This window comes from Ranitomeya variabilis, chromosome 8 (assembly GCF_051348905.1).
Source record: "Ranitomeya variabilis isolate aRanVar5 chromosome 8, aRanVar5.hap1, whole genome shotgun sequence".
Classification (NCBI taxonomy): Eukaryota; Metazoa; Chordata; class Amphibia; order Anura; family Dendrobatidae; genus Ranitomeya; species Ranitomeya variabilis.
The window spans coordinates 23,048,809-23,192,987 of record NC_135239.1 but is presented as its reverse complement, the minus strand read 5'-3'; the positions used below and the strand labels follow the sequence as shown (position 1 = coordinate 23,192,987).

General features: G+C 44.3%; 1 long non-coding RNA gene across 1 annotated transcript; it reads left to right on the top strand.

Annotated features, from left to right (window-relative positions):
* The first annotated feature begins 34,599 nt into the window (after positions 1-34,599).
* Positions 34,600-102,080, top strand: LOC143787660 (uncharacterized). The gene is made up of 3 exons (XR_013218424.1): positions 34,600-34,828; positions 99,930-100,219; positions 101,481-102,080. It is a non-coding gene; the product is annotated as an uncharacterized LOC143787660 (long non-coding RNA).
* The last annotated feature ends 42,099 nt before the right edge of the window (positions 102,081-144,179 follow it).

Sequence of the window (144,179 nt, the reverse complement as noted above, 5' to 3'; positions counted from 1 at the left end):
GTTATATTCTTGTACATAGGGGCAGTATTATAGTAGTTACATTCTTGTACATAGGGACAGTATTATAGTAGTTACATTCTTGTACATAGGGACAGTATTATAGTAGTTATATTCTTGCACATAGGAGCAGTATTATAGTTGTTATATTCTTGTACATAGGTACAGTATTATAGTAGTTATATTCTTGTTCGTAGAGGCAGTATTATAGTAGTTATATTCTTGTACATAGGAGCAGTATTATAGTAGTTATATTCTTGTACATAGGGGCAGTATTATAGTAGTTATATTCTTGTACATAGGGGCAGTATTATAATAGTTCTATTCTTGTACATAGGGGCAGTATTATAGTAGTTATATTCTTGTACATAGGGCAGTATTATAGTAGTTATATTCTTGTACATAGGAGTAGTATTATAGTAGTTCTATTCTTGCACATAGGAGCAGTATTATAGTAGTTCTATTCTTGCACATAGGAGCAGTATTATAGTAGTTATATTCTTGTACATAGGAGCAATATTACACTAGTTCTATTCTTGTACATAGGGGCAGTATTATAGTATTTATATTCTTGTACATAGTGGCAGTATTATAGCAGTTATATTCTTGTACATAGGGGGCAGTATTATAGTAGTTCTATTCTTGCACATAGGATCAGTATTATAGTAGTTATATTCTTGTACATAGGAGGCAGTATTATAGTAGTTATATTCTTGTACATAGGAGCAGTATTATAGTAGTTATATTCCTGTACATAGGAGCAGTATTATAGTAGTCATATTCTTGCACATAGGGGCAGTATTATAGTAGTTATATTCCTGCACATAGGGTGTGATTTTATGGTTGTTATATTTGCAATGAGCGCATGTTTTGAGAAGGAAATTTTCATAACCTGCTGGACTTGGGCAGTGTGTGTTTTTATTTTGATAAAAGAAATAGCAAAAAAATACCGTCTGCTACAACGTGTCATTTGGTACAATGATGGATTTCTTCAGGACTGACTTCAAGTTTTCGTTCTTATCTGTCAAGAAAACTCTGCAAATATTTTATTCATCTAGGAAAGCTTATTTGGGGAGCCTAAAAGCCCCGGAATATCCATCATTGTCCGCTGTAATCACTGCTAAGAGTTGAACTTGAAGTCTGTACCTTGTCAACTCCCTGGACAGATTTGCTTGTGATATGAGAGAGACCAAAGTCTTGGAATGACTGACTCCTCATTAGAATGATATACGATACCACTCAGGACTCCAAGAAGACATTTTCTTTCTTTTTTTTTTTTTTGGAGATTTTAACAAAGGAGAAATTCTTTTCATGAAATTCTCTCCCCCATTCTGCAGATAATATGAAGAAGATCATGCACATACGATCCATTGGATGAGCAGGTGTTTACAGCAGGATGCTTACACTCTCCATAATAATCTGATTTGGCAGTAGATTTATTAGTAAAACTAAATAGTAAAGTGAAGCGAGTCTGGACATTTGTACAAATCTTGCATTTTGCATGTTTGCACTAATTAAAGTATCTAAAAGCATACCTATCATTTATAGAACAAGGTGTGTGTATATGAGGAATATAGCCATTTTATGACTTGTATCCTGCATTTTCCGCCAGTTTTCCTCCTCTGCAGGATCTAATATTTAGTTGTCTCTGAGCTACTGGGTGTAGATGTTGTCTCCTATACACAGTGCACACAGACAGAATGAATCCCTGCTCCCCCGTCTCTATGTAGCACGTTTTCAGAAGCAGCCGCATGGAGGACATTCTGCAGAAATACTGAGCAGTGTTGCTGTGAAGCCAGCTTAATGGAGAGATAAAACACTTACTAGTAAAAATCAGCATAATCTCGTTGTGTTGTTCCTGATTCCACCGTGAGCCATCAGTCTGTCTTGTTTCACAAAAAAAGTGATTTTAAAAGCTTTGCAGAGTGAATGAAGGCAGGGAAGGGTGATTTGGCTCATAACTGGAGAAAGAAATCATATATCTGTTATATGATATATTATAGATATAAATAAGTGAACTGGTTTTAGAATCATTGATTTAGTTTTGAGTTCTATAAAAATATTTGGAGTCTCCTTATTATGTATTTTTGTGATGCGCTTCAATGTGAATTCAGTGAAATAGCTTCGGAATAGTCCGCCATTTTTCTGATTTGTAGAAAGCCGGGAAGAGGCTAAAAAAAAAATTAACTATACATAATGCCTCGCCAGTTACCACTCACCTGTCATTTGTCCTGTCACGAAAGCCCCGCATCCCGTCTTCCACGCAGCTTCTTCCATCTCCTTTATGTCTGTACCCATGGGCTTAACTATAGTGGATGCAGGGTTTGCAGTTGCACTCGGGCCCGGAGCGCAGGGGGCCAAATGATCCCTTTGGCCTATATGTGTAGACTAATAATATTAAACTCCTGGGATAGTTATGGGCCAGGTGCCTTGTTGGATATTTTACATTGGTGCACACGAGCTTGAAGTTATGCCACTATCTGCACTGGTCTATCATAGCCTGTATAAAAGCTGTGGTGGGGAATGCAGCAGCCGCATGGTGGTGAATCTGGATAGAGAGAACATGTCACAGTTCAGTAATAAAAATAGGGATAAAAAACACTGAATAAATATTAGATAGTGTGTGGAATTTCCAGTTATTTTCTCCCCTCTTGTTACTCTACACTTTGCCAGAGGGGAGGGATCTGGGCAAGGGTTATCATGGAGCAATGCATTGTGGGGAATGTAGTTTGGAGCTGTCAGCTGAATTACTGACGCTCCCTGAAGAAGCACAACAAGCTGCGCCCACCACGGATCCAAGAACAAAACTACATAAAAGACATAGAAATAAAGTTTCATTACATAGGACAACTGACTTTACAGGAAGTTTTCCAAATTTTAATTCCCAGAAAATCCCTTTAATTTAAATTTATTTACATTTGAGATTCTCTGAAATGAATTAATCACAGAAAATATATAAATGGGTTTCTGTTCTGAAAAAAACGTGAACAGCAGTGACTGAGCGAGGAAAGCCTAGTAGCAAACCGTGGAAAACTGGCACATTGTGCTGAGTTCAGCGTTTACTTGGCTCGTAATAATGATTTAGTTGATACAGAGATGTCGGACTCTGCCAGTTACACCGAGATGCCACAGTGAGAGCCGCGCACCGTGCCAGTAATAGCAGTCACCTGGCCGGGTCTGTGTGCGCAGTTACTCCACCATTTGCTTTACCCATCTCCTCTGTTGACAGCGGTTTCCTAAAAAGATGCTCACTTTCCCGCTAATACGGTATTTTTAGCATTTCAGTCACATTTTGCTGTGAGTAGTTAACCAGATTCTAGACAAAAAATGGAAATATTACTTGTGCCTTGTTTTCCTACCTACAAATCTGTCAGTAAGAAGCAATGATGGGGTCATCTACGGAGAACAGAGATGACACAGCAGCATGATCTACATACACACTGAACGCTCCGGCCAAAACCAAAGAATTAGTTCATAGATTTAATTCATTTTACATTTCTAAAGTATAAATTCATTATTACAGCTGGAACTAATCCACATACACAGTACAGTCACTTTCTATATAGAGTACATCATCAGTTACATCCTGTGTTATACTCCAGAGCTGCACTCACTATTCTGCTGGTGCAGTCACTGTGCACATACATTACATTACTGATCCTGTACTGATCCTGAGTTACATGCTGTATTATACTCCAGAGCTGCACTCACTATTCTGCTGGTGCAATCACTGTGTACATACATTATATTACTGATCCTGAGTTACATCCTGTATTATACTCCAGAGCTGCACTCACTATTCTGCTGGTGCATTCACTGTGTACATACATTACATTACTGATCCTGAGTTACATCCTGTATTATACTCCAGAGCTGCACTCACTATTCTGCTGGTGCAGTCACTGTGTACATACATTACACTACTGATCCTGAGTTACATCCTGTATTATACTCCAGAGCTGCACTCACTATTCTGCTGGTGCAGTCACTGTGTACATACATTACTGATCCTGTACTGATCCTGAGTTACATCCTGTATTATCCTCCAGAGCTGCACTCACTATTCTGCTGGTGCAGTCACTGTGTACATGTCACTGTGTACATACATTACTGATCCTGAGTTACATCCTGTATTATACTCCAGAGCTGCACTCACTATTCTGCTGGTGCAGTCACTGTGTACATACATTACTGATCCTGTACTGATCCTGAGTTACATCCTGTATTATACTCCAGAGCTGCACTCACTATTCAGCTGGTGCATTCACTGTGTACATACATTACTGATCCTTTACTGATCCTGAGTTATATCCTGTATTATACTCAAGAGCAGCACTCACTATTCTACTGGTGCAGTCACTGTGTACATACATTACATTACTGATCCTGAGTTACATCCTGTATTATACTCCAGAGCTGCACTCACTATTCAGCTGGTGCAGTCACTGTGTACATACATTACTGATCCTTTACTGATCCTGAGTTATATCCTGTATTATACTCAAGAGCAGCACTCACTATTCTACTGGTGCAGTCACTGTGTACATACATTACATTACTGATCCTGAGTTACATCCTGTATTATACTCCAGAGCTGCACTCACTATTCTGCTGGTGCAGTCACCGTGTACATACATGACATTACTGATCCTAAATTACATCCTGTATTATACTCCAGAGCTGCACTCACTATTCTGCTGGTGCAGTCACTGTGTACATACATTACATTACTGATCCTGAGTTACATCCTGTATTATGCTCCAGAGCTGCACTCACTATTCTGCTGCTGCAGTCACTGTGTACATACATTACATTACTGATCCTGAGTTACATCCTGTATTATACTCCAGAGCTGCACTCACTATTCTGCTGGTGCAGTCACTGTGTACATACATTACATTACTGATCCTGAGTTACATCCTGTATTATGCTCCAGAGCTGCAGTCACTGTGTACATACATTACTGATCCTGAGTTGCATCCTGTATTATCCTCCAGAGCTGCACTCACTATTCTGCTGGTGCAGTCACTGTGTACATACATTACATTACTGATCCTGAGTTACATCCTGTATTATACTCCAGAGCTGCACTCACTAATCTGCTGGTGCAGTCACTGTGTACATACATTACATTACTGATCCTGAGTTACATCCTGTATTATACTCCAGAGCTGCACTCACTAATCTGCTGGTAGTATTTTTTACAATGATCCACAGTCATGATTTGTATTATACTGCAGAGCTGCATTCACAACTCTGCAAGCTTCAGAAGTAACATTTTTTCCTGCACACCTAGGGAGGTTTGCCCTGACAGGTTGCATTATGGGAAGTGTGAGCATTCTGATACAAATTAACTCCCGGCAGTATAGTTAGTTAGTAAGGCTACTTTCACACTAGCGTCGTTTGGCCTCTGTCGCAATGCGTCATTTTGGAGAAAAAACGCATCCTGCAAAAGTGCTTGCAGGATGCGTTTTTTCTCCATTGACTTGCATTAGCGACGCATTGCGACGGATTGCCACACGTCGCATCCGTCGTGCGACGGATGCGCCGTGTTTTGGCGGACCGTCGGCACAAAAAAACGCTACATGTAACGTTTTTTGTGCGTCGTGTCCGCCATTTCCTACCGCGCATGTGCGGCCGGAACTCCGCCCCCTCCTCTCCGGACCTTACAATGGGGCAGCGGATGCATTGAAAAACTACATCCGCTGCCCCCGTTGTGCGGCGCTTTCAACGCTAGCGTTGTTGCGTCGGTACGTCGCATTGTGACGTGCAGTGCATGACGCTAGTGTGAAAGTAGCCTTGCTGTTATGGGCGGTCTACCCACCCGCTTGCTGACTGTTTCCTATGTTTACCATGCGGAATTAAAGTACGCCTTTAGAGAATAACTCCGGATCAGACACAAGTGACACAATGTGCAGTATCTACAATCACACATTCCGCAGTATTACCGTTCTGGGTCCTGTCTCGCTATTCTTTACCCTGCAGGTGATTGGCCAAGCAGGTAGAGTTCTGCACAGGATAAGCAGCCATGTCTATTGCCGCTTGTCTCCGAGGGAATAACAAATTGGAAGTGTTGAAATGTAACATTTTTTTCTTAGTTTTTGAAGACGCTGCGGAGGCCGGGGCACAGATCGGGGTGAACATAAGCTTTAAACATTTCATTTTGCAGACGACGCCGAGCCTTTGTACCCCGTCTGATTCACTAAACAGATGCAGTTCCGATCTCGTGTAGTCATGGAAGAGATTGCTCAGCGGCCACATTAGGAGCCGGGCGCAGGGGGCTGCGGTGAGCTGTGTACACTCCTGTAGATCCTCCGCACGACGCTCTGAAGCCTTACATTTAGTGGAAACTATCCGACGGTTACAAAGTTGCTGCCTGCACTTCCCATCAATCCCGGGGTCTGACTGATATTAAATCCAGAGCGGTAAATGAAATCACCTACAGGCGCGATGTGATGTTTACTATCAATGGAAGCACGAAAGGTCACGGGGTCAAGTGCGTAATCGACGAGGGCAGGAATTACCAATAAGGGAAGGTTGCTTTTTACAACGGGGGAATTGAATGATTCTCCCCAGAGCTGCACTTCTTCTTCTACACTGTTACTTTTTAAACAAATAGACCCACAAGTGACTTAAATAAAAAAAAAAAAACATAAAATTGGTTCCCGGTTTGACACGGATCACTTTAAGGGCATGCTTCATTATCGTGACATCACCACACATGTTGTAAATTATGCCATAAATTGCCGTGGCTTCGGGTCTGCACACATCGCACGGAGCTTCGCTCATGAATTTTTTATCAGTATCGAGGCAACAGGACGGGAGTATAAACATTTCTGCGGATCACAATGTTGTGAGGATCATACGCCCCCCCCCCCCCACCCTGGGGCCGGACCCCTAAACGTCTGCAGATCATCATCAGTCACTTGGAAAAAAGGATCAATTATTTTGATGAGGGGCAGAAACCCACAGGGCAACTCACTACAGGTTGTGTCCCGATGGAGCGGTGCATGATGTCATCGGAGTAATCAAGTCCTGATGAAGGGGTCACTATGACCCCAAAGTGCGTAATGTAGTTAAAAACTGGATGCACTTTCCTTCCCCTGTCATTGGGTGGTCACTAGAGATGAGGGACCTGAAATTTGCTACAAATTTCCCCAAAACCCACATTTTCACCTTTTCTCACCTGTTTTTACTCCGGCAGCTTCTCAATTTTTCAATTTACTGACAATCAACTCCCTCCATTCCAAGTGGTCATGTTGTTTCCCCCTCACCTGCGTCACCATGTAGGAGAGATCACGGACATTAGTGCAGGAGTCGATCTTGTCAAGCAGCGGAAAAATGGAAGACTACAGAGCCGTGATGACGACAGTGGTGGAGGTGGAGCAACAACAGGTGAGGAAAGTGTATAAAGAATTTTTTTTTTTCAAAACCCTTTATTCCATTCATGGCAATCAGAGTAGTTCTAACTCCAATCAAATAACACCTGAAATCAAGCGATTGTGCCTAAACCAAGTTAGAAGAGACTTGCTCATTAGTGATGAGCGAACGTGTTTGGATAAGGTGTTATCAGAGCATGCTCCTTTGCTAACCGAATGTCTTCGACATGCTCGAAAAATAGGTTCTAGTCCCCGCACACGTAAATCATCAAGATCCACTGCTGGCAGCTCCCTATGCTATTGGCGACCAATGACGTCCCAGATGTCCTCGATGGGAGACCAGCCCAGAGATCCTGAAGGCCATGGGAGCACATTGAGAGTGACCAATGACGTCCCAGATGTCCTCGATGGGAGACCAGTCCAGAGATTCTGCAGGCCATGGGAGCACATTGAGAGCGACCAATGACGTCCCAGATGTCCTCGATGGGAGACCAGTCCAGAGATTCTGCAGGCCATGGGAGCACATTGAGAGCGACCAATGATGTCCCAGATGTCCTCGATGGGAGACCAGCCCAGAGATTCTGCAGGCCATGGGAGCACATTGAGAGCGACCAATGATGTCCCAGATGTCCTCGATGGGAGACCAGCCCAGAGATTCTGCAGGCCATGGGAGCACATTGAGAGCGACCAATGACGTCCCAGATGTCCTCGATGGGAGACCAGCCCAGAGATTCTGCAGGCCATGGGAGCACATTGAGAGCGACCAATGACGTCCCAGATGTCCTCGATGGGAGACCAGCCCAGAGATTCTGCAGGCCATGGGAGCACATTGAGAGCGACCAATGACGTCCCAGATGTCCTCAATGGGAAACCAGCCCAGAGATTCTGCAGGCCATGGGAGCACATTGAGAGCGACCAATGACGTCCCAGATGTCCTCGATGGGAGACCAGCCCAGAGATTCTGCAGGCCATGGGAGCACATTAAGAGCATGCAGGCGGCTCATAGTAGCATGAGTAACGTGCGGCCAGGCTTTGTGTTGAAAAATGGCTCATTGGACACTGCAAAAATGGCCTCACCATTGGTTCCATTCAGCATATCTGGGACCACGATGATTATACAGGAGCTGCCAACAGCAGATCTTGATGATTTGCCTAAACACAGTAGAACCTTCCTCAGACGACCAGTAATAACCTCAGTGATAGCAGCCGAGGCTGTAAATGCTGGAATTTGTGCCCATGGCGCTCGTACTCCAGACTGAATAAAGATATTATGAAATTTTATTTCCGCTGTCCCATCATAGGCCGTTCAGTAACGCTCCTACATCCTGTTATCTCCAGATGTTGAGGATTGTGTGTATGAGCCACCGAGGTCTTCAGAATGGGGACATCTGGTCCGTTACGCCTGGTTCTCCATGGAGGACTATGGAAGATAGTGACCGGTGACGCACACTCATCATGCACAGCCCATGTGAAGCCTGGCCTATTCCGCCCAGTATTAGATTCTTGCTTCTTTGATTTATCACTGCGGTATATATTTGCATATTTTAGAGGAATTACTAAGCAGTTTTTACTTTTAGTGAAATCCCATATTTGGCTCCATAAAATGCACATAATGTGAAGCAACATGAGTTCACTCCGGTAACATCCGGACCAGCATTAGGCTCCTGCTGGTTTTATCCAAATATGATTCCCACACCCCCTGCTGGATCGGTGTCTGCATGGTGCATTTCTGCTTCACCACTGAACAGTAGCCTCCAAGGTGCTACTCGTGGCATCACCCAACATAATACTGGCCTGGAGCTTGGAGTATGGTGTGGCCTTGTGGATGGAAATGTGGCCATCATACCCCCTCTTTTTAAGCCTCTCCTGCCAGTGCCATGGCACGCCAGGCTCTCTGTGGGGCTCTGTGTGAACCTGTGCCAAGGTTCTCCACCTCCTACAAGCTGGAAGCTCGAGAACTGCGTTTCCTGGTGCATGGCAACACTGACATGGTTTGGTGCAGTTATCCTGTACAACACAAGGTGCACAACCACATTTGGGGCAACATGAGGGCAACAAAAACATTTTATATATAATAAAAAAAGCAGAGGAACACATGGGCCCAGAGTCAGTGTTACGTGTGCACCATTTTATCTAATTTTTGGTGTTTTCACCTATTTTTCATTTCCACTTTGCTCTTCTGTTGACTTGTGCCTTTTTTAAGTTTACATTTTATGTGTTCTCCTGTTGTTGTTTTTACGTTTGTGTTTTCCAAATGTTTATCTGTTGATTTATCAATTGCAACTTTTTAAAAAGTCACAAAACTTTTGCACAAATATACTCAAGTAACCCCCCCCCCCCCCCCGTCCAAGAGTCATTTTATGCTGGTCCGAATGTTTTGTGAAAATTTTGTGTCATTTTGGAGGAACATGCCGCTTTGTTTTTCTGAATAGGAGCAGAAAAGAGAAAATTAAGGAGCACTTTTTATTTTGTGCAAAATTCAAGCGTTGTGCGCTTTTTTTGTTTAAGAATTTGGCGCAAAAGGTGTCAAACATCACGACACAGAAAAGTGATAACTTGGACTCGAGAAATGAGAAATGGCATTAGAAGTGACTGAATTCTAATAAAATTGTTTTTTTTTAAAAAAAAATTTCTGATTCTCCACAAGAAAAACAGGTAATTGCTGCAAATTTTTCCCAATATCCGTCTTCCATTTTTCCTCGAAAAACAAAGGTTTCACCTGTTCTGACAGTTTTATGCTTTGTCTCCTGGAGCCGCTGACAGTCGCCTCATTCCTGACTGTCATCGCTCCGACATTTTCCATATCAACACATCTCCAGCCGGAGCGCTATGGAAAGTCGTTGGGGCCTGTGTTCATAGTGATACATAGATACAAGAGTGGAGGATTAGAAGAGGCTTAAATCCATTGGGCAGGACACGATCCGGGAGCACAGACATGAAACGCTGCTGTAAATAGTATAGATTTCATATTTATGGCTGGACGTCAGCCCTGAGATCCGCCGCACACAGGGCTGACTATTCTCCCCATCACCAGTTGCTCGGGGTCTATTTCTTGCGCTGGGACATGATGTTCTCGGTGACATTTCAGCAGGTTATATTGGAGGCTGTTATGAGATGGAACAACTGATGTGGATCGGGTTCAGGCCGCCATGAGACTGAATACTATAGATCTGGATTATTGATGCCCTGCACATTCCTCGGCTTTATGCAGCCTCCTGACCTTGATGCTTGCTGGCAATTACCGAGACCTCCACCAGCGGGTACATAAGGGGTTGTATTTCTACATTGGAATCTTCCAGACTATTATGGAGATATGTGGAGTCAAGAACATGTAGGTAGACCTGGTATGCCTGTAATCTGGGGTACATGAGAATGGACGTAGCCCCCATTTGTAGGAACAGTACATGACCCCTCTTTCTCCAGCTGATACATTAAAAAGAATGTATCATCTACTTTTTTCCTTTAACTATATAGTGATACAAATTAGCTTTTATACAGTTAGGTCCATATATATTTGGACAGACACAACATTTTTCTAATTTTGGTTATAGACATTGCCACAATGAATTTTAAACAAAACAATTCAGATGCAGTTGAAGTTCAGACTTTCAGCTTTCATTTGAGGGTATCCACATTAAAATTGGATGAAGGGTTTAGGAGTTTCAGCTCCTTAACATGTGCCACCCTGTTTTTAAAGGGACCAAAAGTAATAGGACAGATTCAATAATTTTAAATAAAATGTTCATTTTTAGTACTTGGTTGAAAACCCTTTGTTGGCAATGACTGCCGGAAGTCTTGAACTCATGGACATCACCAGACGCTGTGTTTCCTCCTTTTTGATGCTCTGCCAGGCCTTCACTGCGGTGGTTTTCAGTTGATGTTTGTTTCTGGGCCTTTCTGTCTGAAGTTTAGTCTTTAACAAGTGAAATGCTGCTCAATTGGGTTGAGATCAAGTGACTGACTTGGCCATTCCAGAATATTCCACTTCTTTGCTTTAATAAACTCCTGGGTTGCTTTGGCTTTATGTTTTGGGTCATTGTCCATCTGTAGTATGAAACGACGACCAATCAGTTTGGCTGCATTTGGCTGGATCTGAGCACACAGTATGGCGGCTCTGAAGACCTCAGAATTCATTCCTGTGTCACATCATCCATAAACACTAGTGACCCAGTGCCACTGGCAGCCATGCATGCCCAAGCCATCACACTGCCTCCGCTGTGTTTTACAGATGATGTGGTATGCTTCGGATCATGAGCTGTAACTCGCCTTCGCCATACTTTTCTCTTTCCATGATTCTGGTAGAGGTTGATCTTGGTTTCATCTGTCCAAAGAATGTTCTTCCAGAACTGTGCCGGCTTTTTTAGATGTTTTTTAGCCTTTTTACTCTTGATGCTTATGAGTGGCTTGCACCGTGCAGTGAACCCTCTGTATTTACTTTCATGCAGTCTTCTCTTTATGGTAGATTTGGATATTGATACGCCGACCTCCTGGAGAGTGTTGTTCACTTGGTTGGCTGTTGTGAAGGGGTTTCTCTTCACCATGGAGATTATTCTACGATCATCCACCACTGTTGTCTTCCGTGGGCGCCCAGGTCTTTTTGCATTGATGAGTTCACCAGTGCTTTCTTTCTCTCTCAGGATGTACCAAACTGTAGATTTTGCCACTCCTAATATTGTAGCAATTTATCGGATGGGTTTTTTCTGTTTTCGCAGCTTAAGGATGGCTTGTTTCACCTGCATGGAGAGCTCCTTTACCGCATGTTTACTTCACAGCAAAACCTTCCAAATGTAAGCACCACATCTCAAATCAACTCCAGGCCTTTTATCTGCTTAATTGAGAATGTCATAACGAAGGGATTGCCCACACCTGTCCATGAAATAGCCTTGGTGTCAATTGTCCAATTACTTTTGGTCCCTTTAAAAACAGGGTGGCACATGTTAAGGAGCTGAAACTCCTAAACCCTTCATCCGATTTTAATGTGGATGCCCTCAAATGAAAGCTGAAAGTCTGAACTTCAACTGCATCTGAATTGTTTTGTTTAAAATTCATTGTGGTAATGTCTATAACCAAAATTAGAAAAATGTTGTCTCTGTCCAAATATATATGGACCTAACTGTATCTGTTTGTACCTTTTGATTCTTTCATTATTCTGTTTACTGTACACACTTATGGGATCAGCCATCGTCCCTGAGCTTCTGCTAACACCATTCACAAATTTGCTTCACAGCAGCCACATTGCATATAGAAAACAATAGTCTGGAAATGTTCAGTGATTTCTACAAGAGAATGATGTGGGCATGCTCTGTGATCTGTGCAGAGAGGAGAAGGAGGTGAGCTGTGACATTACCTACTAGCTCTAAGAAGGAGTGTAGTAGGCATGTTCTGCAATCTGTGCAGGGGTCATCGTGCAGGGAGGGGGAGGAGGTGAGCTATGTCATTACTTATTGACCTCCAAGGAAGAATGTAGTGGGCCTGTTCTGTGATCTGTGCAAAGGTCATTGTGCAAAGGATAGAGGAGGTGACATCACATATTGATTTTTAAGGAAGAGTGTAAGAGGCATATTCTGGGATCTGTGCAGAGGTCATTGTGCAGGGAGTTGTAGGAGGTGTTCTGTGAAATGATTTATTGACATCTAAACATGAGTGTACTGGAAATGCTCTGTGATGTTTGAAGTGGTAATTGTGAAGGATGGGAGAGGAGGTAAGCTGTGGCATCACCTACTGTCTTCCAAGGAAGAGTGAAGGGGGCATGCTTTTTAATCTGTGCAGAGGTTGCTGTGCAGTGAGTGAGAATAGGTAATTTGTGACTTCACCTATTGACTTCTATGGAAGAATGCTCTAGGCAGGCTCTGAGGTCTCTGCAGAGGTCATGGCGCAGGGGATGGGGGGATAAAGAGGTGAAATATAATTTTTTTCCCATTTTAGCAGGTTATCATCTAACCATAGCATAGGTAATAATGTGCTGACCTTTGGGAGCTTGAAATCTGGGATCCTCACCAATTCGGAGAGAGGCATAGAAATGGCCTGTGAGTGGTGGCTGCGCTCATAGACATTGCACCTTTTATTGTCTATGAGACTGCAGGGGGTAGATGAGTACAGCACTCAGCCATGTCCTGCAGTTCTATAGGCAATGAATGAGTGCACTGCCATCACTCAGTCCCAACATGTCAGCTCAGAGCCCCAGTCTTGGGATCGGTGGTGGTCCCCGCTGTTGGAACTCAGGCTATTTAAAGAGGGATATTCACTAGAGTTGGTGCAAATTGATTTGCAGGACCTGGTTCATCGGCCGAGACAATAATCTGCTGCCTCTGGGCAGGATCTGCGAGAACCGCATCCGACCTGGCCATATCCACCACTGTTCTTCTGATTAGACGGCCCAGTGCAATGTCACATATGCGTCATGCAGCAACGGTGATGTCATGCCAGGCCGGTTAATCAAAAGAAGAGCCGAGGATGCTGCCAGGTCGGTGCGGTTCTCACAGCTCCTGTCCGGTGGGCAGAGATTACTGTTGGGGTCGATGAATTGGGTTAGTGTTAAATTCCCACAAACTAATCAGTATGATTGATCTTAGATGGATAGATAGATGAGGGTGGATATTCGGACTCATCAATTTCCAAATCTGCCCTAGAGTTGTATACATTTTCTCGCCCCCCCGCGCCACGCTTCACTTCCTTATGACAGCCCTCCTGTTTAGGAGGAGTGGATATTGGGGTCCTGTTTTTGGGAGGCCAGACAAGACCCCCATTAATTTATCATTAATCTTAGGAATCGTATAATGAGAAGAGAATAAGGAAGAACCTCACTCTCCTTCTCCACCGGTCATTGCGAGTCAGGAAGCCATAGATGCCCGAGATCCGAGTCACAATGAGTCAAGAACAAGGAAAAGACTAATGAGATGCCAATGTTTGTGGGTTTTTGGTGTGACCAAGTACATAAAAATATTCCTACAGGCTTTTGTACAAAATTTGGGGCAGATCTGGGCATTTAGGTGTTTACCTCTCCTCCCTCCGATCACTTTTCTCCAATCCTTTCTCGGCACATAGTGGGCACATGATCGGGTTGTCAGGTGCCTCTATCCAGGACACCATGATGGGCAGCACAGATGCCATCATCTCATCCGTCTGTGGTCCGGATTGTGCTCTTCTCGCTCATCCTCCCCGGTGACATCTGAGCAGGATATTAGCGCTGATGGAGGAATGTGGGATAACAATGAGGCATCCACTTCATTTCTTATTCATCCACTTTGCACATTACATACATTGTTACCAAGTCGTAACCTTGTGTGACTAAAACTAAAAAGATTGATGTGAGTCGCGGCTGCTGCCATGCTTCCAAGAAGTCAGAGGAGACCGTGTCCTCTTAAATCCCCTGCTAGAATATATAGGAAAAGGCAAAATTCATATTTTACATGAGGAGATCATGAAATACTGAAATCACATTTTGTAGGTAAAACCAGAGACACGGCAGCGCCCGCATGTCTGTGGGTTATACGTGTATCATCATATTTCATATGGTCAGACTGTGCACCGTGCCCACCACGGTGCCCATAGTACCAATCACAGTGCCCATGTAATGGTATAATGAACAGTGCCCATATAATATAGTCCGATCTACTGTCAACAGAATGGTAGATTATACCCTCCACAGTGCCCGTATATTAGCACCATCGACAGTGCCCAAAGATTAGCACCGTACACAGTGGCTATATTTTAGCACCAGCCACAGTTCCTGTAGATTAGTACCAGCCACAGTGCCCATACATTGCTGATAGGGTAGTACAATATAAAGCACTCATATAACAGTACACCTCCTAATGTCCATATAATTCCATCTCCAGAGCCCATATATGATCACCATTCACAGTGTCTGTATATTCCAGTGCTGATATAATAATACAAATTAATGCACTAACAATAATGCCATCTACGTTACCAATAGAGTGCAATGTACACTCTTCATATACTGTTATAGTGGCCATATAATAGCGCTATCTAATGTGCTTATACAGCAGTGCCGTTCTCAGCGCCCATTATACAGTATAATCTACAACATCCGTATATCAGCAGCTTTCATCATTTACAAATTATACCGCAATCTACAGTGCTCAGTGCTCATATGATAATACAATTCACAATGTCAATATATCTGTACAGTCTACAGCGACCAAATATCAGTCGCCCTCACTGTGCCCAATTATCTCACCTAGTGATGCTCCTGATTCATGGAGTGGTGCACACCTATCCATGAGTCTGACGAATGGTGTGCGCCTACATGCATCATGTCAGAAGTCTTACTCTAGTCAGGGATTGGGGTGAGATTTCTGGCGTACGAAACTTCAAAGCTCGTCATAAATTAGACGAGTTGTGACTTAACAACCTGTCACGCTCGTACACGGGTAAGTCCGGCGGATGACACAACGTACAAATACCACAGGATGTTAATAGGAAAGGATAGGAAGGCCCTAACGGTAGGTAGCAAGGCATGAGACACCTCCTGACATCAACCTGTGCCTGTCCCTAAGCTCCCCTAATGCCCTATGTGGGTCCTTCCCACCACCGCCGTCACATGCCCAGTCCCTGATTGCCATCTCAATGATCCCTGGCCGGCAAGGACACTAGCCTCACCACTGCAGATGGTAATACACAAGGGAAGAGACAAACAGGGAACAGACAGAAATAGAAATACTCAGCTTTAGGCTGTGCTGCTAAACTCCACAGCAGCATAAAAAAACAACACCAGAAATCTGAAGTCCCTCAGCAGCAACACCACGGACACAGGAGCGCCCCTCACCCCTAGCTGCTCTGCATAGAAGAACTCTGCTACCGATGATCAGCTGATGGGTCATGTGACTATTTAAAGGAAGGAGGGAGTGGTCACCAGCCAACATCAGGTGACCAGCCTAAAAGAAGTGCCAGCAAGAGACAGACATTAACTCTTGCTGGACCAAAAGCAAAAAGCAACATTTAAATTTCAGCAGAACCAGAGATGCCCGAATCCCATAATGAATCGTGACACATCTCCTGTTGCACCCCGGCCTTACCTCTGATGGTCTGGGAGAAACTAGTGAAAACCCCACTGGCAACATTTTGGCACAATACAACAAAATTTGGCAACTTTTCAAAGCTTTCTTGGTGTCAAAGCTTTGATAAATCTGAGCCATAGCGTCTACATAGTAGCGGCCAACCATAGTTTTAGTATAGTATCCATATAAATTCAGCAACCAAACTATGTATACAGTACTATATATAAAGTATATACAGTACTTTGGTCTATTTATACAGTAGTGCCGCACATATTGCCAGTACAGTACTGCAAAACCCAGCACACAAAAAAGCTGCCATTTACTAACACCAGGTCACAATACGGCTATGTTCACACGTTGCGTTTTTGAAGCATTTTTTATGCAAATTTTCAGTTGCTTACAGAAAGCAGGTTTTTGCTGAGTTTTGCTGCATTTTTATTGCTGCATTAAGTTTTGTGACCCCCCAAAAAACATGTTTAACTTCCTTAGGTTTCAAAAACTGATACCTGCACTTTCTGCTGCATTTTTGCACTCACCCATTGTTCCTTTATGGGTGAAAAAATGTGGTAAATATGCTAAAAAAAAAAGAAACGCTGAAAGAAGTAACATGCTATCATTTTTTAAAAATGCAGCAGTTTTCCAAATCAGTAATAAAAATAAAACCAATGTGTGTGCACGAGATTTCCGAAATATCATAGTACTGTAAAATGCAGCTTAAAATTTGCATGAAAAAATGCAGCCCCCCAAAAAATGCTGCAAAAACGCAATGTGTGAGCATAGCCTACTAATGCACTGCAGGACACAGCCGCTCCAAGATAAGAGCATAGCCGGCGCAGGTGCAAGATTCTGATGAAACAACCACATATAAGGTATCTGCAGTGCGTATGTCGCATTTATTATTATTATTATACATTTTTTATAGCGCAATTTTTTCCATGGCGCTTTACATGTGAATACGGGGCAAATATAGACAAATACATTAAACATGAGAAAAAAACAATGCATACGGGTACATAAGGAGGGAGGACCCTGCCCGCGAGGGCTCACAGTCTGCAGGGGATGGGTGAGGATACACTAGGAGAGGGTAGAGCTGGTTGTGTGGCGGTTCAGTAGGTTCAGGATCACTGCAGACTGTAGGCTTGTCGGAAGAGGTGAGTCTTCAGGTTCTTTTTGAACGTTTCTATGGTAGGCGAGAGTCTGATGTGTTTTGGTAGAGAGTTCCAGAATATGGGGGAGCACGGGAGAAGTCTTGGATGCGATTGTGGGAAGAGGAGATAAGAGGGGAGTAGAGAAGGAGGTCTTGTGAGGATCGGAGGTTGCGTGTAGGTAAGTACCAGGAGACCATGTCACAGATGTATGGAGGAGACAGGTTGTGGATGGCTTTGTACATCACTGTGAGGGTTTTGAACTGGAGTCTCTGGGCGATAGGAAGCCAGTGAAGGGCTTGGCATAGGGGAGAGGCTGGGGAATAGCGGGGAGACAGGTAGGTTAGTCGGACAGCAGAGTGTAGGATGGATTGGAGGGGTGCCAGAGTGCTAGAGGGGAGGCCAGAGAGTAGGAGGTTGCAGTAGTCGAGGCAGGAGATGATAAGGGCATGCACTAGTGTTTTTGTGGTGTCGCGGTCAAGGAATGCGCGGATCCGGGAAATGTTTTTGAGTTTGAGGCGGCAGGAGGAGGCAAGGGCTTGGATATGTGGCTTGAAAGAGAGGGCAGAGTCGAGGATCACCCCGAGGCACCGGGCGTGTGGGACTGGGGAAAGTGAGCAGCCATTGACATTGATGGATAGGTCTGGTGGAGGGGTAGAGTGATATGGGGAAAAGATGATGAATTCTGTTTAGTCCATGTTCAGTTTTAGAAAGCGAGCAGAAAAGAAGGCCGAGATAGCAGACAGACAATGTGGGATTTTGGTGAGTAAGGAGGTTAGGTCAGGTCCGGATAGGTAGATCTGCGTGTCATCGGCGTAGAGATGCTACTGCATACCGTGGGATTCTATGAGCTGTCCCAGGCCGAAGGTGTAGATGGAGAAGAGCAAGGGTCCTAGAACAGAGCCTTGGGGAACACCGACAGACAAGGGGCGAAGTGAGGAGGTGGTGTGGGAGAGGGAGACACTGAATGTTCGCTCAGTTAGGTATGACGAGATCCAGGATAGGGCCAAGTCTGTGATGCCAAGAGATGAGAGAATCTGTAACAAGAGGGAATGTTCCACTGTGTCAAAGACAGAAGACAGGTCCAGGAGAAGGAGGACAGAGTAGTTCTTGGTGGCTAGTAGGTCATTGTTGACCTTAGTTAGGGCAGTTTCAGTTGAGTGATGGGATCGGAAGCCAGATTGTAACCGGTCAAGGAGGGAGCAGGAGGAGAGCTGGGAGGACAGTTCAAGATGGACATGCTGTTCCAGTAGTTTTGAGGCATAAGGGAGATAGCTAGACACAGAGGATGGGTCGAGGGAGGGCTTTTTAAGGATGGGTGTTATCTTGGTATGTTTTAAGGATGAGGGGAAGACGCCAATTGTGAGCGAGAGGTTGACGAGGTGTGTTAGGGTTGGGATGAAGACTGTGGTGACGTTAGGGATGAGGTGAGGCGGGAGCGAATCAAGCATGCAAGTGGTGAGATGAGATCTAGACAGGAGGGTGGAGAGCTGATCTTCTGTCATGGTGGAGAAGCTGGTTTTGGAGGAACAGGGCTGAGCAGCTAAGAGGCGCTGCGGGCCAAAGCTTTATCTGATCGTATCGATCTTCTGTTTAGGCCTGTCCCACACGTCCAGATAATTCCGGTACCGGAAAAATCGGTACCGGAATTATCCGTGTCCGTGTGCCCGTGCGTTTCTGCGGCACATCATTGTGGCACACGTGCGGCACACGTGTGCCGCCCGTGTGCCGACTGGGTATCACACGCACCGTGCAGGAGACAGCGCTAGAGATAAGCGCTGTCCCCCCCACGTGGTGCTGAAGCCGCCATTCATATCTTCTCTGCAGCAGCGTTTGCTGTAAAGAAGATATGAATAATCCTTTTTTTTTTTGTTTCTCGTGTATAACATATAGATCCATGTCCCCACCCCCCTCCCACCCCCTGTGCGGCAGCCCGCTGTTATTAAAATACTTACCCAGCTCCCTCACAGTGTCCTGTCCTGGCCGCAGCTTCTACTGTATGAGCAGTCACGTGGGGCCGCCGATTACAGTCATGAATATGCGGCTCCACCTCCCATAGGGGTGGGGCCGCATATTCATTTCTGTAATGGGCGGCCCCACGTGACCGCATACAGTAGAAGCTGCGGCCAGGACGGGACACTGCGAGGGAGCCGGGTAAGTATTTTAACAGCGGGCGGCCGCACAGGGGGTGGGAGGGGGGTGGGGACATGGATCTATATGTTAAACACGAGAAACAAAAAAAAAAGGATTATTCATATCTTCTCTACAGCAAACGCTGCTGCAGAGAAGATATGAATGGCGGCTTCAGCACCACGTGGGGGGGACAGCGCTTAGTGTAGCGCTGTCTCCTGCACGGCACACGGACTGCACACGGACAACGTCCGTGTGTGGTACGTGTTTTACACGGACCCATTGACTTTAATGGGTCCGTGTAATACGTGCGCTCCCACGAACACTGACATGTCTCCGTGTTTGGCACACGGAGACACGGTCCGCAAAAAATCAATGACATCTGAACAGATGCATTGATTTTTATGGGTCTACGTGTGTCAGTGGCTCCGGTACGTGAGGAAACTGTCACCTCACGTACCGGAGCCACTGACGTGTGAAACCGGCCTTAAAGAAAGAGGCAAAGTCTTTCATGCATTTTTTTCCCCTGCACATTTTTGCAGTAAAAAACAGCATTTTACAGTCCAAGAAAAGTGAATGGGATTTCTGAAAATTTTGTGGGCTGCGCAGCACTAAGTGCACCCCACATTTAATATGTCAGTACTTTGCATCTGTGCGTTCTCAACCTTGTATCATGGCTACCTGGTATCGGGAACTACAGCTTCTTATTTATGTGGTTGGGTTTTTTGTGTGGGGAGAGGGAGATTTATATCCTTTTGCCAGTGAATTGTAGAGCAGCACACCACACTGACACATTGTCACATCCTTGGAACATGTATCTAGTTGTTGCAAATAATAATATAGCAACAATGTATCTGTAAGAACCTGGATCAGAGGTTAAATGCACTGAGCACTGAGGACAGCGCAGATCTGTCAGGGATAAATAGAGCTGGGAAAATGTTGATTTAGAGAAACCTTGAGACGCCTCATCCAGTTATAAGTGATAAGTTGTGAAATAGAGAATTTAGGATATTTCCCAACGCGCCATAGTTGTATCCATCACATCTACATCACACCGGAGGAATGAGATCCTGTCCACAAAGAACAACACGACTTGTAGTAACATGGTGAAGAGCTGCTGGCGGACAATCAATGGCAGCTTATTATTTTAGTTTTTCGTTGGGAGTGGAAGGGGCAGATTACCAAGCACTTTGTTGACTACTGGCGCTTTTTTCTTCTCGTTTTTACAGCATTTTTTTGGCATTTTTTTTTAATGGTATATTATTTAACTTCTTCCAACAATGAAGAACCCGCTCAAGAAGCAGTCAGGAGGTCTTTCGAGACTTCCCATTGACTTGTATTATAAAGTCTATAGTGTCATCAGAGCGGAAAATGCATGAAGAATGAACCGGTCACTTCTTTTAGCCTCTGGGAGTTTTTAAAAACCTGAAGAATTAAAAATATGATAAAAAGACAGAACATATGAGCAGGCGAGCCGCCTTGTATTGAACGTTTACTTAGCGCTAATTCAAGTGGTTTTCGAAGCTAGAATCCTCCTCTAAAGGATATTGTGTGAAGATACCCTAAAGATGGCACTGTGTGTGTAAATATACCCTAAAGCCGGCCCTGTGTGTGAGTATACCATAAGGCTGGCCCTGTGTGTGAGTATACCCTAAGGCTGGCCCTGTGTGTGAATATACCCTAAGGCTGGCCCTGTGTGTGAGTATACCCTAGGTCTGGCCCTGTGTGTGAATATACCCTAAGGCTGGCCCTGTGCGTGAATATACCCTAAGGCTGGCACTGTGTGTGAATATACAATAAGGCCGGCCCTGTGTGTGAATATACCCTAAGGCTGACCCTGTGTGTGAGTATACCCTAAGGCAGGCCCTGTGTGTGAATATACCCTAAGGCTGGCCCTGTGCGTGAATATACCCTAAAGCCACCCTGTGTGTGACTATACCCTAAGGCAGGCCCTGTGTGTGACTATACCCTAAGGCCGGCCCTGTGTGTGAATATACCCTAAAACGTACCAAGTGGTCAGGACTGGTATAGCATATACAATCTCAGAATGGTCATTTATCATTCTCAATAAATTAAAGGGGTTGTCCACTACTAGGACAATTCCTTCTCACTCCTCATGTTTGGCCCTGGTTAAATAAAAACACTCTTTCTCATCTCCCATACCGATGCCGTTCCATTGGTTTCGGCACTCGCTTTCCTGAGTAGATTTTGTAGATTTATACATTCATCACTGGTGGAAGCTTACTTCACACAAATTTATACAACCACCACTAGGGGAGCTTATTGCATACAGATTTATACAGTGACCGCTAGGAGGAGCTCACTAAATACAGATTTATACATCCACCACTAGGGGGGCTCACTGCATACAGATTTCTACAGACACCACTAGGGGGAGCTCACTAAATACAGATTTATAAAGCCACCATTAGAGGGAGCTCACTACATACAGATTTATACAGCCACCACTAGGGGGAGCTCACTACATACAGATTTTTACAGCCACCACTAGTTGGCGCTCACTACATACAGATTTAAACAGCCACCACCAGTAGGAGCTCACTACATACAGATTTATACAGCCACCACTAGGGGGAGCTCACTATATACAGATTTACACAGCCACCACTAGGAGCCTGTAGTCTGTGGAGGAAGGTGTGCTGGTTTGTTTGCTCCAGGAGAGTAACCAGTTTTTTCACCCAGTAATTCCCCCCCTCTCTGACCCAGGAAAGAGAGGGGTGTAGTGGATGGACTGTGGGGCTGAGTCCCCGTCTCCCACCCCTCGGTCTAAGCCGGCGAGGGGTGGGAGCTCATTGCTACCGGCAAAGAGGGTCACCAGATCTGGCAAGGCCCAGAGCATGGAGGAGCCCAGGAAGACCCAGGAGGGCTGCAAAGCCCCTAAGGCTGAGGCGAGGGCCACTGCGGTGTCTCCTCCCGGAGGTGAGCGGAGTACTCGCAGAGGTGCAGCGGCGGCGGTGCAGAAGGATTGGGGCACTAGGGCCGCACGGGAGCCGGTTACCAGCTATGGCTCCCGCGTCCATGCGTACCTCAGCGAGTATGATGAGGCTGGGAAGACCATCAGGAGACTCTGGGAGGAGCTGAAGGAGGTGAGGCAAGCTGCAAGCAGAGCCTCCCGCGCAGAGAAGTCTGCCCTGACAGCCAGGATATCCAGCCTGGGGATATGCATTGAGGGCATGGAAGCCCGGAGAGCGGCTATATTAGACTACAGCGGGCCCTTCCGGGAAAAACTGGAAAACAAGGACCGATTCCACAACATGGCTGCTGCGAAGGTGCCAGAGGGGTCTCGGCGTCCGACCCAGGTGGAGGAGGTGGACCATGAGGAGATGGAGGAGGCACCGTACCCACCTGGGGGCTTGGTAAGTGATCTCCAGGCCACACACAGCGGGATAGATCCAGTGCAGGTCCCACTCCCATCAGACAATAGCATTTCAGAGGATGATGGGGGTGATGCGGACGATAGCAGCAGCGATAACAGCAGTAGTGGGGGTTGCCTCATCTTGCAGCAGATCCGTCAGCTAGAGTCCCCAGTAAATTATGCCCACCTGAAGTTTGGGGATGAGGTCTGCGGGGACGAGGCAACCAGGAGGGGGAAAAAGAAAAGCAAAAAAAGGAAGAACACATTGGAGGAGAGGTTGGTGTTTGTCCCCCTTCCTGGGACCCCCCGGTCCCGCTGTGTGGAGCCCGCTACCCACCCCGGCCCGGGACCTGCAGTGGGTCCGGTGCGAGGGAGCGGGGAGAGTACAAGTCGTATGGCGCAGGTCGCCGTCTCTGCTGGCGGTAGCAGAGGGGGCGAGAGTGGGCATGCGGCTGCAGAGCCGGACAGTGTGCATGGTCTGGAGTGTGGCCCTGTGGCGGGCAGTAATAAAATCTGTGGAGGTGTCCAGGCCCGATCCTCTGTGGAAACGGGGGACGGCCTGGTGCCTGCTGCACCCGCTGACGCTCGGGGGGTGGAGGCTGTGGGTACCTTGCCGGTGGTCGCCGCTCCCCGCAGTGTTGGCGGTGCGCTGTCAGCCGGGGCCGCATCATCGGCGGCGTGTGCTGTGGTGTCGGGGTCCCCCACATGCAGATCCGATGCTGGGTCAAAATCCGGGACCCCGGCACCGCTTATCATCTCAGGTGCAGCTGTAATGGCTGCGGTAATGCCGGACCGGATCGCACCCTCACCAGAGGGGGTCGCACCGCTGGGGTCCTCTGCATGTGTGTCACCTGTATCTGCGGGGGACCCGGCGGTGAAGTGCACACGGGAGTGTGGAGATGGTCTGCAGGAGAGGCTGGAGCAACAGTCTGCAGCTGCCAGCACATGCTCTGCTGAAAAGCAGGGTGTGGTAATCAAACCCTGCAGTATGGATCTTAAAGGGGCAGCTGCACTGCAAATAACAATCCCAGCAGAAAGCAGAAAAAAAAATGCAAACAAAAATGTAAATAAGAATGGAAGTGGTGCAAGTGGTGTGAATAGTGTCTGTGATAATGGTGACGGGTCAGGGGTGGTTTCTGCTGGAGGTATGGTTGGTGTGAATGGTGCCAGTGCGGTGATTTCTACCAGTGAAAATGGTGAGGCTGAGGTAAGTGAGGTGGAGATGGTTGACTGTGAGGTTGAGGGTTCAGGGAATATAGGGGCTGGTCCATCGTCCCCCTCACCTGCAGCCGCCATTAGTTATGCGGCTGCTGCCGCTGGGGTTCCACAGGGGTCTTCCTCATCTCCGAACCCAGGGAATGAAGCTTTTCGCCGCTGTTTCCTGGAGGCCCTCAAAAAAGGGGAGCGGACGATCAATGTAGAGGGAAGAGAGGTGGCGTTGTCCTACTGGCTAGATAAGTTTGGTCTAGCTGCCTTCCAAGAGAAAAAGGGGGGGGAGACCGTGTGGTCCCTCCCGACAGCCGGGCAGGGGGTCTCCAGGAGAAATGTGGTTCGTCTTCGCTGGAGGGGCGATGAGGCGTGTCCATCCAGGACAAATGTGGTGAAGCTCCTCATGAAGATGGACTTCAGGGCTATTGACATCTTTGCTCTGATACATCCTTTTGGGACCTCCACCTTTGATATCAGCTTTGTTCGGCCAGAGGGCTTGGAGCTCTTTTGGTCAAATTATGAGCTGGTAAAAGAGGAGCCCGGCTGGCGAGGGTTCGCTGTGGAAGCAATTTCTCGCCAAAGTGGGCCAAAGAAAGTGACCGTTTTAACATGTAATGAGTCTCTTTCTGGCGTTGACATAATGACCTGGTTGAGCCGGTACGGCGAGGTTGTGGAGGTCCCTAAGAAGAACCGGGACGATTTTGGTATCTGGTCAGGTGGCTGGACCTTCATGGTAAAGTTGAAGCGTTCAGGTGGCACTGTCACCCACATCCCTTCCTCGGCTTTCCTGGGAAGGGATCGGATTCTGGTCTTCTACCAGGGGCAGCCGAAGGTATGCCACAGGTGCGGTGATCCTCGCCACTTCAGCGCGGGCTGCAAGGTGCAGAAATGTGCCTTGTGTGGCGAGGTGGGTCACCTCGCCGCATCCTGTGGTGTCATTCGATGTCACCTGTGTGGTGATCTAGGTCACCCGTTCAGCCGCTGCCCTCGTTCCTTCTCTAATGCCATGGCCGGCCGGGCGGAGGGGAGCCGTGAGGAAGTTCCTGGCGGTGCAACTTCTGCAGAGGTTGGAGGTGGCAGCGGGGGAGGAGCTGAGGGGCCGATGAGGAATGGCAGGGCGAGGGGCCCCTCTTACCAGCGGAGGCAGGCAAGGCGTCAGGAGGGCAGGGGGCAGGAGGAGCCTCGGGAAACTGGGGTAATGGCTGCCCCCTCCTCCGAGGCGACAGCTCATGTCACTGAGGCCCCGGGGGAGGAAGCGGTGAATGAGGAGATCAGACGGATGGAGAATGAGGAAGTGGCTGATCTCTCAGATGCCTCTCAATATGAAAGTTTTGATGAGGATGGAGGGGAACAGCCAAAAGAAATGGGTGACAAGGGTACCAAGAGTGCCAAGAGTGCCAAAAGTAAAAAAAAAGAAGAAAAAAGGTGGAAAATCTTCTTCCCTGACCAAGGTGCCTAAGGAAGGTCCCACCGACTCCCCTCTGATCCCCCTCTCCAACCGGTTCCAAGCCCTTGACGATCCTGCTGAGACGGGAGTCGGGGGTGAGGTTCCGGAGATAACATCGGGAGGGCCTTTGGGAGGCGGGGGAGTCCCTTCTCCAGGGGGTGTGTCTTCCTCGGGAGGTAGGGACGACCCTGGGTCCGGAGATGAGAAAGAGGTGGGAGGGATGGATACCTCTGTCTCTCTGAAAAGAAGAGGGGGGGCTTCATCGTCCGGAGATGAGCGGGCTAAGAAAAAGGGTGGGGGGAAGAAAAAGGCCATCTAACTTGATCACTCATGATGGCGGCACCCACCCCGTTGACTCTAGCGACCATTAATGTTGCTAGTATAAAGTCTGATGCGGCTAGATTTGCGGCCTTTGATTTTCTCACCCGATTTGAGGCTGAAATTTTGTTTTTGCAGGAGACCAGGCTTACCGATATGGGGGCCATACGCAAGGCGGAGAGCGAGTGGAGGTGCGGGTCTTCGTACTGGTCTCTTGCGGCCGAGCCGTGTAGCGGGGTGGCAGTCCTTTTTAAGACTGCATCGGTTGAATGCCGGAGAGTTATCGAGGTAGAAATGGGGAGGTGCCTGGTCTTAGACGTCTTCATGAGGGGACAGGAGCTTCGGCTCATTAACATCTATGGTCCGCAGTCAAAGTGGGACCGTAAATGTCTCTTCCTGAAGATTAAGCCCTATCTTTTTACGAGTCGGCAAGTGGTCTTTGGAGGTGACTTTAACACTGTCACAAGGCTTCGTGATAGGGGAGGCTCCATTGACCGGCTGGCTTATGATAGTAATACTCTTAATAGCATAGCTAGTGACGCTCGCCTGGTGGATGTCCACATCCGGCACACCCCAGGTCACTGTGGTTTCACCTTTTATAGAGGTAACTGTAGGTCTAGGATAGACAGGTTTTTTTTAAAGGAGGAAGCCATCTCTTCAGCAGTGTCCGTTGTTGAGGTGGAGTTCTCCGATCACTGTCTGATTTCTTTTTCTCTGAATGTTTCAGAAACCCCTCGGATGGGAAGGGGACTATGGAAGCTGAATTCGTCCCTCTTGGAAGAAGCAGAGATAAGACAATCCTTTGAGGACTTTCTTCAGAGCCAGGTACCGCTTTTGGATCTCTGTAGCGATAAGTCAGAGTGGTGGGAGATGTTCAAGGATCGGGTTGCGAGTTTCTTCCGCCAGCTCTCGAGCCTCAGGAGCCTGAGCAGGTACCGCCTGTATCAGGAACTGAGGAGGAAACTCGAACATCTCGTCTCGGCTGGAGGTGACCGTGAGGAGATCTCCAGAGTGAAGTCTTTACTCAAGAGGTGTCAGTACGATAGGCACACATCTTTGGTTTTTGAGAGGGATTTCGGGAGGTACCGCTCGCCTGACCCCTACAGAAACTGTAAGATGTCAGTGAGTTGTAAGGTGGTGACAGGTTTGGTCGACGATACGGGTTCCCTGAACAGATCCAAATCAGGGATCCTGGAGGTGATCAGATCTTTCTACTCACACCTCTTGGGGAAGAGGGATCTGGATCGGAACGTGATGTCGGCTTTCCTGGCCGAGGCCATCCCTGAGCCAGGAGATGACCCCTCGCTTCACGTTTTGACAGAACCAATCAGGGAAGAGGAAGTGCGACTGGCCATTGATGGGCTTCGGCCTAAGAAATCGCCAGGTCCGGATGGCTTAACATCCGAGTTTTATAAGACCTTTGGGGACTCCTTGGTCCCTCTCTTGACTGAGGTGTTTAACGAGTGTCTCTCCTCGGGCGCTCTTTCCCAGTCAATGAGGCAGTCTGCCCTGATTATCCTGTCAAAGGGTAAGGACCCGTCCCGTATTGAGAATTGGCGTCCCATAGCGCTTCTCAATACGGACCGGAAGGTTCTGGCAAAGGTGCTGTTCAAACGGCTGGTGAAGTTTGCACCCCGGCTCCTTTCGGAGGCCCAGCACTGCTCTGTTCCAGGCCGCAGTACGTTTAGTGCTGTGCTCGGTGTCCGAGAGGCAGTGGAGCAGGGCAGGGCAGGTCACTGGAAGGGGTACTTGCTGTCCTTAGACCAGGCGAAGGCTTTTGATCGGGTTAACCATGAGTACCTCTGGTCCGTCCTTCTGAGGTATGGTCTGCCTGGGGGGTTTGTAAATTGGCTAAAGATCTTGTACGCGGGGGCAGAGACTTTCCCGCTCGTGAATGGTTGGTCTGGCCGCCCTTTTGAGGTTGGGTCTGGGGTCCGCCAGGGCTGTCCATTGAGCCCGCTGTTATACGTGTTCGCGATAGATCCCCTTTTAAGGAGGATTGAGCGTGGACCGTTGGTGGGAGTCAGGATGGACCAGGTGGCCCCGGAAGCCACTCTGAGGGTGGTAGCGTATGCCGATGACGTCTCCCTTTTCGTGTCCTCGGGTGAGGAGGCGGAGTGGGTCATGTCTGAGGTTGATCGCTACTCGGAGGCTTCTGGGTCCAGAATTAATCAGGAAAAGTGTGAGAGTCTCTGGCTGGGAGGGGGAGACCCTAGTTTTGGTCTCCCGGACACTCTTCCAGAGCCCCAGGCATCGGCAAAAATCCTAGGCATCGAATTTGGCCCTGGGGACTACCCCCAGCAAAATTGGGAGGGCAGACTTAAGATCGCCGCCCAGAAGGTGGACCAATGGAAGGGTTGGTCTTTGACCCTGAGGGAAAGGGTTAGCCTGGTTAAGGTTTTTTTGCTACCCTTGTTAATATACCTGGGCAGTGTCTGCATGTTGCCAGAGCCGCTCTGGACACGGGTCTACAGCCTGTTTTTCCAGATGTTATGGGGAAATAGGCTGAACCTAGTCAAGCGGGAGGTCACATACCGCACAAGGAGACTAGGAGGGTTGGGTATGGTCAACCCAGTGGTGTTTCTAATAAACACTTTTGTCAAGACTAACATCGCCAACCTCTGGTCAGAGAGGGCTCCTCCGTGGGTATTCTCCTGCAAGGGGTGGCTTCGACCCTTCTTCCAGGAATGGGAGACAGGAGGGCAAGTGAAGGACCTGCGCACACCGCACGGGCATCTCCCGGCTTACGCTACCCCGGTTCTGAAGGTGATCCGCCGGTGGGGTCTGGGAATGTGGGAGATCAGGACCATGTCGAGGAAATTCCTTGACAGGAGGGTCCTGTTGACCCATTTCCAGAAGCCTCTGGTGCTCAAAGATTGCCCAAGTCGGGATCTGGAGGGTGGGCTGAGGTTATTGAATTCTACACGGGTCCCCTTGAAGTTTTGGGACTTGGCTTGGCGTTGCTTCCATGGGAAACTGTATGTAAGGGACAACCTGAAGTGTAGGAACTCCGATGATCGGGGTTGTCCCCGTGAGGGGTGTTGCGACACGCTGGAAAGCATGGAGCACTTCCTCCTTCAGTGTCCTTTTAATACAGGGGTCTACAACAGGGTGGGTGCTTCCATAGGCTGGCCTCGGCTGGCACACCTTTCCTATGCGGAGTGGGCGTATGGGGCATTCGGATCCCTGGGTGGCCGAGATCGGGGCACTTTATTTCTAGTCAGTTTAGTCGTCAGGTTTTACACGTGGAACGCACGGTGCTTAGTGTCAACTCAGCAGAAAATCCTCCCCCGGGACGAGGTTGTTAGGAACATTCTGGGTGGCCTGGTGAAGGTGCGCTCTCTGGAGTATGACAGGCTGGGTGCAGCGAGGGCCTCTCTTCTCTGGAGAGGGTTCTCATTTAATGTACCTAGGGCTTAGATAAGCAGGTAAATGATAGGGACAGGTAGACAGCTTCAGTAGGGACAGGTAGATAGTTAGGGACAGGATAGGGACAGCCCAGGGACAGTTAGATAGGCACGCGGTGAGTTAGGTAGGGTAGTAGGGTCAGGCAGGGAGAGACAGGGAAAGGTAGGTAGATAGGGGCAGATGTCTAGATAGGTAGGGACGGCTGGTAGGGTAAGGATTGTTAGGGTAGAAGCCTGTCATCTCCGGTTTCCCGGTGGCGGGCTGGGGCTTTTCACTATCAGATTTTTGTTTTGCAGAAGTGAATTACTGATATAGGGCTTACAGGCACCAATCCTGGCTCTGGGTAAGTGTTGTAATATAGAGTTATGTAGCATTGTATTGTACGGTGATGATCCTGTCTTGTAAGCAAGAGGTTATGAGTTCCTCGGTGAGCTTATTTTTGTATTGTGTGGGTTTGCTGGTAGGTTGTTTATAGTTGTTTGCTGTGGGGAAAAAAATAAAAAAAAATAAAAATGTATATATTAAAAAAATAAATAAAAATGAAATACTAAAAAAAAAAAAAAATTATAAAATAGATAAAAAGAAAAAAAAATGTTTGTGTGATTTAGATAGATGTGTTTAAGCCAGGTGGCTATAATGTTTCTTTTTGGGCGATGGACCAGGGTTTTTCTTTATCAGGTTTGGTATGTGCGTGTGTATTAATAAAATGTTTCTTCTCTCCTTGGGTGATGTAACCTGGGGAGGAGGAGATCTGGAGGAATCAAAAGTGAAAAGACGAGTAAAGGACAGAAACAGCATAAGAAGGAAAGATGGAGGAAGCTTCTCTGAGAAAGAAGGCGGCAGTTTGTTTTCTTTTGCGGGGTTGTTTTGACTGGGGGCAGTTATGCTGGACTCGGACTTTGCTTTGGACTGGGGGGGTGGTAATGTTGGACTCGGACAGTTGCTTTTGCTGGGGTTTTGATTTTTGCTATTTATTGATTGTAAGTTTTGTATTTTTATAATAAAAGAGTTCACTACATACAGATTTATACAGCCACCACTAGGGGGAGCTCACTATATACAGATTTATACAGCCACCACTAGGGGGAGCTCACTACATACAGATTTATACAAACATCATTAGGGGGAGCTAACTGCATATAGATTTATACAGCCACCACTATACAGATTTATACAGCCACCACTGGGGGTAGCTCACTACTTACAGTCATATGAAAAAGTTTGGGCACCCCTATTAATCTTAAGCTTAATGTTTTATAAAAATTGTTTTTTTTGCAACAGCTATTTCAGTTTCATATATCTAATAACTATTGGACACAGTAATGTTTCTGCCTTGAAATGAGGTTTATTGTACTAACAGAAAATGTGCAATCTGCATTCAAACAAAAGTTGACAGGTGCATAAGTATGGGCACCCTTATCATTTTCTTGTTTTAAATACTCCTACCTACTTTTTACTGACTTACTAAAGCACTTTTTTTGGTTTTGTAACCTCATTGAGCTTTGAACTTCATAGCCAGGTGTATGCAATCATGAGAAAAGCTACTTAAAGTGGCCACTTGCAAGTTGTTCTCCTGTTTGAATCTCCTCTGAAGAGTGGCATCATGGGTTCCTCAAAACAACTGTCAAATGATCTGAAAGCAAAGATTATTCAACATAGTTGTTCAGGGGAAGGATACAAAAAGCTGTCTCAGAGATTTAACCTGTCAGTTTCCACTGTGAGGAACCTAGTAAGGAAATGGAAGAACACAGGTACAGTTCTTGTTATGTCCAGAAGTGGCAGGCCAAGAAAAACATCAGAAAGGCAGAGAAGAAGAATGGTGAGATCAGCCAAGGACAATCCTCAGACCACCTCCAGAGAGCTGCAGCATCAACTTGCTGCAGATGGTGTCACTGTGCATCGGTCAACTATACAACACACTGTGTTTTTTTACCGCCATGCATAACGTCTTTTTGCATTACCAAACAACTCAGTCTTGGTTTCATCAGTCCACAGGACCTTCTTCCAAAAAGAAATTGGCTTCTCCAAATGTGCATTTGCATACCTCAGCCGACTCTGTTTGTGGCGTGCTTGCAGAAACGGCTTCTTTCGCATCACTCTCCCATACAGCTTCTCCTTGTGCAAAGTGTGTTGTATAGTTGACCGATGCACAGTGACACCATCTGCAGCAAGTTGATGCTGCAGCTCTCTGGAGGTGGCCTGAGGATTGTCCTTGACTGATCTCACCATTCTTCTTCTCTGCCTTTCTGATGTTTTTCTTGGCCTGCCACTTCTGGCCTTAACAAGAACTGTACCTGTGTTCTTCCATTTCCTTACTATGTTCCTCACAGTGGAAATTGACAGGTTAAATCTCTGAGACAGCTTTTTGTATCCTTCCCCTGAACAACTATGTTGAATAATCTTTGTTTTCAGATCATTTGACAGTTGTTTTGAGGAGCACATGATGCCACTCTTCAGAGGAGATTCAAACAGGAGAACAACTTGCAAGTGGCCACTTTAAGTAGCTTTTCTCATGATTGCATACACCTAGCTATGAAGTTCAAAGCTCAATGAGGTTACAAAACCAAAAAAAGTGCTTTAGTAAGTCAGTAAAAAGTAGGTAGGAGTATTTAAAACAAGAAAATTATAAGGGTGCCCATACTTATGCACCTGTCAACTTTTGTTTGATTGCAGATTGCACATTTTCTGTCAGTACAATAAACCTCATTTCAAGGCAGAAACATTACTGTGTCCAACAGTTATTAGATATATGAAACTGAAATAGCTGTTGCAAAAAAAACAATTTTTATAAAACATTAAGCTTAAGGTTAATAGGGGTGCCCAAACTTTTTCATATGACTGTATATTTACAATATTTCAACTGAATTCATGCAAGATTTTTAGCTCCCCCTATTGGTGGCTAGAGGCATTCAGAGCTTTATTTTTGAGTTCTACGGCTGCTACAAACTAATTAATAGATTTGGAGATCTGTATCAAGAAGATAACTGGATACTGAAACATATCTCCATTTCTTTGAACCGATGATTTACGCAGAATAGTTATCATATTTCTTTTTCATTATTACAGCTAGATTACTATTGATATTCTTTATATGGATTACTATTTATTTTAATACATGAGTGACACAAAGTAACAATATCAGCATATTATGTCATTAATTTCAGCACGCTTCATCAATTTATTTTAATAATAGTATCTGTAATAGATCTGTAATAAATCATATGACAGCATGACATCTGTAAATAGTTTAGGACCCTCTTCAATTTCATGTGAAGCATTTCTAAGAAAGCGTAATACAGCTGATAATTCAGGAGGTATTACCCCTCCCCCCTTTCCTAAATGTATCACATTCCTACAACTCACTGGGCGTGTCATCATTCTTTGCGGCCCTGATCCAAAATGTGTAGCTGCCCCTCCCCCCAAACAATCCGATGACATGTATAGTTCTGAGCCCCCTTAGCATTGAGCCCCTCAGAGATCGATCCACCGTTCTTAGAAGCACAAAGACCTTTTGGTAAATACATTTGCAGAATGATACATTTTACTGTAAATAGAAACATTGTATCAGCAGCAGAAGCAGAGTCATGGAACAGTGGTGACGTTTCCTGGGTGTTTTGTGTCCTGTTTTTCTCTTTTCTTCAGGACACATTTCTTCTATAGTTTATAGACAGATTTCAGGTCACGTTGACTGTTTACTGTCTAGAGGATAATCTATGTTTGTAGGATCTAGACTACTAGACTGCAAAGCAAAGGCAAATATAGGGGAACCGAGGTCAGGCGGAATGCAGCTATAGGTTACATCAGGTAACTTCAGCAAATGCAAGCAAATAAGACAAAATATCCTTATGTGAGCGCCAAGGAATGTTGTTATCTATAGATGCTGACGTGAGGAATGGCAAGGCTGGTGGAGGGCAGAAAAACTGAACCCTGGGCATTTTATAATGGGGGAGGGGCGATTATTTAAGGAGTTCATGTCACAGATGACGATCATTAGATATTACAGAAACTGTGGGCTGCATGAGCGCAGACCTTTTATTACGTAAGGGCATAGCTCCCAAACGTCCCTCATTCTGCGGGACTGTCCCGATTGCAAGGCTGTGCCCCGCAGTCCAGCACAGATTCGGCTTCTGTGGCGCCCCAGGGTCCTGATCGTCTCAGTGGCGTTGCTTTCCTCATGGGGAGAGTGATGTCACGCTTGGAGGCAAGGAAGTATAACTTTCATCAGGTAAACACAAGCATGCAACATGTTCACACTCCAGGCCACAAGGGGGAGCTTGTGATTCTATTCCTAGGTGACTCCCCTATATATATTGTGGTTTGGAGGAAAAGTGAGTAAGTTCCTGTCAAAGAGACAGAGGGAAAGGAAGCAGAGGGGCCGTGCAGCCACGAGAAAGTGCTGCAGCTCCTGGACAGAGACAACACCGAAAGCAGGACATATTGCAGTGAGCGTGTAGGAGAGAGGCACAGGCGAGGACACCAGGGGGAGGACAGCAGCGAGCAGACTGTCTCCCTGGCCAAGCGCAGACAACCGGTAGCCGGACCACCGAGGTTGTAAGGGACTCTAAGAGCTCATACTCATTTGCGAGAAAAAAACGGTCAGTAATCTGGACCGAAAAAAATGGACGAGTGCCATGCGAGTGTCATACGAGTACAATGCGATTTTTCTCACATAGCATCCGTATGACATGCATATGACATGCGTTTTTTTTTTTCTCTGCAACTATTTTTCTACAATCATTTACCGGACCATTTACAGTGTTCTATGCCACAGAATGGTAAGGTATCTGTAAAAAAACGGATGGCATACGAATGGTCCGTATGCCGTGCGATTTTTTTTCTCGCACCCATTGACTTGCATTGTCGAGTCTCATCCGAGATACGCAGCAAATCGCAGCATGCTGCGATTTTTTTCTCAGTCCGATTACAGCTGAGAAACAAATCGCAGATGAGATGTCACCTATTGAATAACATTGGTCCGAGTGCAATCCGATTTTTTATCGGATTGCACTCGTACTTTTTTCGCAAAAGAATATGAGCCCTAAGACTTACATCAGAGACCGGCAGGACAGCTGAATTGCAAGTTACCTGTCCGCCACACACACCTGAATACACAGTAACACATAGAACCCGGGGCGTGATAGAGTCCCTGTAAAAAGGCTCGAGTTACCTGTCATACAGGTATTGTCCTATCCTATATGGGGACAGAGACAAGAACTGTGAGGACCTTATGTGAAGCCATAGGCAGTAAGGGACTACAATACCACCGCGCTAGAGGAAAGCTTTAATCTCCACCTGGAAAAGAGGACTCCCAACTTGCCTCCAAGCCGGCCCGGACCCTGCCTGCCCTGTGATCTGGTGCCCTGGACTGTGGCTGCCTGAAGTCTTCAGTAAACCAGGTAAAGAGACTGCGAACCTGTGTTCTCATTCTTTACTGCACCATTCACCATCTTCCATCTACACACCGGGAACCCTGGGGACACACTTCACCTGTGGGAAGTTATACCATCTAGCCGCCATAACATCACCCCAGAGGACCCCTTTAGAGCAGCATTGGTCCCCACTGACCGAATACCACAGGTGACGTCACGAACATAAACTGTGTTCAATTTCCCTTTTACATGGGCACCCAGGTCCACAGACTGGGTCGCCACCGTGACATCCCCCTGTGAACACCGGACCCGGTACCGGATACCCCACGGCCCTGGCGGGAGACTCACTTCTCCCGCACAGCCAGCAGGAGAAGCAGCCGACACGCCTCCTTGATTAGGCCACGCCCCCTCCGTCTCTTTTAGCGATATCGTTTAGTTTGACACGCAGCAGCGATCAGGATCCTGCTGTGATGTCGCTGGTCGCTGAATAAAGTCCAGAACTTTATTTGGTCGTCCGATCGCCGTGTATCGTTGTGCTTGAAAGCAAAAGCAACGATACCAGCGATGTTTTACACTGGTAACCAGGGTAAACATCGGGTTACCAAGCGCAGGGCCGCGCTTAGTAACCTGATGTTTACCCTGGTTACCAGCGTAAAAGTAAAAAAAACAAACAGTACATACTCACCTGCGCGTCCCCCAGCGTCTGCTTCCTGACGCTTACTGAGCGCCGGCCCTAAAGTGAAAGTGAAAGCACAGCGGTGACGTCACCGCTGTGCTGTTAGGGCCGGAGCTCAGTCAGTGTCAGGAAGCAGACGCTGGGGGACGCGCAGGTGAGTATGTGCTGTTTGTTTTTTTTACTTTTACGCTGGTAACCAGGTTAAACATCGGGTTACTAAGCGCGGCCCTGCGCTTAGCAACCCGATGTTTACCCTGGTTACCCGGGGACCTCGGCATCGTTGGTCGCTGGAGAGCGGTCTGTGTGACAGCTCCCCAGCGATCAAACAGCGACGCTGCAGCAATCGGCATCGTTGTCGCTATTGCTGCAGCATCACTTTGTGTGAAGGTACCTTAAGATAATTTTTGGAACATTTTTTAAACTTAAATAACATTAAAATTCTGCCAGTGTACCGTGTAATTGAATGGACTGTTGGTTACCACTAGTTACCATCCGCTTCTATGGTGAGATCACTTTGACATTACTAAGGCTGTATTTGTGTTAATGAAGAGCTTAAAAGGAATTGGATTCAATCCTAGGACACCTCAGAGTGTTACACACATCTTCTCAGGGCATTTCGAGGCTTTGTTTAGCAGCGAATTGATTCCTTATGAATTGCAAAATTGCAACTTTTTTTAAACAAAAAAATTGTTAAACCCGCTGACTTCAGATTTCAAAAGATTCTATCATCTCTTCTTATGATCTATCCCCTGAGTTGGCAATATGTTGTAAATGAGTGACAACCACCAGAAGTTGGCTGGTGCCCATGTAGTACCTTCTATTTATGCCCCACCTTATGTGTATCATAACCGTCTAATACAGTCTACAAATATCAACTTCCAACCAATGGAATGGATTTTTTTTTATAGTTTTAGGCCCCAAAGGTAGGGTCATGGCGGACCATTAGAACCTGCTGCACCAAATTCAGGAATGACCAATAACAATCCTTTGTAGCCACACTTCTTGCACACCAGATGTTGACCCTCATTGAGGCTGTACCTTGGCTGGTTCTCTCTAGCTGGGCTGGTTGTTTTGCTCTGTAACATCATAATTGGCATTATGGTTGGCACTTTAGCGTTTGCCATGACGTGCTATGTTTCATCTACATTTACTCTTTTGGCATAGACATATTTGCATGAAATCATGTACCTCTTATTCATGTACCAAAATAGCTTTTAGCTCAGTTCAGTTGCTTCCCATTGGGGATACTTTAGCCTAAACGTATACGCCCTAAGTTTGTTACTTATGGGGGCACTATAGTTAACAAGCTGCAATGCCAGACATGACCATACACACGAGTGGCATTGTTTCGCGCTGTTTCTGGACGAAAAAAGCTGGACGAAAAAATTTCCATTTTATAATTTGACAGCCTCAATGTTAGTAGCGATGACACAGTGCAATAGTGACAATGACGCGTCTCGAATGTTCTACCGAAATACTGACAAGGACAATCAATCTGTGCAGTGCTTTGCAGTTTGAACATTTATTAGCTGATTAGTCTCATCATTTATCTGCAGCGCTCTGAGTTATTGCTCTGAAAAGACTCCAGTGGTGAAATTATTGCCACATGGCCACCGCTAAGTGCCTTCAGACCATCTGCGAATTATAAGATGTTAGCTCTACTTCTCAGTGCAAATCAAACATCTGGGATTCATCCAGCTGATTCCCCCTCGGAGAACGAACAACCCTGGCTACACGGATAGAAGCCCCCAAGAGGACGAGATGGCCGAGCACATGAATTCTTGACTCACAACCGTCATCCGTCTTCTGAAATGAGTTCAGCCACATTCGTAGATCTTACACATGGAGTCAAAAACAAATTGCGAAAGTGATTACCTCAGCCATGGCGTGAGGTCAGCGCTCAGGAATCCACGGGATTTGTCTTCATGTGTTTGTGACAGGTCCAAATGTGACACTTCTCCAAGAGATTATCAAGGGATGAGGGTGGATTGTGGAATTTGGGAGGACTTGAGCGAGATCTCCACAAGAAGGTGGAGCGGCTACGATGCAAGATTCGTAATTCAGATCTAGTCATTTTATCCAAGTAAACGACAAATCATCATCTCCTAAGGTTTCCATTGACTTCTACAGGATGGAAGGACCATAAAGAAGATGCAATTTTGATATAGCCACTAAGGGGCACAGGTGTAAATTGAACACTATAGAGATTTAAAGGTATAATGGAGGTAAGGAATGGTGAATTTTAGCATAAAAGAATGTATCTTCTCTAAACCTCATGGCTTCATTGAAGACCACTCCAATGGTCTCCAGATGAGTAGGGAGTGTCCTGTTCTTCAGCCACCAGATTGCCTTGTCCTGTGATTGTTGGGTCAAGCAGAGACCTCAGTAGTGATGATGAATAAAGAGACTTCAAAGCTGGAGACCACTGGAGTAACCTTTGCTAGGGTGGGATTTAGTTTCCTAATCAAAAGACTGGGGGTCCTAATCCTCCATTCCTCCTCACTCCAGTCACAATTGAATGAGATGGCACAGTTGTGTATGACTACTGTCGATCCATTGAGTTCCAATTCATAATGGCCACATAACACAATGCTGGGTGTACTGGTTACTAATTAATGCAAACATCAATAGGATCAACCCTGAAAAGATTTATAACTACAGAACATGGGATAACTTGCAGATAACTAGAGGTCCAACTGCTGGGACCCCGCAGATACCGAGAACAGTGCTCTGCAGGGCCCAATCTAAGTGGAGCAGTGGCTGATCGTGTGCTCCACCTCTGTAATAATCATCTGTGTCACCGACAGGGACAGTAGAGCGCTGTACTCCGCTGTCTCCAGGTGATGAGTAAGTTATCGTCTAACCTATGCATAAACCTCAACTTTAAAGACATGAAAGCAGAATGTGTACTGCAGCACAAAGCCCTAACCTTGCCCAGTCCTTTTTCTGCACACATGAACAAAAAATACACTTCTAGTGAAACCTCTTAGTTTCCCCCCAGTACAGTATGATGCCTTCCCACGCAGAACAGTGGGCCACTATATGATGCCCCCATGGTGCAGTTCACACATTATGCTGCCCTCTCAGTGCATTCCCCTACAAGGCAGGATTCTTCCACAGTGCTGCTACATAATCTGGTGACCCAACAGTGCTTCCACACAGTATCATAGGCCCATAGTGACCATCATACATTGTGATGCCCCGAGAGTGCTCCCCACACAGAATTATGCTCCTCTACACTACCCTTCACACAGTATGATACCTCCACAATGCCCTTCACACAGTATGATATCCTCAGTGTGCTCCTCCCATAATATGATTCTCCGCAGTACTCCTCACACAACATGATGCCTCCACAGTGCTCCCCAAACAGTATGATGCCGCCACAGTGCGCCTCACACAATATAATGCCCCCACACAGTATGGCACCCCCACATTGCTCCCCAAACAGTATCATGCGCTTCACACAGTATGATGTCCTCACAGTGCTCCTCCCAGAATATGATGCCCCCACAGTGCTCCTCACATAATATGATGCCCCCACAGTGCCCCCAAACAATATGATGCCTCCACAGTGCTCCCCACACATTATGATGCCCCCACGGTGCTCTTCACACAGTATGATACCTCCACAATGCCCTTCACACAGTATGATGTCCTCACAGTGCTCCTCCCACAATATGATGCCCTCACAGTGCTCCTCCTACAATATGATGCCCCCACAGTGCTCCTCACATAATATGATGCCCCCACAGTGCTCTCCACACAGTATGATGTTCCTACTCTGCCCACAGACCGCATGATATCCCAACTGTGCTCCCCACACAATATGATGCCCCTACAATGCTCCTCATATAATATGATGCCCCCACAGTGCTCCTCACACAGTATGATGCCCCAACAGTGCTGTCCACGTAGTATGATGCTCCTACTCAGGAGAGGAGTCCGGAGGAGAGAATTTGCATATTCCCAGTCCATTCTGGGATAAGCGAAGAGTCTCCAAGAGCTCATAGGACACAGGATTTTGGCCATTGCAGCTGAAAAGAGGACATAGGTAAGCCAAGGGAGAAGTCCGGAGGAGAGAATTTGCATATTCCATTCTGGGCTAAGTGAACAATCTCCAAGAGCTCAAAGAACATTGGATTTTGGCCGCTGCAGCAGAAAGGAGGACATCGGTAAAACAGGGAAGGAGTCCTGAAGAGAAAATTTGCATGTTCCTAGTGTGCTCTGGGATAAGTGAAGAGTCTCCAAGAGTTAAAAAAACACTGGATTTTGGCTGTTGCAGCTGAAAGGGAGACATCAGTAAACCAAGGGAGGATTCCAGAGAGGAGAATTTGGATATTCCCAGTGCATTCTGGGATAAGTGAAGAATCTCCAAGAGCTCAAAGAACACTAGATTTTGGCAGCTGGAGCTGAAAGGAGGAGTCCTGAGGAGAGAACTTGCATATTCCCAGTGCGTTCTGGGATAAGTGAAGATTCTCCAAGAGCTCAAAGAACACTGGATTTTGGCCATTGCAGCTGAAAGGAGGACGTTGGTAAACCAAATGAATAGTCCTGCTGAGAGAATTTGCATATTCACAGTGCATTCTGGGGTAAGTGAAGCGTCTCCAAGAGCTCAAAGAACACTGGGTTTTGGCCGTTGCACCTGAAAGGAGGACATTGGTAAACCAAGGGAGGAGTCCTGAGAAGAGAATTTTCATATTCCCAGTGCGTTCTGTTATAAGTGAAGGGTCTCCAAGAGCCCAAATAACACTGGATTTTGGCCTTTGGAGCTGAAAGGCGGACATTGGTAAACCAGGGGAGGAGTCCTGCTGAGAGAATTTGCATATTCCCAGTGTGTGCTGGGATAAGTGAAAAGTCTCCAAGAGCTCAAAGAACACTGGATTTTGGCTGCTGCAGTGGAAAGGAGGAGTCCTGAGGAGAGAATTTGCATATTCCCAGTGCGTTCTGGGATAAGTGAAGAGTCTCCAAGAGGTCAAAGAACACTGGATTTTGGCCATAGCAGCCAAAATGTGGACATCGGTAAACCAGGGGGAGGAGTCCAGAGAAGAGAATTTGCAAATTCCCACTACATTCTGGGGTAAGTGAAGATTCTCCAAGAGCTTAAAGAACACTGGATTTTGGCTGTTGCAGCTGAAAGGAGGACATCGGTAAACCAGGGGAGGAGTCCTGAGGAGAAAATTTGCATGTTCCTAGTGCATTCTGGGATAAGTGAAGAGTCTCCAAGAGCTCAAAGAACACTGGATTTTGGCCATTGCAGCTGAAAGGAGGACATTGGTAAACCAAGGGAGGAGTCCAGAGAGGAGAATTTACATATTCCCAGTGCGTTCTGGGATAAGTGATGAATCTCCAAGAGCTCAAAGAACACTAGATTTTGGCCGCTGCAGCTGAAAAGAGGAGTACTGAGGAGAGAATTTGCATATTCCCAGCACGTTAGTTCTGGAATAAGTGAAGATTCTCCAAGAGGTCAAAGAAGACTGGATTTTGGCCGTTGCAGCTGAAAGGAGGACGTTGGTAAACTAGGGGAGGCATTCTGAGGAGAGAATTTTCATGCTCCCAGTGCATTTTGGGATAAGTGAAGAGGCTAAAAGAGCACTGGATTTTGGCCGTTGCAGCTGAAAGGAGGACGTTGGTAAACCAGGGGAGGCGTTCTGAGGAGAGAATTTGCATATTCTCAGTGCATTCTGGGATAAGTGAAAAATCTCCAGGAGCTCAAAGAACACTAGAGTTTGGCCGCTGCAGCTGAAAGGAGGAGTCCTGAGGAGAGAATTTGCATATTCCCAGTGCATTCTGGGATAAGTGAAGAGTCTTCAAGAGCTCAAAAAAAACATTGGATTTTGGCCATTGCAGCTGAAAGGAGGACGTTGGTAAACCAGGGGAGGCGTTCTGAGGAGAAAATTTGCATATTCTCAGTGCGTTCTGGGATAAGTGAAGAATCTCCAGGAGCTCAAAGAACACTAGAGTTTGGCCGCTGCAGCTGAAAGGAGGAGTCCAGAGAAGATAATTTGCATATTCCCAATGCATTCTCGGATAAGTGAAGATTCTCCAAAGAGCCCAAATAACACTGGATTTTGACCGATGCAGCTAACAGGAGGATATCGGTAAACCAGGTGAGGCGTCCCGATGAGAGAATTCGCATATTCCCTTTGCTTTCTGGGATAAGTGAAGATTCTCCATGAGGTCAAAGAACACTGGATTTTGGCCCTAGCAGCCAAAAGGTGAACATTGGTAAACTAGAGAAAATAATTTGCATATTCCCAATACATTCTGGGATAAGTGAGGAGTCTCTGAGAACCCAAAGAACACTGGATTTGGGCCGTTACAGCTGAAAAGAGAACATCGGTAAAACAGGGGAGGAGAAAATTTGCATGTTCCTAGTGCGTTCTGGGATACGTTAAGAGTCTCCAAGAGCTCAAAGAACACTGGATTTTGGTTGTTGCAGCTGAAAGGAGGACATCAGTAAACCAAGGTAGGAGTTCTGAGAGGAGAATTTGCATATTCCCAGTGCATTTTGGGATAAGTGAAGAGTCTCCAAGAGCCCAAAGAACACTGGATTTTGACCGTTGCTGCTGAAAGGAGGGCATTGGTAAACCAAGGGAGGAGTCCAGAGGAGAGAATTTGCATATTCCCAGTGCATTCTGGGATAAGTGAAGATTCTCCAGGAGGTCAAAGAAGACTGGATTTTGGCTGTTGCAGCTGAAAAGAGGACATAGGTAAACCAGGGGAGGCGTCCTGAGGAGAGAATTTGCATGTTCCCAGTGCATTTTGGGATAAGTGAAGAGTCTCCAAGAGCTCAAAGAGCACTGGATTTTGGCCAAAGAGGAGGTGTCGCATTGTATGTTAGAAAAGTGTATATCTGCACAGAGATTGAAGCTTCAAAGACTGGGAGTTCTTTGGAAACTGTTTGAGTAAGAATACAAGGACAGAACAATGGAAAGGACACCATTGTAGGCATTTACCACAGGCCGCCTGTGCAACATGAAGATATGGATGAACTCTTTATGCATCAAATGGCCAAGTTCTCCAAAAAAATATGACATAGTGGTCATGGGAGATTTCAACTATCCAGACATTTGTTGGGAATCTCTCTCAGGCAAAACTAACAGGTGAAACAAATTCTTATCATCTCTTGCTGACAACTTTATCTTCCAAAAGGTAAGGGAGAAAACAAGGAGATCTGCTACCTTGGATCTAACTCTTATAAATAGGGAGTAAATGGTTGAGGAGGTAAGAGTGGCTGGGACCCTAGGAGGTAGCGACCATGCTATTTTAGAATTTTGGATAACTAGAGGAGGAAGACCTGTGAAGAAACAAACTTCAAGGTTAGATTTCAGAAAGGCAGATTTTAAGGGACTCAGAAAGAGAATCGGAGGGATCCAATAGCTCGATGTCCTTAAGGACAAAAATGTCCAGGAAGGATGGGAAATCTTGAAAAATTAGATTCTCAAAGCACAATCGTTAACAATTCCAAAAAGAGGGAAGAATGTGAAGCATTTAAGGAAACCAGGATGGATGAACACAGAACTTAAACACATGCTAAAAAGGAAGAAATATTTATCAAATGGAAAGAGAGGGGCATATCTAAAGAAGAATATAATGCTGTCTGCAGAACCTGCAGGGCACAAATCAGATTATCTAAAGCTGAAAATGAATTAAGGCTTGCAAGAGACGTCAAAAGGAATAAAAAAAAGGATTTTTGGGATATATCAAAAGTAAAAGAAAAGTCAAATATGCTATAGGATTTTCACAGGATAAAAATAATGAAATGGTAAGAAAGGATGTTGAGAAGGCCGAACTTTTAAATTCCTATTTTGCATCTGTTTTCTCTTAGAAAGGAACTGTAACATCAACTGATCTTCACTGTCCTGTTTGAGGAATAGAAGAATCCAGGATATCTATAAACAGAAAGATAGCAATGAAACACTTAGCTAACATAAATTAATTCAAGTCTCCAGGTCCAGATGAATTACACCCCAGAGTACTGAAGGAGATAGCAGAAGACATTTTTGAACTCTCCATAATCTTTGAAAATTATTGGAGAACAGGAGAAGTCCCAGAAGACTGGAGAAGAGCAAATGTTGTTCCTATCTTCAAAAAGGGGAAGAAGGTGGACCCAGGGAACTATAGGATGGTAAGTTTGACTTCCATACCAGGAAAGTTCTTTGAACAAATTATTAAGCAACATGTATGTAAGTACCTGGATAAAAATGAAGTGATTAACCAGCGTCAGCATGGAGTTGTAACTAATAAGTAATTTCAGACTAACTTAATTTCCTTTTATGACAGAATCACTGGCTGGGTGGATTAGGGAAATGCTGTAGATATAGTATATCTTGACTTCAGCAAAGCATTTGCCAAAGTATCTCACACCATCCTTATTGAAAAAATGACTAAGTATGGAATGAACAAGGCTAATGTTATGTGGATTCATATCTGGCTTAGTGATAGGACCCAAAGAGTGGTCGTAAATGGCTGCACATCCAGTTGGAAGAATGTCTCAAGTGGGGTACCACAGGGCTATGTCCTGGGCCATGTATTGTTCAACATCTTTATCAATGATTTAGATGAAGGAATTGAGGGTACACTGATTAAATTTGCTGATGACACAAAGCTAGGAGGGATAGCTAATACTAGAGAAGAGAGAGGGGATTCAAAACAATATAAATAAACTGGAGCAGTGGAAAACAACTAACAGAATGGTTTTTAACAAGGAAAAATGCAAAGTACTATATCTGGGCAATAAAAATGAAAAAAACATATACAGAATAGGAGGAATAGGGCTAAGCAACATCACATGTGAAAAAGACTTGGGTATACTAGTAGATCACAGACTGAACTTGAGTCAACAGTGTGATGCAGCAGCAAAAAAGGCAAATACAATTCTGGGATGTATTAACAGAAGCATACAGTCTAGATCACGTGAAGTAATTATCCTCCTCTACTCCTCTTTGGTCAGACCTCATCTGGAATACTGTGTCCAGTTTTGGGCATCACATTTTAAAAAGACATGAACAAACTGGAGCAAGTTCAGAGAAGAGCGGACATCTGTCTGGGATGATTTAGTGAATCCTGCTTTGAGCAGGGGGTTGGACCAGATGACCCAGGAGGTCCCTTCCAACTCTAACATTCTATGATTCTACTCTACCAACAGACATTATGATATCCCAACAATGCTCCCCACACAGTATGATGCCCCCACAGTGCTCCTCACACAATATGATGCTCCTGCATAGTATGGTGCCCCCACAGTGCTCCCCAAACAGTATGATGCCCCCACACAGTATGATGCCCCCACAGTGCTATCCACACAGTATGATGCCCCTACTCTGCCCACACACATTATGATAGCCCCACACTGCTCCCCACAGCGCTTGATGCCCCCACAGTACTCTCCACACAATAGGATGCCACAACTCTGCTCACACACAGTATGATAGCCCCACATTGCTCCCCACACAGTATGATGACCCCACAGAATATGATGCCCCCACAGTGCTCCCCACACAGTTTGATGACTCCATAGTTTCACTTAGAATGGGTTAGAAAAAAACAACAAATACTCACCTAGTTCAATTCCCACAATGAGCAGAGCAGACCTGTCTCTCGATGCTGTGTGAGACTTTGCACAGTAGGTGACTTCTTGTGCCTTAGATGCCGCAGTGGGTGCACTGGGAGCCGTCAGCTACCTGATCCACCATCTAGCCTGTGCACAAATACAGATGAAAGTGGGACATACCCCAAACCTCCTGGGACAGGTTCCCAAATCTAAGAATGTCAGTCTGGATCTGGGTTGGTCTGGCGGTATGTCTATGGATAGTGCAACACCTTCAAGGGACATAGCCACATGCACACAAAGTCCATAAACTCTAGGTATGTATGGAAGATGAAGTCATGTGACTGAAGATTGTGACATCATCACACCCCTAAATGTCAATATTATTTTTTTATTAAAACATATGCACTGTTACTGTTATGGGACATAACAAGCTTCATGAGGTCAGAATGATAGCGAAGAGCACGACCGTGATGGGGAAACACTAAAAATCAATATTAATGAAAGAGGCGGGATAGCGGATCCCCGGTGACTGAGCTGTGGAGCAGGACATTCTGGGGAGGACATTATTACATTCCTGGGCTGAAGTGTAAACTTATTTTGAAAACATCATTTCAAAACATTGCAGGATTTTCATTTCTTCGCCCCCTTCCTCCCCACTGTGATATGACCAAGTGACCCGCACAGCTCAGACTTATTGGCCCAAATTTCTCTTTCAGATCGTCCATCTTCCCTGTGTACGTTCAGTTTGATGCTATCAATCCTATATGAGAAATTCGCGTATGACTCGCTGAAGACAAATATCCCATGACACATGGAGAGAGTCCGCAGTGCTGGTGAAATTACCAACATCTGTTGCCTTTGTTTGAAATTCATGTATCAATTTTCCAAAATGTATTTTAATAGGGCAGAAAAAAAGTCTCGGAGGAGACGCCCGAGAGCAGGAATATCATGGAGCGTTATTGACATAATTAGATTTGTCATGATCTTAGCATGTTGGCTGTGCCCGGTATAGTAATTATGGTGAGCAGCAGTTTGGGGGGTCAGGGAGTCAATGTATTTCTGTGGTTACCACAAAAGTAATTTTCCCAGGAAGTACGGGGTAATCAGCCCAACAGAGATGGTTCTTATCCAGCAGTCAGACTAATGGATACAATGACTTCCAGGCTCATGAATCCAAAGCCAGGTGCCCAAAAGTTAAAGACCCCGAAAAGCAAAATGTATCTGGGACCAGAAGTTGTGTAAGTCTAGGAAAAGTAAAGGACTGATGTACAACAGCTCCACTCTGAACTCAGAGATGACTGCGCCCTCCACCCTCCTTCTGCAGTGGTGCCACTTCTCAGACCCCAAAATTCTTCCTACCCCCTGAAATTAAGCAGAAGACCAATCAAACAGAGAAAAATAGTGAGGGTTGTCCATAATTTGCTACAATTAGGCTGCATGTTCAACAACCAAACATCACAGTCTAGCTAACAATAAATACAGTCATGTCAAAGTACAGGGATAATAAATGCAGTGATATCAAGTTTTTTTAAATTAAAAAATGTTCCAAAAATTATCCCTCTTAGTAATTGGGATTAGGCAGTTGACTCTGTGCAGGACACTGAATCAAACTGATAAGGTCGTTGTCAGAGGTAACATCCTCCTGCTTTGACTGGGATGAGTGATCTGCCATGTATTCAATAGCGCCCTCCTTTTTCCAGTAACATGCTTGCCAGGCGCAAAGGACTTGCATCCCGCGTTTGTTAGTAGTGCTGTTCAGACAACCAGCAGCAGTGGCGGAGGAGGTTCTTAGGCTGCTGCTAGCGGCTTTCACATTCTTAGCCATAATATGGGTTATTTTGTCTGTTACAATACACTGTACATTGCCATTATCACTTTTTCTTTTACCATATATTTTGTACAACACGATAATCAACGTTTGACAATCGTTTCAACCTCAAATATTCAACCTTTGCCAAAAATCACATAATATGAAATGCAAGGTTGGTAAGTACCATGCATATATAGAAAGTAAAACATGGCAGAAGGCGGCAGTATAGATGTATAGATGTGAGATGTATGGTTTTCAAATTGGACTCGTAAAACAGGTGTGCAAAAACAGACATAGTTAAATGTCTACAATTTTTATATTTAATTTTTTATTTAGCAAAATTCACCCCATTCCCAAAAATGATGTACCGGTAATAATAAATGGCAGGTACATGTCCACAAAGCTATCACCTGTAACAGGTCACTCTATTGGTGTGGCATGTACAGATATAAAATTTGACAAGGAAAACATGTGCCATAAAAAAAGCTTGCAACACGCACATTTTGTGAGTTAGTCAGTCGCAGCTAAATGTCTGAATTTTGAGCAATTTTCTATTATATTTTTAAAACAAATTATCCCTCCTTCATAAAGAGGATTGCAGAAGAACTGCAAAAACTCAGTACATACACTTGTAACAAGTAAGCACTCCATCTCTGACGGACACTGGTTTCTGATTTTTTTCTTTATGCAAAAACTATTGTGCTAACTTGCTTCTGCTTTCTAGTGCATCAAGAATAAAGGAAAACAAAATGTGCGATTGTAATTGAAATGCAGCAGGATAGATGCAGATTCACCACATCACTGATAAATCACACTGTGTCAGTACTTCTCCTATTTCTCTCTCCCCCCATAATAAACACTGTGATGTCACAGTACAGGGATAATACACACTGTGGTGTCACAGTACAGGAATAATTAACTCAGTGATGTCACAGTACAGGGATAATGGACACAGTCGTGTGAGTTTGATATACAATTCTAAAGTGATCATTAGAGGAAATCTTTTGGACTTGTCTATATTTGGGCTCCATAGAGCAGTCCCATAGAGAATGAATGGCGTGGCTGTGAGCATGCTCAACCAAGGCTCCATTTAAATTATGGACAGAAGCGCCCCCTTCTTTCTGTCAGTGGGGGGATCCTCAGCATTTGGTCCCTGACCAATATAGTAGTTATCAATCTACTGTTTGGATACGTGATAACTTCTTTTTACCAAAATACCGCTTTAAGCGCAAAAAAAAGCTTCTCTCGTCGCAATCCTCTCATATAAAATGTGGATATGTGATTTAAGTTCTCCAACATTCCTAGAAAAACACAGATTAATCCTGAGTGGATTTCCAGCTGAATTTTTTGCTCATTACAGTCTTCTAAAGTGTTTAATTAAAAAAACAATACGCCATAGCAGCATCTGCTCCGTTCCCATCATCACTTCGTATTATGGGGAAAGATTTATCCTATTTTCATGCCAGAATTAAATATTTTAAGGAATGTCAGCTCAGAGAATTGACGAGATGCCAGCAAATTGGAAGGAGAAGAAAGGGCCTTTTCATTTGACACATAGAAATTTTTTGTCTTACCCAAGCGTGAATGCCATTAGCAGGAATTCCTAGGCTAATAATCTGAGCTGCGGCCCATGAAACTGTTCACATTTGTCAGATTAAAAGCATTGAATTTTCATAATTCGCTCCTTGTTGCCTGCATAGAGAAGAAAGTCCACAACAAAGATGGAATTACGGAAGAAGGCCGCTGCCGCATCTATTCCTCCCTGGGTTATATATTGTATCAAGTCACGTCAGTAGTACATGGCTGCAGAACAAAAGCTCTGTGACATCTCCGGTGCCTCTTTTGATGTTTCACCAATTCCTTCAAGTAGGAGGTGGTTTGGTCCAATGGCCGTAGACTCTTATTCTGGCGTCTGGACTTTATGGACCAGGGCTTTGCAATACTTTTTGACTGACTTAATGTCAGGGCACTGTTGCAGGATATCCTGGGGCTAGGGGCTCCTTCACTATCCCTAAGGTTAGGTGCACCCTTGCTCTCCGTATCACTTCTGATGGTGATGACACCAGGGCCAAGTGCCTTGCTGAGCTCCTAAATTAGCCTTTATCTGTTCCCTCCCCCGCCCAGGGGAGGTATAGTGTATAAGAATACACAAACCAGACTGACAAGGAAAGACGTACAGGGATAAATGAAAACATCAATCACACAGATATGTACTCATAAACAACAGAGTGGAACACCGGGAACTAAAGGAAGGAAAAAACTAATAGGCGAGGACAAGGATATGCACACAGACACATCATCACGCAACAGTCTCTTGAAAAACACTCCAAAACACCTCAAACAGCCATCAGCTCCCAAACCAGGTAGCATAAAACTAACACTGGCAATCCCTGATTGCCAGAGGCGCCTATATGTAGCAGAGGGGAGTGACCAACACTGAACAACAGAGGCCATCAAAACAGGAAAGCTCCAGGAGCTTTCCACTGAACAGATTAACCCCTGCTCTGCTAGCAGAGACCTGCACCGTTTAATATGATGGTGAGGTGCTTCTAATCAGTGCAGGAGTATGTGAAATCAGATGATGCAGTCTTCTGGCCCCTCTCTGTCGTGGTAAACCTCTATTTGTCATTTTAGACAGTTTTCTTCTTCTAATATCAGCCCTCAAAATGCTGCCATCAGGAGCATAACTACAATAGGTGCAGTTGTTGCTATGGCACTTAGGTCCTGCAGTCTAGGGGGGCCCAAAAAGTGCTTTTTGCCAATATGAGACCAATACTATTAAAAATTTGCAAGTTACGCCACTGGCTGCCATATAGTAAAAAGATAATTCTGCTACACACATTTTACATAATACTCAAAGAGATGAGCAAATGGATTCATAATAAATCAAATTGGTTACACATTTTTGGAAAAATTTGGATGAGTCAGAATCCCAAATTTTTTAATTTAATTTGCACAAATCCCCCAAAAATAGTCTTAATTTTGCTTGATTGTTTGTACTGCAGCGAATGAGGATCGCAACGCAATGCTCGGACTGGCCGGCGGCTCTCCCGACAGTATGTATTTCTCATGCAGCTTTCACGCTTGGGTCGGCAGAGTAGACGGCCAGTCCGAGCATTGCGTTGCGATGTGCGTCTGAGTTATATGGCCGTGTGACTCTCCCCTAGCATGCAGTATCCAAGTAACATTAGGGGATATCCTAATGCCATAATACCCCCATTAGCCGGGTTCACAAGGTTTAGAAATGCTGCAAAGTGGATGAGATTTTAGCAAAAGTTATCCACATGCTACAGAAGATTTTCCAAAAATCAGAGCAAATCGGATTCGCTGTAAAGAAAAGATTGCAATCCCTCAGCCATGTTTTGGAGATTCCTTTAGAGATCTCCCATAAAATTACAATTCAATTTCCAAATAATTTGTATCTGGAGGTTTCTTTCTTGGGAACTCACTAGAAACAGGGCATTGGGCAACTTTGCCACCCAAAAGTCTGGAGCACGAGAATACAGACTGTGACCGTGCAGACAAGTTAGTAGACGGTTAAACATTCCCAGCAGTAAATGAATTTCCAGAGCTGCGGAGACGGGGGACAGATCCTGCACCATCACAGATATATTTTAATTCACCGGCTGAAATCTCAGCTCCGTTCACACATCTGCTTCTCTTATTAATGAAATCCTATAGACAAGTCTGTCTCTTCCCATATATCTGGACACAAGCTGTCACCGGGCCAAGGTCTGCTCCAACGTCTGTCACTTGGCCCGGTTTAGCCGTTAGCTCTCGGGCTCTTCGTGAATAATTGGTTAATTGTCTCTTGGTGCAATGGTGGATAATGTAGCATAAAACTATAAAGCGGGGGCGTCAATGTGCGTGTCGTAGTCGGTGGTCTCCTGGCTTTGTCATTACTGAACTTGTCCAGAGATTTTCCACCAGTCGTTTGCTTTTAGTTTAGTCATCTGCCCCTTACAGGACGGGTGTTGCCATAGTCCCATACTTTTTAGGGTTATTGGGGCTCCTTCTTCCTTACTGGGAACTTTTGTCTCTTCACTTTTGCAGAATTGTTCTGTTAGCTACAGAATATGTCAAAAGGAGAAAAGAAGACATACACAAAACCAGGGATCACCAGAAGAAGAAAGTTAATATACTCAATTACAAATTTTATTAAAGTCACACAGGACACATAAACAGTTAAAAACACTTAAAAACCACAAAATAGGTACATACCCCAACAAGGGGATGCCCCCCAAGACCACATAAAGGCTTATTACCACAAAGTATATACATGTAAATACAAGAATATAATCAAATGAAAAATATATAACCTATATAAATGTGGACTGAATATAGCTGCTCCACGATGTACATCAATATTCTCCAGGCATATAATCACTATAACCTTTCCGATATTACATAGGTATAAAGGCGTATAGTTACTATCTCCTTTATAATGCTCAAAAGGTCAAATACATAAAAAGATAGTACAAATGTGTGGCCCCGCACCTATAACAGGCCCAGATGCAGTATAAAGTGTCAAAAATCACTGGTACCATAGAAGAATAATTTAGATGCCAGAAACACCTGTAAATAGTAAACAATATATGCACCCATAAATATTCCCATTTGCAGTATAGAAATGCAAAACAATACCTAACCACACTTAGAATATATAAAGAAGATACAAGTGTGTAGAAAGTACCATACCAGGCCTGCCTATAAGGCTGGGTCAGCTAGACCGTAATGGAAAGGGAAGGTGTAGGAAGTCAAAGAACGCCCTATTAGTTTGCCTGGAGCAGGAGACAGCACCCATGAGGTGTAAAGCCGGTCAAAAAAGGGGGGCACAGAGGCCCAACGCGTGTCGCCACAGGTGTGGCTTCGTCAGGGGCAAAGAGATAATGTCCATGCTTTGACCATGTATATATATAAATAGAAAAAGTACGTGAATTCATACCAGCTGCGTGGAACCTTCCCGGGGGACACATGATGACGCTGTACGGAGTACTGCAGGGCCAAATCAAGCACCGGAAGTATTGTACCAACATAGGAGGATAATGCAATGGCCACAGATGTGCAAATATGGTAAACTAGAGCGCAGGTGCGTCTGCGCTAATAAACATTACCACTTTCCTGAAAATCACATGAAAAAGCTGTACCAAAAATTAAAGCGTTATGTTAGCGACCGGAAGTGTCATAACATAATGAGGAACTGAAGCAACAGCAACGGGTGTACTAAGATGGCGGGTGGACGTGCAACTGCGCATGCGCCAGAAGCTCTGCTAGCCTATAACAAAGTACCGAAATTGCTGAGCTAGAGCCAACATAATATGCCGCTATTGATGCAGGGCAGCCCGATGCACCTAAACGGAAGCCTCTATTAAAAGTAGACCACCTAAAATACAGAGTCTGGATGTTAATACACGCGCAGGGAAGAAGAACACTAATGTACACGTTAGATACTATAACAGGTAAAAGCCCATACAAAACCCCGGATTGACAGCACAGTATACCAGGTGAACAGGTGCAAAGCTCCGGCGGGCACAAGAGAGGCAGGCAATAAGTATGCGCAAGTGTGCTGCACCTCAAGTAGTTTTAAAATGCCAAAATGTGCTTGATAATCAAAAAAAATTCCAGGAAGCACAAGTAATGGCCAAATACGCCTCATATATTAAACGTCGTATGAATAAATGTATATACTCGTATATGAGCAAACGCGAGACAAAAAATTGTCATATCACAAATGAGGCAATGGTAAGTTATGTATAAAACGCCGCATAGCACAGATGTATACCTTAGCAGCGAAAACAGTGATAAATAAACCGCATACGTTAATACAGAGGACCCTCCGAGGTGCCATTATATTTAATAGATTCCAATAAAAATGGAAACATGATTTAGAAATAATGGGCTTACAAAAATCTTAGAGAGTAGCACCAAATCTTGTATCTCATTTTGGCGAATAAGGCTGAAATGCATTGCGTTAGTACATAAGACCCGTATGTAAATAAAGGCGCTAAGATAATAAAATATATCATGATAAGAGCATGCAGGACAGTAGATATAGATGAATAAGTAGAATGCCCCATAACAAATAATATACATATCACTCCAAAGCACTCCATGGCTCAGCACCACCCTACATCTCCTCTCTGGTCTCAGTCTATCACCCTACCCGTGCCCTCCGCTCCGCTAATGACCTCAGGTTAGCATCCTCAATAATCAGAACCTCCCACTCCCGTCTCCAAGACTTTACACGTGCTGCGCCGATTCTTTGGAATGCACTACCTAGGTTAATACAATTAATCCCCAATCCCCACAGTTTTAAGCGTGCACTAAAAACTCATTTGTTCAGATTGGCCTACCGCCTCAACGCATTAACCTAATTATCCCTGTGTGGCCTATTAATAAAAAACAACAACATAATCACGTTCCTCCATCATGTTCTCATACACTTTACGCAGTCAATAGCCTCTGTGTCTGTACTGCTACATACTTAGGCAGTTAACTGGTCCATGCAGCTTTACATGAACACCCGAGCCTTACACTATGGCTGGTCCAAATAACTAAAGCAATTGTTACCATCCACCTCTCGTGTCTCCCCTTTTCCTCATAGTTTGTAAGCTTGCGAGCAGCAGGGCCCTCATTCCTACTGGTATCTGTTTTGAACTGTGATTTCTGTTATGCTGTAATGTCTATTGTCTGTATAAGTCCCCTCTATAAGTTGTAAAGCGCTGCGGAATATGTTGGCGCTATATAAATAAAAATTATTATTATTATTATTATTATATCCTTCTTTCCTTTTTTCTTTTCTTTCCTTCCTCTTCCCCCTCCTTCCTTTTTATTTCTTATAGATGTATAAGATGCTGAACAAGCATCATAAAAAATGGTGGTACCAAATTACCTGCCACAAAGGGGCCCAGGACAAGAGACCATTTTGGGTTACCAAAAAATCCATCCATGCTGGAGAAAACAGAAGAACCAAAAGAGAAAAATAAATAAAGCAATGTCTCTACACAACCGTACATGTCTAATGACACTAGAGGACCAAATATACAGTGGGGCAAAAAAGTATTTAGTCAGTCAGCAATAGTGCAAGTTCCACCACTAAAAAAGATGAGAGGCGTCTGTAATTTACATCATAGGTAGACCTCAACTATGGGAGACAAACTGAGAAAAAAAAACCCAGAAAATCACATTGTCTGTTTTTTTATCATTTTATTTGCATTTTATGGTGGAAAATAAGTATTTAGTCAGAAACAAACAATCCAGATTTCTGGCTCTCACAGACCTGTAACGTCTTCTTTAAGAGTCTCCTCTTTCCTCCACTCATTACCTGTAGTAATGGCACCTGTTTAAACTTGTTATCAGTATAAAAAGACACCTGTGCACACCCTCAAACAGTCTGACTCCAAACTCCACTATGGTGAAGACCAAAGAGCTGTCAAAGGACACCAGAAACAAAATTGTAGCCCTGCACCAGGCTGGGAAGACTGAATCTGCAATAGCCAACCAGCTTGGAGTGAAGAAATCAACAGTGGGAGCAATAATTAGAAAATGGAAGACATACAAGACCACTGATAATCTCTCTCGATCTGGGGCTCCACGCAAAATCCCACCCCGTGGGGTCAGAATGATCACAAGAACGGTGAGCAAAAATCCCAGAACCACGCGGGGGGACCTAGTGAATGAACTGCAGAGAGCTGGGACCAATGTAACAAGGCCTACCATAAGTAACACACTACGCCACCATGGACTCAGATCCTGCAGTGCCAGACGTGTCCCACTGCTTAAGCCAGTACATGTCCGGGCCCATCTGAAGTTTGCTAGAGAGCATTTGGATGATCCAGAGGAGTTTTGGGAGAATGTCCTATGGTCTGATGAAACCAAACTGGAACTGTTTGGTAGAAACACAACTTGTCGTGTTTGGAGGAAAAAGAATACTGAGTTGCATCCATCAAACACCATACCTACTGTAAAGCATGGTGGTGGAAACATCATGCTTTGGGGCTGTTTCTCTGCAAAGGGGCCAGGACGACTGATCCGGGTACATGAAAGAATGAATGGGGCCATGTATCGTGAGATTTTGAGTGCAAACCTCCTTCCATCAGCAAGGGCATTGAAGATGAAACGTGGCTGGGTCTTTCAACATGACAATGATCCAAAGCACACCGCCAGGGCAACGAAGGAGTGGCTTCGTAAGAAGCATTTCAAGGTCCTGGAGTGGCCTAGCCAGTCTCCAGATCTCAACCCTATAGAAAACCTTTGGAGGGAGTTGAAAGTCCGTGTTGCCAAGTGAAAAGCCAAAAACATCACTGCTCTAGAGGAGATCTGCATGGAGGAATGGGCCAAAATACCAACAACAGTGTGTGGCAACCTTGTGAAGACTTACAGAAAACGTTTGACCTCTGTCATTGCTAACAAAGGATATATTACAAAGTATTGAGATGAAATTTTGTTTCTGATCAAATACTTATTTTCCACCATAAAATGCAAATAAAATGATAAAAAAACAGACAATGTGATTTTCTGGATTTTTTTTTCTCAGTTTGTCTCCCATAGTTGAGGTCTACCTATGATGTAAATTACAGACGCCTCTCATCTTTTTAAGTGGTGGAACTTGCACTATTGCTGACTGACTAAATACTTTTTTGCCCCACTGTATATCTTAGTTCCCAAAAACCCCCAATCATAGTTTTTTATAAAAGCTCGTAAAGAGCAGTTCCTCGTTAAGGCCCTGGGGTGCCAGACTCTTTAAGTTGAATATCCACTTCGTTTCACAGCGGAGTAGGCTGTTAGTAATATCCCCGCCTCTGATATTGTCCTTAACACTTTCAAGTCCCATGACTTTAAAGCCAGACGTCTTGCCCTGGTGGACATCCAGAAAGTGTGTTGCCACAGATGTTAGGGCTTTCCTCTTCTCTCGGTCTCTGTGAGCCATAGAAATGTTGGATAGATGTTGCTGTATTCGTCTTCTGAGTTCTTGTGACGTTTGTCCAACATATATTTTTGGGCAATCACAAAGGATCGCATAGATGATGTTCTTCGATCTGCAGTTAAAGAACTCCCTGGGTCGAATCTGTGAAGATAAGGTAGACACTGAGTAGCCATCCTGTGCTATCATATATTGGCAGATCGTGCAATTGCCACATGGGTAGGAGCCATATATCCTAGTGCCACTATTTAATCTTGAGGTGGGTCTTTGATAATGGCTATGACACAATGAATCCCTCAAGTTTTTGGCTCTTCTGGCTACCAAACATGGAGATCTTGACACAAAGGGCACTATTCTTTTTTCACTCATCAAGATATCCCAATTGTTGTTGAGTATTTTACGAATGTCCACCCACTGATTATTGTAGGTGGTAATTAAGGACAAGGGACGAGAGGAGTCACGTACCTTTTTAACAAGAAGATTACTTCTATCCTGTTGTCGGGCATGCTGGAAGGCACTCGAAATAGCCCTTTGGGGGTATCCCCTCCTCTTGAATCGCCCGGAAACATCTTTTGCCTGTTGTAGAAAATCAATATCCGTGCTACAGTTTCTTCTTAGTCGTAAAAATTGTCCCTTTGGTATCCCTTTTTTCATATGATATGGATGGAAGCTTACTTTTTAGGGTTATTGGGGCTCCTTCTTCCTTACTGGGAACTTTTGTCTCTTCACTTTTGCAGTATTGTTCTGTTAGCTACAGAATAATGGCAAAGCTGATTTACTTTTCTATCCATAAAGAATGATGAGGATCAGACCCCCGCTATTGTCAAAGGAGCCCTTACTTCCTGTTTTTTGGTCCCCATTTTTTTTCAAGCTTACAGGATAAGTGTATCTTTGGAGACTTTTTATGTGCATTTTTATATGCATGTATTCTGGGCTAAAGCAAATTTTTGCAATTGGGTTTCATTACAAAATGGACTAAAATTGGCTCTTAGAAAGGTGGAGCACATAGATGCCAACAGTCCCAAATTTTTGAGAATGGTCTGATTTTTTTCAGGTACAATTCTTGGAATGAAAATGGGGTGATTTCTATGAAAACCATGTGCAAAAGGGCTCAGGTCCACCTGGATGGGATTGGAGAAAGGAATTAAGTGTCCTCATACAACTAACTCCAATGTTGGTATACATGGGAACATGAATGTCCTATTCACCTCATTATTGGCAACAGTTGGGTCTGGAGGTCGGACCAATGTCTTGGAACTAAGGACTCATCAGCAATGGTGGTGGCTCCAGTGTTCAAACCTCCATCAACCCAACTTTTATAATATATATTTTTGTAACTTATCTAATTGACAGGTCTTGTATGTTAATATGGTAGTCCAGTCTTCATGGCCAACATGGTTGATGAAGGACCCTTTACCCTGAGTGTGTACGAGTCCTAGTAGACCTGAATCACCTGGGGGAGCATTTGTTTATTTGTAATGACCACATTCACGTCTAAAGGCAGGAGCTGCATAAGAGCAGTGTGGGAGCTCCGACCTCTGGAACCATCAGCATTGTGGAGGGGCCATTTGCCCTCTTCTTGGATGGATGAACATGCGCTGTCCCTTTACATAGACATGAATGGAAGGAGACATAAAGCTAACATGTAACCGAGAAGAGTGGGTCTCCAAGAGCTCTGATTCTCCTATTCTCTTTCGACTAATTGGAAGTTTATAAAAGTTAAAAAAAGGGGACGCATTGGGATGTGGGATAATATGAGATAATTTCTTATGGAATAAGTCTACCAGGATGAAGGGAACACCTTGGGAGAAGGTAATTGGTGGCAAGTAGCGCTAGAAATTTCAGGATTTCTCTGGGTTGGGGAAAGAGTGTTGGACCCCAAGTTTACTGGCAGTCGTAAGGAGTCCAACACTGGACCATGAGAGCTAATGAAAGACCAACCAGAAGACACAAAGATGAGGATTTTTGTATGTTTTAGGCACTGAAGACCATGATGTTTTCTAGACGCTGGCAGGAAATTTTTTATAGCATTCATTATGTAGAAGACGTCTTCGTGTTGCTTCATCTTCAGGACAAGACACTCTGCGGAACCATCAGGTCATTGAGGAAGATCAGTGAAAAATGATCAGAGCATTACAAGTGTTTCTGAATCACATCCAAAATGACTGGATGGAAAGACGATGGGAGCTCCTGTAATGCTGCAAATCCTATCAGGATGGAGAATTCACAAAGAGCAACAGGGGAGGCGTCCAGTTAACTCTTCAACAATCATAACTGAGGGTCAAATGCCTATGGGTAGAAATGAGCAAGTCAAAGACAAATCAAATCTGCGCATGAAAAAAATTGCAGCCTGCACTGGTTCCTTCCATGGAAACTCGACCATTCAAGGCTATGGATGAACACAAAAAATCAGATTCCGTACGGAGCCACCGTATAGCGTCTGATTTCTACGGACACATTGCAATAACATAGGAAACTGTGTTTAGTCTTGTAAATTTTCGATTTCTTCTGCTGTATAAAACCACATTGAACACGGATGACAAATGAGAAAGCAAATTATCACAGTTTTCTTGAGAAAAAACTAAGACAATTTTTTTTTTTAAATGGTCGTGTGAAACCAGCCTTAGAGTAGCGCCAATTACCAGAATGCCAACTGTAACCATTACTGTTGCTCTCACCAAGAGCTTCTTATCTTGTTGTTCCAGTTCCATGGACCGACCGCTGAGTCAAAGGATTACTGTGCGTATACTCTGGTGTTTCAAAGTATGGCAATATAAAAGAGCATAGGAATGGAGTGCAGCTTCCAAGAAGATGGTCAACATTTATTATTGCTTGGTTGGTCCACTATAAGGGTCTGCAGCTTTATCCTACTACACACATGTCCCATGTATCCTGAGCTCCGTTCTCTTCCTCTGGGTCCGCTGCCCTCTGTTGTGCTCCACGTCAGGTTTTGCTAGTTGCCCAGTGTGGATCAGTGACATCCTCTGCTTAGATCTATATAAGGCCCATTTAGACACAGAGATTGAGACTCTAGCCCAATGTTTGGTGTGCTCCCCATCTGTGCTTTTTGTGTTTGTGCTTGTATTCACCCCTGCTGGCTTCCACTTCAGCCATTATGCTGCTCCAGAGATTCTTTGTGCCAAACCCTGGCTACCCACATGCCGTCCTGCTCACTGCATCAACACCTGGGGTCCAAGTGCCCACCTGGACCTAAGGCTTAGAGGCGCCACCTCACCAGGTGAGCCTAGCCAATCCTTAACCTTATAGAGCCGTTAAGTTTCAAGTGATGACGACTTCACCTCTATTTCACATGCAGGTTAGACCTTTGGTAAAAGAAGCCTTCAATCAGCCCCCAGACCTCATGTTCTTGAAGCCCAGTTATTATGACTCGGTGGGGGATTTTCAGCCTCTTCGTCATTTCTAGGATTTTGGTGTAGTTGTGCCTCAGGTCACTTTACGTGTAGCAGAATCTTTTCGGAGCTCGTCTCCTGCCTGGATAGCTCTTGGTTTTCGCTCACACATATCTCTGTGCCGGGGAAGGTTAACTGCCGGTGATGTCATTGCTCTCGGTGCACTTTGCTGGCATCGCGCGCTGCATCTTAACTAAGCGCTGGAGCTCTTGCTCTTGCTTGAATGCGGACAGAGAATGGGTTAAGAGAAAGTTTTCCAGCATCTGAGGCTCAGTGCAGATGGTATTCATTCCCCGTGTGAAATGAGGTCAACACTTTGTTTTCCCTCTTTTTAGAATAATTTTGTTCCTTGGCGTTAGCCTGGAACGCTCTGTCCTTTGGGCGCGCACACAATAACCTCACTGCTGCGTCCCCCGAGGTTTGTACCCATCTGTGACACTGAGAAAGAGGGATACACGGAGTTATGCAACCACATTGGGAGCAGAATATAATCACACCTTTATTCGCCCAGCACAGTAAGGCCTGATGCTTTATAATGGTCCATTCACAGTGTAGGGGCTCCTGGGGCCCGATATAAAATCTTCAACAGGGCCCCTAATGTGCCATTCATACAATGGCGCCTCAAGCAGTGTATGGACATTAGGAGCCTCTAAGGCACCAGGGCTTGGATGTGACTCCTACTTGTGCACCTCCTATGTGTTAGTTATGCCTTCTAACATCCTTAGGGGCATGACCGATGCTTTCTAACCATTAGTGCAACCAGTGTCGTAACTTGTGGGCCCTAATGCAAAACATCCAACAGGGCCCCCAACTACCACAGGTCTTTCATAGCATTGGTCTTCACATATGGGCCAAGAGAACCTATAGTGCAATTCCAACGACTGCACCTATTCTACATGTTATGACCCCACCTGGAACATTTGGTGCACTCCCCAAAAAAAGGCAGACCTCCCAAACGCTAGAAAAAGTGTGAAAATCTCCTGGGCGCAACTTTCCTGGAAGATTTTTGTTATGGCCCCCTCTCTTTTACATATGACTGAGTTCCAGGAGCGTCGCCTGTGTTTCAATAGCCGTAACCTCCTCTTGAAAGGCCGCCATGATCTGCTCCAGACCGGTCCCATAATTATGTGTATAAAGCCAAGTCTTTCCCATGACAAACGTCCCAGTCCAGGAGACTTCAATTGTCTACGTGACTAATTGCCAAACCCAAATATTCCATGAAATGCCGACATTATTAACCGAGATTTTGGTATTAATTAAAGAAGAATCTGCAGAACATATGGAGCCATCAAAGCCGCGACCGTGGCTGGAATACAGCAAATATCCTGAGCTTTCCTGGGAACAGTAAAATACCATTTATTAATGCTGTAACTAAAAAATGTCATTCCATCGGTAACATGGTCCCGGGTAGAGCGTGGCCCATGAGGTCAGGGGTGGATGCAGGTGACACATTACTAAATCAACCATGTGATGGGGATCATTACGACTAACGTAAAGTTTATTCCATCTGCCATCATGGAGATCTGACGGCTGGATTCTCAATTCTTCTTCTTTGGCCTCTGCCTTAGTTGTGACGCCAGGACAAATAATACTGACTACTAGGATAACGCTCCGCAGGGTCACACGGGAATGTTCCATGGTGCAGACCCTCAGACTTTCCGAGGTGTCCAGGAGTTGGGTGCAGTGTCCTTGTGCAAAGAAAAAATTCAGACATACAGTATGTGCAAGGGTTAATTACAGTTTACTGTATTGTTGGCTATTTGTGATGTAATATATGATTTTGCCAGAAGGGGGCAGCGGAGAGGCCGGAGTTGCAGCATGGGGCTTTAGCAGTTGGTGACTGTTGCTTGGGGATTTTAAGGGGGGAATGAAGCTGGAAAAAGGTCTGGATAGAGTGGTGCGACTCTGGATCTGTTTTTGGTGATGCTGGGACGCGATGCTCGGCTTGACATGAGCTGACTCAGTGAGGACAACAAAGAACACAGCATCTTGGGCTAGGCCACATGAGGCCTTATTTATAAGAGCATTGGAAAGATTGGCATTCACTAAGAGCGTTGGAGAGATCGGAATTCTCTAAGAGCTTCAAGTCAGCGTTTCTGATTATTCGGGACTCAGCCCGGCAAGGACCCTTCTACTTCAGTCTCAGGACGTACCGGTACCATCTTACATCTGAATATGTAGTAGCATATATAAATAACTTTATAGAGGTCTAGATAGTTAGAACAGGCCTCTTGTGTTACAGACACTTCAGAAACTGCTCCGAATAGGCAATTACTTAGCACAACACTGTTTTTTTTAATGGATTTATGCATAGAAAGGGTTAACCGCATGTATTTTGCTCGCACATAACTGTTTATTCTGTTAGCTGTACCTGGGTATACTTAGCCGCTGTTATTTAGAGTAACTGCTGTCATCGTAGTTGTTGTTTATACTGTTTACCTTCCATCCTTTCCTTTGTTTTATAAACTGGTTAGTAAATATTTATATGACTGTATATTATCTTATGTTTGCAGGTGTCTGCTGATTGCCGCTGTGCCCCTGGTCCTGTGGCCGTCCCTCGTCCACATTACGTGTGCACAGGCTCATAGACTGACATTGGTCCTTGTGTGATCCGATGTCTTGAGGGATCGCACTCAGACCAAAACTATGGTCGTCTGCACCAGCCCTTAATTTGGAAAGGAAAGTGAAGCGGATGCCGCCTGACAGCTGTTCCCTTGTGTTTAAAGGGGTATTCCAACATGAGACTAATCCTCTGTTATTGGTAGAACATGACCCCCCTTTTCCACCTTGGATGGGACGATTTCTATCATTTCAGTAAACTCTGCATAAATCAATAAGAAAATTTGTAAACTATTTTATCAGAGAAATATGCTTCTTTCTCCACTTATGAGACTCTTTTCTCCCTCCATCTGCCTACTGTAGCCATCAGTCACACTGAAAATCTGATAATTCATTCTCAGCCAAAACAAGACAGACTGTCAGTTCACTGAGGAATCAGATTCCAGCTTCTATTAAAGTTCATGGCGAGGGAAAGAGGCTGAGAAGTGGGAGAGAGGTAAAAAAACACAAACTGTGCTGGATTCGCAGCTACACTGCTCAGTACTGCATCATATGCTTCACATTGCTGCTTCTAAACATGTGCTACATAGAGACAGTAGAGCAGGAATCCTCCATGTCTGTGAGTGTTGTGCATGAGAGACGTCATAAAAGCTACTCTCTACCCACTAGTTCAGAGAGAAGTGAACATTAGAAATAAAGCCTGCGGAGTGGAAAACCACTATAAAAAAGCGTCTATTGTTATCGTCCTTTTCCTGGGGATTACGGAGAATTATACATTGTTGTTACAGCTCCTTACAGTGTTATAAATCTGACACCTTCATTAATCTGACACCTCCATTAATCTGACACCTGCAGTAATCTGGCATTTATCAGCATGTGGCATGGGTGACTATTTTCACAACACACAACAGAGCTGCGCACACTGTTCTGCAGATGGAGAAGTCATCACAATGCTCGTTACTACTGATTTCCAGATAATATGCAGAGACGTTTCCTGAGAGTTCAGCTCTGAAAAGATCATTTTAGAGAAAGTAAACTTTTCATCGTCATCTGCAATGAGCAGGAAAATAATCTATCCATATCCTGCCCCGTGTTCCCTCCTATACATTGGGGCACATATTCTAGTGTCCAGCATGCCCAGCCACAGTTCCAGATATTAAGGGTTTGTCACAAAATGCTACAGCGCGTTTGGTACAGAGCATGAACTAGCAGGGGATGCACGTGACACGTGAAGTCTGAATACAAAGTGAATATTTTACACAGTTACTGAATGTTCCATGTAGATTATCTGTGCCCTTACAAATGGACAAGTGAGGCCATAACTTTATTCTCCCACAATACTGGTATTGAGGACACAGAATATGCACTGTCCATTCACCCATCCATCCATACATCCTTCCATCCATCCTTCCATCTATCCTTCCAGCCATTCTTCCATTTATCCATCCATCCTTCCATCCATCTTTCTATCCATCCATCTGGAGCGCCCCCACACCGCCGCAGGGCCGAGGGGTACCCGGAGCCGGGCCTCTGGGTCTCAGTCCTGGGGTTGTCACGGTGGCTAGACCCGGTCCGTGTCATGATTCTCAATGGCGAGAGAACATAGCCCAGCATATATGAGAACTAGCTCTTGGAAGATGGAAACTATACTGACCATGAACTAAACCTGCCGCACAACTAGAAGTGGCCGGGTAGCATGCCTACGTTTTTTTATCCCTAGATGCCCAGCGCCAGCCGGAGAACTACCTAATCCTAGCAGAGGAAAAGACAGTCCTGGCTCACCTCTAGATAAATTTTCCCAAAAGGCAGACAGAGGCCCCCACATATATTGGCGGTGATTTAAGATGAAATGACAAACGTAGTATGAAAATAGGTTTAGCAAAATCGAGGTCCGCTTACTAGATAGCATGAAGACAGAAAGGGCACTTTCATGGTCAGCAGAAAACCCTATCAAAACACCATCCAGAAATTACTTTAAGACTCTAGCATTAACTCATAACACCAGAGTGGCAATTTCCGCTCACAAGAGCTTTCCAGACACAGTAACGAAACAGCAGCTGTGAACAGGAACAAAATGCAAAAACACACAAGGACAAAAGTCCAACTTAGCTGGGAGTTGTCTAGTAGCAGGAACATGCACAGAAAGACTACTGATTACATTGTTGACCGGCATGAAACTGACAGAGGAGCAAGGTTATATAGCGACTCCCACATCCTGATAGGAGCAGGTGAACAGAGGGGATGATGCACACAAGTTAAATTCCACAAGTGGCCACCGGGGGAGCCCAGAATCCAATTTCACAACAGTACCCCCCCCTCAAGGAGGGGGCACCGAACCCTCACCAGAACCACCAGGGCGATCAGGATGAGCCCTATGAAAGGCACGGACAAGATCGGAGGCATGAACATCAGAGGCAGTGACCCAAGAATTATCCTCCTGACCGTATCCCTCCCATTTGACCAGATACTGGAGTTTCCGTCTGGAAACACGAGAGTCCAAGATCTTTTCCACAACGTACTCCAACTCACCCTCAACCAACACCGGAGCAGGAGGCTCAACGGAAGGCACAGCTGGTACCTCATACCTGCGCAACAATGACCGATGAAAAACATTATGAATCGAAAAGGATGCAGGGAGGTCCAAACGGAAGGACACAGGGTTAAGAATCTCCAATATCTTGTACGGGCCGATGAACCGAGGCTTAAACTTAGGAGAAGAAACCCTCATAGGGACAAAACGAGAAGACAACCACACCAAGTCCCCAACACAAAGCCGAGGACCAACACGACGACGGCGGTTGGCAAAAAGCTGAGTCTTCTCCTGGGACAACTTCAAATTGTCCACCACCTGCCCCCAAATCTGATGCAACCTCTCCACCACAGCATCCACTCCAGGACAATCCGAAGATTCCACTTGACCGGAGGAAAATCGAGGATGAAACCCCGAATTACAGAAAAACGGGGACACCAAGGTGGCAGAGCTGGCCCGATTATTGAGGGCGAACTCCGCCAAAGGCAAAAAAGCAACCCAATCATCCTGATCCGCAGACACAAAACACCTCAAATATGTCTCCAAGGTCTGATTAGTCCGCTCGGTCTGGCCATTAGTCTGAGGATGGAAAGCAGACGAAAAAGACAAATCTATGCCCATCCTAGCACAGAATGCCCGCCAAAATCTAGACACGAATTGGGTCCCTCTGTCAGAAACGATATTCTCCGGAATACCATGCAAACGAACAACATTTTGAAAAAACAGAGGAACCAACTCGGAAGAAGAAGGCAACTTAGGCAAGGGAACCAGATGGACCATCTTAGAGAAACGGTCACACACCACCCAGATGACAGACATCTTCTGAGAAACAGGCAGATCCGAAATAAAATCCATCGAGATGTGCGTCCAAGGCCTCTTCGGGATAGGCAAGGGCAACAACAATCCACTAGCCCGAGAACAACAAGGCTTGGCCCGAGCACAAACGTCACAAGACTGCACAAAGCCTCGCACATCTCGTGACAGGGAAGGCCACCAGAAGGACCTTGCCACCAAATCCCTGGTACCAAAGATTCCAGGATGACCTGCCAACGCAGAAGAATGAACCTCAGAGATGACTCTACTGGTCCAATCATCAGGAACAAACAGTCTACCAGGTGGGCAACGATCAGGTCTATCCGCCTGAAACTCCTGCAAGGCCCGCCGCAGGTCTGGAGAAACGGCAGACAATATCACTCCATCTTTAAGGATACCTGTGGGCTCAGAATTACCAGGGGAGTCAGGCTCAAAACTCCTAGAAAGGGCATCCGCCTTAACATTCTTAGAACCCGGTAGGTAAGACACCACAAAATTAAACCGAGAGAAAAACAACGACCAGCGCGCTTGTCTAGGATTCAGGCGCCTGGCAGACTCAAGGTAAATTAAATTTTTGTGGTCAGTCAATACCACCACCTGATGTCTGGCCCCCTCAAGCCAGTGACGCCACTCCTCAAAAGCCCACTTCATGGCCAAAAGCTCCCGATTCCCAATATCATAATTCCGCTCGGCGGGCGAAAATTTACGGGAAAAAAAAGCACAAGGTCTCATCACGGAGCAGTCGGAACTTCTCTGCGACAACACCGCCCCAGCTCCGATTTCAGAAGCGTCGACCTCAACCTGAAAAGGAAGAGCAACATCAGGCTGACGCAACACTGGGGCGGAAGAAAAGCGGCGCTTGAGCTCCCGAAAGGCCTCCACAGCATCAGGGGACCAATCAGCAACATCAGCACCCTTCTTAGTCAAATCAGTCAATGGTTTTACAACATCAGAAAAACCAGCAATAAATCGACGATAAAAGTTAGCAAAGCCCAAAAATTTCTGAAGACTCTTAAGAGAAGAGGGTTGCGTCCAATCACCAATAGCCTGAACCTTGACAGGATCCATCTCGATGGAAGAGGGGGAAAAAATGTATCCCAAGAAGGAAATCTTCTGAACCCCAAAAACACACTTAGAACCCTTCACACACAAGGAATTAGACCGCAAAACCTGAAAAACCCTCCTGACCTGCTGGACATGAGAGTCCCAGTCATCCGAAAAAATCAGAATATCATCCAGATACACAATCATAAATTTATCCAAATAATCGCGGAAAATGTCATGCATAAAGGACTGGAAGACTGAAGGGGCATTTGAAAGACCAAAAGGCATCACCAAATACTCAAAATGGCCCTCGGGCGTATTAAATGCGGTTTTCCACTCATCCCCCTGCTTGATTCGCACCAAATTATACGCCCCACGGAGATCAATCTTAGAGAACCACTTGGCCCCCTTTATACGAGCAAACAAATCAGTAAGCAGTGGTAACGGATATTGATATTTAACCGTGATTTTATTCAAAAGTCGATAATCAATACACGGCCTCAAAGAGCCGTCTTTCTTAGACACAAAGAAAAAACCGGCTCCTAAGGGAGATGACGAAGGACGAATATGTCCCTTTTCCAAGGACTCCTTTATATATTCTCGCATAGCAGCGTGTTCAGGCACAGACAGATTAAATAAACGACCCTTAGGGTATTTACTACCCGGGATCAAGTCTATGGCACAATCGCACTCCCGGTGCGGAGGTAGTGAACCAACCTTGGGTTCTTCAAAAACGTCACGAAAGTCAGACAAGAATTCAGGAATCTCAGAGGGAATAGATGATGAAATGGAAACCAAAGGTACGACCCTATGAGTTCCTTTACATCCCCAGCTTAACACAGACATAGCTCTCCAGTCGAGGACTGGGTTATGAGATTGCAGCCATGGCAATCCCAGCACCAAAACATCATGTAGATTATACAGCACCAGAAAGCGAATAACCTCCTGGTGATCCGGATTAACACGCATAGTCACTTGTGTCCAGTATTGTGGTTTATTACTAGCCAATGGGGTGGAGTCAATCCCTTTCAGAGGTATAGGAGCCTCCAATGGCTCCAAATCATACCCACAGCGTTTGGCAAAGGACCAATCCATAAGACTCAAAGCAGCGCCAGAGTCGACATAGGCGTCCGCGGTAATAGATGACAAAGAACAAATCAGGGTCACAGATAGAATAAACTTAGACTGTAAAGTGCTAATTGAAACAGACTTGTCAGGCTTCTTAGTACGCTTAAAGCATGCTGATATAACATGAGTTGAATCACCACAATAGAAGCACAACCCATTTTTTCGTCTAAAATTCTGCCGCTCGCTTCTGGACAGAATTCTATCACATTGCATATTTTCTGGCGTTTTCTCAGTAGACACCGCCAAATGGTGCACAGGTTTGCGCTCCCGCAGACGCCTATCGATCTGAATAGCCATCGTCATGGACTCATTCAGACTCGCAGGCACAGGGAACCCCACCATAACATCCTTAATGGCATCAGAGAGACCTTCTCTGAAAATCGCCGCCAGGGCGCACTCATTCCACTGAGTAAGCACAGACCATTTGCGGAATTTTTGGCAGTATATTTCAGCTTCATCTTGCCCCTGAGACAAGGACATCAAGGCCTTTTCCGCCTGAAGCTCTAAATGAGGTTCCTCATAAAGCAACCCCAAGGCCAGAAAAAACGCATCCACATTGAGCAACGCAGGATCCCCTGGTGCCAATGCAAAAGCCCAGTCTTGAGGGTCGCCCCGGAGCAAGGAAATTACAATCCTGACCTGCTGTGCAGGGTCTCCGGCAGAGCGAGACTTCAGGGACAAAAACAATTTGCAATTATTTTTAAAATTTTGAAAGTGAGATCTATTCCCCGAGAAGAATTCAGGCAAAGGAATTCTAGGCTCAGACATAGGTGCATGAACAACAAAATCTTGCAAATTTTGTACCTTTGTGGCGAGATTATTCAAACCTGTAGCTACACTCTGAAGATCCATTTGAAACAGGTGAACACAGAGCCATTCAAGGATTAGAAGGAGAGGAAGAGAGGAAGGCTGCAGTATAGGCAGACTAGCAAGTGATTCAATTAAGAGCACACTCAGAACTAGAGGGAAAAAAAAAAAAAAAAAAAAAATTGTAGCAGACTTCTTTTTTCTCTCCTTTCTCAGCCAGTAATTTAACCCTTTTTTGGGCCGGTCAAACTGTCATGATTCTCAATGGCGAGAGAACATAGCCCAGCATATATGAGAACTAGCTCTTGGAAGATGGAAACTATACTGACCATGAACTAAACCTGCCGCACAACTAGAAGTGGCCGGGTAGCATGCCTACGTTTTTTTATCCCTAGATGCCCAGCGCCAGCCGGAGAACTACCTAATCCTAGCAGAGGAAAAGACAGTCCTGGCTCACCTCTAGAGAAATTTTCCCAAAAGGCAGACAGAGGCCCCCACATATATTGGCGGTGATTTAAGATGAAATGACAAACGAAGTATGAAAATAGGTTTAGCAAAATCGAGGTCCGCTTACTAGATAGCATGAAGACAGAAAGGGCACTTTCATGGTCAGCAGAAAACCCTATCAAAACACCATCCAGAAATTACTTTAAGACTCTAGCATTAACTCATAACACCAGAGTGGCAATTTCCGCTCACAAGAGCTTTCCAGACACAGTAACGAAACAGCAGCTGTGAACAGGAACAAAATGCAAAAACACACAAGGACAAAAGTCCAACTTAGCTGGGAGTTGTCTAGTAGCAGGAACATGCACAGAAAGACTACTGATTACATTGTTGACCGGCATGAAACTGACAGAGGAGCAAGGTTATATAGCGACTCCCACATCCTGATAGGAGCAGGTGAACAGAGGGGATGATGCACACAAGTTAAATTCCACAAGTGGCCACCGGGGGAGCCCAGAATCCAATTTCACAACAGGTCCGTGGCCCTGTCTGTCAGTGGGGGACGTCCGGTGCAATAAGTGGTGTTGTAACGGTGCAGTTGTGGGGTGCAGGTCGCGGTAAATAACGAGGACACCAGGTTGCAGTCTCTTTACCTCTTTACTGGAGATCTCTGAGTCCTCAGTCCAGAATACGGTTCACCAGGCTGCGCAAGTCCGGCCGGTCCAATGGCACCTCCAGAGTTCACTTCACAGGTGGAAATCGGTGCCTTCCTTCTTAGCGCTATGTGTTGTAGTCCTCCCCTGCTGTGCTTACGGAAAGTACCCCACAACCGTTGTGTCTGTTTCTTAAGTTCCCTCACAACTCGATTAAATGATGTTCTTCTAATCTTCTGTCCCTTCCTGATGTTACAGTTAGAACGGCACCCGTTTGTCGGATAGGCCTGGAGTTCTTCCGGGACCCTAGAGACGCCCCTCTCCCGCAATTGCCTCCCAAGACTTCATAGGTGATTTGAGTTAGACAGCCCGCCTGAGACTGACTGTCCTGCCGCTGTTTAGAGTATTGCTTGAAGCTGAATGTTATAATACTCCCTCGGCATTCCGGCCACCGGTAGTGCGCCTCAGTAGGGTGTTGCTCCGGTCTTACAGCACGACCCCTACTGGAATTCTCCTATTGCTTGATCTCGTTTCTCACTCAGCACAATCTATCTCGCTTCTAGTCCTTTCTTGGGTCCCGCCGCTTCCCGGAGCTGGCGCGGACCCGTTACGTTCTTTTCAATGCCAAGCCTCTGTCAGGATCCCACCCCTGACAGAGACCCTACTGTCTCTTCCTCCACAACACCCTCTGCCACTAGGTGTTGCTTCGTCCAATCCAGTCAGCTTTCTAATCTAACTTCCTGCCTGACCCCCAGTTTACCCACTATGGTGGGGAGTGGCCTAATGAATAGAACCCTTAGCTCCCCCCGGAGGCCCGGCTGTGAAATGTATTGGTGTCTGTGATACCTGGTCAGATGAACTCCTTCAGTGCCATCGGACGCACCATAGCTCCCCATAGTGGCGGAGCCTCAGTACTGCAACGACCAGGACTCTGGGGCGCTGCACTCCCCCCTGGTTAAACACAGTACTCCGGGACTGGGAAGAAAACAACAATACAAGTTTAGCAAAAAGACATACAATTTTGTTGAGTGCAAATAATAAGTATACTTGAACAGAGCTTCCCTTTATGGGAGGTGAGGACACTTGAACGTTACAAAACATGGTTAAATATTAAAACATTATAAATTACAGGCTATAAATAACTCCTGTTACCCAACCGGGTATTCTACTAAGTGAAAAAACTGCTGAATAACATTTTAACATCGCCCTTAAGGACATACACTCTGTATCCACCAAAGGCCTTCCTATAATCACATTATAAGGTAAGTTAACTTTTTCATTCTCCTTCTTTGAGTCTGCAGGACCGCCTGTCCTATCGGCACCAGACCTACTGCCTCTCCTTTCTGTTACAGGACCGTCCCGTTCAGCCAGGACCTACTGCCTTTTCAACTGCTATACATAGTATAGGACATAACATACTTTCAGGTTTAGAAGCTTTGAGCCATCTACGTATGGCTCCTAGGAGGACTCACTACCTAACCCCTACGGGTTCACTTTCTGTCCTCTGTAACACATTACTAACTCTTTCTTAACTTTCTATGGAGGACTCAGGGTTTACCTTCTATCCCCATTTTCTTATCAACTTTATCAACTTTCTTCTTAGATCATCAACCTTCATTAATACTTTCTTACTTCCGACTATGCAGGACATTCTGTCTACCCCTAGGGGCCTACTGCACCTTCCTTCTGTCTCTCAATCTTTCTTCTAAGGAACATTATCAGCATTTCTTTACAGTTAACCAGTTGGATACATATAACTTTTACATGTAAGTATCATCATTTTCTCTTATCAAACATCATTGCTATCTATCAGTCTTAAAGCAATACCATTTCTTTAAGTGCAACACGTGAACATCCCCTTTAAGAGGGGACCAAGTCTTTAGGAGGTAGCATTTGTTCTCTAGCTACCAGTCCTTTCTCAGCAAAAGCTCCGGTATGGTATCTTCACAAAGAGTCTTTAAGTAAAACCAGTAGGAAACACCCTTAAGAAGGTGTAAACTATTTACAAAGAAGAGTTTGTATCATGCACGGTCCATGATTACTGCAGTTCTTTCAACTCGTGCAAACTTGAGGAAAAATAAACAAACAAGAAGGATCCCGGGTCAGCAGAGGGATCCATAAGAATTACCCTGGACGGGTTTAGCAGCAAACAATCAGGAAACAAACAGTTAACGAAGAACTATTTACATTTTTAAAGCATTCATGCTTACTCATTCTCAGAATCTCTCACGAGGCGCCACCTGGCGGGTGAACCCCTGCAGTCCAGGTTCCAGGTCCACTCCCGCTGCCAGGTACACCCCATGGGTTCGGGTCTGTTGCACAACCAGGTCGTGTGCGGTGATAAAGGTCTGTGTTCCCACTTCTCTCTGTGCTGGCACAGCAGGAACACCGGTCACTCGAGGAGGCGCCTCCGTGGCCACTACAGTGGTGGTGGTGGTGGCCAGACTGCAGGTCACAGTTTCCGTTAGTGTACAGGTGGGGGTGACCAAGGTGGCCACAGACCGGTCACACGGGGACACTTTGGCTACAGGGGCCGGTTTTTCCGGCACCTTGGGCGGGGGTTCCATTGGCCTCTTCTTGCACACATTCAGAGCGAACCACCCCTTCTCCCCGAAATGTCTGGTGTAGATGACACTGTCTCCCGGGTAGAGGTCTCGATCGGGGTGGCCCTCCCTGAGGTGCGACTCAACGTCCCGGCGGTTAACAAAGACCTCCGCGTATAACCCCGGTTCTTTAATAAAGCCCCAGCCTCCTCGGAGCTTAAAGGTGGTGACGATGCCCTGCCTGCGCGGGGCCTGGTGAGCGATGGGGTCCTTGCGGGCCCGATCCTTTACTGCCAGGTCCTTCTGATGGTAAGCCTCCATCCCAGCCCGGTACGCCTCGTCCTCTTCCTTCCATTGCTGTTCCAGCTGGGCCTGGTATGTCTCCCAGCTCAGGGCCTGCACCATCTCCCCTTCCCGCGTCTCCACCCCGGGGAATCCCATGAGGTCGGGTCCGGGGTTCACCCAGCGGTATACCGTGCGCTCCGCACGGGCCTCGCAGGACAGGGTGATTGGTGTGATCGGGGCCTTCATACGATGTTCCATGCCCGTAGCTTCCTCCCAGGGCAACAGACGTTGGAGCTTATGAGTCCCAGGGGGAGGGGGCGCTGCAACGGGGCCCACTAACACACCCTCTGCTGGCGGGGCAGGATCGGCGGACTCACCAACCGGTGCGAGTTCACTTTCCGCGACAGGTCCCGCTGGTTCCTCCGGTGAGGTCTCCGATGTCCGGGAACTCTCTGCCGGCACCACTAAGCGCGGAGCCTGGGCCCTCACATTCAGTTGGAGAAGTTGGTTGAATAAGTCCTCCATCTCGGCCCTCAGGAATCTGGTGTTGTCCACGGAAGACGGGCTGCGGTGCTCATCCGGGTAGTCGGGGGAGATTTCCACTTCAACCCCACTGTCGGGTTCAGAGCTGCTGGCCATGGCGTCCTCCACGTGGGTCGCTTCCTGGTCTCTTTCCCGCTCTCTCCTTTGTGGGCGGTGTCGTTTTCTCGGTCTTCGCCCTCCATTGAGGATTAGGAGGCGGATCTCTGCCGCTGACGGACACGTCCTCACCGTGCAGAAATATTTAGACTGGGCGGCCATTGTTTTTCGCGCTCTCCAGCTTTCCTACGCCCACTCCACGCCCCTCTTCTCTTCCTGCGCTCTCCTCAGCGCTGTAATGGCGGCGGATTTTGGCGGTAAATGGCGCAGCACAGTTCTTGCAATAAAGTACAGTCCAAGCACAGTAAATCACAGTCCCAAGGCACACATGACCCGATTCTTCAGGCTTAAGTAGATCCTGTTCGTGACGCCAAGTTTGGAGCGCCCCCACACCGCCGCAGGGCCGAGGGGTACCCGGAGCCGGGCCTCTGGGTCTCAGTCCTGGGCTTGTCACGGTGGCTAGACCCGGTCCGTGGCCCTGTCTGTCAGTGGGGGACGTCCGGTGCAATAAGTGGTGTTGTAACGATGCAGTTGTGGGGTGCAGGTCGCGGTAAATAACGAGGACACCAGGTTGCAGTCTCTTTACCTCTTTACTGGAGATCTCTGAGTCCTCAGTCCAGAATACGGTTCACCAGGCTGCGCAAGTCCGGCCGGTCCAATGGCACCTCCAGAGTTCACTTCACAGGTGGAAATCGGTGCCTTCCTTCTTAGCGCTATGTGTTGTAGTCCTCCCCTGCTGTGCTTACGGAAAGTACCCCACAACCGTTGTGTCTGTTTCTTAAGTTCCCTCACAACTCGATTAAATGATGTTCTTCTAATCTTCTGTCCCTTCCTGATGTTACAGTTAGAACGGCACCCGTTTGTCGGATAGGCCTGGAGTTCTTCCGGGACCCTAGAGACGCCCCTCTCCCGCAATTGCCTCCCAAGACTTCATAGGTGATTTGAGTTAGACAGCCCGCCTGAGACTGACTGTCCTGCCGCTGTTTAGAGTATTGCTTGAAGCTGAATGTTATAATACTCCCTCGGCATTCCGGCCACCGGTAGTGCGCCTCAGTAGGGTGTTGCTCCGGTCTTACAGCACGACCCCTACTGGAATTCTCCTATTGCTTGATCTCGTTTCTCACTCAGCACAATCTATCTCGCTTCTAGTCCTTTCTTGGGTCCCGCCGCTTCCCGGAGCTGGCGCGGACCCGTTACGTTCTTTTCAATGCCAAGCCTCTGTCAGGATCCCACCCCTGACAGAGACCCTACTGTCTCTTCCTCCACAACACCCTCTGCCACTAGGTGTTGCTTCGTCCAATCCAGTCAGCTTTCTAATCTAACTTCCTGCCTGACCCCCAGTTTACCCACTATGGTGGGGAGTGGCCTAATGAATAGAACCCTTAGCTCCCCCCGGAGGCCCGGCTGTGAAATGTATTGGTGTCTGTGATACCTGGTCAGATGAACTCCTTCAGTGCCATCGGACGCACCATAGCTCCCCATAGTGGCGGAGCCTCAGTACTGCAACGACCAGGACTCTGGGGCGCTGCACTCCCCCCTGGTTAAACACAGTACTCCGGGACTGGGAAGAAAACAACAATACAAGTTTAGCAAAAAGACATACAATTTTGTTGAGTGCAAATAATAAGTATACTTGAACAGAGCTTCCCTTTATGGGAGGTGAGGACACTTGAACGTTACAAAACATGGTTAAATATTAAAACATTATAAATTACAGGCTATAAATAACTCCTGTTACCCAACCGGGTATTCTACTAAGTGAAAAAACTGCTGAATAACATTTTAACATCGCCCTTAAGGACATACACTCTGTATCCACCAAAGGCCTTCCTATAATCACATTATAAGGTAAGTTAACTTTTTCATTCTCCTTCTTTGAGTCTGCAGGACCGCCTGTCCTATCGGCACCAGACCTACTGCCTCTCCTTTCTGTTACAGGACCGTCCCGTTCAGCCAGGACCTACTGCCTTTTCAACTGCTATACATAGTATAGGACATAACATACTTTCAGTTTTAGAAGCTTTGAGCCATCTACGTATGGCTCCTAGGAGGACTCACTACCTAACCCCTACGGGTTCACTTTCTGTCCTCTGTAACACATTACTAACTCTTTCTTAACTTTCTATGGAGGACTCAGGGTTTACCTTCTATCCCCATTTTCTTATCAACTTTATCAACTTTCTTCTTAGATCATCAACCTTCATTAATACTTTCTTACTTCCGACTATGCAGGACATTCTGTCTACCCCTAGGGGCCTACTGCACCTTCCTTCTGTCTCTCAATCTTTCTTCTAAGGAACATTATCAGCATTTCTTTACAGTTAACCAGTTGGATACATATAACTTTTACATGTAAGTATCATCATTTTCTCTTATCAAACATCATTGCTATCTATCAGTCTTAAAGCAATACCATTTCTTTAAGTGCAACACGTGAACATCCCCTTTAAGAGGGGACCAAGTCTTTAGGAGGTAGCATTTGTTCTCTAGCTACCAGTCCTTTCTCAGCAAAAGCTCCGGTATGGTATCTTCACAAAGAGTCTTTAAGTAAAACCAGTAGGAAACACCCTTAAGAAGGTGTAAACTATTTACAAAGAAGAGTTTGTATCATGCACGGTCCATGATTACTGCAGTTCTTTCAACTCGTGCAAACTTGAGGAAAAATAAACAAACAAGAAGGATCCCGGGTCAGCAGAGGGATCCATAAGAATTACCCTGGACGGGTTTAGCAGCAAACAATCAGGAAACAAACAGTTAACGAAGAACTATTTACATTTTTAAAGCATTCATGCTTACTCATTCTCAGAATCTCTCACGAGGCGCCACCTGGCGGGTGAACCCCTGCAGTCCAGGTTCCAGGTCCACTCCCGCTGCCAGGTACACCCCATGGGTTCGGGTCTGTTGCACAACCAGGTCGTGTGCGGTGATAAAGGTCTGTGTTCCCACTTCTCTCTGTGCTGGCACAGCAGGAACACCGGTCACTCGAGGAGGCGCCTCCGTGGCCACTACAGTGGTGGTGGTGGTGGCCAGACTGCAGGTCACAGTTTCCGTTAGTGTACAGGTGGGGGTGACCAAGGTGGCCACAGACCGGTCACACGGGGACACTTTGGCTACAGGGGCCGGTTTTTCCGGCACCTTGGGCGGGGGTTCCATTGGCCTCTTCTTGCACACATTCAGAGCGAACCACCCCTTCTCCCCGAAATGTCTGGTGTAGATGACACTGTCTCCCGGGTAGAGGTCTCGATCGGGGTGGCCCTCCCTGAGGTGCGACTCAACGTCCCGGCGGTTAACAAAGACCTCCGCGTATAACCCCGGTTCTTTAATAAAGCCCCAGCCTCCTCGGAGCTTAAAGGTGGTGACGATGCCCTGCCTGCGCGGGGCCTGGTGAGCGATGGGGTCCTTGCGGGCCCGATCCTTTACTGCCAGGTCCTTCTGATGGTAAGCCTCCATCCCAGCCCGGTACGCCTCGTCCTCTTCCTTCCATTGCTGTTCCAGCTGGGCCTGGTATGTCTCCCAGCTCAGGGCCTGCACCATCTCCCCTTCCCGCGTCTCCACCCCGGGGAATCCCATGAGGTCGGGTCCGGGGTTCACCCAGCGGTATACCGTGCGCTCCGCACGGGCCTCGCAGGACAGGGTGATTGGTGTGATCGGGGCCTTCATACGATGTTCCATGCCCGTAGCTTCCTCCCAGGGCAACAGACGTTGGAGCTTATGAGTCCCAGGGGGAGGGGGCGCTGCAACGGGGCCCACTAACACACCCTCTGCTGGCGGGGCAGGATCGGCGGACTCACCAACCGGTGCGAGTTCACTTTCCGCGACAGGTCCCGCTGGTTCCTCCGGTGAGGTCTCCGATGTCCGGGAACTCTCTGCCGGCACCACTAAGCGCGGAGCCTGGGCCCTCACATTCAGTTGGAGAAGTTGGTTGAATAAGTCCTCCATCTCGGCCCTCAGGAATCTGGTGTTGTCCACGGAAGACGGGCTGCGGTGCTCATCCGGGTAGTCGGGGGAGATTTCCACTTCAACCCCACTGTCGGGTTCAGAGCTGCTGGCCATGGCGTCCTCCACGTGGGTCGCTTCCTGGTCTCTTTCCCGCTCTCTCCTTTGTGGGCGGTGTCGTTTTCTCGGTCTTCGCCCTCCATTGAGGATTAGGAGGCGGATCTCTGCCGCTGACGGACACGTCCTCACCGTGCAGAAATATTTAGACTGGGCGGCCATTGTTTTTCGCGCTCTCCAGCTTGCCTACGCCCACTCCACGCCCCTCTTCTCTTCCTGCGCTCTCCTCAGCGCTGTAATGGCGGCGGATTTTGGCGGTAAATGGCGCAGCACAGTTCTTGCAATAAAGTACAGTCCAAGCACAGTAAATCACAGTCCCAAGGCACACATGACCCGATTCTTCAGGCTTAAGTAGATCCTGTTCGTGACGCCAAGTTTGGAGCACCCCCACACCGCCGCAGGGCCGAGGGGTACCCGGAGCCGGGCCTCTGGGTCTCAGTCCTGGGGTTGTCACGGTGGCTAGACCCGGTCCGTGGCCCTGTCTGTCAGTGGGGGACGTCCGGTGCAATAAGTGGTGTTGTAACGATGCAGTTGTGGGGTGCAGGTCGCGGTAAATAACGAGGACACCAGGTTGCAGTCTCTTTACCTCTTTACTGGAGATCTCTGAGTCCTCAGTCCAGAATACGGTTCACCAGGCTGCGCAAGTCCGGCCGGTCCAATGGCACCTCCAGAGTTCACTTCACAGGTGGAAATCGGTGCCTTCCTTCTTAGCGCTATGTGTTGTAGTCCTCCCCTGCTGTGCTTACGGAAAGTACCCCACAACCGTTGTGTCTGTTTCTTAAGTTCCCTCACAACTCGATTAAATGATGTTCTTCTAATCTTCTGTCCCTTCCTGATGTTACAGTTAGAACGGCACCCGTTTGTCGGATAGGCCTGGAGTTCTTCCGGGACCCTAGAGACGCCCCTCTCCCGCAATTGCCTCCCAAGACTTCATAGGTGATTTGAGTTAGACAGCCCGCCTGAGACTGACTGTCCTGCCGCTGTTTAGAGTATTGCTTGAAGCTGAATGTTATAATACTCCCTCGGCATTCCGGCCACCGGTAGTGCGCCTCAGTAGGGTGTTGCTCCGGTCTTACAGCACGACCCCTACTGGAATTCTCCTATTGCTTGATCTCGTTTCTCACTCAGCACAATCTATCTCGCTTCTAGTCCTTTCTTGGGTCCCGCCGCTTCCCGGAGCTGGCGCGGACCCGTTACGTTCTTTTCAATGCCAAGCCTCTGTCAGGATCCCACCCCTGACAGAGACCCTACTGTCTCTTCCTCCACAACACCCTCTGCCACTAGGTGTTGCTTCGTCCAATCCAGTCAGCTTTCTAATCTAACTTCCTGCCTGACCCCCAGTTTACCCACTATGGTGGGGAGTGGCCTAATGAATAGAACCCTTAGCTCCCCCCCGGAGGCCCGGCTGTGAAATGTATTGGTGTCTGTGATACCTGGTCAGATGAACTCCTTCAGTGCCATCGGACGCACCATAGCTCCCCATAGTGGCGGAGCCTCAGTACTGCAACGACCAGGACTCTGGGGCGCTGCACATCCATCTTTCCATCCATCCTTCCATTCATCACTCCATTCTTCCGTCCATCCATCACTCCATTCTACCTTCCATCCATCTATCCATCCATCTATCCTTCATCCATCTATCCATCCATCCATCTATCCTTCCATCCATCTATCATTCCATTCTTCTGTCCGTCCAACCATCCATCCATCCATCCATCCATCACTCCATTCTTCCTTCCGTCCATCCATCCGTCCATCCATCCATCACTCCATTCTTCCTTCCTTCCCTCCATCCATCCATCACTCCATTCTTCCATCCGTCCGTCCATCCATCACTCCATTCTTCCTTCCCTCCATTCATCCATCATCCATCCATTCATTGATCCATCCATCCTTCCATCCATCACTTCATTCTTCCTTCCGTCCATCCTTTCATCCATCCATCACTCCATTCTTCCTTCCGTCCATCCATCCATCCGTCCATCCATCCATCACTCCATTCTTCCTTCCGTCCATCCATCCATCCTTTCATCCATCCATCCATCCATCCATCACTCCATTCTTCCTTCCATCCATCCATCCATCCATCCAGAGAATCACAAGATAAAGAAGCGTTAATACTAAATGAAGTGCAGGTGCGAGCCGTCAGCTCCACTGCCTGCCGGTCTCCAAAATCTAAAATCCAGAAGCAGGCAGCACATCTATCCATTCCATTTTTTATTTTAGTATTTCCTTGCATGTGGGCTAAAAGTTTTCATTTGTTTCTTTACTAATGTGCAGTATGAAAATAAATGATTAATAGTAATCCCCAAGATTCCCCTTGTGCTTACAATATAGGTATAGGTACGCTGCCCGTACCCAATCCCCTGGAAAGTCTCACCTGTCATCTTTTTCTTTTTTTCATGTAGTTCAATGGAATCTCCTTCTCTTTCCTAGAAAAGGACATGAATTTGTCTTAGAAACTTTTGGCAACTGTTAAAAACTTCAACATTATTTAAGAGTTTGAATCCCTTCCAGCATTTCAATTAGAAAACTCTGCTGTTTCCGGATTCTGTTGCGTCATTTCACGTGCAATCTGACGAATATACGGTAAAGCTGTGGCAATTAGAGGGAGATCCAGCGCAGAGGATGTGAGGTCATGTATAAATCACGGGAGCAAAAAATAAACACAAACATTTAATGATCGCAAGATGTTAAGGGGGAGTCTGGCTAAGAGAACATTTACTAGCTGTGGGACCCTCATCTCTCCGCAAGAGCAAAGGGTAACTGCAAACATCTTCTCTCTCTGGAGGACCCGGCATGTCTGTATAATTACAACTGATTATGGATTCCAATGAGAACAGTGCAATACTTTGTTTCACCAGTGGAGGCACTGCAGAGGAATTGAACATTTACCTGTTCTCCCTTGGTTTGCAAGACTATGGCCAGGAAAAGTTAATGGAGTGTCTGATGATGCATGTGCCCCACTGCTCAATCCAAACATCACCATTTTGTTTCCACTGTTTTTTTTGTTATAATTTGCTCAATTTTAGTGTTTACACCTCATTCTCTGTATGTTCTGCACCACATTTTAATTCGCCTTTTCTTTTTTAAGTCTTGTTTCTTTCATTTCTCCTCCCCTACTTTGGTTATCGAGATGTTTAAGACAAATGAATGAAGTGCAACTTTTGCCGTATGTTTGTGTTTGGGGCTTTTTTGGCGCATCTCTCTCCAGTCCTTTACCCATCTCTGGAGTAAGATTTCTGGAGGAGTTTTACGTCCGCTGCATATTTACACAAATGTGCAACTTTTTAAAGATTTTACTACTTTTGGTACTGAAAGGATTAAAGAAAAAGTTTACAAAACAAAAAAAAAGAGCATTTTTGATTTTGCACCAAATTCACGAACCGCGTGTACCATTTTGATGTGAGCAAATGCCACAAGAGAAAAAAGAAAACTTTCAGAATTGCCAATGATCCACGTTCGGCTGGGTATTCTTCAGCCCCGTAGACAATGAATGGAGCTCCTTCGGATAGGAGGTGAGACATTTATAGCCTGTCCTATGAATGGATGATAAATGCCCACCAGGATGGAAACTCCGCAGCATTCCCGACCCTTTTGGATCTATCCTTAAAGTACCAGTTTCCCAATGTTACAAGCTATTGACACGACTTCATAGATCCGCCAGATCTTTCTTGTAGGAGACTGTGTGAAGCAGTCGTAGAATGTTTGTTGGCAGCCGTTGGATCCAGCTCTGGCTTTACTTCAATCCAATATATGTTACATGGTGGCGCGTACAGCGAAGCACATGAAAGAAGCTGCTGCTTTATGATTCATTTCCACTTAAAACACAATTCTTGGTTCTGTCGATGATTTTTTTTTCCCATGGACGATTCTAGTTCTCTGCTCTCCAGGGAGAAGGATTCCGATAAGAGGGTTCCCACTGGAAAATTCCCATCGAAATATTTGTCATTTCTACTGGATGCAAAGAAAACTCATGGAAGCTTTTGCATAGATGCGGGGATTACTGTTGTTACACCTGCTAAGTAGACCAAAACCCTAGTTGTCCATTAAAGGGGTTGTCCTGTTGGGAGGGGGTAAACCACAAGGGACACAATTGCCCCCTCACAGAGGTATGTTGGGATGTAAAACATGGTTGACTTGAGTTATGTGATCGATAAGTAATGTCGCTTTGCTATGGAGTTCGGGCCCCCCATGGCATATACCGATGGAGCCATTTTTGAGTTAGTACTTAGTTGATGACACCATGAATTTTGTTCATAGATGTCATCCTGCAGGTGGAGTAGGTTTCATTGGAGGAATCTAGATTTATCGTAGATGTTGCTGATGTGGAAATGTGAGTGCACGAGAAAAGTACCGGCCATACAGATTGGATGTCTTTTGGCTGCATGAAGCTTTGGCAGATCATTTGGTCAACATCCATCTCATACCCATACACAGAGCCGCTTGCTTGGCCGGTTGCTCCTGTGTTCTCTATGAGAAAGCAAAGAACTGACATGTCGACCGGCTCTCCTGACTTTCAGTCGCCTGGTGGCCAAATACACAAAAGACCGTCTACCGAACCCATCAATATCGGTGGGTTTAGTCAACATTTGTCAAATGTGTATGAGGGCCTTAAAACCTCCTATGAGACTGAGCAAAGGTCTGGGTCTAGTCAGCCAAACATCCCAGAAAATCTTAAAAAGGAGAGCTCTCACAGACTTCTGGAAAAGTTAGTAAACCTCCAGTCATAGTAGTAGATCCATAGCGGCAAAGGAAGGTCAAAAGATCCATCAGCCATTTTTTGGTGCAACCTGACCAGACAGCACTGGTTTTCTGCAGCTCTTCTTTTGTTTTGTCTCGGTGAGGAATTACAACGGGAGTGGTGGAACCATTGTGCCGTGGTCAGAGGGCAGCCTGGAAGGGTGTGACTAGGTGAGCACCTGACTTTTCACTAGAGCCCCTGATGGAGGGGTCTGACTTGGCTCCCGATGACCACCAGGTGCTACTCCAGGACAGACCACAGACACACGGCAGCTGACCCCCAAGGAACTGGCAGCTGGAATAGCTCGGACGGAAAGGACAGCTGATATTCAGACTGGCACAGCAGGTGCAGGTGGGTCCGGTTATTATACAGATTAGCACGGCAGGTCCGGCTGATAAACAGATAAACAGACTGGCACGACAGGTGCAGACTGGCACAACAAGTGCAGGCACGGATGAGGGATGGATGAAGGAGAGATGGATGGATGGATGGATGAGGGAGGGATGGATGGATGAGGGATAGAGGTGAGTCACCCACCAGGGCCTGGGGTACTCGGCACCGGGTCCGGTCGCTCTTAAAGGGATGTCACGGTGGCTGCGACCCTGTCCGTGCCCTGGGCACTCAGATAAAGGGGAACGGTCTCTTAAGGGGAATTGTGAAAGTCTATTTTTGTGACTCCACCTGTGGTTCTCAGTCAGTAGGGACTGACGCCGCTTAAAGGGGTCCTCTTGGGTGATGGTATGGCGGCTGGATGGTGACGCTTCCCACAGATGAAGCGGGGTCCCCAGGGCTCCCAAGGTGTATGGAAGGGATGATGTGTTGCCGGTAAATAACAGAAGACACAGGGTTGCAGTCTTTACCTAGTTTACTGGTGGTAGTGGGCCACAGTCCAGGGTACCGGCAACAGGTACAGACGGAGTCCAGGCAGCCCAGAAACAAGTGGAAATCCCCTTGGCAGGTCAGTTTGGGAGCCTTCCACTATGCGCTCCTTTTCTGGTCCCTTGCTGCCTGTAGCCTGGGACAGTACCTGCATGGTAGGCAGCTTGAGCCGTTCTCTTGGTGTCTCAGACACGGTGACTCCAGGCTCTAACTGCTGCTGTACCTGAGGTGTTGTACGGGCAGTTTATGTATAGTCCTATGCCCTCCGGTTCTGCTGTGGGGCTTGCAGCCCCCCACAGCCTCGGGCTCCCAGTGCCCAGTTTCTGTGCTCTGGCTTCCAGGAGGCCCAATCGCAGCCTCCTTGACCCTTAATCTCTCCTTAGCTCCGTTCCTGTCTCTTGTCTCTCTCAGACTATCTCACTCCTCCTCCAGACCAGGATGTATATATCTCAGGGAAGCTCCCCTAAAACCGGGTTTTGAGCTCCCCCTCCTGGCCTGGAGTTAGAATGTGCTGTGTGTGGGATTACCTGCCAAAGGGATCCCTCTTGTCTCCAGGCATAGAACTACCCTCCCCGAGAGGAAGGCAGCACCACTGTGGTACCTGAACTCCTGGGGTGCCACAGAGGAATGGATGGATGGATGAGGGAGGGATGGATGCACACAGCACATTATACTCACCTATATCGCCTTTTCCTTCCTAATTTGTCCAATCAGCTGAGTCATTTCCCTGCTGCCTCACACTGTGTGCTGCACTGGCAGAGACTAAGGGCGGTTATGACCAGTCTCTGCCAAACAGGAAAACTCTAGTCGGGGCGTGAGCAGCTCCTCTAGTATCAGGAGACAACTTCTCACCAGACTAAGTGTGATATCTAGGACACCATGCAGAATTATGATGGGAGTACATTACAAACTGTCAGCATTCTGCATCCTAGGCATACACACAGGTTATATAGGAAGCCCGGACAACCCCTTTAAGTATTGTATATTTCAGTGTCTGTGATTTTCTTTATAATATGTAGGAAGACTCAGGGAAATTTGATACTTTTTTTTCTAATACAGGAGGTATAGCAGGGCTCTCTCATTGGTGGTATTTAAATCTTGCATCGTGCTCCGCCCCTGAGGATCTTGTTTATGACACAATGTATCAGTTTTGCCTGGAATGCCCTTTAAGGTGAATACCTCTACAAATCATGTTCAGGGTGTATAAAGTAAAACTATTGCAAACTTCGGATAATAAATCAAAGATCTCTGGTGCAGAATGTTTGCGCTTACACTTCTAGCAGTCTTCGTCTTACCGGCTGCAGCGTCTCCACAATGCCATAAACCATCATATTAAGAAGTCTCAAGGCATTCAGACAGCTCATCGCTGCACAATATTTACTTCTTCCATATGGCTCAGTGTGTATTAAATAGGGTGGGACCTGTCAGTGGTGAAGGCAGATGGCCGAGGCGTGGGCTGTCATGCGACCGCCGCTCCGACTGAAGCCGTAATCATCATCATAATAAACACAATCACTTCATTTATTTTGATATGACATTAAGATGTGAGAAATGTTCTATTTATTTCTGCAGCGGGTCTGTAGACGACGGCCCCGAGATAGAGCTCAAGATGTGCAATGTGCAACCTCAAAATGAAGGAACCCTAGTCAATAGGAGAAATTATGTATCACTTCATACTTACCAATGATTTTATTTAAAGGGGCGTCCACACCATAAAAAAGTGAGCATCGCTTCTTGAGAGTCTTGAGAATAAAGACTAAAATAAAAAATAAATAATAAAGTCTCTCTATGTGTCAAATGGAGGAAGACATTAACAATGTTCAGGGAAAGTTGGGAAAAAATAGCAATGTAACCATTTATTTAGTGGATCTGCGGAGGTCTTGACCCCAACAAGTGGTTCTCCAAAACCTCAACATTGATTTTCATCAATGAACCCCAACTTCTAGGACAAGTGCCAATCTATGATGGGGTATTCAAGTTAGAAGCTAAGTGCTAGATCAAAAGCGTCCCACTGCTGGGACCCCAATGATTGCCAGGATAAAGTGGGAGCTTGAGTGGAACAAGGGTGAAGCATGCACCCTGCTACGTCAGTCAATGTCTTTGGCTCTAATAAACAAAGCTGTGCACACTGCACAGTGTAATGGCGACTAGTGAGGGCCCCAGATGAAGGATTTATTACCATCTATGATGATGGTATTTTAAACTTTTTCTCTTTCTGTTTCCTCAACTATCAGCTCACTGAGGGATCAGATTACAGCTGCTTTTTAAAGTCTATGAAGCACGAAGCAAGAGAGGAGGAAGAGGGCGAAGTAAAGTGAGATAGTGAGAGTCTGAAAATTTAAAGAATAAATAAATTATAAATTAATAAAAAAAATAATTTTTTTCTACAGTTTTGCACTTTTCACTCCAAATAAAACTAAAAAGGGAAAAAAAAAGAAAAAAAAGTAAGATATTAAAAAAACAGCCCTATATGTCACTAAAGAAGGGCACAACACGCAGACCTACTGTTGCTTTCTACTAAGGAGAAGGAAAAGTGGGAGAGAAGAAAAAACACACACAAACTATGCTGATGATTTCTAGTAACTGTTTTATGTCACCCCAGTGCTGGATTCACAACTACACAGCTCAGCACTGCTTTATAATATCATTGATGTTGCTGTATCTGATCATGTGCTATATAGAGACATGAAAGCAGGAATGCCTGATGTCAGATCTACCCATGCTTTGCACCCAGTGTTTTATCCCACCACCATTCTGAATTCACAGCTACACAGCTCAGTACTGCTTTATAATGTCCTTGATACTGCTGTGTTTGAACAAGTGCTATATAGAGACAATAGAGCAGGAATGCCTCATGTCAGACCCACCCCTGTTTTGTAGTATATGCTTTATCTCATCACTGTGCTGGATTCACAGCTACACAGCTTATTGTTGTTGGATAATATTTTACAGTCCTGCTCATCATTTTTGGCACCCATGAAGTATAAGTACATAATATGGAATATCTCCTAAAAAAATTAATCAAGTGAAAGTTGTTTTTTTCATATAAAGCACTTGTGTTAAATACAAAAGTGCAAATGATAAACAATAATTTAAAACAAAAAACAATGGGATGGAAAAATAGAAAAACCTAAAGCTCGCTGTAACACTGGTATTGGCTCCATTTACATTAAATTAGGATGGAAACACGTTTGACTCGACTGTGCTAAATCAGAACTGAGAATCACTTCTGATTAATTGTTGGTGCCCATGTGACATGAATTAGCCAATGAATGAAGAAATCAGTGTTTTAGAAAGCCACATGGTAGGGCCTGTTCCTTTGTCACAATGGTGAAGACCAAGGAGCTGTCTGAGGACATGAGAACTGCTATTATTAGCAAACACAAGACTTCTAAAGGGTATAAGGCCATCTCCAAAGACCTTGGCATCCCAGTTTCAACAGTGTGCAATGTTATTAAGAAGTTTGCCAAGAATGGAACCATCCAGAACCTCCCTGGACATGAGGAAAGAGGAACATTGACAAGAGCGGTCTTCGAAGTTTGGTGCGAATGTTGGAAAAACACCACGTCAAACATCCAAAGACCTTAAGGCCAACCTGAAAAACTCTCTGGTCATGATTTCAACAAGTACAATATGCAGCCCACTAAGCCAAGCAAAGCTTTATGGGCAAAGGATGAAACCATTGCTGAAGAAAATACATAAAAAGGAAAGACTGATCTTTACCAAAGAGTACCTTGACAAAACACAATCCTTCTGGGAAAATGTTCTGTGGACAGATGAAACAAAAATAGAGCTTTTTGACAATGCAAAGTAACAGTTTGATTACAGGCGGCACAATAAATCTTATAAGGAAAAGAACACCCTACCAACAGTTAAGCATGGTGGAGGATCCATAATGCTGTGGTGCTTTGCTGCAACTGGAACTGGGGGCCTTGCCTTTATCACAGAAATCATGAAATCAGAGAATTATCAAGAGAGTTTAGAGTGAAATGTCCTACTCAGTGTAAGAAAAGTTGGCTTGAGTTGAAGATCATGGGTCCTCCAGCAAGACAATGCACACATCTAAAACTACACAAAATGGTTGAAAAAAATGGACTGTTTTAAAATGGCCAGCAATGAGTCCAGACCTCAGTCCCATTGAAAATCTTTGGGGTGAGGTAAAATCTGCTATTGGGAAAGAGAACCCTGCAAACATTCAAGAGCTTAAACAAACTGCAAAGGAAGAGTGGGAGAAGATCCCGGCTGAGGAGTGTAAGAAGCTTATAGATGGCTACAAGAAACGTTTGGAGGCTGTCATCAATGCCAAAGGGTGAGCAACCAAGTATTAATTAGTGTGGCCTTTATTGCTATTTATTGTAACAGCTGCTGGGGACCAAAACTGCGCTACAGACTAGTGAGACAGGTGGGTCCCCAGCGGCTTCTCCCCTCCCGCTGTCCTGGACTCTCAGGTCTCTGCCTATGTGCCCATCTCTACCACAAACATCTTATTTTTAATTTGGCAAGCGGGTACGACCCAGAACTTATATTTTCTAGAGAATATTTACAGATGTCCTAGGACTGTTTATACAATGGGATTTTTTTTTTCAGTTACTGCTTTTAATATTTCTGGGCTTTGAAATATCTTTTTATAATTGTCTGCATAACCACAATATGGCCGCAAGGAGATAATAATTACACAGACGTCATGTGTTTGATTTTTACTGGACTGGCGGAATTAATTAAGACGTAAATGAAAACCACAAGGTGCAGTGCAGGATTTACAGCAATTGCCCAATTCTAGCATGTGCTGCACAGAAGAGGACGAGGAACGGAATAAACTCTACTTATCTGTTTACTTGCACATATTGATGTAACGGTCCCAGTCCAAACATGGAGAGGCTTCATGGTATGAACTAACTAGCAGGGATATGGGGGGACCTGCCCTGTGCGGCAAATTCTATGGGATCCCAAATATCAAATGATCCAGGACCACACTGCACTGAGCTGCTTCATCTTGGAACAGCACCAAACCGATATAACAAAGCTTTCAATATAATGCAGTGAGCTTTGTCATATTGCTTACTGCCTATGCACAGCACAGCAACCAATGACAAACTCATCTGGGCTGCTGCGCTCTGCATAGGCAGAAAGGGTTAGGTTAATAAAATAGCTACAGAAAAAGTCAGATAAAATATTAGAAGAATATTAGAAGATATATACATACATGTATATACATATATATATATATATATATATATATATATATATATATATAAATATTTTTTTTTCCAGAAAAAATAAAGAAGTTAGAAGGTCCATGGATAAAATTGACATAAAATACAATACATGTGCTTGCGTTATGTTCAATACTGGACTGGTGTAAGGAACGCAGGGAGTGCCAGAGGTGCATGGCTCAGGGGTCGCAAAGTACCTGCTGACAAACCATGCTAGGAAACTGGGTTTAAGCCCTCCATTTCTCTGCTCAACAAAATGCAGACAGAAAGTCCTCACAAAACAGTTCCTTCCGTTTTTCTAGCTAATAATCTCATTTCCATTATTCAATCTCAAGTCCATTATTCTGTGTTCCAAATTAAGCAGGATTTAATTAATTTGATGCTGCCTGCAGCCACCACTAGAGGGAGCCTGCGCCCCTTAGCTATGCCTGGTGATCATGTGATTGCTGGACTTCCCCCCCCCCCAGCATAGCAGATCTCCAGATTGGCTTCTCAAGTGACTCTTTTGGGGTTGTTTTTTCCCAGTGGCTAAAAATCTGCAAAAATAATATAATATATTATTGAATTAATATTATGTATCAAAATAACTACAACAAAATCAGGAACCCATTCTAATACTTTGATTTTGATGTCCATTAGTAAATTTATAGAATTGATAAACTATAAATAAATAATACATCCTTTTTTTATACATATAATTTTGGACATTTTACCCTGAATTAAGCCAAAAAAATGAAAAAATATTTTAAATTTTTTAATAAACATACCTATATAAAGTCACAACATTATTTCGGTAGCCCATCAAATAAAAAAGTTTTGACTGTTAGACTTCCATGTGCACAGAAACACTGAAGAGTGTCTAGAGCTTTGTGTATACAGGTTTATTATCGAGTTGTATGTAAAGGCAGTATGCAGTTAGCTCATGAGCTCCCTCTAGTGGTGGCTGCAGGTAGATAGACTGCTATCATGTTGCTCTATAGCTCTAGATACGGAGCTCAGTATAAAAAAAATAGAAGCTACAATAATAAAAATAGAATTTAGATTGATCTAGATTAATTAAAAAAAACAAGAAAATGTGATCCGTATATTTGCCTGTATTTTGCAATTCAGGATTCTGGGCAAGAATCATCAATTTTATCATATGCTTTAAATGAATAGATGATTATACACAGAATCTACAATGAAATACACATGAATGAGAGCAGGCGACACATCTGATGGACGCTCCTGTCTATTAATGGGCCATCATCAGCTCCAGGGCTTCCAATAACACCGTATTTCACTACTTCTGTGTGTTTATAGCGCCCGGTGTCATCACTTTAATGTGGGCACAGACTGATCCCATCTGTGCTAACAGTAACACGAAGCCGGTGAGCGCCATTGTTTATACATCACACAAGGTGGTCACTTAGCAATGTCAACAGGACCGCTCTACGGGACCGCCGGAGAGACTATGCCTTCTTACAGGAGTGTTCTGAACGGGTTTGCAGGTCCAGGCTCTGGAAGGATACAGTTTATTTTGCACCTTTTGGAGAACTCCAAACAATCGGATACATTGTTACACATTGTAGCCATTATACTGTATCTGCATTGTGTAAGGACTGAACGGGATCCAGATGTAGAAAGAGCAAACCTTGTGCAATCGCCTCCAGATGGATGAGGCCCAAAGGGCATTCACCCAACCAGCTGCCTGCCGGACCTCAGGGGCCCCAAACAATGATAAGTGATGGGAATGAGGGGCCCCCATCTCCATAGCCACAAATGACCTGACTCCTGGTGTATGTTCACTTCATCCTACCCTAATATCAGAATTTATGCCTAATTGACCCCGATTTATGGACTCTGACAACTGCGCCCAATCCCACTTTTTTTGTTACGGTTGTCAGGAACAGATTGTCCAGAGCTCATCACGAGGGCACAAGCTTTCTTATAACTTTTTATAAACACCCTCCAACTTTTAAAGAAAGGAAAGAGGGGCATGTGTTGTAGTTCAAACCACCCCCTTAAGACCACCCAGTCCTTTTTTGTGCTCCTACACAAAATAGGGTCCTTGGTGAAGCCACTTATGTTCCCATGACAGAGTAAGATACCGCCCCACACAGTATGATGCCCCCAAAAATGCCTCCGCATACATTATCTGCCCCCCCACATTGCATTTCTCTGGAAAAAAAAAATGTGACAAATAATAATGCCCCCAGTGTTCCCCCACATATTAGGATGGTCATAACAATGCCCATCACACAGTATGATGCCCTTCACAATGCCCCCACACATTCTGATAGCACCTCACATAGTATGGAGCCCGTCCTACACAAACCATAGCTCATTGGATAAATGCAAAAGACTACACGCCCTGCCCAGTCCAGCAATGAGCTGCTCCTCACAACATCCACCATTTAGGAAAGTGTTTGCACCAGTTGAATTCGTATGCAAAGTCTGAATGGTGGAGCAGAGAGCCGATGGCTCCCTGCTCCACCATTATGTCCGGCTGTATCTGCATCCTAAGGATACGAATACACTTGAAATTTGGGCATACTCTCAATCTCACAATACAGATTCCTAAATCTGGGACAGGATCTGGAAAGGTTTGGAGTTATGCCTTATACATTTATAGCACTCCTGTATTCGGAGCCCCCTTATCGACAGGGCTCCTATGCAGCTGCCCAGGTTGGCCGTAGTCTTATTCTCTCCATTACAAAGAGGGGGAGGAGCCTCTTGAATATCCACACAACATACTTAAGGGGCGGAGACTAGCATGAGCTGAGGCTCCTCCTTTTGTTTAACCTTATAGATGCTGGTTGAGCCATACCTATGATAGTTACCATTTGTTATTCACATTCACACTAAGAAAAATCCCACCATAAGTTAAAAGAAAAACGGTAACCTTGGAACATTGTTACTTTCCATGGAAGGAGGGGTCCGGTGAGTGGGGGTCTCACATCCATGTGCCAGAGTCCTGCTTATTCATCCTCCAGTTACTTCTCCCTCAATGATTCACGTTCCTTGCGTTACATCTGAGTCGACTTTGAGGAAATGATCAGGCTGAATCATCTTGTTCTTCTATCAGCCCAGAACCCGAGTGATATCAGATCCCAGCCTGCAGCAAACGCATAATCTCCAGGAAAGTGGACGTAATGTCGGATTAGGAACAGATTAAGGAAGAAATTATCCCTAATGTAAACACAGCAGAACAGTCACTTCCTATAAGAAGCAGAGAAGTCCTGCGCAATATGCATCTGACTCCAGAACTGATACCGATCATTACTAAGTCACCCACAAAGATCTGCTCATAAGGGGGAACGCAGGGCTGTAGGAGATAATCCAGAAGAGGTTCTTCAGATCCCTAGATGACAATGAGCCATGAAAGAGGGACAAATAGAGACACAAGTTAGCACATGACCTGTGCACAATAAATGGCATTTTTCGCTTTAGAAGGCAGTATTATAGTAGTTATATTCTTGTACATAGGAGCATTATTATAGTAGTTATATTCTTGTACATAGGGGCAGTATTATAGTAGTTATATTCTTGTACATAGGGGGCAGTATTATAGTAGTTATATTCCTGTACATAGGAGCAGTAGTATAGTAGTTATATTCTTGTACATAGGAGCAGTATTATAGTAGTTATATTCTTGTACATAGGGACAGTGTAATAGTAGTTATATTCTTGTACATAGGGGGCAGTATTATAGTAGATATATTCTTGTACATAGGAGCAGTATTATAGTAGTTATATTCTTGTACATAGGGGCAGTATTATAGTAGTTATATTCTTGTACATAGGGGCAGTATTATAGTAGTTATATTCTTGTACATAGGGGGCAGTATTATAGTAGTTATATTCCTGTACATAGGAGCAGTAGTATAGTAGTTATATTCTTGTACATAGGAGCAGTATTATAGTAGTTATATTCTTGTACATAGGGACAGTGTAATAGTAGTTATATTCTTGTACATAGGGGGCAGTATTATAGTAGATATATTCTTGTACATAGGAGCAGTATTATAGTAGTTATATTCTTGTACATAGGGGGCAGTATTATAGTAGATATATTCTTGTACATAGGAGCAGTATTATAGTAGATATATTCTTGTACATAGGAGCAGTATTATAGTAGTTATATTCTTGTACATAGGAGCAGTATTATAGTAGTTATATTCTTGTACATAGGGGCAGTATTATAGTAGTTATATTCTTGTACAAAGGAGCAGTATTATAGTAGTTATATTCTTGTACATAGGGGCAGTATTATAGTAGATATATTCTTGTACATAGGAGCAGTATTGTAGTAGTTATATTCTTGTACATAGCGGCAGTATTATAGTAGTTATATTCTTGTACATAGGAGCAGTATTATAGTAGTTATATTCTTGTACATAGGAGCAGTATTATAGAAGTTATATTCTTGTACATATGGGCAGTATTATAGTAGTTATATGCTTGTACATAGGGGGCAGTATTATATTAGATATATTCTTGTACATAGGAGCAGTATTATAGTAGTTATATTCTTGTACATAGGGGCAGTATTATAGTAGTTATATTCTTGTACATAGGGGCAGTATTAGGCCATGTGCACACGTTCAGGATTTTTCGCGTTTTTTCGCTATAAAAACGTGATAAAAACGCGAAAAAAACGCTAACATATGCCTCCTATTATTTACAAGGTATTCCGCATTTTTTGTGCAAATGTTGCAATTTTTTCCGCGAAAAAATCGCATAGCGGAAAAAAAAGCAACATGTTCATTAAAAATGCGGAATTGCAGGGATTCCGCACACCTAGGGGTCCATTGATCTGCTTACTTCCCGCACGGGGCTGTGCACACCATGCGGGAAGTAAGCAGATTATGTGCGGTTGGTACCCAGGGTGGAGGAGAGGAGACTCTCCTCCACGCACTGGGCACCATATAAGTGGTCAAAAAATAAGAAATAAAATAAAAAATAGTCCTATACTCACCCTCGATGTCCCGCGCAGTGTTCCCGCCTCACCGCTGCACGCTGCCGTTCGGTTCCTGTAGCTGATGTGCGGCGAAGGACCTTGCCGATGACGTCACTGTCCTGTGATTGGTCGTGAGCGGTCATGTGACCGCTCACGTGACCGTGACGTCACGGAAGGCCCTGTGCGCACAGACCAGCTATAGGAAGACGAACGGACGCCGCTGATGAGATGTCTGCAGGTGAGTATAAGCATTTTTTTATTTTTTTTATTATTTTTAAACATTCTATCTTTTACTATAGATGCTGCATAAGCTGCATCTATAGTAAAAAGTTGGTCACACTTGTCAAACAGTATGTTTGACAAGTGTGACCAACTTGTCAGTCAGTTTTTCAAGCGATGCTACAGATCGCTTGGAAAACTTTAGCATTCTGCAAGCTAATTACGCTTGCAGAATGCTAAAAAAACGCGAAAAAAACCGGAAAAAAAACGCAAAAAAAAAAATGCGGATTTCTTGCAGAAAATTTCTGTTTTTCTTCAGGAAATTTCTGCAAGAAATCCGCAACGTGTGCACATGGCCTTATAGTAGTTATATTCTTGTACATAGGGGCAGTATTATAGCAGTTATATTCTTGTACATAGGAGCAGTATTATAGTAGTTATATTCTTGTACATAGGAGCAGTATTATAGTAGTTATATTCTTGTACATGGGGGGCAGTATTATAGTAGATATATTCTTGTACATAGGAGCAGTATTATAGTAGTTATATTCTTATACATAGGGGCAGTATTATAGTAGTTATATTCTTGTACATAGGAGCAGTATTATAGTAGTTATATTCTTATACATAGGGGCAGTATTATAGTAGTTATATTGTTGTACATAGGGGGCAGTATTATAGTAGTTATATTCTTGTACATAGGGGCAGTATTATAGTAGTTATATTCTTATACATAGCAGCAGTATTATAGTAGTTATATTCTTGTACATAGGAGCAGTATTATAGTAGTTATATTCTTGTACATAGGGGCAGTATTATAGTAGTTATATTCTTGTACATAGGGGGCAGTATTATAGTAGATATAATCTTGTACATAGGAGCAGTATTATAGTAGTTATATTCTTGTACATAGGAGCAGTATTATAGTAGTTATATTCTTATACATAGGAGCAGTATTATAGTAGTTATATTCTTGTACATAGGGGGCAGTATTATAGTAGTTATATTCTTGTACATAGGGGCAGTATTATAGTAGTTATATTCTTATTCATAGCGGCAGTATTATAGTAGTTATATTCTTGTACATAGGAGCAGTATTATAGTAGTTATATTCTTGTACATAGGGGCAGTATTATAGTAGTTATATTCTTGTACATAGGAGCAGTATTATAGTAGTTATATTCTTGTACATAGGGAGCAGTATTATAGTAGTTATATTCTTGTACATAGGGGCAGTATTATAGTAGTTATATTCTTGTACATAGGAGCAGTATTATAGTAGTTATATTCTTGTACATAGGGAGCAGTATTATAGTAGTTACAGTTATATGAAAAAGTTTGGACACCCCTATTAATCTTAAGCTTAATGTTTTATAAAAATTGTTTTTTTGCAACAGCTATTTCAGTTTCATATATCTAATAACTGTTGGACACAGTAATGTTTCTGCCTTGAAATGAGGTTTATTGTACTAACAGAAAATGTGCAGTCTGCATTCAAACAAAATTTGACAGGTGCATAAGTATGGGCACCTCACCAGAAAAGTGACATTAATATTTAGTAGATCCTCCTTTTGCAAAAATAACAGCCTCTAGTCGCTTCCTGTAGCTTTTAATGAGTTCCTGGAACCTGGATGAAGGTATTTTTGACCATTCCTCTTTACAAAACAATTCCAGTTCAGTTAAGTTTGATGTTCGCCGAGCATGGACAGCCCTCTTCAAATGATCCCACAGATGTTCAATGATATTCAGGTCTGGGGACTGGGATGGCCATTCCAGAACAGTGTAATTGTTCCTCTGCATGAATGCCAGAGTAGATTTGGAGCAGTGTTTTGGATCATTGTCTTGCTGAAAGATCCATCCCCTGCGTAACTTCAATTTTGTCACTGATTCATGAACATTATTGTCAAGAATCTGCTGATACTGAGAGGAATCTATACGTCCCTCAACTTTAACAAGATTCCCGGTGCCGGCATTGGCCACACAGCCCCAAAGCATGATGGAACCTCCACCAAATTTTACTGTGGGTAGCAAGTGTTTTTCTTGGAATGCTGTGTTTTTTTTGCTGCCATGCATAACGCCTTTTTGTATGACCAAACAACTCAATCTTGGTTTCATCAGTCCACAGGACCTTCTTCCAAAAAGAGATTGGCTTCTCCAAATGTGCTTTTGCTTCTTTCGCATCACTCTCCCATACAGCTTCTCCTTGTGGAAAGTGCGTTGTATAGTTGACCGATGCACAGTGACACCATCTGCAGCAAGTTGATGCTGCAGCTCTCTGGAGGTGGTCTGAGGATTGTCCTTGACTGATCTCACCATTCTTCTTCTCTGCCTTTCTGATGTTTTTCTTGGCCTGCCACTTCTGGCCTTAACAAGAACTGTACCTGTGTTCTTCCATTTCCTTACTATGTTCCTCACAGTGGAAATTGACAGGTTAAATCTCTGAGACAGCTTTTTGTATCCTTCCCCTGAACAGCTTTGAGGAGTCCATGATGCCACTCTTCAGAGGAGATTCAAACAGGAGAACAACTTGCAAGTGGCCACTTTAAGTAGCTTTTCTCATGATTGCATACACCTGGCTATGAAGTTCAAAGCTCAATGAGGTTACAAAACCAAAAAAAGTGCTTTAGTAAGTCAGTAAAAAGTAGGTAGGAGTATTTAAAACAAGAAAATGATAAGGGTGCCCATACTTATGCACCTGTCAAATTTAGTTTGAATGCAGATTGCACATTTTCTGTTAGTACAATAAACCTCATTTCAAGGCAGAAACATTACTGTGTCCAACAGTTATTAGATATATGAAACTGAAATAGCTGTTGCAAAAAAATCAATTTTTATAAAACATTAAGCTTAAGATTAATAGGGGTGCCCAAACTTTTTCATATAACTGTTTATTCTTGTACATAGGAGCAGTATTATATTAGTTATATTCTTGTATATAGGGAGCAGTATTATAGTAGTTATATTCATGTACATAGGAGCAGTATTATAGTAGTTATATTCTTGTACATAGGAGCAGTATTATAGTAGTTATATTCTTGTACATAGGAGCAGTATTATAGTAGTTATATTCTTGTACATAGGGGCAGTATTATAGTAGTTATATTCCTGTACATAGGAGCAGTATTATAGTAGTTATATTCTTGTACATAGGAGCAGTATTATAGTAGTTATATTCTTGTACATAGGGGCAGTATTATAGTAGTTATATTCCTGTACATAGGAGCAGTATTATAGTAGTTATATTCTTGTACATAGGAGCAGTATTATAGTAGTTATATTCTTGTACACAGGGGCAGTATTATAGTAGTTATATTCCTGTACATAGGAGCAGTATTATAGTAGTTATATTCTTGTACATAGGAGCAGTATTATAGTAGTTATATTCTTGTATATAGGGGCAGTATTTTAATAGTTATATTCTTGTACATAGGGGCAATATTATAGTAGTTATATTCTTGTACATAGGGGGCAGTATTATAGTAGTTATATTCTTGTACATAGGAGCAGTATTATGGTAGTTATATTCTTGTACATAGGGGCAGCATTATAGTAGTTATATTCTTGTACATAGGGGCAGTATTATAGTAGTTATATTCTTGTACATAGGGGTCAGTATTATAGTAGTTATATTCTTGTACATAGGGGCAGTATTATAGTAGTTATATTCTTGTACATATGGGGCAGTATTATAGTAGTTATATTCTTGTACATAGGAGGCAGTATTATAGTAGTTATATTCTTGTACATAGGGGCAGTATTATAGTAGTTATATTCTTGTACATAGGAGGCAGTATTATAGTAGTTATATTCTTGTACATATGGGGCAGTATTATAGTAGTTATATTCTTGTACATAGGGGCAGTATTATAGTAGTTATATTCTTGTACATAGGGGCAGTATTATAGTAGTTATATTCTTGTACATAGGAGGCAGTATTATAGTAGTTATATTCTTGTACATAGGGGCAGCATTATAGTAGTTATATTCTTGTACATAAGGGCAGTATTATAGTAGTTATATTCTTGTACATAGGAGCAGTATTATAGTAGTTATATTCTTGTACATAGGGGCAGCATTATAGTAGTTATATTCTTGTACATAGGGGAAGTATTATAGTAGTTATATTCTTGTACATAGGGGCAGCATTATATCAGTTATATTCTTGTACATAGGGGCAGTATTATAGTAGTTATATTCTTGTATATAGGGGCAGCATTTTAATAGTTATATTCTTGTACATAGGGGCAATATTATAGTAGTTATATTCTTGTACATAGGGGGCAGTATTATAGTAGTTATATTCTTGTACATAGGAGCAGTATTATAGTAGTTATATTCTTGTACATAGGGGCAGCATTATAGTAGTTATATTCTTGTACATAGGGGCAGTATTATAGTAGTTATATTCTTGTACATAGGGTCAGTGTTATAGTAGTTATATTCTTGTACATAGGGGTCAGTATTATAGTAGTTATATTCTTGTACATAGGGGCAGTATTATAGTAGTTATATTCTTGTACATATGGGGCAGTATTATAGTAGTTATATTCTTGTACATAGGAGGCAGTATTATAGTAGTTATATTCTTGTACATAGGGGCAGTATTATAATAGTTATATTCTTGTACATAGGAGGCAGTATTATAGTAGTTATATTCTTGTACATATGGGGCAGTATTATAGTAGTTATATTCTTTTACATAGGGGCAGTATTATAGTAGTTATATTCTTGTACATAGGGGCAGTATTATAGTAGTTATATTCTTGTACATAGGAGGCAGTATTATAGTAGTTATATTCTTGTACATAAGGGCAGTATTATAGTAGTTATATTCTTGTACATAGGAGCAGTATTATAGTAGTTATATTCTTGTACATAGGGGCAGCATTATAGTAGTTATATTCTTGTACATAGGGGCAGTATTATAGTGGTTATATTCTTGTACATAGGGTCAGTGTTATAGTAGTTATATTCTTGTACATAGGGGTCAGTATTATAGTAGTTATATTCTTGTACATAGGGGCAGTATTATAGTAGTTATATTCTTGTACATATGGGGCAGTATTATAGTAGTTATATTCTTGTACATAGGAGGCAGTATTATAGTAGTTATATTCTTGTACATAGGGGCAGTATTATAATAGTTATATTCTTGTACATAGGAGGCAGTATTATAGTAGTTATATTCTTGTACATATGGGGCAGTATTATAGTAGTTATATTCTTTTACATAGGGGCAGTATTATAGTAGTTATATTCTTGTACATAGGGGCAGTATTATAGTAGTTATATTCTTGTACATAGGAGGCAGTATTATAGTAGTTATATTCTTGTACATAAGGGCAGCATTATAGTAGTTATATTCTTGTACATAGGGGCAGTATTATAGTAGTTATATTCTTGTACATAGGAGCAGTATTATAGTAGTTATATTCTTGTACATAGGGGCAGCATTATAGTAGTTATATTCTTGTACATAGGGGAAGTATTATAGTAGTTATATTCTTGTACATAGGGGCAGCATTATATCAGTTATATTCTTGTACATAGGGGCAGTATTATAGTAGTTATATTCTTGTACATAGGGGCAGTATTATAGTAGTTATATTCTTGTACATATGGGGCAGTATTATAGTAGTTATATTCTTGTACATAGGAGGCAGTATTATAGTAGTTATATTCTTGTACATAGGGGCAGTATTATAGTAGTTATATTCTTGTACATAGGAGCAGTATTATAGTAGTTATATTCTTGTACATAGGGGCAGCATTATAGTAGTTATATTCTTGTACATAGGGGCAGTATTATAGTAGTTATATTCTTGTACATAGGGGTCAGTATTATAGTAGTTATATTCTTGTACATAGGAGCAGTTTTATAGTAGTTATATTCTTGTACATAGGAGCAGTATTATAGTAGTTATATTCTTGTACATGGGGGCAGTATTATAGTAGTTATATTCTTCTACATAGGGGGCAGTATTATAGCAGTTATATTCTTGTACATAGGGGGCAGTATTATAGTAGTTATATTCTTGTACATAGGAGCAGTATTATAGTAGTTATATTCTTGTACATAGGAGCAGTATTATAGTAGTAATATTCTTGTACATAGGAGCAGTATTATAGTAGTTATATTCTTGTACATAGGGGCAGTATTATAGTAGTTATATTCTTGTACATAGGAGCAGTATTATAGTAGTTATATTCTTGTACATAGGAGCAGTATTATAGTAGTAATATTCTCGTACATAGGAGCAGTATTATAGTAGTTATATTCTTGTACATAGGGGGCAGTATTATAGTAGTTATATTCTTGTACATAGGAGCAGTATTATAGTAGTAATATTCTTGTACATAGGGGGCAGTATTATAGTAGTTATATTCTTGTACATAGGAGCAGTATTATAGTAGTTATATTCTTGTACATAGGAGCAGTATTATAGTAGTAATATTCTTGTACATAGGAGCAGTATTATAGTAGTTATATTCTTGTACATAGGGGCAGTATTATAGTAGTAATATTCTTGTACATAGGAGCAGTATTATAGTAGTTATATTATTGTACATAGGAGCAGTATTATAGTAGTTATATTCTTGTACATAGGAGCAGTATTATAGTAGTTATATTCTTGTACATAGGGGGCAGTATTATAGTAGTTATATTCTTGTACATAGGAGCAGTATTATAGTAGTTATATTCTTGTACATAGGAGCAGTATTATAGTAGTAATATTCTTGTACATAGGGGCAGTATTATAGTAGTAATATTCTTGTACATAGGAGCAGTATTATAGTAGTTATATTCTTGTACATAGGGGGCAGTATTATAGTAGTTATATTCTTGTACATAGGAGCAGTATTATAGTAGTAATATTCTTGTACATAGGAGCAGTATTATAGTAGTTATATTCTTGTACATAGGGGCAGTATTATAGTAGTAATATTCTTGTACATAGGAGCAGTATTATAGTAGTTATATTCTTGTACATAGGAGCAGTATTATAGTAGTTATATTCTTGTACATAGGAGCAGTATTATTGTAGTCATATTCTTGTACATAGGGGCAGTATTATAGTAGTTATAGTCTTGTACATAGGAACAGTATTATAGTAGTTATATTCTTGTACATAGGGGCAGTATTATATTAGTTGTATTCTTGCACATAGATGGCAGTATTATGTTAGTTGCATTCATGTATTTATAAGCTTCATTTACTTGTAATTATATGAATCTTCTTTTCTTTACCCTTTAGCCTGGAAGCTTTGCCAGCAGATTTGCCTGGAGTCAGGCGTCGGGCGCCTCTGTGCAGTTTCTTGCTTGTTTACTGCTCCTGGAAGGATTTTTGCTGCTTCCACAATTCTGTTGATGCCTGTGATGTTTGTTTTGGGCTGTGTAGACCCCGTTGCCCTCTAACCCAAAAAGAAAACACAGCCAAGAGGACTCTGTCCTGGGAGGTTTCCTATGTGGCGAGGAGAATGCTCAGTTGTGTTATGATAAATATATAACAATAATTTTATTGTTATGTTTATAAACCACAGAACTGTGAGTAAATCTGCAGCAAAGTGACGATATCTGAAATTTTTCAAATTTCGTAATAATGAAAATTAAAGTTTTATGTATTTTTCCCAAAGTTTCCTGCATAAGAAAGGAGAAGTTAAAAGTCCATAGTCGGCACTTCTTCTCTAGAGTCGTGTCCCTATGACAACACTCCTTGTCCTGGATTTCCTTTGTTCAGCCTTATCATTGGGTTTTACTGTCTGAATCCATTTCATCATCCACTTTACTGGCCGCATCCTCCTTCATACAAACAGCTCGGCGTAAAGTCTGAACATTGATGTGATTTTCATTTACATAATGTCCCCAAAGTCTAGGCTGAGGTGTCAGAGGACATTACGTGAGAGTTGTCATGGGGGCACTGGAGCAGAAGGGCTGCAAACAATAATAATGGAGCAAAAGATTTCCAGGGATTTACCTAGTTCATGCAAATGAAGCTTAATCATTGTGTTTTAGAATGTGTAACTTTGCAACATACGTTTCGTTACAATGTTTCAGCATGTCAATGTCTCCGCTTGCTGTCAGTGAATGAAAACAATATCAATCAGACTAAAAGGGGTTGTCTCATTTCCTATATGCACAGATCATTGCATAAAAAAAGACCCCAAAAAATAACTTCTAACCAGGTCTAGCACTGTGTCTCTGCTGCTGTTTGGCTGCAGCGGTGATGTCACATCAACAGCACTGCAGTCAGTCACTGAGCTCTGCTGATGTAGATGGTACAGGCTGCTGAGCTCAGTGATTGGCTGCAGTTATGCTGACATGATATCACCGCTGCAGCCAAACAACAGAGACCAGCACCAGTGCTGGACCTAGAAAGGGTAAGTAAAGCATAGGGTTTTTTTACAGCGTTGCTTTTACATAGGGAAAAGTTTTCTGAAGGAGATATTGTTACAGCTGCGGGTTTGTTACACTTGTATCAAGCTTCAACAATCCTCTATAAACTAAACTCATCTGGTTTTCCTGAGCGTCTGTTACAATAGATCAGATTTTATGCAATTGTAACAAAATCTCAGCTGTGATGTGTACTATTAGGTCTGTGATTTTAAACAAGTTATGCCCCCATTTATTGACTGCAATTGGAACACACGGTCTATTAGAAACTTGCAGAACTTTTTATATCGCACTGATTGAACTTTTGCACTAGTGCCCCCCTGCAATGAGCTGCGTGTGTAGGACCATTGAATACCGCTGGGTTATAGGACTCTGTGATAATATTTCTCTATTTTAATTATGTCTTTTTTTGTAGAGATTCAATTAAATAAATAGCAAGAAACCCGCCGCTTCTAGAACACGAGGATCGTGTAGAGGAGATCAGCGCCGCGCACATATGTAGCAGAGCTGGACGCACATGGAAGCCTTGTTTACAATGGTGGAAGCAGCGGCCAATGTGTCCCGGGGTGTCCTCCAACATATACATGACTCAGTGCTCCGTCCTGCTCAGGGGTCCGGCATGTGGCCACAGAGGAGGAGAACGGGTCCAAAATATTACTAATGTAGTAATGTAGAATTACACATATCAGATCCAATCCTCCCCTAATATTGGAGCGATGTGCGGAGAGAAGCCCAGGTTCAGGGTTTAGTCACTGCTGAGAAATACACAAGATATGATTCCACCGCATTCTGGAGGGGAACGAGGGGCGGTAAGAAAAGGTCCGAAATAATCGTCATCTGCATCGATCACTTACTCTGTCCTGGCTGTCAGATTGATGGAATCCGACTCCAATAAATCTATGAAATACAGAAACCAAGATACACTATGGTGATGTGTCCATGAGGGTATCACACATGATAGACTTAGATACATGGCTCCTTAGACTGCACCACACATGGTACACTTAGATACAGTTGTGTGAAAAAGTGTTCGCCCCCTTCCTGATTTCCTATTCTTTTGCATGTTTTTCATGCAATGAAATTAAATGTCTCAGATCACCAAACTAATGTAAATATTAGATAAGTAATCACAAAATGCAGTTTTTAAATGAAGACCTTTATTATTAAGGGAAAAGGAAATCCAAACCTACAGGGCCCTGTGTGAAAAAGTGATGCCCCCTAAACCTAATAAGTGGTTGGGCCGCCCCTAGCAGCAACAACTGCAACCAAGCGTCTGTGATAACAGGCAATGAGTCTTTTACAAAGATCTGGAGGAATTTTGGCCACTCAACTTTGCAGAATTGTTGTAAATCAGTCACATTGGAGGATTTACGAGCATGAACCGCTTTTTTAAGGTCACAGCATCTCAATCCGATTAAGGTCAGGACTTTGACTAGGCCACTCCAAAGTCTTAATTTTGTTTTTCTTAATCCATTCAGAGGTGGACTTGCTGGTGTGTTTTGAATATTGTGTAAAAGCTCACAGACACAAAAAGAGGACTTGAAAATCCTCCAGAAAATTGAAAAAAATACAGAGAAAAAAGCAGAGATGATTACCTGCTGAAGCCTCCAAACAAATGCACTAGCAGGGCGCATCGGACCCGATTAATGATGACAAAAACACAGGTGAGCTTTTACTCAATGTTTAGCGTTAGGACCGGCAAAATGTAAGGACCCTTGACGCGGGTTGCTGGCTTACGTATTGAGGCCCCAATATAAACTAATACCTTACATACATTGATATGTGTTTTTTTTTTGCACTTTATCTTGCAGGGCGCAGTCGGACCAAGATGGCTCTGTAAACTGTAGGCCTCTGTTCACACAGCATGCATTTTGTAGCACTGGGCGGCCCGCCTGTATGTGCGTTAGTAATAGGCTGTAAACCAGATGCTCCGCATTGCCGGTGTGAACAATGCCACATACAGACTATTATCGCTTATCTTTTTGTGCACTAATGACAAACACCCAATACTGGATTGAAAGTGGTTGTTTCATCGGTATTTTTTGCACCTGTGTTTTTGCCATCATTAATCGGGTCCGATGCGCCCTGCTGGTGCATTTGTTTGGAGGCTTCAGCAGGTAACCATCTCTGCTTTTTTCTCTGTATTTTGTGTTTTGATCATTGTCCTGCTGCATAACCCAAGTGCCCTTCAGCTTGAGGTCATGAACAGATGGCTGGACATTCTCCTTCAGGATTTCTTGTCAGACAGCAGAATTCATGGTTCCATGGGGCAATCACTTTTTCACACAGGGCCCTGTAGGTTTGCATTTCTTTTTCCCTTAATAATAAAGAACTTAATTTATAAACTGCATTTTGTGATTACTTGTGTTATCCTTATCTAATATTCACATTTGTTTGGTGATCTGAAACATATAAGTGTGACAAACATGCAAAAGAATAAGAAATCAGGAAGGGGGCAAACACTTTTTCACACAACTGTATATGACTCCTATCACACATGGTAGGCTAAAGGTACCGTCACACTAAGCAACGTCGCCAGCGATCTGTGACGTTGCAGCGTCCTAGGTAGCGATATCGCTGTATTTGACATGCAGCAGCGATCTAGATCCCGCTGTGAAATTGCTGGTCGCTGCTAGAAGGTCTGCACATTATTTGGTCGCTAGGTCGCCGTGTATCGCCGTGTTTGACAGCAAAAGCAACCATACCAGCGACATTTTACGCTGGTAACCAGGGTAAACATCGGGTTACTAAGCGCAGGGCCGCGCTTAGTAACCCGATGTTTACCCTGGTTACCAGCGTAAAATGTAAAAAAAAACAAACACTACATACTCACATGCTTCCCCCGGCGTCCGCTTCCCACACTGACTGAGCGCCGCAAATTGAAAGTGAAAGCACAGCACAGCGGTGACGTCACCGCTGTGCCCTGCTACTGCCGGCGCTCAGTCATTACAGGAAGCGGACGCCGGGGGACGCATGTAAGTATGTACTTACATTTTACGCTGGTAACCAGGGTAAACATCGGGTTACTAAGCGCGGCCCTGCGCTTAGTAACCCGATGTTTACCCTGGTTACCCGGGGACCTCGGCATCGTTGGTCGCTGGAGAGCGGTCTGTGTGACAGCTCTCCAGCGACCACACAGCGACGCTGCAGCGATCGGCATCGCTGTCGCTATCGCTGCAGCGTCGCTTAGTGTGACGGTACCTTTAGATGTATGAACATGTAGACAGTGAGACTTATTTTGATACAGCAGCTCAGAAGAAAAGTATTACATATAATAGGCTAGATACACACCTCAGCAGTATCACACATGACAGATTTAGATACACGGCTTTTTAGACCATAGCACACAGGTAGCTCAATTAATAGTATCAGTCTTGATAGGCCAAGATACAGTGCAGTATCACAATTAGCTTGGGGATACACTGGTTCAGATTAGTTAAAGGGGATTTCCCACAAAGTAATTTTTAATCAATAAATCTTGGAATAAAAATAAACTCCACAATTGGATGTGTTTAAAAAAATGTTCCTGTGCTGAGATAATCTTATAAATGTGCCCCTGCTGTGTACTGTGTAATGGCCGTGTCTGACCGTACAGGAACAGGAACATGGTCTGATCATACCACAGCTCCTGGGCAAGAAGGGAGCAAAAGAGGGTGACAGGACAGCAGGAGGTCAGACAGGGCCATCATAAGACTATCTCGGCACAGGAACATTTTTTTTTTAGACACATCCAATTGTGGAAATTATTATTATTCCAAGTTCTATTGATTAACATTAACTTTTGTTAGTCAGAAAAGCCGTTTAAAGAGGTTGTACCAAGATGTGACGTTATCCCCTATCGATGGGATAGAGGATACCTTTTTGATCACTTGTGGTCAGAAACCCTGGGACCCCCACCGATCCTGAGCATGAGGCACCAAAAAGCCCATTCCGAGTAGAGCAGAGATTGGGCCTGCGCACATCCACTCCATTCATCTCAACGGCAGTGCTGGAGACAGTAAACTGCTCTGATAATCTCCGGTGGTCCCATAAAGAATGAATGGAGGGGAGATGCACATGCTCGACCTCTTCTCCACTTAGTCAGCGTTCTTCAGAATGGAGGCGGTTAGTGGTCCCAGATGTCAGACCCCCAGTAATCAGGATGTCATCCCTCATCCTATCTACAAGGGATAACTTCACATTTTGATAAACACCCTTTAATACCTTAACCATCCAATATATTCTCCATCTCCTATCTATCTTCTATTTTCTTATTCTCATTGTTACAATGTTGCACTTTGTTCTCTTTAGTTGTTACTCCCTTGTCCTTAGTGCGTCCCCCCCTGACCATCCGCAATGCAGGTGGTCTCCACTGCTTACCACTAAATGTGATCCTAGCACCCTTAGGAATGGGAATGAAACACTAAGAAAATAAATCCCATTTCTTCTGTATACAAGAGGAAACCAAAATAAATGATTCGGTGGATGGTTTGGAGTTGTCTGCAGAATGCAGAATTCACCACCGGTCCCTGGATATGGCGTCCTGTAGGGGCACGCTGACCAAACTCCTCCACTTCTGGTGGGCAACTGGAAATATTTAAGATGTACAAGAATAAAACATCCACATCCCGAAGACCCCGTGCTTATTTCATGGCAGCAGATCATTTCACATAATTATAATTCTTATAATCAAAGGAAACATCAACAGCTTAAGGGGATTTTTCTGTTGCAGTTGATGCCCACTGAATAAGGGGGGATCCCACTGCTAAAAATCACAGCGATCAGCGGTTATTGATATGAGAAGCAGCTGCCTATTGAGGCTCAAAAAACTCCAAAAGCCAAAAATTATGTTTTTCCTTATGGGGGGAGGGGGGTCCCATTTAAGAATACCCTCTGCATTACATTAATATGCCTTACTAGAAGATATAAGACAATGCGGTCCAAAGTGGACCATTCCTTCAAGAATCAAGACAGAGAAATAGCTGCAACGGTTGCAAACGGAGCATCTCCAGCCCTGTCCTGATGCCAGAGGGTGCGCCCCATGTCCGTACACATAAGAAGACATGCGACCGCGATCAGGCCTGTGCAGGAAGGGAGACCGCTGATGCCAGCAGCTATTTCAGCTGGACGTGCGTTTGGTTTTGGGCTCATGTATCGCAAGATTTTGGCCAATAACCTCTTTCCATCTGTAAGAGCATGAGATGGTTCCTCAGGACCATTCTGCTATGCATGGGGTGGAGCTGGCACAATTATTTATTTTCTTGCTGTATTGGATGCAGATAATTATGATCATTGGAGTTATTTTTATATTTTAGGATAACTTTGTTTTATACATGCATTACATAGGAATGGATCTGGAAATTCCAAATTCCAGTTTTAACGGAAGATATAAATCATTGAGACTATGGTTATCGCCCCCAGCAAGAGGGAGGAGGAACTACTGTATTCTCACCCATCCCTTGTAGATTGTGAGCCTTCGCGGGCAGGGTCCTCTCTCCTCCTGTACCAGTTGTGACTTGTATTGTTTATGATTATTGTACTTGTTTTTATCATGTATACCCCTCCTCACATGTAAAGTGCCATGGAATAAATGGCGCTATAACAATAAATAATAATAATAATAATAATAACTAACTCATGTTGGAACTCATCATGCTTCTTGATGGATAGTGTGAAACCTTGAACATACCTGTAGCTCTCTTTCCATTAGTAACCTTAAAGGAGTTGTCCACTACTAGGACAACTCCTTCTTAAACTAAATGTTCGGCCCCGATAAAATAATAAAGTTATAACAAAATATAAAAATAACTCAAGTTTCATTACAAATAGATGCCTGATTGTTGGCACACATGATTATGTAAATCTGTCTGTGCAAGGATCACCAAACAAAGATCACTCAAAGCAAGGATCATCAAGTTACGACTTGCCTAGTTTTGAGATATCATACGAAGAGAGCAATCACTGGAGAAGGACATCATGGTCAGAAGAAAAGAAGGAACAAGGCGAAGAGGAAGACCAGCAACCGTTGGCTTGAAACAATCAAAATAGCAGCAGAGAAGACCCTGGTGGATCTATCTAGGCTTGCACAAGATCAATCTTCCTGCAGATTGTTGATCCATGGCTCAAGATCGAGTGGAAGGCCATTAAAAATTAATAAATCTGTCTATAGACAGTTTGGGGAAGTTTTCCACAGTATTAATGCATTCCAAACATTAGATTACATATTTGAGCATTTCATAATATCACAAGGACTTTACCTTCCTCCTATTTATTAAGTTCACTGTGTCAAAGGCTTTCTAAATTCAGCATCCTGGTGGAAGTCATCTGAGGTGAACGTTAATATCCTATTTCCGAAAAGAGCAGCTATTTACAGAAGTTGAAGTTCCTCCACTGCAAACATAATCTTATCAAAACAGGCAAGCGTCGTACAGGAGAAGCTGATCCATCATTTCTCCATAAACAGAAACATTATGCTCGCGGGATCAAGCCAAGACCATTGATGAGACCTGGGAACTTTAGGGTGCTGACCGGGCATCTATCTCTGTGATATTTATATTTATCAAATGACCCTTAAGTAGGCATTTATGACCTACGGACCTACACTGAGGTCTGTGGGAACACTACTTTTTTAAGAATACAGGGGATTCCCAATGACCATTTCGGAATCCTGTCTGAGTAGAGAAGAAGCCAATGAATGTATCTCTTTTACAGTTTAAATGAATCATTGTGTTGGGTACCTCCATAACTTCCACCAACTTTAGTGAGCAGGGCTACAAAGGTGGATGGGACCATCTCCTATTTTTGGCTGTTATAAGTGGCGAGCATTCTAGGTTCTGGGTTCTTGAAGGCCACCTGCCTCACCAATTTTTCTTTTGCCCAACCAACCCTAGTTAGCTCATGGTATTGTCAGTAGAGTCATACGTCCATTAAATGGTGTTGTCTGCAACAGATGACTAGAGATGAGAAAATCTTTTGAAATTTTTATCAATTTTGATTATTATTTTTTTTTTACAATATTCGATTTGCAATGAATCGATTCGCCGCGAGTTGCAATTACTGCAAAACCTCTGACTTCTGTAACAATTTGAGTTCTTGTAGGACTGTATTGAACCCTTTTCAAACTCTTTAACAGAAACACAACCTTAGTAATGTCCAAGTGAGCTCAACATACATGGCTATAGATAAATGGGTGGCAACTGTTCTTCACTGCTGTGCTATCACGCACTATCTGTAATGTTTGTTCAATGTTTTATGACTTTCTCTCTTTAGTTCTATTGCTGAGCTGTGACATCCTCTCACTATCCAGATTCACCATCAATTGGCTGCTACATTCCCTGCCTCGGCTTTTATACAGACTGATAAACCCTCCTGATTGTCTGTGCTACATCATGTGATGTGAACGCTGCAAGGTGTTATGCGGAAGCCTACAGGGCTGCATATGAGATCATGTCAGCCTACTGTATCTGGTGCAATCTCCTACTTTGTGTGAAGTTTTTTTTGCAAATTGAATTGGCAAATTGATTTCGCCACATTCAGTGAGTTTCCTAAAATTATTTATTGATTCCCTTATCTTCAAAAATGACCTTTATTTCTTTTAATATGGTCTTCCCAAAAGACTCTTGGGTCTTGTTTAGTTCTCAAATTTTTCGGAAGGATTTACAGGTGCGCTAAGGGAGTAGTCCCTTCTTGCACACATGCAAGTCGATTTCAGAAGCGAAGGAAACATTACCCTCCTTTTTAAGGGGCAGCACGCTGGTCCAAGACACTAGGACGAGTCATGCCAAGAGCAATCAGACCAAATCAAGGGATATTCAGCATTTTGACCAGATCTCAGAAGAGGTTGATGACCTGCAGAGTCAACTGCTTCACTGAGATCTAGACCCTGGCCAACAATGACTCCAGTTGGGTGAGGAGATCTGTAATCTTCTGTCTGGTAGGTCTCCAATTTTTTGACTTTGCATTGAAATTCTTGACACTGTTCCTCAAAGTTTTCAGCTCTGAGCTTAAATTCTGGTAGAGTCCTCCACATATAAACAGTCAGAATCTTCTGTTCTTTTTCTCCAGAGAGCAGAGCAAGCAGCCTAGGGTGTCCAAGCATCAAATATTCCTTCAGCTTATGAGACATAAACTCATTGTGACATGTATTAATAATTTACACATACGCACAGAGGCCGCATGACGACTATTTATATCGGCACAATAGCTGCTCCACGGCAGGCTCCGAGCTCTTAAAACACATGATATCATTCCTTTGGCTCTGCCTCCTCTACAAGTCTTAATCCGGAGCCCTGGAGAGAGAGTTTTTTGTTTTCTTGTAAATATCACACTCGAGATTGGGAGCCGCGGCAGATGGCGAAGAAATCGTGAATCATCTTGGACTCATAATAATCAACAGTTCATTTGGAATCAGAATGTCTTGTGTATTATTGTATTATTACTGGCTAACACGGTACCAAGATATATATATTTTGTGAATTATTGTCATCCATGGAGGGTTTCATTGCTCTCTGCCTTGTTAACACATTCTTCCAATCTACATTAATTATCTCCTATCAATTCTACAGACTGTAGCAAGAGTAGCAGACCCAACTGAAGTAAATGTGGGCAGACAGATACATTGTAATTCATTGTATCGGTTCACAAATGATCCAGAAGAAAATCAGAGTGTATAATAAAGGTGGAAACGACTGAAGCGCGTCGGTATACAAGAGACGTCCTACACTCTCCTCGTGATGATTGAAGGAAGAATGGACTGACGGCTTCAAGTTGTTGGTCGGTTCTTTGTGTGCAGGTTATTTGAGGCCGATGAAAAGTATTATGAAATGCTCTAATGTTTTCTCCTCCAGAACATGTCGATCAATAATTGAACTGGAATGCACCAAAGACTGAATATCTCAGAGTCACTCAGTGCACCTTCCTGAAACCTTAGCAGATTTGTATTTACATTAAGTGACATTAAATCAGTCAGATCCGGGGAGTTTTGGCCAAGATGTCACATCGTAAGATGGAAATAGTCATTGTCAATAAACTGAGTGACTCTGACCCCAAGAAAACTCATAGAAGAAAGAAGATGAATCAGAGATAGAGAAGGATTATGACAAGAATGATCATGATTAGGAGGACTAATAAACGAAGGGATCGTCTAGGATTAGAAAAAAGGTTCCTCTTTTATTTCCAAAAACAGAGCCACTCTGTATCAGTCTAAGATAAGTAATGCACAGTACAGACCAAAAGTTTGGACACACCTTCTCATTTAAGGATTTTTCTGTATTTTCATGACTATGAAAATTGTACATTCACACTGAAGGCATCAAAACTATGAATTAACACATGTGGAATTATATACTTAGCAAAAAAGTGTGAAACAACTGAAATTATGTCTTATATTCTAGGTTCTTCAAAGTAGCCACCCTTTGCTTTGATGACGGCTTTGCACACTCTTGGCATTCTCTTGATGAGCTTCACGAGGTAGTCACCGGGAATAATTTTCACTTCACAGGTGTGCCCTGTCAGGTTTAATAAGTGGGATTTCTTGCCTTATAAATGGGGTTGGCACCATCAGTTGTGTTGGGAAGAAGTCTGGTGGATACACAGCTGATAGTCCTACTGAATAGACTGTTAGAATTTGTATTATGGCAAGAAAAAAGCAGCTAAGTAAAGAAAAACGAGTGGCCATCATTACTTTAAGAAATGAAGGTCAGTCAGTCCGAAAAATTGGGAAAACTTTGAAAGTGTCCCCAAGTGCAGTGGCAAAAACCATCAAGCGCTACAAAGAAACTGGCTCACATGAGGACCGCCCCAGGAAAGGAAGACCAAGAGTCACCTCTGCTTCTGAGGATAAGTTTATCTGAGTCACCAGCCTCAGAACTCGCAGGTTAACAGCAGCTCAGATTAGAGACCAGGTCAATGCCACACAGAGTTCTAGCAGCAGACACCTCTCTACAACAACTGTTAAAGGGAACCTATTACCCCGTTTTTTTCGGTATGAGATAAAAATACTGTTATATAGGGCCTGAGCTGTGCATTACAACAGTGTATTTTGTGGACCCTGATTCCCCACCTATGCTGCCGAAATACGTTACCAAAGTAGTCGTTTTCGCCTGTCAATCAGGCTGGTCAGGTCGGATGGGCGTGGTTTCTTCCCCCAGATATTGCGTAGTTTTCCGTTGGTGGCGTAGTGGTGTGCGCATGTTCAAGGTCCCGAATCCTGCACAGGGGTGTGAAAATAGCAGCGATGTCCGTTATTCCATTGGTGATCGGTGGGCGCGGCCATCTTGCTTTGGCCGCGCGTGCGCAGAAGCGGCGCTCTGCTGGCCGCGGCTTCAGGAAAATGGCCGCCGCGATATCCATCTGCGCACGCGCGGCATCCCGCGGCCATTTTCCTGAAGCCGCGGCCAGCAGAGCGCCGCTTCTGCGCACGCGCGGCCAAAGCAAGATGGCCGCGCCCACCGATCACCAATGGAATAACGGACATCGCTGCTATTTTCACACCCCTGTGCAGGATTCGGGACCTTGGACATGCGCACACCACTACGCCACCAACGGAAAACTACGCAATATCTGGGGGAAGAAACCACGCCCATCCGACCTGACCAGCCTGATTGACAGGCGAAAACGACTACTTTGGTAACGTATTTTGGCAGCATAGGTGGGGAATCGGGGTCCACAAACTACACTATTGTAATGCACAGCTCAGGCCCTATTTAACAGTATTTTTATCTCATACCGAAAAAAACGGGGTGATAGGTTCCCTTTAAGAGGAGACTTTGTGCAGCAGGCCTTCATGGTAAAATAACTGCTAGGAAACCACTGCTAAGGACAGGCAACAAGCAGAAGAGACTTGTTTGGGCTAAAGAACACAAGGAATGGACATTAGACCAGTGGAAATCTGTGCTTTGGTCTGATGAATCCAAATTTGAGATCTTTGGTTCCAAACACCGTGTCTTTGTGCGACGCAGAAAAGGTGAATGGATGGACTCTACATGCCTGGTTCCCACCGTGAAGCATGGAGGAGGAGGTGTGATGGTGTGAGGGTGCTTTGCAGGTGACACTGTTGGGGATTTATTCAAAATTGAAGGCATACTGAACCAGCATTGCTACCACAGCATCTTGCAGCGGCAGGCTATTCCATCCGGTTTGCGTTTAGTTGGACCATCATTTATTTTTCAACAGGACAATGACCCCAAACACACCTCCAGGCTGTGTAAGGGCTATTTGACCAAGAAGGAGAGTGATGAGGTGCTACGCCAGATGACCTGGCCTCCACAGTCACCAGACCTGAACCCAATCGAGATGGTTTGGGGTGAGCTGGACCGCAGAGTGAAGGCAAAAGGGCCAACAAGGGCTAAGCATCTCTGGGAACTCCTTCAAGATTGTTGGAAGACCATTCCCGGTGACTACCTCTTGAAGCTCATCAAGAGAATGCCAAGAGTGTGCAAAGCAGTCATCAAAGCAAAAGGTAGCTACTTTGAAGAACCTAGAATATAAGACATATTTTCAGTTGTTTCACACTTTTTTGTTAAGTATATAATTCCACAAGTGTTAATTCATAGTTTTGATGCCTTCAGTGTGAATTTACAATTTTCATAGTCATGAAAATACAGACAAAAATGAGAAGGTGTGTCCAAACTTTTGGTCTGTACTGTATATATAGAATGACTGCACCAGCAGAATAGAGTGCAGCTCTGGGGTATAATACAGGAGGTAACTCAGGATCAGTACAGGATCATTAATGTAATGTATGTACACAGTGACTGCACCAGCAGAATAGGGAGTGCAGCTCTGGGGTATAATACAGGATGTAACTCAGGATCAGTAATGTAATGTATGTACACAGTGACTGCATCATCAGAATAGCGAGTGCAGCTCTGGGGTATAATACAGGATGTAACTCAGGATCAGTAATGTAATGTATGTACACAGTGACTGCATCATCAGTATAGCGAGTGCAGCTCTGGGGTATAATACAGGATGTAACTCAGGATCAGTACAGGATAAGTAATATAATATATGTACACCATAGGTTAGTTAGTGGAGATATAATTAAGGCCATGCACTTGTCCGTAGGTGTTCCACACCCATACTAAAACTTACAATGGGGGTTTGGTTTCTTCATCTTCTGTTTTTGGAATTCACACGTCCATGAAGCTGTTCTATAGGATAAACACCCTGCACTGATATAATAACATCATGCCGTGACATATTTACAGCAGTGATGGACTCCAGAGCGTTATAGTTAATGTGATTAGCTGCATGAAGTATAAACTGAAATAAAATGTTTAGACTGGGTCCGACATGAATAATGCTCTGATCATACAAGCACAATCCACATAACCTTTGAAGTTGAACTTGACTCCTGTTCTATCCATGGATTTTCGCTCTCCACCTTAGGGCGTCCCGCCAGGATTTTCTCCATCTCCAGATTGTTGTAATCTTATTTCTACAAGATGAGAAAACATCTAGAAATGACGAATTTGCCAAATATTCTACTTAATTGTTTTTAACGTAACGTTTTGGCTGAGATCCTTCTTGTGATGCCTTTATTTCCTCGATACTTCATCTTAGGAACTTCTTAGTGTTTGACGTGAATGAAGAAGTAACAAGAACAATTATATGAGTCAGACGTAAGCTTATTGTCAAAGTTAGAACTTCTATTGGGATGATGGACATAGTTGATTCATTATTGTAATTTGGTAAAGATACACCACTGATATGTCCTAGTTTTCCCTTCTCTATTTCTTTTTTCTTTTTCAGAAACTCAGAAAAGTTGGCTTTTTTCCTAGGCTAAAACTTTTACCAATGGTGTAGGTACCAGGAGAAAGCAACATGTTCCTGTCTACTTGATGCCAATGCTAAATCTCTACCATGGTCCCATAGTGCTGGTGTCCTCTTTTGTAGCAGAGGGGTCTATAGGCCCTTCAAAGGCATGAGGGTCCAGGTGCCACTTGTACTTCCACCATATCTTTAGCTACATGCTTGGTTGATGTTTTTCCTTGATAAGATATGAAGACTGGAGAGAAGATGATAACAAATGTGAAGGTTTAGATCACAGTACTCTTCAAACGATAAAAGAGTAGATCAGGGTATTCTCATGTATAAAGACGCAAGGTTCAAAATCCAAGAAACCTACTTGGATACAGCATGCACAGGGAAATAGTAGACAGTGTCCAGCAGATGATGAAGTTCAAAACATCTTTATTCTGCAATACACAAGATGTGATGTTTCAACCTGTCACAGGTCTTTTTCGAGCCTGTAAAACAGTGCAACACAGCAGGATTAAATAGTATACCCAATTAGATAGACCTCTAATCAAAATTCACAACACTATCCCCAGAAATATTGAACCCTTAATTAGTCTATTAAAGTACAAAACACAATTCTGCAGAAGAGAGGGACTGCCATGGGGTCCAATGTAACCCCCACTTATGCTAACATCTACATGGCTGTCTTCGAGGACAGGTATCTGTACAGTTCCCTGGTTTGGAGCCAATATTCATAGCTGGTGGTGCTATGTTGATGAGTTTTTCTTGTGGAATGGTGATGCTAATGATGTTATCCTAAGTTTAATACGCTGTATTCAGCAATGATTATGTTGAGCACTAAAACTTTGCAAAAACTTTGTAAGTTTGGTAAACTGATGTGAGCGAGGCGACTTCTCACTAGTATCTATTTTTACAATTTGGTACCTGATGCACAGGAGTTTTCAACCAAAACTAGTGGCGTAACTTGAAATTTGTAGCCCCAATGTAAAATATCCTACTGGATCCCCAACTATCCTGAATCTTTAGTAGTATTAGTCTTCTTATATGTGCCAAAGGGACCTTTTCGGCTCCCCATAGGCTCCAGGGTTTGGATGCAACTGCATCCCCTGCATCAACTACAGTTACAACCCTAACCAAGACCATATGTCTTCATGAGCTCCATGACTTTTTCCACCAAGAATATGTATCATCTGCTATGACATACAGTGTAGATCATGATATGTATTTGATGTTAGATAACTGATGTTGAAAAATGCCATTTTTCTTATTCTTTGCGAGTGAAGACTAAGGCTCCATGGACAAAATTTGTGCTGCCATTCTGGCCCCTATTGGATCATTTATGATGGCTCTCCAAGGAATGTGATCAATAAGAAGTATCTGTATAGTTTAGAGTAATCTTAGCCGAACATAAATTTCCAATGTACTATGGTTTTATTCATGGTGCACCTTCATTAAAGAAAACCTCTGGAAGAATTGGGAATGCAGCTCTGGATCAGACTGGAATATAAAACATGGTGGAACTGAATATGAGTACTGGAGAAGTAAGGGGATGTTACTGATAGTGGGATGCAGATTTAAGTGAAAAATCATGTTCAATAGGAGGGAACGTCACTCAGGTCCTACTTCCGGGATTATGATGTGGGGTGGCATTATATACGGTAGCTAGACCCTTTAGTATTCATTCCAAACACTAACAGCTCGGCGTTACATTGATTTGGTGGTGGATGAAGTGGTGCAGCTTTTTCATCAAAGTGTCCCAGGAGCCATTTTTTAAAAACAACAATACCATGCTACATGTTCTCCATGCAACTGTGAGCAGCCTGCATAGCCTAAATATGCTACCGTGGTCTGCAGCGTCTCCAGACTTGTCTCCCATTGAGCTCATCTGGGACGTTATTGGTCAGCAATTGCACAGGAAGCTGCCAACAGTGGATCTTGATGATTTGAGCAATTGCTTTTAGCGGCAGAATATTCCTAAATGTAATGTATTCTGTTTATTCACTGCTATATTTATATTTTTTATATTAATTCATGTAGTATATTTGCTATTGGCATATATTTATGTATGTGGCTTATTAATTAACCCCTTCACGACATGCGCCGTACTAGTACGGCGCATGTCATGTCTCCCCCTTTGATGTGGGCTCTGGCACTGAGCCCACATCAAAGTTGCGACATGTCAGCTGTTTTGTACAGCTGACATGTGCGCACAATAGCGGCAGGTGGAATTGCGATCCACCTGCCGCTATTAACCAGTTAAGCACCGCTGTCAAAAGCTGACAGCGGCATTTAACTACCGCTTCCGGCCGTGTGGCCGGAAATGAGCGCATCGCCGACCCCCGTCACATGATCGGGGGTCAGAGATGTGTCAGGATAGTAACCATAGAGGTCCTTGAGACTTCTATGGTTACTGATGCCAGCCTGCTGGTGGGCGCTCATAGCAAGCCTGCAATTCAGCTATACAGTAGCGATCTGATGATCGCTGCTATGTAGCTGAGCCGATCGAGTTGTGCCAGCTTCTAGCCTCCTATGGAGGCTATTGAAGCATGACAAAAGTAAAAAAAAATGTTTTAAAAATATGAAAAAATTTAAAAAAATATAAAAGTTTAAATCACCCCCCATTTGGAAACATACACATATTTGGTATCGCCGGGTTCAGAATCGCCCGATCTATCAATAAAAAAGCATTAACCTGATCACTAAACAGCGTAGGGAGAAACAATTTGAAATGTCAGAATTACCTTTTTTTTAAAAACGTCAGCTTGGCACTCAAAAAATAAGCCCTCACCTGGAAAATGGCACAATTTTTTCTTTTTTTTGAAGTTTTGAATTTTTTCTCACCATCTAGATAAAAAATAACCTAGGCATGTTTGGTGTCTATGAACTTGTAATGACCTAGAGAATCACAATGGCAGGTCAGTTTTAGCATTTAGTGAACCTAGCAAAAGAGCCAAACAAAAAAGAAGTGTGGGATTGCACTCTTTTTGCAATTTCACCACACTTGGAATTTTTTTCCCGTTTTCTAGTACAAGACATGGCAAAACCAATGGTGTCGTTCAAAAGTACAACTCGTCCCGCAAAAAATAAGCCCTCACATGATCATATTGATGAAAAAATAAAAGTTATGGCTCTGGGAAGGAGGGGAGCGAAAAACGAAAACGCAAAAACGAAAAAGGGCTGCGGCGTGAAGGGGTTAACTTTAAGCAACATAAGGACAATTTTAGTTTTGGGTTTCTTTTTCAGGCACCCTTTTAATTTTCGCCTCTGGCAGCAGAAAATGTAAAATCATCTCTGTCCAATTGCTTTGTTTTCATCTAGTAGAAAAAAAACTTAAGAACCTTTCTCCTTTAAGACTTCATAAGTATCTCCAAATATTTTATATTCGCGAAATGTTCCTTCTGGCAACCAAACTTAAACCATATGTGTCCTCATGTTTCATAACTTATGTAGAAAAAGATGTTTTCCCATAAAAAAGACTTCACTCCTCAGCCCCACATGTGCCAGTTTCTGCCAACGGAATTAATTTTACAACACTTAAAACAAAGAAATAAAACTTTTATAGTTATTATAACAAAATTGTTCATATTTTAAGCTTGAAAATATGTATATATAAAAAAAACACAAGCGACGAGTAATTGGAAACATTTTGTTTCTTTCTGTTTTAATCCTTGAGATTGTCATGTGTGAGGCGCGGTGAGGATCGGGTCTCGCAATCACGGGAGAGGTGACAATTAAATGATTAAGGGTTTTGGTAAATGTTTTCATGTTGAAGAAATGATAGGAACTGGAACATTTAAGGAAACCAACACGGTCATTTTGGTCACCCTTTGGCCACATTTGCGTTTCGGCTAAACTGCTACATGAAACCTTCGCCGGCTGATGATCACAGCTGACAAGTTGGTGTAAATACCGAGCTGCGAGCTGGGTCACGGACAGACTGAAGAGGAGCGGGACCTTCGTAGTGGAAACGTGGCTTAGAGGGACTCTTGAGATTTCCTGCAGAACTTCTTTCTTCAACTTGGTTATTTGTGTTTCTTCGAATCGTTGCCTTTTGAGTGTTTTTTACATGTTTTTATTGCATTTTTTTCAGTTTCGCTCTTGCTTCTTTTTGCATATAATTTTTTAATTAAAATTACGTTGTTTTGTAAACTTCTTGTTTGCTGTGAGCTTTGATAATGCTTTATTGATAATGGTATGTGTGCATGTGGATTATATCCATTTTTTGCTGCTGAAATGTAATAAAAACCCATATGAATTTTTTATATGCGAATATTCGGCATCTCATTAAAGTGTATGGGGAATTTCCACAAATAAAACACATATAATTCGCAAGCTTTCAAAAATTCAACACACTTCAATTTTTGTAGTATTAAAAAAAGTAAACAAGTCCAAGAACGGTAAAGGATCCAGCTTCCAGAATATATTTTTTTTAATTTAATCCACTAAAAAAGTGAAAAAATATGCAAACTTTGCAAAAGGTTGAAGTGAACACTTTCTATAAGAACCAACGCGTTTTAAACATTACAACGTTCTTAGTCCTGGTTAGTGTTGAGCATTCCGATACCGCAAGTATCGGGTATCGGCCGATATTTGCTGTATCGGAATTCCGATACCGAGATCCGATACTTTTGTTCAGGACCTGAAAATGACGTCACGGCTTGTGTGATTGGTCGCGTCGCGGTCACATGGGCGGCACGCGACCAATCAGAAGCCGTCACGGAAGGCAGTAAACGCGCGCATTTTAAGCAAAGAAGGCTGCCGGTTCCCTCGGTAAAGTGCAGGCTGCGTCGGAGAGGTGAGCATATCAATATTTTTTATTTTAATTCTTTATTTTACACATTAATATGGATCCCAGGGCCTGAAGGAGAGTTTCCTCTCCTTCAGACCCTGGGAACCATCAGGGATACCGTCCGATACTTGAGTCCCATTGACTTGTATTGGTATCGGGTATCGGTATCGGACTAGATCCGATACTTTGCCGGTATCGGCCGATACTTTCCGATACCGATACTTTCAAGTATCGGACGGTATCGCTCAACACTAGTCCTGGTTCAAAATGCATCGGTTTTTATGAAGGGTATTCAGAAAGTGAAATCTCTGTTCCCCTGTACTTTACACCCTCTCCCCTGCTCCAGGGCTGAATCTCTGGTGCCACCCATGGTATCTGTTATTGTCTGCAGCACAGACTTCACATCGACAGCGCTGCAGACAATTAGTGAGCTCAGCAGCTTATGATGTCAACTCAAGCAGAGTCACTGAGCTAACTTACTGATTGCAGCCCTGTCATCGATGTAAAGATGAAGTCAGTAAGGGTTTACAGCACTTTTACATGACGATATTTTGCATCAGTATTTGTTAACAGACTCCAGGAGTGGATCCAAAACACAGAAGAGGTGAAAGTCATTCAGTTATTATTTTTCTCAGTGTTTTCTCCTGTCTGTTTTTTTCGCTGACAAATACTGATGTAAAATACTGGCCAAAATAATCACTGTGTGAATGAGGCGAGGAAGATGCTTGTAATCCTGCTGTAATATAAGTCCTTATTCCAATGATGAGGGCACACTTGCTTGTCTTCTCTGCTCCGTGATATTCCGCAGAGCAGAAGCAACACCTGGGGCAAAACTGTGGCCAGCCCTATGACACAGTGACATGTGATGGACCCCAGCTTCCAAACAAAATGAATCACACAGACGCACACAAAATAAATACACAAAGCATTGTAATTAGGTGTCAAACGTTCTCAATTTTATTTACATTCACATGACACCAAAAATGGCACAACCCCTGACTCACGAAGAGTCACCCTCCAGCACTCAGGAGAGGAAAAAACCCCTGTGGTGGAAACCTCTAGGGAACCATGGCTGGAGGATCGCCCTTCCCTTGGGCTTAGAGAGTTAGTGCCAATATATAACAGATGTAACAAGTTTTAACATTTGTACATTTTACCAGATTTACAGAGAACGACATAAATATAGACTATAAGTGTGATAAACCGGGTGGGGGAGAGATCTGGCTGTGATATCGATCACCACATTGGTTGTTAGACCCAATTTAGTTGATCTGATTGCCCAGATGGTGAACTATTTCTTCCTTATAGATCCAGGTCCATCTCTCATAAATTTAGACTTTTGGTTACAGGGATTGTTCAAAATGGATAACCCCTAATAGGAGAAATACCCCCTCTCCCCTTCTTCAATACCAATTTATCACCCATTAAAGTCATAGGTGCTTCCATGAACTCCCAAAGGAGAGCAGCTCTTTGTAGAGGGTAACAGAAGGGGATCCTGTGCTGGGGACCCCCCTCGGTTACCTTCCCATGCCCTGAGGGTGTCGAAAGCAGACAAACCCTTTCCCTGCTAGAACCTCAAAATTTCACCAAGGTCGGCACATTATGTGGGGTGGTCAAGCTCAACGTCATCATGCACATCAGTAATGGCTCTGATCGTGGCAGTGCGGCCTTTTATTGTGGAATCTTCTTTATCACACTTCCCTATGGCCTCATAACAGTTGTCATGGTTACTGCAGGGGCTATTACTGATGCAGGACCCAAGTATTAACCCTTTCATCATTGGTGACTCACTTCATTATAGAGGCAAATAACTGCACTTGTTACAAAGCAGACGCCTATCATTATGGCTTCCCTTAATCACCATAAGAAATACAGATTAAGGCTGCCGTCACACTATCAGTATTTGGTCAGTATTTTACATCAGTATTTGTGGCCACAACCAGGAGTGGGTGATAAATGCAGAAGTGGTGCATATGTTTCTATTATACTTTTCCTCTAATTGTCCCACTCCTGGTTTTGGCTTACAAATAGTGATGTAAAATACTGACCAAATACTGCTAGTGTGACAGCAGCCTAAACGTGCAAGTGTTTCAGGAGGGTTTAAAAACTTTTTAAATCCGGAGACTGGATTTATAGCTAGCACTTTACACAGAAAAAAATAAGGGGAAATTACTTAACCCCTTAAGCCCGTATGACGTACTATCCCGTCGAGGTGGGGTGGGCCTTAATTCCCGGTGACGGGATAGTACGTCATACGCGATCGGCCGCGCTCACGGGGGGAGCGCGGCCGATCGCGGCCGGGTGTCGGCTGCATATCGCAGCTGACATCCGGCACTATGTGCCAGGAGCGGTCACGGACCGCCCCCGGCACATTAACCCCCGGCACACCGCGATCAAACATGATCGCGGTGTACCGGCGGTACAGGGAAGCATCGCGCAGGGAGGGGGCTCCCTGCGGGCTTCCCTGAGACGATCGGTACAAGGTGATGTACTCACCTCGTACCGAACGTCTTCTCCCTGCAGGCCCCGGATCCAAAATGGCCGAGGGGCTGTATCCGGGTCCTGCAGGGAGCACTTCCGGGTCGGAGCAGGCTGCAGATGAAAGCTGCAGCCTGCACGGCTGTAAGTGAGATCGGAGATCTCACAGAGTGCTGTGCACACTGTGAGATCAGCGATCTGTAATGTCCCCCCCTGGGACAAAGTAAAAAAGTAAAAAAAAAAATTTCCACATGTGTAAAAAAAAATAAAAAAAATTCCTAAATAAATAATAATAAAAAAAAAAATATTATTCCCATAAATACATTTCTTTATCTAAAAAAAACAAACAAAAACAATAAAAGTACACATATTTAGTATCGCCGCGTCCGTAACGACCCAACCTATAAAACTGGCCCACTAGTTAACCCCTTCAGTAAACAAAAAACGAGGCAAAAAACAACGCTTTATTACCATACCGCCGAACAAAAAGTGGAATAACACGCGATCAAAAAGACGGATATAAATAACCATGTTACCGCTGAAAACGTCATCTTGTCCCGCAAAAAACGAGCCGCCATACAGCATCATCAGCAAAAAAATAAAAAAGTTATAGTCCTGAGAATAAAGCGATACCAAAATAATTATTTTTTCTATAAAATAGTTTTTATCGTATAAAAGCGTCAAAACATAAAAAAAATGATATAAATGAGGTATCGCTGTAATCGTACTGACCCGACGAATAAAACTGCTTTATCAATTTTACCAAGCGCAGAACGGTATAAACGCCTCTCCCAAAAGAAATTCATGAATAGCTGGTTTTTGGTTATTCTGCCTCACAAAAATCGGAATAAAAAGTGATAAAAAATGGTCACGTGTCCGAAAATGTTACCAATAAAAACGTCAACTCGTCCCGCAAAAAACAAGACCTCACATGACTCTGTGGACCAAAATGTGGAAAAATTATAGGTCTCAAAATGTGGAGACGCAAAAACTTTTTTGCTATAAAAAGCGTCTTTTAGTCTGGTTTCACACTTGCGTTTTTATCTGCATGCGTTTTTTTAAAAAAACGCATGTGTGAAAAAATGCATGTAAACGCGGTAAAACGCATGCGTTTTTATAGAAAAACACAAGAAAACAAGAAAAAAACAAAAAACCCTAACCCTACCCCTAACCTGAAATACGTGGCACTGAAATACGTGGCACTGAAATATACGTTTATATACGTATATACGTATATAAGTGCCACGATATTTCAGTGGCCACGTATATAAGTGCCACGTATTTAAGTGCCACGTATTTAAGTGCCACGTATTTAAGTGCCACGTATTTAAGTGCCACGTATTTAAGTGCCACGTATTTACGTGCCACGTATTTAAGTGCCACGTATTTAAGTGCCACGTATTTAAGTGCCACGTATTTACGTGCCACGTATTTTTCAGTGCCTGAAATACGTGGCACTGAAATACGTGGCACTTATATACGTGGCACTTACATACGTGGCACTTACATACGTGGCACTTACATACGTGGCACTTACATACGTGGCACTTATATACGTGGCACTTATATACGTGGCACTTATGACTGTCAGAAAATGTTCAGTAAACGGTTAGGGGTGAGGTTAGGGGTAGGGTTTCAGGTAGAATTGGGGAGTTTCCACTGTTCAGGCACATCAGGGGCTCTCCAAACGCGACATGGCGTCCAATCTCAATTCCAGCCAATTCTGCGTTGAAAAAGTAAAACAGTGCTCCTTCCCTTCCGAGCTCTCCCGTGCGTCCAAAAAGGGGTTTACCCCAACATATGGGGTATCAGCGTACTAGGGACAAATTGAACAACAACTTCTGGGGTCCAAGTTCTCTTGTTATCCTTGGGAAAATAAAAATTTGGGGGGCTAAAAATCATTTTTGTGGGAAAAAAAATATGTTTTATTTTCACGGCTCTGCGTTGTAAACTGTAGTGAAACACTTGGGGGTTCAAAGTTCTCACAACACATCTAGATAAGTTCCTTGGGAGGTCTAGTTTCCAATATGGGGTCACTTGTGTGGGGTTTGTACTGTTTGGGTACATCAGGGGCTCTGCAAATGCAACGTGACGCCTGCAGACCAATCCATTTAAGTCTGCATTCCAAATGGCGCTCCTTCCCTTCCGAGCTCTGTCATGCGCCCAAACAGTGGTTCCCCCCCACATAGGGGGTATCAGCGTACTCAGGACAAATTGGACAACAACTTTTAGGGTCCAATTTATCCTGATACCCTTGTGAAAATACAAAACTGGGGGCTAAATTTCATTTTTGTGAAAAAAAAAAAAAAAATTATTTTCACGGCTCTGCGTTATAAACTGTAGTGAAACACTTGGGGGTTCAAAGCTCTCAAAACACATCTAGATAAGTTCCTTAGGGGGTCTACTTTCCAAAATGGTGTCACTTGTGGGGGGGTTTAATGTTTAGGCACATCAGGGGCACTCCAAACGCAACATGGCATCCCATCTTAATTCCAGTCAATTTTGCATTGAAAAGTAAAATAGCGCTTCTTCCCTTCTGAGCTCTGCTATGCGCCCAAACAATGGTTTACACCCACATATGGGGTATCGTCGTACTCAGGACAAATTGCACAACAACTTTTGTGGTCTAATTTCTTCTCTTACCCTTGGGGAAATAAAAAAATGGGGGTGAAAAGATCATTTTTGTGAAAAAATATGATTTTTTATTTTTACGGCTCTGCATTATAAACTTCTGTGAAGCACTTGTTGGGTCAAAGTGCTCACCACACATCTAGATAAGTTCCTCAGGGGGTCTACTTTCCAAAATGGTGTCACTTGTTAGGGGTTTCAATGTTTAGGCACATCAAGGGCTCTCTAAATGCAACATGGCGTCCCATCTCAATTCCAGTCAATTTTGCATTGAAAAGTCAAATGGCGCTCCTTCCCTTCCGAGCTCTGCCCTGCGCCCAAACAATAGTTTACACCCACATATGGGGTATCAGCGTACTCAGGACAAATTGCACAACAATTTTTGGGGTCCAATTTCTTCTCTCACCCTTGGGAAAATAAAAAATTGGGGGTGAAAAGATCATTTTTGTGAAAAAATATGATTTTTTATTTTTACGGCTCTGCATTATAAACTTCTGTAAAGCACTTGTTGGGTCAAAGTGCTCACCACACATCTAGATAAGTTCCTTAGGGGGTCTACTTTCCAAAATGGTGTCACTTGTTAGGGGTTTCAATGTTTAGGCACATCAAGGGCTCTCTAAATGCAACATGGCGTCCCATCTCAATTCCAGTCAATTTTGCATTGAAAAGTCAAATGGCGCTCCTTCCCTTCCGAGCTCTGCCCTGCGCCCAAACAATGGTTTACACCCACATATGGGGTATCAGCGTACTCAGGACAAATTGCACAACAATTTTTGGGGTCCAATTTCTTCTCTCACCCTTGGGAAAATAAAAAATTGGGGGTGAAAAGATCATTTTTGTGAAAAAATATGATTTTTTATTTTTACGGCTCTGCATTATAAACTTCTGTAAAGCACTTGTTGGGTCAAAGTGCTCACCACACATCTAGATAAGTTCCTTAGGGGGTCTACTTTCCAAAATGGTGTCACTTGTTAGGGGTTTCAATGTTTAGGCACATCAGGGGCTCTCCAAATGCAACATGGCGTCCCATCTCAATTCCAGTCAATTTTGCATTGAAAAGTCAAATGGCGCTCCTTTGCTTCCAAGCTCTGCCATGCGCCCAAACTGTGGTTTACCCCCACATATGGGGTATCAGCGTACTCAGGACAAATTGTACAACAACTTTTGGGGTCTATTTTCTCCTGTTACCCTTGGTAAAATAAAACAAATTGGAGCTGAAATAAATTTTGTGTGAAAAAAAGTTAAATGTTCATTTTTATTTAAACATTCCAAAAATTCCTGTGAAACACCTGAAGGGTTAATAAACTTCTTGAAAGTGGTTTTGAGTACCTTGAGGGGTGCAGTTTTTAGAATGGTGTCACACTTGGGTATTTTCTATCATATAGACCCGTCAAAATGACTTCAAATGAGATGTGGTCCCTAAAAAAAAATGGTGTTGTAAAAATGAGAAATTGCTGGTCAACTTTTAACCCTTATAACTCCGTCACAAAAAAAAATTTTGGTTCCAAAATTGTGCTGATGTAAAGTAGACATGTGGGAAATGTTATTTATTAAGTATTTTGTGTGACATATGTCTGTGATTTAAGGGCATAAAAATTAAAAGTTGGAAAATTGCGAAATTTTCAAAATTTTCGCCAAATATTCGTTTTTTTCACAAATAAACGCAAGTTATATCGAAGAAATTTTACCACTAACATGAAGTACAATATGTCACGAGAAAACAATGTCAGAATCGCCAAGATCCGTTGAAGCGTTCCAGAGTTATAACCTCATAAAGGGACAGTGGTCAGAATTGTAAAAATTGGCCCGGTCATTAACGTGCAAACCACCCTCGGGGCTTAAGGGGTTAATATTATAGGGAATTACATTTCAAGCATTTTCCTAATGTACAGTTCACATAATTATATAGGTTGAAAAAAGACCTGGGACCATCAAGTTCAACCTATCTTCAAAGTTATAGATTTTATATTGCTAGATTATTTATAACTCACAATGTCATGTTTTGTTAAAAAAGCATCCAGACCTTTGTTAAATGTTGTTATAGTAACTGCCATTACTAGCTCTTGTGGTCGGCATTCCAGCCTGATTGCTCTTACTGTAAAGAACCCTTTCCTATTTAGCTGCCAGAATTGTTTTTCCTCCACGTGTAACAATGACGCTAATTAATCTTTGTTTTCATAACAAAATCTCATCGTTCACTACATCCCAGAATCTCCAGCCAGGAAGATCCGTCCTCAGGCAATGATGATGTAATGTATATGCATTAAGTAAATGACCCTCGCTTCTCCCAGTCATCCACAACATGTTATATTGTATACAAATCTATAGCAACATCTCCAGGAGGACAATCAAAGCGAAGCTGGGAAATGCAAAAGTTTTCTGCCATGACTTCAGTGCACTACCGTGTTTCCCCGAAAGTAAGACCCTGTCTTACATTAATTTTACCCCAAAAAGTCCCACCCTGTCTTACTTTCGGGGGAGGTCTTACATTAGCCGAAAAAAAAATGACAATTTCTTTTTAACCAATAAATTAACATTCTCTGCCTCTGCCTGCATACCATAACAGTGCCGTATCCCACTGCACACAGCCCCATACCCCATAACAGTGCCGTATCCCACTGCACACAGCCCCATACCCCATAACAGTGCCGTATCCCACTGCACACAGCCCCATACCCCATAACAGTGCCGTATCCCACTGCACACAGCCCCATACCCCATAACAGTGCCGTATCCCACTGCACACAGCCCCATACCCTATACAGTACATGTTTCCCTACTTGGTTTTAAATGCTGGACATTTTCCTCTGCGGTGCGGCTGTGGGTGCGGAAGGCCTGTGCTGCAGGGAATGCTGTGCCAATCAGCAGGGAAACAGCGGTGACGTGGGGCTGGGGCGGCCAATTACAGCCCGAGCTGCTGGGCCAATCAGCACTCGAGCTGATTGGCCAATCAGCGCTCGAGCCGGGGGCCGGCGGTGACGTGGGGAGCAGGGGCAGCCAATGAGCTGTTGAGCTGGGCGGATTGCGAGGTTATCACGGCGAGTTAACCCCATGAGCGCTGGACCCGCCCAGCTGCACCTGAGGACACCTCTGGAGCCTGGGGACCCAATGGGGGACAGCGGCGGCCCAAAGGTAAGGGCCTTACATTTCACAGCGGCCCCCCAACCCTGCCTTACATTCGGGGGAGGCCTTACATTGGAGGACCCCCCCGAAACCCCCACCCTGTCTTACTTTCGGGGGGGCCCTACTTTCGGGGAAACACGGTAGGATGAAGTATGGAGAAGGTAAAATAAAAATAAAAGTTTAGAAAGTTTTTAAAAAGAAACATTCACTTAGGTAGGAAAAAAGGATCATCCCCGAGCTGCTGCAAAAAGAATTCCGAAAATTGTAGAGGTTTCAACGCAGTTTATTATTTAGAATAAACCACGTTGAAACCTCTACGATTTTTGGAATTCTTCTTGCAGCAGTGCGGGGATGATCCTTTGTTCCTACCTAAGTGTATGTTTCAATCAGGTCTTGCACTGACCTGTGGATCTGCAGCAGCCGCCATTAATATATACCCTTCCTTCCATCTCACCAGGTGAGTAGTTCTCTTGGTGGGCAACTCTGTGTAACGTTTGATAAGACCCTATTTGCGCTTTTGTGTCTCCCTTTTTTCTCTAAAAAGAAACGTTGACACAGCTCTTCATCCTTAAAAAGTCTTTCACCCATTGGATAACTCACTTCCATGTTGGTTCTTAGAGTTCATCTAGGTAACCGGGATGGGGGTGTTGGGCAACTAGTGAATAGTGTGATCTTACCGGATGTGTTCGATTAAAGGACTCGTGCAAAGTGGAAAACCCTTTCAATGATTGTAATCAAATTTAGACAACAAATAATCAATAGAAGATCTAAATGTCAAAGCTGAAGGACAAGTGAGGAACATAACCCAGAGTCAAAGGCCAACAGCACTGATATTGTGGAAAAGATCCAGTGGCACAGCTTGAAGCTTGTGGACCTCAATGCAAATTTCCAACATGGCCCCCTACTATCATGGGCCTTTAAATGAATTGGTCTTCTCATACAGTATGGGTCAAAGGACTTTTTGGTCCCACTTAGGCTTCAGGGCTCCGGATCCCTGCCCCAACTATAGCTACACATCTGCAAAAATCTTATTAGGTTGTGGTCAGATGTCTGTACTGAAAATGGGACCGCTCTAGGCCACAAATTGCAGACATTACTAACTCCATGTGCAGCTCCGTCTACTTGATCGCATGGTGGATTGATGGGGGCAAAGCTTCCATTCATCGCATGTGTAACACCCTAGGAAGCCGGTTGTTACAATGGTATTGCCTCCCTCACAGGGAGGGTGATGCCATGCCTGGAAGCGACAAGGATCCCTTTAACAGCTAACACGTATATACAACACTGTTCTGACTCCAGACCAGAAAGGGGAGCTCGAGACCCGGTTTGAGGGTAACTTCATTATATATTCTGGCTGGAGGAGGAGTTATTCGCCAGTCTGTGAGGAGAGCTGGGGCTGAGCAGACATCTGGTTCTGCAGCTCCTGACAGAGCAGTCTGTAGGAGACTGTGAGGGGAGAAGGACCAAAGGAGGAGAGAGAAACTGGAGGGGAGCCGCGAGTGGGCTTGCCCCAGGATCAAGCGCAGAAACCGGAGGTTGGAATTCTGAGGTTGTGGGGGTAACTGTATGCCCCACAGCAGAAACCGGTGGGCAGGAGATTCCAAGTCTCTGGGCCACCATTACACTCGAAGGCACAGCAGCAGATAGAGCCCGGAGTCGCAACGTAAGAGGGACACATATAAAAAGGCTTGAGTTGCCTTCCGTGCGGGTAGTGTCCACCTAAAAGGAACTGAGAGAAAGAGAGGACCTTGGGAGAAGTCTCAGACATAGTGTTGAGCGATACCGTCCGATACTTGAAAGTATCGGTATCGGAAAGTATCGGCCGATACCGGCAAAGTATCGGATCCAATCCGATACCGATACCCGATACCAATACAAGTCAATGGGACTCAAGTATCGGACGGTATTCCTGATGGTTCCCAGGGTCTGAAGGAGAGGAAACTCTCCTTCAGGCCCTGGGATCCATATAAATGTGTAAAAGAAAGAATTAAAATAAAAAATATCGCTATACTCACCTGTCCGACGCAGCCTGGACCTCAGCGAGGGAACCGGCAGCGTTGTTTGTTTAAAATTCGCGCTTTTACTTGGTTACGTGAAGTCCCGGCTTGTGATTGGTCAGGGCGGCCATGTTGCCGGGACGCGGACCAATCACAGCAAGCCGTGACGAAATTACGTCACGGCTTGCTGTGATTGGTCCGCGTCCCGGCAACATGGCCGCCATTAACCAATCACAAGCTGTGACGTCACGGGAGGCTGGACACGCGCGCTTTTTAAAAAGCGCGCGTGTCCAGCCTCCAGTGACGTCCCGGCTTATGATTGGTCACGGCGCCATGTTGCCGGGACGCGGACCAATCACAGCAAGCCGTGACGAAATTACGTCACGGCTTGCTGTGATTGGTCCGCGTCCCGGCAACATGGCCGCCATTAACCAATCACAAGCCGTGACGTCACGGGAGGCTGGACACGCGCGCTTTTTAAAATGGGCGCGTGTCCAGCCTCCCGTGACGTCACGGCTTGTGATTGGTTGCGTCTCCCATGTGACTGCGACGCAACCAATCACAACGCCGGAACGTAATTTTAAAATCCTGAAGGACCTGAAATTACGTCACGGCTTGCTGTGATTGGTTGCGTCCCGGTCACATGGGCGGCACGCAACCAATCACAAGCCGGGACTCACGTAAAGGAAAGAAAAGCGCGAATTTTAAACAAAGAACGCTGCCGCTTCCCTCGGTAAGGTGCAGGCTGCGTCGGAGAGGTGAGTATAGCAATATTTTTTATTTTAATTCTCTCTTTTACACATTTTTACATTAATGTTGTTTCGATACCGATACCCGATATCACAAAAATATCGGATCTCGGTATCGGAATTCCGATACAGCAAGTATCGGCCGATACCCGATACTTGCAGTATCGGAATGCTCAACACTACTCAGACAGCAAGAAACTTAAAACACAGTGCAGTAAGGTTGGCTTCCAACCCTACCTGGCTAGGAGGATTCTGAATCGCTTCCAGGCTGCCCAGATTTCAAAGACCGCCTGTAATCTGTGTACCTGAACTTCATCAGTAAAAGGTAAAGAGACTGCAATCTTGTGTCCTCCAATTCTTTCCTGCACTTCACCATCTATAATCCTTACCAACTACACCGGGAGCTGCGGGGACCAAGTTCTACCTGTGGGGAACTATACCATCTCCTCTGCAATACCATCATCCCCAGAGGACCCCTTTAAGCAGCATCGGCCATCCCTGGCCGAGTACCACAGGTGGCATCATGAACACTACTCTTTAGACTTTATTTCCGATTATATCTTTTCCATTTTTTTTTTGGACGCCCAGGGCCACGGACCGGGTCACTGCCACTGTGACACATCCCTTTAAGGACTGACCCGGTACCGAGTACCCCACGGTCCTAGCGGGCGCTCCACATGCACTATTGTGGTTCATAAAACAGATGCAGTTGGTTTGCGTGGAAAATCAGCCATATTGGGCTTGAGACCTCTCCGTGTGCAGTTTGTGGCTCATATGGACAGAACATGGACCAATTATACATTTATCTAAACGAGTCCTGAATGATGGAAATAAAAAGATAAAAGCCATGCATAAAACCAGGAATGGTCCTGGAAAAAGGTATAATATCCAGATGTAAGATACTGATACTCTATATATATATTAATATATTAGTGACAGAGCTAGTAATCTGATGATGTCATCAGAAGATGCCGAGTGTCGTACAACCATGCATAAAACCAGCAATGGTGCTGCATCAATGCATACATTTATGATGTCCAGATACTGGTTGCCAAAGCTGAAGAAGAAATCCAGGATGAGAACCAACTGTGGAAATAGAGATAGACCCCAAATACAATTGATGTTCTGCCAAAGACATTTATTAATAATGGAATTAAAAATCTGATAATGTCATCAATTATCATAGCTATAGGCACAGCTAGGGGGAAAGCAGGTGGGGTACTTGTCCCGGGTGCAGCCGGCACGTGGCCGCCGTTGGATTGCCTGATGCGGTGGTCCGAGGTGTCTCCCTGGTGACGGCATTTTGAATTTTGAGTGTCGGATGTTCTTTGAGCCAGTTGTCAAGCTGACAGACGGCTCAGTAATGGTGCAGAGTGCTGTCTCCCAGTGATCAATTGCTCTCACACCTTTCAGATGAGAGTTCAATTGAAGCCCTGACTGATGGGTCAGGGCGACATCAGCAGCGTGATGAGGTCATGTGATCATTCTGCCGATGTCACTCGCAGGCGTAGCAGAGGCGCAAACAATATTGGTAGGAACTGCATACACCGTATATTTATTGTAACAGGGCAGGTGAGGAAAATTTGAGGAAACAGTTTGGGGTATGAGGAAGGGATGGGTGTGGACACAGGTATGGGGAGCAGGAGAAATTGGAAGACACAGTATGAGGAGCAAGGGAAGAGGAATGTATGAGGAAACAGTATGAGGGGGAATGGGTACAAACACATTATGGTGAGTGAGGTGATGGTTGCGGACACAGCATGAGGAGCAAGCAGAAATGTATTTGGACACAGTATGAGGAGCAATGGGAGGAATGTATGAATGATCATATTTTGTGCAGGGAATATAGTGAGGGGCAATTATTTCTTCAGAGCGCAGTGTAGAGCAGGTATTTTTATTCAGGAGCATTATAATGACTGCTATTTTAAAGGGCATTGTGTTTGGATGTTTTGGAGAAGAGGGACATCTGCAGAGACAAGCTGTGGCTGTGAAAAGTCATCATGGCATCTGGACAAGATGAAAGAAAAGAAAGAGATCAGTGAAGATGTCACCTATAATGAACCTGGATGTAAATTTTTTGGGTGATCCTTACTAATTCTCATCAGTACTGTGGTTCCTGAATGGTCTGCAGTGTGATAATGACTGATAGCCACAACTCCCAGTATCTCCTTACCATTACTAAGGACATACTGGAAATTGTAGCTATGTTCATGCGATGCATCAGGTCAGGTTCTCCGGCCCTTCGTCACCTCCATCCCGTCTTACTTGAGAGATACGTCTGATTTGCTACTCAAGTTGGAAGGAGTGCATTTGGGGCAAAATGCCTGGTTGGCTTCCATTGATATTGAAGCACTATACAGTAGTATCCCACATCAAGCTGGGATCAATGGGGTGAGATATTTTTTACAACAAAGATCTGTTAAGTGCTGGGAGCACAATGACTTTGTGCTCACATTACTCCAATATATCCTTACCCATAACGCATTCAGTTTTGACGGGAAACACTTCCACCAGCTCAGGGGCACTGCGATGGGGTGTTCCTGTGCCCCATCGTATGCAAACATGTTCCTGGGCTGGTGGGAGGAAACCATGGTTTTTGGAGGTGACGACAGGTGGTGGCAGAAGTATATACCTATTTGGTATAGGTATATTGATGACGTCTTCATGGTGTGGGTAGGCTCGAAGGAGCAATTTGGAGAATTTATGGTACATCTGAACATGAATGACGTAGGTCTGAGGTTCACTTCAGAAATTACGAACGATGAACTAGCATTTCTGGATTTAAGAATTGCTAAAGAGGCAAATGGGGGAGTCGACACTAGCATTTATAGAAAACCAACGAGCACTAATAGCTTGCTACATTGGCAGAGTCACCACCCAGCCTCTCTCAAGAGGGGGATCCCCAAGGGTCAATTCCTAAGATTGAGGAGGAATTGCTCTAGGTATGACATGTTCAAAAGTCAGGCAGGGGACATGTTCAATAGATTCAATGAGAAGGGGTACCCCAGGCATGTTGTGGGAAGGGCTTATGATGCTGCAAAGAAGGCGGATAGACAAGCTCTACTGCAGAAACGTACGAGGGAAGATCTGGGTAACAATCTGAGGGTCATTGGCACTTTTGACACGCAGCACCTGGAAATAAGGAAGATCTTCACCAGGCACTGGGATGTCCTTAGGTTAGATCCCGATCTTGTGGACATAGTGGGTGAGCGCCCTAATATCACTTACAGAAAGGGCAAATCTATCAGGGACATGCTAGTGCATAGTCAGTATCAGAGACCTAAGCCTGGGGACACATGGTTAGATAGGAGACCATGTGGGTTTTTTAAATGTGGTGACTGCAGCCTATGTAAATGGATGAGACCGTGTAAAAAGTTCCAGAGCTCCACCACGGGTAAAATTTTCTACCAACGTGAATTTTCCAACTGTAAGACAGTAGGTGTGGTGTATTTGGCATCCTGCTCCTGTCCGAGAGATTATGTGGGAAAAACTAAGAGGGAGTTCAGGAGAAGAGTGGGGGAGCATATGGGTGATATCCGTAATAAAAGAGATACCCCACTGGCCAAGCACATGCACACTTACCATAGCGGGGATCCAATGGAGGTGAAATTCATGATCATAGAGGTGGTCAAGATAAACCCAAGAGGGGGAAACCACGATAGAAAGATCCTCCAACGCGAATGTGAGTGGATCTTTAGATTGGGGTCTCTGGAGCCAAAAGGACTCAATGAGCAGATATCGTATGCTTGTTTTCTATAAATGAGTTTCTTATACACTTCTACCAATAGTCTGCGGAGTCTTATTATTCTCTGGTCTTATTGTTTGGTCCTTTTCAAGTGAGCTTAGCCATATCAAGATTTTGATGGATTCCCCATATTTTGGGTGAATCACATGGATTTCCATGACGTATTGAATTTATTTATGTATTCATATATCTTTAGGTTCATCTGTTTTTTGGCACTTACCATCTAACTGCTTATACCAGCCCAGTCACCAGGGACTTTTTTATGTTCCCCCCTCCTCTAGGGGATCCTTAGAGTCTAGAATTTGACATCTAATGATTAAAAAAATCAGAAACTATTTTTATGTGGTTAGGTGCATATATTCATCTGGCTCCTCCCACTGTGTGCCAATGGCTCCTCCCACATTTGTTTTTTATAGTGGTCACACTAAGCCCGATATATATACTGTTTACTATAGTGGATGTCAGATTTTGATACCTTGATGGATGTACATCATCCCTGAGTGTGTGAACAGCTTAGTGACCGCTGTTGCGGTTTAGAAGAGTATATGCCAAAGGGTATGTCCGATACGAGATACAGTGTTCCATACTCATTGAGATAATATTGACCTTGGACTTGGGCATGACGGGATATGCTGCTAGCCATTAGCTGATCCAATATATTATGAACCGGCTGGATAGGCTGGGATGTGCTCCGGATAAGATTGCATCTTAGGTTGCTTAGCGACCATGAGTACGCGCGGCGATATATTACACATTGATGCGCTGGGATCGGCGTTATCGGGGGGCGGGATTACCATGTCGGCTTGCGGTCCAAGATGAGCAGGCGCAGAGGGTGTGCCATAGCGCTGACCAAATGGACTATCCCCTTATTGGTGCGCTGGGACCGGCGTCATCAGGGGGTGGGACTACCAGGTCGGCTTTGCGGTCCGGGGTGAGCAGGCGCAGAGAGTGTGCCATAGCGCTGTGTCTGCGGTCCAGAACAGGCATGCGCAGTAGACAACCCTGGACGCCAAAGGAAACGGAAGTGAGGGATGACTGAGGCTGTGACGATACGGCGGTGATTATAAAAGTAGGTGAACCTTTCTTGGCAAATAAGTTATCTATCATTGGATATGACACATATATCTGGTTATCGGGCCTCCTGATGAGCCTAAGTGGGCGAAACGCGTTGAGGCGCAGATCAGTAATGGCGAATTATGAGTTACCGCTGATACATCTATAAGATGAGTATTCGTGCATCCCACAGATTTTGATTTTTTTGCTATGGGATATATGTGGTATCAGCAACAGTGCTACCTGTAGGGGGTTTATACCATCAATGAATATATCAGGCGAGAGTTAAAAGAAAGGGGATCCCAATTGTATCTATGTGGACTATACAGGTGGACTGGGCACTTTGGCTTTATAAAGTGGGATATTTATGATGTATCTATGTTTAACTACGCTGGTGGAAATAGTATTACCCATCGGTATAGCGGCATTATCTATTCATTAATATTCGCCTTGTGTTCACACCTTGTTTTTATATTTATTGGGGACCTAGTTTTTCCTTAGCACAGAATGGTCTCTGTTTAGCTATAGAGGATCCTTTAGTCCGTGGGTAGAGGTTCTCATTAGTGGCTGTAGAACGTATCAGGGCCTCTAGGGTCAGCCATCGTTGGAGCGGGGGCGCCACAACGTTCCCCCCAGGGCGTCAACCTCCGCAGCCAGGAAGGGGCTATTATAGGTATTGGAGCTAGGGCATCTAGGTTTCCCCATTAGTGTGGGTATTGTGTGTTTGAGCACTTGTTTTGTCTGAGGTTTTTTTCTTTGTCACTTTAGTTTGCCTGTTTTTAATCAATAAAATTACGTTTTAGCTAGGGCAGCGCTATATGATTTATATAGCTATGTTCATGCGATGCAAATATATGTGGGGCTGGCCTTACATTACAATTGATTTTCTGTATACTGATGGTGGTTTTAGTGCTGAATTCATGTACTGCTGGTTGTCCAAGTGATGTATTCATGTACTTGTAAGGAGGTGGAACACAAGAAGAGTCCGGGGGCGGTTACCTTCTCTGCTCCGTGCCTGGAACCATTGAGCTGTGCTACAGGTTCCCCGGGGGGCAGACTAAAAGACAGGGACAAGAAGGAAGCCAGGCAGAGAGCAGGAAAGGCAAGCGCGCAAGTGGCAGAGCAGCGAGTGCAGCGGTCAGGGAAGGACGCAGCTGTGCTCCAGGGAGGAGAGAGGGCTCCCGGTCAGAGGACAAAAGCAGGGAGATTGCCCAGAAAGACTGCATCTTGTGAGTACATGAAAGCGGACCCTGCTGTATCTGGAGAGGGGCGCCTTGACACCCGTGCAGAGACAGTGACCCGTGCAGAGACAGTGGCCCGGTGCAGAGACTATGACCCCTGGTGCCCACGGTATCAGTGCAGAGCCCCTGATTCCTGTTAAGAGACTTAATAATAGACTGAACATCGCTCTCCCGGGATAGGCTGTGCTGTTAAAGCTAAAGACTCAGAGCCGAGGGGACCCCGTTTGCTTAGCATCCCCTCTATCACATTAACTCCCGAAACCCCCAGGCTGCAGGTTCCTAGAGACTACACAGCTCACGGATAACAGAGGGACGACAAGTGCCGCTGTTTCTCGGCACCTACATTGGAGAAAACGACCCTACAAGCAAGTCCTCATCAGACTGATAAGTGTTTTCCCAAGAAAATTCAGTTTACTACTGCTATACTGCTTCCCCTATATTTTGCACCATTATCTTTTCAGTTTATATTCTACTGTTTTATCCCTGCGAGGAGAATATTGTCCTTAATTAAAGTTTAGTTAATTTAATTTAGTTAATAAATCCCCCTCTACAGTTGGTCTGTCTGTTCCGTGGTGACATACTCAACCCTGCATTCTACTACACTTGGCGTAGTCGGCAGGATGTCACACGGTAGCGCGGAAAGGGCAGACCAAGCAGTTGGGGGAGGTGTGGGGTCAATTGACATTGTGCTGCGAGACCAATTGGTGACAGGCTTGCGAGATGTGTTGATGAAACAGGCCCTACGAGAACGCATGCACGTAAAGACAGACATGGCTTTCTCTGAGGTCGGGAGTGAGGCACGCACGCGTGAGCAAGAGCAAGGGGTGATAGTGCCAGTGGGGAAGGTCTGGAGCGGGGAGGTAACTGCCCCTCAATGAGTAGAAGACTTGAAGAAGGAGGTTAAGCGAGTCCGTGAGGAAGTGGCTGGATACAAGAAGACCCCTGATGCAGAGTACAGCCCTCTGGTGCGAGAAAGAGAGACCGGCCCCCAAAGTGAGACTAGTGCCGCTCAGCGAAGAAGACTGCCTACATGCTACAATTGCGGAGCACCCAGTCAAAATGAAGAGGATGCGATGTGGACCCGAGATTCCCAGCTGAAGATAAGAAGAATCTGGGAGGAGATTGAGAGTATGGGGAAAGCCCTTACTGCCTTTTTGGGGACCAGTGGCATACCCCGAGGTAACGTGCGGAAGCCGCCAGAAAGAGATAGAGGAGAGGTGCATAGCATGAAGAAGGCTTCAGTGGTGGCCCCAGAGTGTAACTCCGTATTCTGGGGTAAAGAGCAACCGCAGATGAGAGATGTCTCCCGCCGAGGTCGACGATCCAGACTGAAGCGCCCTCCAGACAGATGCAGACGTGAGTGCTGGTCATGCAGAAGGGTGGGACACATGTCCAGAAATTGCCCTACCCGAGAAGAGCAGTGGCAGAGATACGCTCATCCCTCTGAGGGTCCTGCTAACTGGAGGGAACGTTGCCCCTGGAGGGAATGGTATGGCAGGAAGAGAAGAGTTCCACCTAAGGCAAGACAGTACCACAATGTCGAACGCCAAGGAGAGGTGGAGAAGGTGTCAAGCATCTCTGGTGGAATGACTGCACTGTCCCGACGCGTGAAGGCGAGGCTAGTGGAACTCCAGCCTGGGTCTGAAGGTTTTGTCTGTGAGACTCAGCCCGGAGGAAAGAAAGGGACGTCCACTCGAGAAGACCACCGAAGTACTTTACTACCTTGCCCAGCATGAGTTCCCGAAGAAGGAGAGAAAGTGCCAAGTGTTCTTGCGACGCTCATCTCGTCGATGAGAAGGAGGAACCACTAATATCATCCCCTGAGGTGAAGAGTGTGCTGGCTGTCAGCTCACAAGATCCTGATCGGACGGAGGACGTGGAACAGCTGTGTGAGACGGGGCGTGTGGCTGAGAAGCCCTGGGAAGTGATGCCCGCAGAGCCCGGTGCAGATGACGAAGAATCCGGCTTGCATGGTCTTAATTCATCTGATTCTACTTTGGACAAGAATGCTCCTGTCAAAGAGAGGGGGAGCTACCGAGAAGAATTACTTGTACTAAGCCCCCAAACTGAGGAGCCCGAGCAAGAAGCCCCTAGAGTTTCCGATGGCGACAAGGAAAAGGATGAATCATCTACGCAGACATCTGCTAGCGGCAAAGCTAAGAAGAAGAAGAAAAAAAGAAGAGGCCAGCAGTTGTCGATAAAGTAGAGGAGGCATATCTCAACCTGACTGATGAACAACTCCTAGACCATTTAGTTTGGCAGTATGTGCAAGGAGAAAGGCAGAAGAGATGCGAGAATTGCAGGAATCTGTCTCCCCTCCAAATAGCAAAGAGAAGCACGAAGAGTCCTCGATGGAATGGCGAGCTTTAAGAGAGGGGGAATGTAAGGAGGTGGAACACAAGAAGAGTCCGGGGGCGGTTACCTTCTCTGCTCCATGCCTGGAACCATTGAGCTGTGCTACAGGTTCCCTGTTGGGCAGACTAAAAGACAGGGACAGGAAGGAAGCCGGGCAGAGAACGGGAAAGGCATGCGCGCAAGTGGCAGAGCAGCGTGTGCAGCGGTCAGGGCAGGATGCAGCTGCGCTCCAGGGAGGAGAGGGTTCCCGGTCAGAGGACAAATGCAGGGAGATTGCCCAGAAAGACTGGATCTTGTGAGTACATGAAAGCAGACCCTGCTGTGACTGGAGAGGGGCGCCTTGACACCCATGCAGAGACAGTGGCCCATGCAGAGACTGTGACCCCTGGTGCCCACGATATCAGTGCAGAGCCCCTGATTCCTGTTAAGAGACTTAATAATAGACTGAGCATCGTTCTCCCGGGATAGGCTGTGCTGTTAAAGCTAAAGACTCAGAGCCGAGGGGACCCCGTTTGCCTAGCATCCCCTCTGTCTATCACATTAACTCCCGAAACCCCCAGGCTGCGGGTTCCTAGAGACTACACAGCTCAGGGATATATTGGTATTAACACATTTAATAAATTAACATTTGTGGGATCCAGGAATAAGAAAATGCATATACACCACGTGTCGATAGATAGAAGCTAAAAAATGGCTTCAGATATATTCCAAATTCTTTTCATATTTGGGAGCATCAATTAACAAGAGGCAGCAAACCACAGAATGACAACTAAACATTCCTTCGTTTTTATTTTATTTTGTGGTTAGATTTTTGTATCCTGGGAACATTTCCTTTTAGTACGAGGCGGAAACTACGAAATTCAGCATAGACAATCGTTCCCTTCAATAATATTCCTGTATGCACTTGCATAAAAAAATAATGGAGGACGGGATAACATGGATCTAGGCGATGCCTATTTGTTCTAATACTTCCCAGAAGGGCTTTAAAGTGGATCGTTTCTGCCATCAGGACCGAGCGAGATGACGGACTGCGGCAGGAAGGGGACCTGAAACTTAAACAAATAGTAGCGAACCTCAAATTAAGCTTCTGTTTTCTGTGGCTTTAGATCAGCCTTGAACCGTGCGGTAATAAAGCAGGAATTTTTGTTCTTCTAATGAGTGATTCAGATGTTCATACAACATGAAAAACTTCTAATTAAACTTAATTCCCGGTGTTTCATATACACATGATCATCAATATCCCAGTTCAGGAGATTGGAAATCGACTTTATGCAAAATTTACATTGCATTGAATACAGTTTTGTAGCCCAAAATGTAATTTTGGTGACGTTGTCTCCACAGAAGAAATGGTCTTTCAATGCCAACTTGGCAGCTGAAGCCAAGGTGGGAGACATTTCTTGCCCCAAAGATGTTTTTGAGATAGGAACTGATGTGATCAAGTCTAGGTTTCATGACTTGTTTTGGCAGCTTTGCATGTAGGTGTCAGATTTTACCCACCCTCAATGCAACCTTAAGGCATTGTACACAATAGCTAATGTTATAGGTATTGTGGTTAGGTTGAACCTATTACCAACCTCCATATTCTCGAGACACTTAAGTTGCCACCTAAGTATATGGTCCTTGGTACCAACTTTGCTCTTAAACCAATATGAGATATCAAAGGGTTCAGATAAAGTTAGTTTTTTGCCTCCAGGATTATTTTAAAGCATGAAATGTTTTGGTCACGTCCTGTTTTATTGATCTTTTATGGTCTCCTAGATAATTCAGTAGTAATGTGCACAGGGTTTTGCCTTTCCTCCTCAATCCTACTTTTTGGCATTGTACCCATTGGTTAATTTTGTAAAAAGGTTGGTTGGGTTGGGAATGTTCTATTTTCCAGGTGATGAAGATTAGGGTCCATATTTAGTCATCTAAATATGGTTACTTACGTCCCAATGGAATTGTCTTCCCAGTTGCCAACTTGGCAGTGAAACCAAGAATCATGTTTTTAGAAGTGCATTGGTGAGGTCTAGGGTTTGTGATCTTTTATGGACCCTTTGATAACTCAGAGGCAGGTATACATGTAGCGCTGCCAGTTTTTATCCCCTATAATTCTACTTTAGGGCATTTTATTCTCTAGCTCGTTGTGTAGACAGTTTGGTTGGGTTGACCGTGTCTATCCTCCCTAATAAAGGTTCCCGTAATCATGGTACACTTGGGTTAACTCCCAATGGAAATGTCCTACAAGGTGCCACTTGGAAGATTAAATCAAAAAGATTTAAAGACTAATAAAAAGTAACTTTTATGTCTTAATGTTGTTTTTAGGGCAAGTTTATAGGTGAGATCAAGGTTTCATGAGCTTTTATGGAGACTTTCAGGTTTTTTGGACTCGCCAGCTGTGTAGGTAGCATGATTGGGTTGAGAGTCTCTATCCTCCGGCTAATAATGGTTAGAGCCCATAATCAGTATCCATAGTCATGATACAAGTGGATTAACACCTAACGGGTATCATGGAAGTCAAAACCAATAAGATGTAATAAAGAGTTCATAAGAAGTTACGTTCATGTCCTAATGATGTGTTTATAGCCTGAGGTGCGTTGTTGAAGTCTAGGATTAGTGATCTTTTGATAACTTGGTGGCAGGTTATAGGTACCAGGTTTTGCCGCTCCTTCCACAATACTACTTTAGGGCATAGTCCCCACTAGGTAGTTACATAGACTGGTTGGTTGGGGTGAGTGTTCTCTGTACTCTTTGTAATAAAGCTTAGAGCTCACTACCAGTCTCCATAGTTGAGACGCACTTGGGTTAACACTTTGCTTCTGAAGACTCATAGGTCCATAGGTTACAACCTATTTCCACCCCTAATAGGACATTTTTTGGGTGCGCCCACCCGTTCAGCCGCCTGTCCCTCTGATGCAGTCATTTCCTTTTAATTTGATTCCCATTGTAAATTATTTACAGACTTATACCTTGTACCACTTAGCGCTGGGCACAGCTTGGTGTGTACATTGTAAATCTGCTAAACATTTGGGATAATTACCGATTTAATTTCATTACTTTCTGTAAAACAAAGTCATATTATGAAAACAAGGTGCTTGGGTTTGCCGAAAATATCAGTTTACGAATCATTGAGGCGTTACCATTTTATTGTAAGTTTGTTTGGAAAATTTACAAACTTTTTGCTGTTTCCAATAATCAATGACACAAGAAGAAAATTAATGGCTCAACACAACTAACAAGCGGTTTCTTCAAATTTATCACAAAATGCCACTTTTACTGGCTACTGCATTCGCAACATTATTCACCGGCTTCATGACAAGTGTCTTTAGCACTTAGTTGAGCACCTCTGACTGTTATGACCTGCTGCCCTTCTGGCTGTTATGACCTGCTGAAAATATAAGGTATAGACAGACCATTGCTTCTAGCAGCGCTCCTGAGGAATCTTAGTCCACTCCTCATGAGTAATGGCCTCCAGGTCGCTAATATGCTTGAGCTGTCAAAAGAGTGATCCAAAAAGTTAAAAGAATAATTGCCTTGTAAAAGGAAAAGGTTACAAAAAATACAAGAAAGGTTACCAGACATAAAGCTAGAAACAGAGCTTACAAGTTCAAAGTTACTGGAACACCGGCCACACTACCTGGACGTGACAGAAAATTGTCACTGACTGCCATCAGATTACCTTGGAGACAAGTGATCAAAAAACCTCAAGTGACTGCAAAAGACCTGCAGCAAGATTTGTTGACAACAGATGCTGAAGTTTCAGTTTGCACACTAAAGCTCATACTGATATCTGAATATCTCTACCCCAGAACTACAAAACATACACCTCTGCTGACCCAGAAGTATAGGAAAAGTCAGCTCCAATATGCTGAAAGCAATATAAATAATCCACTGAAGATCTGTGATTCTGTTCTGTGGAGCGATGAAACAAAACTGGACCTTTTTGGGACATTGTGTCAATGATATATCTGGAAGAATGAAACAAGCTCTGAAAACAACACACTGCCTACAGTGAAGCATGGCGGTAATTTGGTGATGCCTACAGTAAGTCATGGCAGTGGCTCAGTGAAATCTACAGTGAAGCGTGGAAGTGACTTTTTGATGCCTGAAGTGAAGTATGGTGGTGGCTCAGTAATGCCTACAGTGAAGCATGATGGTGGCACGGTGATGCTGACAATGAAGTATGGAGATGACTCTGTGATGATGCCTACAGTGAAGCATGGCAGTGACTCAGTGATGCCTACAGTGAAGCATGGCAGTGACCCAGTGATGCCTACAGTGAAGCATGGTAGTGACTCAGTGATGCCTACAGTGAAGCATGGCAGTGACTCAGTGATGCCTACAGTGAAGCATGGCAGTGACTCAGTGATGCCTACAGTGAAGCATGGCAGTGACTCAGTGATGCCTACAGTGAAGCATGGCAGTGACCAAATGATGCCTACAGTGAAGCATGGCAGTGACTCAGTGATGCCTACAGTGAAGCATGGCAGTGACTCAGTGATGCCTACAGTGAAGCATGGCAGTGACTCAGTGATGCCTACAGTGAAGCATGGCAGTGACTCAGTGATGCCTACAGTGAAGCATAGCAGTGGTGACTCGGTGATCCCTACAATGAAGCATGGTGGTGGTTCAGTGAAGTCTATAGTGAAGCATGGCATTGGCTTGATGATACCAATAATGAAGCATGGCGGTGGCTCAGTGATCCCTACAATGAAGCATGGCGGGAGCTTATTGATGTCTACAGTGAAGCAGAAAATTTGTATACTTTTACATTTTGCTAATAAAACCTAATTTACAATGAGGCTAGAATAATGTTGATTATAACTGTAAAAAGCCAAAGGTCTATTTTTGGGAGAGTACTAGCCAACACAACCTTTTCCCCTTTTAATCAGTTCCCATCATGCCCCACTACTGTACTGTAATAAGGGAGCATATAACATTGTTTGTTGCCCGGGGTCTGGTGTATTACACAAGTGCAGACTGAATGTTACAGTCACACAGTATTCACCAGACTCCTGAACTCGGCGGTTACATAATGCCACGTCCCGCGCTCTGCATAGTCCAGCGCTCACTATCCACTCTTGGCATAGCAATGCTAAAATGCTGAACATCGACCAAGGATCTATCAGCGATCTGCACAATATTCCCAAACTCACAGCTCTATTTATATTCTCTGACTTCACGACCTCGCACGCAAGAAAGAGAAATATTCCAGGTCACAGGACGACAGAGCGCCAGGGCGAGGATTTATATCATGCTGATATAAGGAGGGGATTCGAGAGTGTGACGCTTTATTATAGAAGTGACGGCATATGTGGGGGATAAGCCAAAAGTGGCGCATCAGGCCAAATAGTCATTATGGGCACCTGCTCCATTTTCCCCTGCACCAGTTCTGATACATCGTCTTCATAGTTCTTCGTGATGCCTGTTCTGTGTCCAATACCTCTTGTGTTGTGGATTACCAAAACCCGTCAGCCCTTCAGCGGGCATGATGTGCTGTCACTGGCCCAAGTGGCCGTCCACCATCAGATCTAGTAGCTGATTACAATAGTCCACATGAGTTAACCCTTGCACTGCTGACACATTCAGAAGTGATGTCAGCACATGGTGACACGTTCTGCTGACTTGCCCTCGCTGAGATCACTCTTGTGCCCATGTCCTCTGGCTTCTCACAATCCTCTCCTGGACGTCTTCAACAATGAACACGTGGATATATACATAGTTTATTGGGAATTAGCCAAGGATCCTGTGTCCACCTGTATGTGAGAGCGAGGAAGCGACACAGGGGCTTGTGCGGGTGAGAAAGACATTTCAGAGTCAAAAAGTCAAAAAGTCAGTCCGGAAGTTTTATGTGTCGGATTATCATCAGGTAGTTACAGAGGGAGGAGCGTGTATTACCGCACTGATCGGCTCTTGGCAGGAAGGGGCAATATTGATTCAAGTGGTTTCACGGGTACACAGGAAAGTGAGAGTTATGTGTATATGTGAATGAGATAAAATGTAACAGACGGAGAGAGAAAGAAACAGATACATCAGATTTATCTATATAGCTCATATAGCCTTTCTCAAGTTTAGCTATAGATCTATCTATATATTATCTATCCATCTATTATCTATCATCTATCTATTACCTATCTATTATTTATCTATTATCTATGTATCTATTATCTATCTATCTATCTATCTATCAATCATCTATCTATTATCTATCACCTATCTATATATCTATCTATTAT